The sequence below is a fragment of the Urocitellus parryii genome, chromosome 4 (genome assembly GCF_045843805.1).
Source record: "Urocitellus parryii isolate mUroPar1 chromosome 4, mUroPar1.hap1, whole genome shotgun sequence".
Taxonomy (NCBI): Eukaryota; Metazoa; Chordata; class Mammalia; order Rodentia; family Sciuridae; genus Urocitellus; species Urocitellus parryii.
In genome coordinates, this window is record NC_135534.1 from 105,901,803 (window position 1) to 106,039,653 (window position 137,851).

The 137,851-nt window shown below is 44.6% G+C and overlaps 11 protein-coding genes and 1 pseudogene across 20 annotated transcripts in view; 7 read left to right on the forward strand and 5 right to left on the reverse strand.

Moving 5' to 3' along the window:
- The first annotated feature begins 12,942 nt into the window (after positions 1–12,942).
- On the forward strand, positions 12,943–14,798 carry Upk2 (uroplakin 2). 2 transcript variants are annotated; one of them, XM_026396388.1, is made up of 5 exons: positions 12,943–13,018; positions 13,484–13,615; positions 13,807–13,945; positions 14,186–14,260; positions 14,666–14,798. In XM_026396388.1, exons 1-5 carry the CDS (start codon positions 12,943–12,945, stop codon positions 14,796–14,798), a joined length of 555 nt encoding a protein of 184 aa, XP_026252173.1. The 2 variants fall into 2 exon arrangements, with proteins under 2 accessions (XP_026252173.1, XP_026252172.1); XM_026396387.1 differs by having other exon boundaries at positions 14,186–14,256; positions 14,662–14,798.
- An 11,135-nt stretch (positions 14,799–25,933) lies between these two features.
- Foxr1 (forkhead box R1) lies at positions 25,934–34,010 on the forward strand. Its single transcript, XM_026396345.2, has 6 exons — positions 25,934–25,994; positions 31,451–31,525; positions 31,629–31,876; positions 32,099–32,325; positions 33,327–33,565; positions 33,976–34,010. Exons 1-6 carry the CDS (start codon positions 25,934–25,936, stop codon positions 34,008–34,010), a joined length of 885 nt encoding a protein of 294 aa, XP_026252130.2.
- A 13,976-nt stretch (positions 34,011–47,986) lies between these two features.
- Cenatac (centrosomal AT-AC splicing factor) lies at positions 47,987–57,928 on the forward strand. Of its 2 annotated transcripts, XM_026396382.2 has the most exons (11): positions 47,987–48,175; positions 48,278–48,441; positions 48,827–48,925; positions 54,575–54,641; positions 54,709–54,771; positions 55,085–55,149; positions 55,295–55,400; positions 56,667–56,697; positions 57,406–57,495; positions 57,571–57,703; positions 57,785–57,928. In XM_026396382.2, exons 1-11 carry the CDS (start codon positions 48,056–48,058, stop codon positions 57,837–57,839), a joined length of 993 nt encoding a protein of 330 aa, XP_026252167.2. In that variant the 5' UTR covers positions 47,987–48,055; the 3' UTR covers positions 57,840–57,928. The 2 variants fall into 2 exon arrangements, with proteins under 2 accessions (XP_026252167.2, XP_026252169.1); XM_026396384.2 differs by lacking the exons at positions 56,667–56,697; positions 57,406–57,495; positions 57,571–57,703; positions 57,785–57,928 and adding an exon at positions 55,559–55,635 and having other exon boundaries at positions 54,709–55,149.
- Positions 57,929–57,930: 2 nt separating this feature from the next.
- On the reverse strand, positions 57,931–60,328 carry Rps25 (ribosomal protein S25). The gene is made up of 5 exons (XM_026396386.2): positions 60,224–60,328; positions 59,900–59,995; positions 59,115–59,298; positions 58,077–58,175; positions 57,931–57,977 (listed from the first exon to the last, which is right to left on the reverse strand). Exons 1-4 carry the CDS (start codon positions 60,224–60,226, stop codon positions 58,081–58,083), a joined length of 378 nt encoding a protein of 125 aa, XP_026252171.1. The 5' UTR covers positions 60,227–60,328; the 3' UTR covers positions 57,931–57,977; positions 58,077–58,080.
- Positions 60,329–60,419: 91 nt separating this feature from the next.
- On the forward strand, positions 60,420–63,365 carry Trappc4 (trafficking protein particle complex subunit 4). The gene is made up of 5 exons (XM_026396385.2): positions 60,420–60,863; positions 61,018–61,192; positions 61,943–62,046; positions 62,655–62,781; positions 63,018–63,365. The coding sequence occupies exons 1-5, from the start codon at positions 60,689–60,691 to the stop codon at positions 63,094–63,096; spliced, it is 660 nt and encodes a 219-aa protein (XP_026252170.1). The 5' UTR covers positions 60,420–60,688; the 3' UTR covers positions 63,097–63,365.
- Positions 63,366–63,806: 441 nt separating this feature from the next.
- Positions 63,807–70,324, reverse strand: Slc37a4 (solute carrier family 37 member 4). 5 transcript variants are annotated; one of them, XM_026396377.2, is made up of 10 exons: positions 70,245–70,324; positions 68,518–68,856; positions 67,471–67,703; positions 66,925–67,168; positions 66,278–66,436; positions 65,955–66,040; positions 65,348–65,461; positions 65,093–65,158; positions 64,597–64,735; positions 63,807–64,489 (listed from the first exon to the last, which is right to left on the reverse strand). In XM_026396377.2, exons 2-10 carry the CDS (start codon positions 68,663–68,665, stop codon positions 64,323–64,325), a joined length of 1,356 nt encoding a protein of 451 aa, XP_026252162.1. In that variant the 5' UTR covers positions 68,666–68,856; positions 70,245–70,324; the 3' UTR covers positions 63,807–64,322. The 5 variants fall into 5 exon arrangements, with proteins under 5 accessions (XP_026252162.1, XP_026252161.1, XP_026252164.1 ...); XM_026396376.2 differs by lacking the exon at positions 70,245–70,324 and adding an exon at positions 69,650–70,162; XM_026396379.2 differs by lacking the exons at positions 65,093–65,158; positions 70,245–70,324 and adding an exon at positions 69,650–70,163.
- Positions 70,325–71,791: 1,467 nt separating this feature from the next.
- LOC113188193 (U6 spliceosomal RNA) lies at positions 71,792–71,891 on the forward strand (annotated as a pseudogene).
- Positions 71,892–94,707: 22,816 nt separating this feature from the next.
- Positions 94,708–107,133, reverse strand: Hyou1 (hypoxia up-regulated 1). 4 transcript variants are annotated; one of them, XM_026403471.2, is made up of 26 exons: positions 107,100–107,133; positions 106,120–106,217; positions 105,815–105,908; positions 105,552–105,630; positions 105,273–105,427; positions 105,073–105,149; positions 104,597–104,778; positions 104,218–104,333; positions 101,906–102,098; positions 101,617–101,751; positions 101,421–101,503; positions 101,144–101,276; positions 100,777–100,964; positions 100,356–100,494; positions 99,696–99,756; positions 99,464–99,543; positions 98,875–99,057; positions 98,577–98,749; positions 98,378–98,465; positions 98,146–98,268; positions 97,652–97,785; positions 97,439–97,523; positions 97,041–97,281; positions 96,905–96,955; positions 96,280–96,330; positions 94,708–96,151 (listed from the first exon to the last, which is right to left on the reverse strand). In XM_026403471.2, the coding sequence occupies exons 2-26, from the start codon at positions 106,208–106,210 to the stop codon at positions 96,093–96,095; spliced, it is 2,994 nt and encodes a 997-aa protein (XP_026259256.2). In that variant the 5' UTR covers positions 106,211–106,217; positions 107,100–107,133; the 3' UTR covers positions 94,708–96,092. The 4 variants fall into 4 exon arrangements, with proteins under 4 accessions (XP_026259256.2, XP_026259254.2, XP_026259257.2 ...); XM_026403469.2 differs by lacking the exon at positions 107,100–107,133 and adding an exon at positions 106,965–107,067; XM_026403472.2 differs by lacking the exon at positions 107,100–107,133 and adding an exon at positions 107,020–107,066.
- A 4,985-nt stretch (positions 107,134–112,118) lies between these two features.
- Vps11 (VPS11 core subunit of CORVET and HOPS complexes) lies at positions 112,119–123,867 on the forward strand. Its single transcript, XM_026403466.2, has 16 exons — positions 112,119–112,339; positions 113,939–114,087; positions 114,189–114,324; positions 114,856–115,019; positions 115,988–116,235; positions 116,955–117,156; positions 117,848–117,999; positions 118,864–119,050; positions 119,651–119,797; positions 119,912–120,100; positions 120,202–120,363; positions 120,937–121,076; positions 121,163–121,365; positions 121,494–121,665; positions 123,031–123,253; positions 123,389–123,867. Exons 1-16 carry the CDS (start codon positions 112,153–112,155, stop codon positions 123,551–123,553), a joined length of 2,826 nt encoding a protein of 941 aa, XP_026259251.1. The 5' UTR covers positions 112,119–112,152; the 3' UTR covers positions 123,554–123,867.
- Positions 123,868–126,175: 2,308 nt separating this feature from the next.
- Hmbs (hydroxymethylbilane synthase) lies at positions 126,176–134,618 on the forward strand. The gene is made up of 14 exons (XM_026403459.2): positions 126,176–126,364; positions 129,189–129,242; positions 129,561–129,633; positions 129,995–130,044; positions 130,132–130,187; positions 130,536–130,613; positions 130,810–130,887; positions 130,980–131,055; positions 132,487–132,600; positions 133,278–133,316; positions 133,540–133,659; positions 133,842–133,895; positions 134,015–134,101; positions 134,194–134,618. The coding sequence occupies exons 1-14, from the start codon at positions 126,323–126,325 to the stop codon at positions 134,365–134,367; spliced, it is 1,095 nt and encodes a 364-aa protein (XP_026259244.1). The 5' UTR covers positions 126,176–126,322; the 3' UTR covers positions 134,368–134,618.
- Positions 134,619–135,452: 834 nt separating this feature from the next.
- On the reverse strand, positions 135,453–136,915 carry H2ax (H2A.X variant histone). The gene has a single exon (XM_026403465.2). The coding sequence runs from the start codon at positions 136,857–136,859 to the stop codon at positions 136,428–136,430; it is 432 nt and encodes a 143-aa protein (XP_026259250.1). The 5' UTR covers positions 136,860–136,915; the 3' UTR covers positions 135,453–136,427.
- Positions 136,916–137,765: 850 nt separating this feature from the next.
- Dpagt1 (dolichyl-phosphate N-acetylglucosaminephosphotransferase 1) overlaps positions 137,766–137,851 on the reverse strand; it is a 4,804-nt gene continuing 4,718 nt past the window's right edge. Inside the window, exon 9 of the mRNA XM_026403460.2 lies at positions 137,766–137,851. This exon is cut by the window's right edge and continues 471 nt beyond it. The gene's annotated coding sequence lies outside the window, so the exon portion shown is untranslated.

Genomic DNA, 137,851 nt, shown 5'->3' on the forward strand with positions numbered 1-137,851 from the left:
TTATCCGGCCTTCTCCACACTCCACCCATCTCCCAGGAAGCCCCCTGACCCTCCCTCCATATGCCCATCAGGCAATCCATACAGGGGCCCATGAGGAGCCAAAAAGGTTTAAGGAACTGCGGGGGTGGGGGGGAGACCTTCCCCTGTCCTTCCCCTTCTCTTGACCTCCTCAGGCTGTCTGGCTTAAGAAGCCTTTCATGGAGTCCTAGATCCATCTCCCCACAGCCATTTAGTCCTTCAGAAGCCTCTTGTGCAGCCCTGTCCCTCATCCACGCGCCTCCAGTTTGAAAGGATCTCCTATGGCTCCTACTTGCCAGATCCAAGGAGCACATTTCAAATCTCTTTGATTCCCTGAGGTCCTGATGTTGCCTTACTGTCTTCTGCAATTGTTCCCCCGACACTTGGGCACCTGGGAAACCATTCCCTCCTGGCTCTTTTCTTTTTTCTTTTCTGGAAGCTTCTGGATCTCCTTTAGAGGCTCCTTTTTTTCCTTTGTCCACAAATGAAGGGGTTCCTCTGGTGCTGTCCTTGACCTTGCCTTCTCAGGGGCATGCACTCCTCTCCAAGGCATCAGATGTCAACACCTGCTCCCCAGAGCGTGCACCCAACCATCTTCCCCAGACCTCCACCCATTGTCTGTCAGGTACCTCAACTAGCCAGTTCACAGAAGCATGTCCACCTCAGCCTCTGCCCACAGTCTCTTCCCCAGCTAGTGATAGTGCTTTCCTCTACCCAGCTGTCCAAGGCATATCCTCCCCACCTAATCATCACCGGAGCCCCAGTACCACAAATGACAACAGCAATAACAAGATAATACACACACACTTTCTTAAGGGATTTTAAATCTCTTCATCTAGTCTCAGCTACTTCTCCAGTGACTTCTCCAAATTATACTCTAAACCTCCAACGGGTCCATCTCTGACTTTAAGTCTTTGCAATTCTTTAAGCCTCTCCTTCCCTAGTTCTTTTAGATCTCCCCTCTCCACCTCTCCCTGCACCTTGCTCTTACTCAACTTTTAAGGTCTCCACATATTCACCACTCCCTCCAGGAAGCCCTTCCAAAACTCCCACCCAACATCCATGTCAATTGCCCCTTTGGTAAGGAGCCTCTTTGGCAAGTTTACTTACCTTTTCTGTGCTGAGCTTTCATCAATGAATCCAATGAGAATGACAGTTCCTACCCTTCAGAAGTTGTTATGAGGAATAAACAAGAAAATATATGTAAATTCAGGCATGATGGTGCACGCCTGTAATCCCAGCTATGCAGAAGGCTGAGGCAGGAGGATCACAAGTTGAGACCAGCCTAGGCAATGTAGTGAGGCCCTAAGCAATTTAGCAAGACCTTGTCTCAAAATGAAAAGTAAAAAGGACAGGAGATGTAGCTCAGTAGTAGAGCACCCCTGGTCTCAGTCCAATACCAGAAAGAAAGGGGGTGGGGGAGGAAAGAAGGGAAGGAGGGGGAGAAAAGAAAGTATATGTAAAGGATTTAGTACAGTGCCGGGCACATGGGAAGCATTCATAAATAACAGCTGTTCTTATTCTCCTCCTGAACTCCTGGTGCAATGCGGTAGTGGGTGGAGTCTCCTCAGCACTGTTTCCCATCAGACCCTAATTTCAGTGACAGCTAGTCTCACTCACCTCTGCATGTCCAGTGCTTAGCACACAATCGTTTAATAAACATTTGCTAATTAAATTAATTCATGTGAATTTGTACCATTTCCCCCACCCCCACCCCCTCAGTGCTGGGAATGGAACCCAGGACCTTGTGCATGCTGGGCAAGCGAGTGCTCTACATCCCAGCCCAGTCTTTATTCCTGTGTGCATGAGCTCTTCTTTAGGCTCAGTTACCCCAAATCAAGCCTCCACCTAGTCTCAGGGTAATCTTTCAATAATTAAACGTATGTCACTTCCCTGCTTAAATCCTGTCAGAGACCCCTCATGTCTGCAGAAAACATGTAGGTCAGGCCTTTCCAGAGCAATCGATCCTCACTTCTCCACCCTACCCCGTTCTTGTGCAATCCTTTCTTAGCAGAGCTCTGTTCTCTGGCTACAATGAACACTTTGCTAGAAACCTCCAGCCACTATCCCCTCGGCTCCAGATGTCCTTGTATGGTTTAGATATTGTTTGTACCCCAAGGTTCTTGTGCTGGAAGCTTGGTCCCCAGCGTAGTGGGATTGAGAAGTGGTGGGGTCTATTAGGAGGTTGGTGAAGTCATGGGAGTAGCACTCTAGGAAGGGATTAATTCCTGTCTCCTGGGGGTGGGTTAGGTATCATGGGAATGAACTGCTTCTCTCAGGAGCTGATTGCTCTTTATAAACAATACCACCTCATGTGCTTGACTTCTTCTGCACATGGTTGTTTCCTCTTCCACTTCTATTCCATGAGAATGTGACCCTCACAGAAGCTAAATAGATGCTGTTGCCATGATCTTGAATTTGCCTGCTTCCAATACTGAGAGCCAGATATATATTTTTTTAAATATGTAACTCACCAAGCCTCAGGTATTTTGTTTTAGCAACACAAAATGGACTAAGACACCTTCCTTCTTGCTCACTTGGCAAAAATTCTTCTCCCCTTCCAACACCCTGTCCCAGATGGCACAGCCTGGGGTCCCTGAAGGCTTTAAAGTATATATATTTAGTGAAAGTACATTTTAATAATGTGTTAAAGTTGTGAAAATAAGGACATTTTTACCTAAAAATCTAGATTTCTGGAACTTCTTGAAACAATGAGGCCAACTAGGAAACAATTTAGTTGCCCCTTACAGCAACACAATTTTTCAAGAGCCAGGAATGGCCCCTTCTCGGTGGACACAACATCTTTGTTGGTATGTGGTGCTGAGGATCAAACCCCGGCGGCACACATGCCAAGCAAGCGCGCTACCGCTTGAGCCACATCCCCAGCCCCTGGCTTCACAGTATTTTGACCCACCCAACTGCAGTGAGGACCTGGGCTTTCTCTCCTCAGCGATCACTAGTTGGTCACCATCTGTGTTCAGCGCCAGCCCACTCTCCTGGCTCCGTGCTCCTCCCCTTGCCTCTGCACTCCTGTGCATCACTAGCCCGATCTTATTCTCCGTCTCATCACTCTCACCAGTACCCACACTTTCTTTGCTTTGAAAATCCCAACCCGAAGTCAATACAACCTGACAGTATTATCATTCCTTCACTCAAGCTGTTAAGTAATTTGAAAAACTCCCAAAATGTCAAGGTTGATGTGATGGTTAATTTTTTTCATTTAAATCTTTATTGCAATAGATGCAAGCATTTCAGATTATATAACATGAGAAGTATAAACAGAAATGAGTGATTAGCTTGCTTAACTTTTTTGACATGTAGAAAAACATACTTCATTATAAATTTTATGGCTTGATCACCAAGAGACATCTCTCTTTTTTCTTTTCTCTCTCTCTTTTTTTTTTTTTTTTTTTTTTTTTTTGCTATGGTGGATTGAACCCAAAGGCGCTTAACCACTGAGCCACATCCACAGCCCATTTCCCCCTTTTTAATATTTTATTTAGAGACAGGGTCTCACTGAGTTGTTTAGGGCCTTATTCAGTTGCTGAGGCTGGCTTTGAACTCACGATCCTCCTGCTTCAGCTTCCCAAACTGCTGGGATTACAGGTGTGTGCCACTGTGCCTAGCAAGAAATCTAGTTTATTTTTAAAGTTTATTTTCAGGGGCTGGGATTGTGGTTCAGCGGTAGAGTGCTCACTTAGCATGTTCGAGGCCCTGGGTTTGATCCTCAGCACCACATAAAAATAAATAAATAAAATAAAGGTATTATGTCCAACTACTTCTAAAAAATAAATGTTTTTTTAAAAAGTTTATTTTCAAATAATATCCATTGTTCTCTATAGCTAATATTTTTTTTTACTTTCAACACTACTTCAAATTTATGGTTGTTTTAGGTATCAATTATACATTTAAATACACTATAAAGAAATACATATATCATACTTAACAAATTTTTAAAACTTTTGTAAATGTATTTGAAATAATTGATTTCCTTTCTAAACCTATTTTTTTCATGCACTTAAAAATATATTCTGAGGTCTCGGGTTGTGGCTCAGTGATACAGCACTTGCCTACCATGTGTGAGGCACTGGGTCTGATTCTCAGCACCACATATAAATAAATAAAAAATAAAGATCCATCAACAACACACACACACACACACACACACACGCACATATATATATGTGTGTGTGTGTGTGTGTGTGTGTGTGTGTGTGTGTATGCATATAAAATCTGGGAGCAAATCTACAGAATATAACAGATTCCTACTGAAGTAGTCCACGATGCGAAGACAGGGTGCCACTACTTTTTTCCCCTCATTTTTTATTGGTGCATTATAGTTGTACATAATGATGAGAACTGTTGTTACATATTTGTGCATGCACACAATATAACAATATAATTTGTCCAGTATCACTCCTCATTACTTCCCCCCTTCCTCCTTCCCTCTTATCCCTTGGTCCTTTTTCCTTTGCTCTCCCTTTGATTTTTAGGAGATCCACCCCAATATTTATTTTTTGTTTTTCTGCTCTAGCTTCTGCTTATGAGATAAAACATTCAACCCCTGACCTTCTGAGTTTGACTTAAGTAATTTGAAAACAAAAAATTGTCAAGGTTTACATGATGGTTAATTTTCCATCTAGCTGGCCCATGGTGTTCTGAGTTTGGATTGAGTCAAATATCATTCTGGATGTTTCTGTGATGGTGTCTTTTGGATGAGATTAATATTTCAATAGATAGACTTTGAGTAAAGCAGATTACCCTTGGTAACCTAGGTGGGCCTTGTCCAAACAGGCCCTAATAGAACAAAGACTGATATCTCCCAAGAAAGAAGGAATTCTACCAGAAGACTGACTTTGGACCTGAACTGAAGCTCTTTTTGAGTCTCCAGTCTGCTAAACTGCCCCCTACCATCAGATTTTGGACTTGCCAAGGCTCACAATCATGTGAGTCAATTTCTTAAAATACTTCTCTCTTTCTATCCATACACATAGTAAGAATTCAATTTCTCTGGAGAACCCTGACTAATATAGTTGGTGCCACTAAAGACCAGTTGGCCTCAAACTCAGCTGGATCATCCCCACCAAGGGCCTTTGGAACCTCTGACCCCCAAAACAGCTATTTCAAACTCTTATACCTCTTTGCCCCCAAATTCTTCTCTGTAGTGAGTGAGTTTCTTCTCAAAAACTACAGGCCTTCAGGAGAGAGGTCCCTTAACTTATACCTCCCCTTCCCTACTCAACTCCCCCCAAAGTATAGCATTTGGGGGGCATTATTGTCCCTATTCTTCTTTCCATGGGGAATGTCACTCCTGTGGCCAAGGCTAATGCCTCCACTCTCCTGATCAGAATCCCATTTTCTTCCTCTTCCAGAAGGTTCTCCATCAATATTACCCACTTATTTTTCAACTGTTTTTAACTTCAAAACAAAACAGATAAGGCTTTCCTGTACCCCAAAGTCCCTCCAGTTGGCTGTCTCCTTCCTTTCCTAGCCAGCTTCTTCCAAGAGCTGTCTGCACTGTTCTAACCCTAGATCCTATCTCCCTGTCCCCTTCAGGATCTGAAATTCTGGTTTCTACCTTCCTCACCTGCAGAAAACTGCTGTCTCCAAGGATGTACAGATATGCAGAGCTCCAAGATGCCAGGCCCCTGTGGACATGTTTTCACTGCTTACCTTCCATATCCTGATCTTTTCATCTTGACACCTCTTTTTTTTTTTTTTTCTGGCAGTGCTAGAGGTTGAACCCAGGGCCTCCAACATGCTAGGTAATTGCTCTACTACTGAGCCACATCCCTGGCCCTTTATTTACATTTTGTTTTGAGACAGGGTCTTGCTGAACTGTTGAGACTGGCCTTGAACTTGCAATCATCCTGTGTCAGCCTCCCAAGGGCTAGGATTACAGACGGGCACCACCCCAGAGGGCACCACCATGCCCAGCAATACCTCCTTTTTAAAACTCTCCACCCAATCCCTGGTTTTCCTAATTTTCATTCTTCCTTCATCAGCTTCTCTTCCTCTGTCTGTCCTTTACCTTTTTCTTTTCTTCGCGCCCAGCTTCTTTACCTTCTCCCCCAGAAGCTTGTCCATGGCTGCCTTCTCCTTCCCTCTCCTATTCTTCAAGGAATATTCCTCCTCAGTGATGATTTTAACCATCCCACTTCCCTCCCTAGGTATCCCCTAGTTCTCTGTGTTCCAGACTCAGATGCTCAATGATGAACATGCCCTACTGGACATTTCCCAAGGCGTTGGTATTAGTTATCTATTACTGCCTACCCAATTACCCCCAAACTTAGTAACTTATCAATACAAACATTTATTCAGGGAAAAGAATCTGGGAAAGACAGCTGGGTGGTTCTGGCTGACTGTCTTGAAAATCTGCAGTGATGGTGTGGGCCTAGGTGCAGTCATTTAAGATTTCACTGCAGCCGAATGGAGGACCTCATTCCCCTGGTATTGCTTGGGGCCTCCGCCTCTTGCCACAGGGACATTACTTCATGCAGGTCCTCCCAAGTGAGCAAGGGAAAGGTGAGCTGCCTCTTATGGCCAGCCTCAGAAGTGAGGTCTAATCTCTTCTGCTGTATTTGTTGTTTTGTTTTATTTGTGTTTTTTTTTTTTTTTTTTTTTTTCCTGAGACGGGGTTTCACCTTGTTGTCCAAGCTGACCTCAAACTCCTGGGCCCAAGAGCTCTTCCTGCCTCAGCCTCCCAAGTTCTAGGAATACAAGCATGTGCCACTGTGCTCAGCTACTTCTGCTGTATTCTCCTGGCCACACAGGCCAACAGTGTAGGAGGTGGCTACACACAGAGCACAAGTATGGGAAAGCAGGATAAAAACAGGTGTTTTAGTCAGTTTTTTCGCTGCTGTGACTAAAAGACCCAACCAGGACAATTGTAGAGGAGGAAAAGTTTATTTGGGGGCTCATGGTTTCAGAGGTCTTGGTCCAAAGACAGCAGACTCCATTCCTCAGGGCTCAAGGTGAGGCAGAACATCATGGTGGAAGAGTGTGACAGAGGGAAGGAGCCCACATGATAATCAGCAAGCAGAGAGTGATATCTCCAATTGCCAAATACAAAATATATACCCCTAAATCACGCCCAATGACCACCTCCTCCAGCCACACCCTACATGCCTTCAATTATCACCAATTAATCCAATCCTAATACCACTGAAATTCATTGACTGTGTTAAGGCTCTCACAACCCAATTATTTCCCCTCTTAAACCATTTACATTGCCTCACATGTGAGCTTTCGAGAGACACCTCACATCCAAACCATAACACCAGGTATGGTGGCACACACCTATAATCCCAGTGACTTGGGAGGCTGAGGCAGGAGACTCCCAAATTCGAGGCCAGCCTCAGCAACTTAGTGAGACCCTATATTGAAATAAGAAATAAAAAGGTTCGGGGATGTAGCTCAGTGGTAGACACCTCAAATTCAATCCCCAATACCAGAGAGAGAGAGAGAGAGAGAGAGAGAGAGAGAGAGAGAGAGAGAGAGAGAGAGGAGAGAGCAGACGCACGCACGCACGCAGGATTATTAGGGGCTATCATGGAGCCTGGCAATCACAACACCTCAGAGTTAGCAGATCCACAGTGAACTTTCTTCTCCCCGTCCTCCTTTCAAATCTGTTCTCGGCCATACGGCTGGAAATCATTCTTGATTCTTCCTTCCTTAAACATACTCTTCAGTCACTGATTCCAGTCCATCTCTCCTTAATACCACTGCAATCTGTCTGCTTCTCTCTATTTCCATGCTTATTGCCTGGCCACATTTTTTTATTCTTTTTTCACTTGGATCATTTTGCTTCTCACCCCGTCTTCTTGCCTCCTGTCTAACCTGCTGCCAACCCATCCTCCACACTGTTGCCAGAATGATCTTTACACAACTCACACCACTCAAAGGCTTTCATTTTTTCTTGAGGGTCAAAACCAAGCTCCTTGGCAAAGGATATGAAGCCCCTGATGGCCCAGTGAATGGCTCTAGCTCTCACCAGACCCATCTTTGGATATTTCTTCCTTGCTAAGATACTTGATTTACAGTTCCCAGAAGGTGTGAGGATAACATATATCTCTGAGCCTTTTCATATGCTGCTCCCTCTCTTTAGTTTACCTTCTTCCACTTACTTGAGTACCACTGACTCTGATTCACTCTTCAAAACTCAGAAAATTTGGAGCAGAAATTGCGTCCTGTCATCTCAGTGATCTCAGCACCTAGCAAGGTACCTACCATAAAGGAACTGTTCAACAAGTATACAAGTGGTTCCTATGTGCCTGGTACCCTGTGGGATACTTGGTGTTATGGTTTGCATCTGCAATGTCCCCCAAAGGCCATGTATTGAAGGCTCAGTCCCAGCGACCCCCTTTCTCCAGTAGGCACCATCTCCTACAGGTTCTACCACCTCCCCATAGTCTATTCAGTCAGGATGATTAATCCACAGATGGTCAGAGCCCACATGATCCAGCTGATTCCCCAAAGTTCTACCTCTGAACATAGCTGCCTCAGGGACTGAGCCTTCAATACGTGGCCTTTGGGGGACATTGCAGATGCAAACCATAACACCAAGTATCCCACAGGGTACCAGGCACATAGGAACCACTTGTCTACTCATTGAACAGTTCCTTTATGGTACCTTGCTAGGTGCTGAGATCACTGAGATGACAGGACGCTGGGGGTGTTCCCTGGAAAGGTTTATTTTGTCCCCAGCCGCTTCCTCTCTTGCTGCTCTCTCTCTCTCTGCTCCCCAGATGCCATAGGTGAACAGAGGTTCACCATGGTTCATGGTGCCTCTTGAAACTATGAGCCAAAATAAATCTTTCCTCTTGTTTTTCCCCTCAGGTGTTTTGGCTATACCATGAAAAGCTAACACCTTGCTGTATAATGCCCATATCTCAGCCATTTTCCCCTCAAACTAGTTTCCCCACCCCAAACATTTCTTTTTGCATCAATGACAAGGCTGGAAAAGTGAATTCTGAGTTTTATCCCACCTCATTCCTATTTGCTCTGTGACCTTGGGAAAGTCATTTATTGCCTCTGTGCCTCTAGTCTTTATCTGCAATAAGGGTTAATAAAAAGGAGAGGATAAGATGAATTACTTAAATTAGTATTTATTGAACCAGAGACTGTGCTAAACACTTTTAAATAAATTAGTTTGAGTGATAGTCACAATATTCCCATGAGACAGATTTTATACCCTTTATACAGAAGAGGAAACTACAGATCAGAGCATTAAGGTGGATAACTTGGCCCAAATCACAAAGCTGGAAGGTTTGGGGTACATGACTAAATCACAGGCTACATTAGGAAAAAAAAAAAAAAAAAACAACGGAGCATCCAGGTCCTTCCAACCCTGAATGATGAGGAGTTTGTTTTTGTGTGTTTGGTTTTTGTTTGTTTTTGTGGCATAGGATATGAAGCCTATGTTAGGGCACTAAGTTACATCCCCAGTCCTTTTATTTTTAATTTTTTTCTTTAGTTGTCAATGAACTTTTATTTTTTAATTTATATGTGGTGCTGAGAATCGAACCCAGTGCCTCACACATGCAAGGCAAGTGCTCTACCACTGAACCACAGCCCCAGCCCCAGTCTTTTTATCTTTATTTTGAGGCAGGATCTCACTAAGTTGTCCATCTTGAGCTTGAACTTTCAATCTTCCTGCCTCAACCTACCAAGCTGCTGGAATTGCAGACATGTACCATCACATCCATCCCTGAAGAGGAGGATTTCTTATTGTCACAGCCTTTTCTAACCTTGGATGTCAAGAAGAGAGGACCTACCACTTCCCAACTGAGCAACATGTGGTGAGTATGACATCTGACCTCCAGGCCCAAGCCCTCAGTCCTCCCCTGGGTACTCCTACAGTTCTTGACAATGATCTCCAGAACTCCTTCTGCACCTTTATTTTAAAACATATTTTATCTCTCTAGATCTCCTGAGTAAGGGAGGAATCAGTCTCCCCCCCCCTTTTTTTTTTTGCTACTGGAGATTGAACTCTGGGGCACTCGACCACTGAGCCACATTCCCCAGCCCTATTTCATATTTTATTTAGGGACAGGGTCTCCCTGAGTTGCTTAGTGCCTCTACATTGCTGAGGCTGGCTTTGAACTTGCAATCCTCCTGTCTCAGCCTCCCTAGCCACTGGGATTTTGGGTGTGTGCCACCACACCTGGCTAGAGGATTTCCATTTTTGAGATGAAAAGAATGAGGCTCAAAGTGACTTGCCTAAAAAGTCATATAGCATTATTCCTCATCAGGACAACAGTTGCCATCAGAGGCTTGTATGCCTATGGATGTGTTTTTCTAAGAGGCAGAGGAGTGGCATTGTGGACAGAGAACCTGTTAGACAGACCTTAGGTGCATGTTTGTCTGCTTTTTGGTACTGGGGATTGAACCCAGGGGTGCTTAACCACTGAGCCACATCCCCATAGTCCAGAAGGTCCAGAAAGAGGAGGTCTGTTTTAAGAGGTAATATAGTCTGACCAAAACAAAGAAATCAGGAATACCTTAAGTTCTTTGAGGGCAGAAACTCATCTTACCTTTATATTTCTGGTCCTAGTACAGTTCCAGTGACATATTTGGTACTCAATAAATGTCTGTTGACTTGAACTGGAAATTTGGAAGAAGAAGGCAAAGGAGGGAACTTGAGAGAGTTCAGAATCAAGAAACAAGGGAGACACCTAGAAATACGGGGTCCAGGAGAGAGACTCCAGACGTGTGGTCCTGATTCCCTTACTTCAAGCCATTGGGGAATCCTCCAGAGGAACAGGGTGCTGTGGCTTTAAATGACTTCAGCATTGTCAATGAATCTGCTCTGCTAAAAGAGTTATCCTCTTGCTCCTGCGCTTGGCCTCCCCCTCCTCTCAGCTCCCCAAACCCTTCTCGGCCGCTGTGATGGGATAATTAGATGCGAGAGCTCAGCACAGATGATGCTCCAGTTGCTTAGCAACTAATGGTTTCCATGGAGACCGCAAAGCACAGCCTCCAGAGCAGCCAGTGAGCAGCTCGGCAGGGCAGGGAGAAGACGCAACTCTCTGCTCCTCCAGAAACCTGGGGAGGGTTGGGGTGGGGAAGGTGGGGGGGGGGGTTGGAGGGAGAAGGGAGGGCTTAAAGGCACAGGGCCCTCATATCCCTTTAAAACCTGGTCTGAGATCTGCCCTACCCCAATCTGTCTCATCATAATTTCAGATGGGGAATGGGAGCTTAAGGGTGGACCCAAGGCAAACTGCCCTGCAATAAACTCAACCTCTTCTCCTTTCTGCTTCCTGGTTATGATTGAAATGGAAAAAGATACCTCTCAAACCCAAATGTAAACATCCTGCCAGGGGGTGATGGAAGTTGAGAAGTGTCGGGAACATCCCCTTCCCCAGGCATTCCACCCTTGACTCCGTTCTCTCTCCGGAGTTCTCTTTCATGTGCGAAAGATCCTCTTTCAGTTTATAAAGCAGGGGTAGGATCTGAGCTAAAGGGGACAAAAACCAAGGAACAGGAAAAACAGAATTTAATTCTCCACCAAAAGGCAGCCCATCCTGGCAAACTGGGGGTGGGGGGAAGCCCCACCCCTGCCTTCCATTGGAAAAGACCCAGGGTAAGTGTTGGGGGGCAGGTATCAAAACCAATCATCTGCAAGTCCAAGTGAGCACCATCTGTGTTACCTGAAAGTTCCTTGGAAACGCAGAATTTCAGACTTGGCCTCAGACCCTCTGAATCAGAAACTGCATGACAAGAGATCCCTGGTCATTCATAAGCACAGTAAATTTGAAGAAGCTCTGGCCTAAGACCCTTCTACCCTCAGCCTGGGTCCTCTTTACTGTTGTCTCCATTCACACCCAAGATGGAAGCCCACCCTTCCCACCAATGGGGTAGGAACGCAGCTCCACCAGCCTCTCATACAAGGATGCTGGCCTTCTCTGGGACGGGGAAGATAACAGGGTCATGGAGCAAAGAGACCTACAGCAATTATCTCTGTAGAGCATAGGCCTTTATAGAATTCGACAACCTCTCCTGACAGTGTTCTACTTTCCACAAGTGACTACCTGAATTTCAGTTTCCACATTTACAAACGGGAACCAGTAACATCCATTACTCGGATCGCTGTAGCTTATGTATGTGGGAACACAAGGAGCCCCTGGCCCATGCCCAGAGTAGGGGCATCCTTGTCTCCCTCATGGCCCCCCTTCCCCTTCTGCTGATAGTTCCTCCTTCACCTCTCTCTCACTGGCCCAGGGCAGGGAGTGGTCATAAGTTGTGTCATTGTTTTGTTTTGTTTTTTCATTTTCTTTCTTTTCTTTTTTTGAACTCTGAAATTTATAGAAAGGGTAATGTACCTTTTTTTTTTTTTTCATTTTCTCTTACCAGGTCTCTTTCCATTTTATTGTTTTGCCTCTCCCAGCAATAGCTGGGCCTCGGTGAATACCAAGAATTAAGCCCCCTGCTCGGCTACCCCTCTCCCTGTGATCAGTCTCTTTCTCTCCTTTTAGAAGCTCCTCAAGGTTACTCTCCTCTTCCTACATACCAGGGCAACTTCGGAATTCATGCCCTTCCTGGGAAGACCCCTGCCATCAAGGGAGAGCAGCCCCCCACCCCAGGCCAGGCTCTAGACCCACACAGGTGCCCACAGGAACACTGCTTTACATATGGGAGGCCCAGAAGAGGGGGTGGTTTACCTTGCTCCTCTGCAGCTGACTAATCACCAGGACTCAGACAGGGCACCCCCACACACTTCTGTCCTGAAGGCCAGCTCTCTGTCCTGAAAAACCTGTCCCAAACTCCCCCTAGGCCATAGGGCCCAAGGGGCAGGTTGGACTGGATTCCCCTTCAGCCCCTCCCACCCCAGGACAAAATCAGCCACCCCAGGGCAGGGCCTCACATGCCTCAGGAAGCCCCAGCCTGCCAGCACCTGTTCCAGGATCCAGGTTTCAGTCCAGCATGGCATCCCTGCGGCCTGTCCAGACCTTGCCCTTGATCCTGATTCTGCTGGCTATACTGGCCCCGGGGGCTGCAGGTCTCTGCAATCTCTGGGGAAAGGTTCAGAGGTCTAAACAGGGGGCCCTGGGCCTTCCAGGTTCTCAAAGGGAAGCTGGTCTGGCTGGCTAGGGGTGGGGGTTGGTGATATCAGTGACCAGGCATTAGACTAGGATCCAGGGCACATTCCTGGGCCTCTTCCAGACCCAGGAGGCAGAGAAGTGTGGGAAAGGGTCCAGGGCTGCCCCTGGGGATAAGGTTGGGCGCTGCCTGCCTCCTGGTATCCAAGTCTGGCTCCAGGGCAGCTTGGAGGAGTATGCAGCTTCTGTGGCCCAAGCCTGCCACCTGGTGGTCAGGCTCGCACAGGCTTGGCTGTTCTACTCTCTGGCTACAGAAAGGGGAGATGGATTTCGCTTCCTTAGCAGTGGCCCCAGGGGGATGCACCAGATCTGACGGCTGGACAGGGACTGATCCCCATCTGAACTCCCTTCTGGCCTCCCAGCAGAGTTCAACATCTCAAGCCTCTCTGGTCTGCTGTCCCCAGCGCTAACGGAGAGCCTGCTAGTTGCTTTGCCCCCCTGTCACCTCACAGGAGGCAACGCCACACTGACTGTCCGAAGAGCCAATGACAGCAAAGGTCTGCCTCCTGTTCCCCAGGCATCCCCCTGGTTCCCAGGGACCTCTTCCCAGGGCCCCACCGGCATCCCTTCCCCTATTCATGCCTCCTTGTCAAACCCTCTCTTGGGGCATTCAAACTCAAAGCTGCCCCTTTCTCCCTGGAGCCTCCAAAAACTTGACCCTGACTTTCACTCCCAATTTCCTGCCCAGTGGAGAAGTCCAGTTTTATAGTGCCTCCATGCCGAGGGCGCAGGGAGCTGGTGAGCGTGGTGGACAGTGGGAATGGCTTCACAGTCACACGGCTCCGTGCATACCAGGTGACAAACCTCCTCCCAGGAACCAAATACTAGTAGGTACCTGACCCATGCCTGGAGCAACTGAGGGATGGGGATGCCGGAAGAGAAGCTGGGAGGGTTCTGGTCAGCACGGGGCAGGGTGGGGGGACGGCCAAAGGGTGTGCAAAGTGTCCTCTCCTGGGGGAAGGCACAGCCATGAAGCTAGGTTGGGGAGCAGACTGGAGTCCTTCTTTCCCTAAGTCCCAGATACTCACTGAACGTTTTCTCCTCTCTCTCCAACCCCACCCCAAAAGTATTTCCTACCGAGTAGAGAAGGGGACATCTACCGAGTCCAGCAGAGAGATCCCAATGTCCACGCTTCCTCGTAAGTAGCGCTCTGCCTCCGTCTCTGGGTCCACAGACCTTCCCGGGACACTCTCACTCCATCCCCCAGTGTGGATTAGCTGCCCCCTGCGCCCCCACAGCACCTTTGCATCCTACCACAGAGGCCCGTGGCAACTTCCTGTTGACTCATCTGTCCTACTATTAAACTAAAGGCTCCTCATGGGTAGGGTCGGTGTCCTCACCTCTGTATCCTCGGGGACTCCCCTAGGAGATGTTCTGTAACTTTGGTTTGACGGGTGCTTGGGTCCACTGCCTGGCTGGTCGGATGGATGAATAACTGAAAGAATGGACTTGGGTTGGGTGGCCAGATGAGAGCTAAGCTGTGCACCTGGGGAGCCTTGGGCCCCTCCTGCCCTCAAAGGCATCCCTTTTTCTCTTCTGACAGGAAGGAATATGGAGTCCATTGGTCTGGGAATGGCCCGAACAGGGGGCATGGTGGTCATCACAGTGCTGCTGTCTGTGGCCATGTTCCTGCTGGTAGTGGGTTTCATCATTGCCCTGGCTCTGGGCGCTCGAAAGTAAGGAGGGCTGACCTGCGCGGGGCTCCTCCAGGAAGTCCAGAAACTCTCTGTGTCCCAGCCTGCCTCCTCCTGGGCCTCAGCCACCAGCCTCTGGCTCCTTCAGTGCCTTCATGTCCCTCTCCCTGCCCCCACCCTGCCCCTGGAGCCCTTTCCTCCCTCAGTCCCTCTCCCTGCCCCCAGTGCCACACCACCCAACACTCCCTACCATTCCCCTTGCTGCAATCCTGTGGGAGTCAACATTCCTACCGTTTCACCACTCTGACCCCCATTACAGTCCACCCTTCCTCTGGGAACTTGGTCTCTACAATAAAGGCTAATCCACATCTACCCTGTGCGGTTCCCTTTAGTGGGCTCCCATGGGAGGCAAACCTAGAGAATCCACATCCAGGCTGCAAGTGCACCTGGACTCCTCCCCGCCTCAAGCCTCAGCATATAAGACACCAGGAGTCAGAGCTCTCAGACCCACACCTGGGCTGTGGCTTTCACATTCTGCACAGCACGAAGAAGACCACCCACCCAGGGTCCTGGGTTGGTGGCAGAGGCTGAGGCTGGGGCATCAGGTAGGGGCCAAGGGGCCTGAGGGCCTGGCTGGGGCTGGCAGAGCAGGGAGAAGCACTGGGAGAAAGAGCCACTGTCTGGGAAAGACAAAGACCGGGCCACCAGGGTGAGACCCAAGGATAGGGCACTGGAGGGGGAAGTGGAAACAGAAGTGGAAGGACCCTGGCTGGAGGGGGACAAGGGAGGGAGAGTGTGGTAACTAAGGGGAGAGGTCAGGAGTCCCTTTTTTTTTTTTTTTTTTTTTGGTAACCAGGGATTGAACTCAGGGCACTTAACCTCTCAGCCACATCTCCAGCCCTTTTTAATATTTTATTTAGAGACAGGGTCTCGCTAAGTTGCCTCAGGCCTCGATAAGTAGTTGAGTCTGATCTTGAACTCAATAATCTTCCTGCTTCAGCCTCCTGAGCTGCTGGGATTACAGGCATGCGTCACCGTGCCCACTCATCCAGGACATATTCCTTACAGGGACCAGTGATCTTTACATTGTCTCTTTCTTCTTTCTTTCTTTCCTTCTTTCCTTCCTCCCCCCTCCCCCTTTCTCTCTCTCTCTCTCTTTCTTCTCTTCTCTCCTCCTCCTCCTCCTCCTCCTCCTCCTCCTCCTCCTCCTCCTCCTCCTCCTCCTCCTCCTCCTCCTCCTCCTCCTCCTCCTCCTCTTCTTCTTCTTCTTCTTCTTCTTCTTCTTCTTCTTCTTCTTCTTCTTCTTCTTCTTCTTTTCTCTCTCTCTCTCTCTCTCTCTCTCTCTCTCCTTCTTTTTCCAGTATTGGGGATTGAATCCATGGCCTCAAGCAAGCACTCTTGGACTGAGCTACATTCAGGCAGGCCTAATATATCCCATAACTTCCCTGCAATTTTTACCACCATCCTTCCAAGATACTGTGTTCCTGCTTTCCTCAGGACCTTTGCACAGAGTATTCTGTGAGCCAGAACTGCTCTTGTGACTGCTCCCACTGCCTCTTCACTCCTATTTACATAGTTAGTTTCCTGTCCCTTCTCAAGGGAAGCCTCTGACCTTCATTCCTCCCTTTAGGTTGGACTCCCCTGTCCCGTCTCCTAGCGTTACCACATAGTTTATAACTGTGTTTGTGTGATTATTTGATTGTCTCCTTTATCAGATGGTGAGTTTCCTGAGAGCAATTGCTTTGCTCCTATCTTTGTTCCACACTGCCTGGAACATAGTAGGCACTCAATAAATACTTGTTGAATAAGTGAATGAATGAACAAGCCCGTAAAGAGAAGGGGGAATCTGGGAAAGGACCAAAAATCCTGTGAAAACAACCAGAAAGGATTCACAGGAACCTTGATGACCTCTTTGTAGAGTGATCCTAGAACTTGAGACAGGGAAGCAATGGAAGAGAAGGACAATGATCTTTCTCATTCCACAAATATTAACTGAGCCTATGCTATGTGCCAGGGGCTCCTGAAGAATCTAGGCTCACACTGTGAAGAGACATCTTTCTTCTCTCATGGAATTAACATGGAAATCAATTAAATAGAAAATGTAATGAATGCTGTGAGTAACAGAAGAGGATCAGACACTGGGCTCTTCTTTGAGTGGGAGTAACCAAGCCAAGGCTGAAAGCTGGGGAAGTTGGGGCTTTCTTCCCCACCCTATTGCAACAGCCCAGGAAGGTTTAGGAGCCCGGCCTAAACCTACAGGAGGACACTGGGCTGGAAACTGCACTGTACTTCACATTAACATCATCTAAAGGGCTCATGAAAAAGTTTAATAAGCCAGAATGGTGGTACACACCTGTAATCCCCGTAACTCAGGAGGCTGAGGCAAGAGGATAGCAAGTTGGAGGCCAGCCTGGGCAACTTAGCAAGGCAATATATCCAAATAAAAATCAAAAAGGGGGGCTGGGGTTGTGGCTCAGAGGAAAGAGCCCTCACCTAGCATGTGAGAGGTACTGGGTTCGATCCTCAGCACCGCATAAAAATAAAATAAAGGTATTGGTTAAAAAAAAAATCAAAAAGGTCTGGGATGTAACTCAGAGTTAAAGCGGCCTTGAGTTCAAATCCTCAGTACAAAAAAAAAAAAAAAGCCCAATGACCAGATCACACTTCATACCAAGATCAAAATGACAAGGTGCTGGACATTTAGCTCAGGGGTAGAGCACTTGCCGAGGATGTGTGAGGCCCTGAGTTCAATCCCCCAGCACTACAAAAATAAGTAAATAAAAAATTTCAGCTGGGCATGATGGCACATACCTATAATCCCAGTAGTTTGGGAGGCTAAGGCAGCAGATCCCAAGTTTGAGGTCAGACTAGGCAACTCAGCAAGGCCCTAAGCAACTTAGTGAGACCTTGGATCAAAATAAAATATAAAAAGGGCTAGGGATGTGGCTCAGTGAATTGAACCTCTGGGTTCAATCCCCAGTATTACTACTACTAATAATAATAATAATTTCAGAATGATGGGGGTGGAAGCCAGGTATTAGTATTTATTTAAACACAACCCCCACCCCACCAGGAGATTCCAGTGTGCAGTAAAGTTTGGAAATTGAATAAAATTTACTATTTCTTTCTTTCTCTCCCCCACCACCATCTGTACTTGATTAACGCAGGAGCATTTAACCACTGAGCCATATCCCCAGTTCTTTCAAATATTTTATTTAGAGATAGGGTCTCGCTAAGTTGCTGAGGCTGGTTTTGAACTTGCGATCCTCAACCTCTGAAGCAGCTGGAATTACAGGTATGCACCACCTCGCCCAGCCATTTTAACCATTTCTAAGTGTACATTTCAGCATCATTACCTCCTCCTCCTCCTCCTCCTCCTCCTCCTCCTCCTCCTCCTCCTCCTCCTCCTTCTTCTTCTTCTTCTTTTTTTTTTAAGTGGGGCTGGGGCTGAACCTAGGCCTCCGAGCATGCTAGGCAAGGGCTCCACCACCGAACCACGCCCCTGCCCTAACATCGTTGTGCTACCATCACCACTATCTATTGGCAGAATTTTTCCACCATCCCAAACAGAACCTCTGAGCCCATTAAATAATTACTATCACCTCCTTCCCTAGTTCCTGGCACTCGCCACTCTACAGTCTGTCTCTATGCATTTGGCTCTTCTAGGAACCTCTGTCACTGAATTACACAAAATTTGTCCTTTTGTGTCTGGTTTATTTCCCTTATAATATCTTCAAGGTTCATCCATGTTGTAGCATGTGTCAGAACTGTATTCCTTTTTAAGGCTGAATAATATACCCTGTATGTTCATACCATTATTTTGTATTTGTATTCATTCATTGGTGAACACTTGGGTTCTTGCCAAATTTTGGCTATTGTGAATAATGCTGTGAACAATCATGTTCAAATATCCCTTTAAGTCTATGCTTTCCAATCTTTCAAGTATATACCCAGAAAAAAAAAAAAGAAGTCTTGTTGGATCCTATGGTAATTCCATGTTTAACTTTTTGAGGAACCACCGTAGTATTTTCCACGGTGGTGGCAGCTCTGCCATTTTACATTCCCATCAGTGATGGGCAAGGATTTGAATTTCTCCACATCCTCACCAGACTGTTTTTCTTCTTTTATTGGATATCTTTGCCAGTGGAAAGTTTTCCAACATTTAGGAAACTTCCTTCAGACACACGCCTAGAAGCTTGAGAGAGAAGAGATAAGCCACAAATCAAAACTTCTATGAGGTCTTTCATGTTTTTCTCAACAAGGGCTAAAATAAGACTTCTCACATCTCAGCTTCCCAGGAGGTCAGTCCCTTATTATGGATACAGCTAACTCCGATGCAACCCCAAATAACCATGCAATTGGTAAAGAGAACCCTGAGGAACTTCAAGAGAGATGGTCCCACTCATTCTGGTGGCCAATAATAGACTCCAGGTATCTGGTTCCATCATGTGGTGACAGTCATGATCAGTCAGGGGCCAGCTCTGGACACACCTCAACATCTCCAGGCCTTGGAGCCCGGCAGCAAGAATTCTGGCTCCCCACACTCCGGATCATATCCAGCAACCACTGTCTTGCTCCATGTGGCCCAATGACGGTAACTTGAGTCTGGCTTGTGGCTGTGAACCATGGCTCCACCTGAATTAGGGTGGGGCTATGCACCTCCATAGAACGAAGGTATTTATCTCCATGATCAATTACATGCTTCCCTAGCTCTTCTTCCATGTAAAATACCAGTGGAGAATGAAAGTTTTCAGGCCACGTCCACCATGCTTTCTTGCCAAGAGTGCTCATTTCCAAATGGTACACTGCTCTTACTTGACTCAGAGTACAGCAAGTCCAAGCCACTGGCTGGAAAATGTCTTTTTCTTCTTTTATAATGGCCTTTCCAGAGAGTATGAAGTGGCATCCATTGTGGCTTCTTTTTTTGGTAGTACTGGGGATTGAACCAGGGGTGCTTACTAGTGAACTACATCCCCAGTCCTTTTTATTTTTATTTTGAGACAGAATCTTGTTAAATTGCCCAGCCTGGCCACAAATTCTAATCAGGCATGGTGACCACACCTGTAATCTCAGAAACTTGGGAAGCTGAGGCAGGAGAATTGCATGTTTGAAGCCAGCCTTAGCAATTTAGCGAGACCCTCAACAACTTAGTGAGACCCTGTCTCCAAATAATTTTATTTGGAGACAGGGTCTCACTAAGTTGCTTAAGGCCTCACTAAATTGCTGAGGCTGGCTTTGAACTCAAGATCCTCTTACTTCAACTTTCCGAGCTGCTGGGATTATAAGTGTGAGCCACCACGCCCAGATCCCACAATTTTTATTGGTACATTATAATTGTACATACTAATGGGATTTGTAGAATAACACTTTTTTAAATATTTATTTTTTTTAGATGTAGTTGGACAAATACCTTTTATTTTATTTATTTATTTTCATGTGGTGCTTAGAATCGAACCCTGGGCCTCACACATGCTAGGCAAGCGCTCTACCACTGAACCACACCCCCAGCCCAGAATAACAGTTTTTTTTTTAAAAAGTTTTGTAGTTGTAGATGCTTCACCACTGAGCCACATACCATCCCTTTTTAATTTTTATTTTGAGATAGGGTCTCACTAAGTTGTTGAGAGTCTTGCTAAATTGCTAAGGCTGGCTTTGAACTTGCAATTCTCCTGCCTCAGCCTTTCCAGTAGTTGAGATTATACACTAATAGTGGTTCGGATTTATACTTTTTTAATGATTAGTGAGACTCAGCATTTTTTCATGTGCTTATTGGCCAAATGTATGTTTTATTTTGAATAAAAAATGTCTATTTATGCCCTTTGCCTTTTTTTTAATGGTCTTTCTATGTTGACCAGCCTAATCTGGAACCTCAGACTCCTGGACTCAAGTTATCTTCTTGAGTCTCAGCCTCCTAAGTAACAGACTATAAAAGTGCACCACCAAGCCCATCTGTCCAGTTTTAAAATTAGATTTTTTTTTTTTTTGCTGTAGAGTTATAGGAGTTCTCTACATTTTTTTCAATATTAACTCCTTATTACATATGATTTGCATGATAAAAACATTTTTAATAGTAGACTAATCAGAAAGGCTAATGTATCTAATAGATACATTAGAATAACACTTTTTTTGGGGGGGTTCTAAGGATTGAATTAAGAGATACTTTACCACTGAGCCACATTCACCAGCCCTTTTTAATTTTTATTTTGAGATAGGGTCTCACTAAGTTGTTGAGGGGCTCGCTAAATTGCTAAGGCTGGCTTCAAACTTGCAATTCTCCTGCTTCAGCTTCCCCAAGTTTCTGAGATTACAGGTGCGGCCACCATGCCTGATTAGAATAACTTTTTTCCCACAGCTGTTGTTTGTTTGTTTTGGGTACTTAGGATTGAACCCAGGGGCACTCAAGGAGTGAGCCACAGAACGAGTGAGCCACATCCCCAGCCATTTTTTTTTTTTTAAGAGAGAGAGAGAATTTTTTTAATATTTATTTTTCAGTTTTCGATAAACACAACATCTTTATTTTATTTTATGTGGTGCTGAGGCTCCAACCCAGCGCCCCGCGCATGCCAGGCGATTGCATTACCACTTGAGCCCCATCCCCAGCCCCATCCCCAGCCCTTTTTATGTTTTATTTGGTGACAGGTTTTCACTAAGTTGCTTAGGGCCTCACTAAATTGCTGGAGCCGGCTTTGAAGATCCTCCTGCCTCAACTTTCTGAGCTGCTGGGATTACAGGCGTGTGCCAACATGCCCAGATCCTACAATTTTTTATTGGTGCATTATAGTTGTACACACTGATAGGATTTGTAGAATAACACTTTAAAAAAATTTTTTTTTGTAGTTGGACAGCATGCCTTTATTTATTTATTTTTAATTTTATGTGGTGCTAAGGATCAAACCCACTGCCTCACATGTGCTAAGCAAACACTCTGCCCCTGAGCTACAGCACCAGCCCAAATAACACTTTTTTTTTGGTGGGAGGGTACTGGAATTGAACGCAGGGACACTCGACCACAGAGCCACATCCCCAGCCCCGTTTTGTATTTTATTAGAGACAAGGTCTCACTGAATTGCTTAGTGCCTCGATAAAGTGCTGAGGCTGGCTTTGAACTTGTGATCTTTTTTTTTTTTTTTTTTTAATATTTATTTTTTAGTTCTCGGCGGACACAACATCTTTGTTGGTATGTGGTGCTGAGGATCGAACCCGGGCCGCACGCAGGCCAGGCGAGTGCGCTACCACTTGAGCCACATCCCCAGCCCAAACTTGCAATCTTCTTGCCTCTACCTCCCTATCCACTGAGATTACAGGCGTGCACCACCTCACCTGGTTAAATAACACTTTTTAATAAAACAAAAACAAAACATCCATAAAGAAAAAGGTAATCAATTTGAGGCTGGAGTTATGGCTCCATGGTTGAGCATGTGTCTCCTGTTTGAAGGCTCTGGGTTCAAATCTCAGCACAGCAAAAGAAAAAAATTTAAATATATTTAATTAAAATATAATTTTTATTTTAATATAGACATTTTAATTAAAATATAAAGTTAAATATAAAATTAATGTGATATTTTATGTTTTTATATAAAATATGTATATATATTTAACTCTCTATGATACAAAATGATTTTTTTGTGTGTGCGGTGCTGGAGATTGAACCCAAGGCCTTGTGCATGCATGGCAAGCACTCTACCAACTGAGCTATATTCCCACCCCGCAAAGAATAATTTTTGTTATTTGTACTTTCTGTATATTCCAAGTTGTCTATATCAAACATGATTATTTTTATACTTAGGGGAATTATCATTAAAATGATTATTAGAATTGGTATTTCAAGTAATAATCTTAGCAAATTGTTAAGAAGGAAGCAATTGCTGGGTGTGGTGGCACGCACCTGTAATCCCACCCACTTGGGAAGCTTCGGAAGGAGGATCACAAGTTTTAAGGCCAGCCTCAGCAACTTAGTGAGACCCTGTCTCAAAATTAAAAAATAAACAGGGATGAGGATACAGTTTAGTGGTAGAGTGCCCCTGGGTTCAATCCCCAGAAACACACACACACACACACAATTGTCTAGTAGGCAAGAAACAAGCATCATAATACAGAGGAGAAGGGCTCTGATAGGGGAACCCAGGATGCCATAACACGGAACCAGAGGAGCTACTCAACCAAGGGCCAAATTTGGGACAATTCAAGATAAGAACAAATATTCAGTAGGATACAGTGGTGCACACTTGTAGCCCCTGCTACTAGGGAGGCTGAGGCAGGAGAACCACATGAGCCCAGAAGTTCAAGACCAGCGTGGGAAATGTAGATTCTCTGTCTCAAAAACAAACAAACAAAAAAAATGGCAATGGATTATAATCCACTCTTTTCAAAAAAAATCTAAGTCGGGCTGGGGATGTGGCTCAAGTGGTAGCGCACTTGCCTAGCCTGCGTGAGGCACTGGGTTCAGTTCTCAGCACCACATAAAAAAATAAAATAAAAGATATTGTGTTCACCTAAAACTAAAAAATAAATATTAAAAAAATCTAAGTCAATATTGTTAATGAATAAACAAAAATGTAAGGGTTGGGGATATAGTTCAGTTGCCTAGCATGCACAAGGTCCTCAGTTCAACCCCCAGCGCACCCCCCTACACACACACACACACACACACACACACACAAATAAACAAAAATGTGAGAAGAAATAGCTCTTCCTTACAATTGTTTTAAAAACTTCCTTAGAGCCAGGTGTGATGGTTCACACCTGTAATCCCAGCTACTGGAAAGGCTGAGGCAGGAGGATAAAAAGTTTGAGGACAACCTGGGCAACTTAGTAAGACCCTTTCTCTCCAAATTTTTTTAAAAATTCATTAAAAAGGACTGGGAATGTAGCTCAGTGGTAAAGAGTCAATGCGTTCAATTCCCAGAATCCACCCCCATCCCCTATATCTCAAAAAAAAAAATTGATTTAGTAGAGTTTATCTAAGCAAAGAAAAATAAAGCAAAAGATAGTTTGGGAATCTGCAGCTCCCAGAATCAAAGAAGCTCCTAAGAACTCCAGTCAACAGCATGATCTGACATCATTTACAGAAAGCAATGAGGTACAGAGACAACTAATCTGTTACAGCTTAATTGGTTAATGGGCTACAGAGCCCTGTGTATTTAACTAAAGTTCATTTAATCAGTGATTAAACTCTGTATTTGTTTGGTGTATTGGGTCCAGGGCAGGAGCCTTATCGATGGTCTCCTACAAAATTTTATTAACCCAATTGAATGCCAACTAAATAAGTGGAGAAAGAATGATAAATTTATAAAAATCACCATTTAATAACCATCATAGTAATGATTGATTCGGGCAAGATTCATAAACCATGCTAGTGGTTTAAAATTTAATGAACAGGATTTCAGGTAATTTCAATGTGTCTCCCCACTAATTACAAAAAAAAAAAAAAAGGGAAAAGGTAACTGTAAAGAAAACCTGGCAGATACCACTAAACCTAGTGATTGAAATTTACATAAGAAATTTCAAAAACTGACATCATGTGTCTTTTGAAGCAATATAGCAAGAAACATTACCTCTGTGATATTCTTGTTTTTTAAAAAAATGCAATTTAACTCTAATTATGAGGAAACACCAGCCAAATTAAAACTGAGGGTCATTCTATCAATAAAATAAACAGCCTATGTCTTCAAAAATGCCAACGATTGGCATGGAATGGTGGGACATTCCTGTAATCCCAACAACTTTAGAGGCTGAGGCAGGAGGATGGCAAGTTTAAGGCCAGCCTCGGCAACCTAGCAAGACCATCTCAAAATAAAATATTAAAAGGACTGAGGATATAGCTCAGTGGTAAACACTCCTGGGTTCAATCCCCAGTACAAAAAAAAGAGTGAAGTTTACAAAAGATTACAAAGACTGAGACTCTGCTCTAGATTAAAGGTGACTAAAGGAAAAAAAAAAAAGAATAATAAAGGCAACCAAAGAGTCATGGATATTAAATGCACGTGTCTGATCCTTAAGGGAATCCTAGACCAGGAAAAAAAATTACATGAAAGACTTGTTGGTGGAGCTGGGGATGTGACTAAAGTGGTAGCAGGCTCGCCTAGTGAGCGTGAGGCACTGAGTTCGATTCTCAGCACCACATAGAAATAAAATAAAGATATTGTATCCACCTAAAACTGAAAAATAGATATTAAAAAAAAAGACTTGTTGGTTAGGGTACTGGGGGTTAGGGCGTGTTTTCCTAGCATGCACAAATCCCTGAGTTCAATCCTCAGCACTGTAAGAGAAATAAATAAATACATATGAAGAGAAAAACTTAAATGGATAAAATATTAATTGATGAATCTGGGTGAAAGTGTATACAAAATTTTTAATAGTATTCTCGAGATTTTTCTGTGATTTCAAAGTTATTAAAAACAGTATTTAAAAAAATCAAATCACAATTCAATCTAATCCTATCTCCATCATCTACTACAAAATGCAATCTTGAATAAGCCATAAATCCTATGGAAATTTCTAGAAAGTAGCTATGAATACTATCATGGGATCATTACACTTTTTTATCTTTTATTTTATTCATTTATTTTTTACTTTCTAATATTTATTTATTTATTTATTTTGGTCCTAGGGATTGAACTCAGGGGCACTCGACAACTGAGTCACATCCCCAGCCCTATTTTGTATTTTATTTAGAGACAGGATCTCACTGAGTTGCTTAGCCTCTCGCTTTTGCTAAGACTGTCTTTGATCTGGAGATCCTCCTGCCTCAGCCTCCCAAGCGGATGGGATTCTAGGCGTGCGCCACCGCGCCCAGCTCATGATGCCTTTTACATAAAATAAGTTTTATGCAAATATCGAGAGGATAAAGGGTCCGGGCTACATTTCTTCTGGACGCCTAATCCTCCCAGACCCCAACGTGCAAGGGTAGCGGGTTGAGCAAAGACTTCCTGGAGGCTAGCGGGTGGAGTGGAGAGGAGCCGGGAGGCGTCGAGCAGGGCTCTGCGCACCTGGGCAGCCTCCCGCCTCAAGCCAGCGCGGCGCCGTATTTGAGGAAGTGCGCGAGGGCGAGCGTGGTGTCGCTCTTCTCTCCCACTCCGCGCCGCTCTGTGCCTCCCCTCCCTAAAAGTGGACCTCAAACTCCAAAATCTCGACTTCTGGGACAGCCTCCATGGCCAGGTCCCAGGATTGTTGGACTGGGACATGGGGAATGAGTCCTTTCTGGCCTTCACCACCGCGCACCTGCCCCTGACGGAGCAGAACCGTGAGTACCTCGTGGGGGCGGGGGATGGGAGAGCCCCGGGGCTGGGTTGGGGCCGAGGACTGTCAGGCTTTGCGCCTTGCTCCAGGGCCCGGCACCCTCAGGCTTGGTTTCGGGGTTCCGAGGCCCCCATGCATGCTAAGCTCCCCCAGTGCCCATTTAGGGGCCCCATATGGCAGGGGGGCTGGGCTTCCGCCTGGACTGGAAACCCGCCCAGGGCAGCACTTGCACCCAAGGGACAACGCCTTCCAGCTCTTCCAGCTTTTGCATCCTAGGCCCCTCCCCAGCCTTTCTCCTTGGTCCACCATCTTTGCCATTTGCCGAACTGTACGCTTTACTTATTTTTATGTCTCTTTAAAAGAACTTGTAAATTATCATTTTCTTTATGGCCGTAACCTCACCTCTTAGGGCGTTGCCTAGATCTAGAAGTGCTCAATATTTGTTGAATGGATGATTGACCATTGTGATCTTACAATTTCTTTTCTTTTCCTTCTTTGGACCTCAAAGTTGAGTTAATGTCATCCATGTATTCATGGTACCTTTTTGTCATCTGATGGAACAAGGTGCTTGGGTTAACTCGGTTTTCCCTCTTCAATCTCTACCTCCCACGTCTATCATCTCCTCCACACTGATGAACAAACCCTAGTCTATTTAAAATGTTTTGGTTCTGTTTTGTTTTGGTACTGGGAATTGGGCCTAGGGGCACTTTACCACTGAACTACATCTCCAGGCCTTTTTTTTTTTTTTTTTTTTTTTAAAAAAACAGAGTCTCATTAATTGCTGAGCATGGGCTTAAACTTGAGACCTTCCTGCCTCAGCCTCCCAGCCCATGCCTGGCCCCTCCCACCTTGTTTTCCAGAGCTCTTCCTGTTTCTTTTCTTTTTTTTTTTTTATTAATTTTTTTATAGTAGATGGACACAATACCTTTTTATTTTATTTTTATGTGGTGCTGAGGATCAAACCCTGTGCCTCACATGTGCTCTACCAACTGAGCTACAGCCCCAGCCCCTCTTCCTGTTTCTAAATGCAATCTAATTTGATGCTTCTGGCTGTTGGATAATATTCTCTTATATATATATATATATTTTTTTTTTCCTTTGACCTTCTAACTCTCCTTACATCCAAATTGCTTCCAGCACTTTGCCACCATAATTAAAGATAGTGAACATTCATATGTGTTCATTTATTCAAGAGTGTTAAGAGTTGAGGATGTAGCTCAGTGGTCCACCATTTGTCTGGCATGCATCAGGCCCTGGGTGCCATATTTGCTCCCCCATGAGAGAGAGAGACTACTTAGGCCGTGGCAGTAATCCAGACAACACATGATGGTAGACTGGACCAGGGGGGTGACAAAGAAGGTGGTGAGAAGTTAGGACTAACTAGATTTGCTGATGGATGGAATGTGGGGTATAAGAAAAATAAAAATTGGGAACTGGGAATATAGTTCAGTGTTAGAGCACGCACTTAGCAGGAATGAGGCCCAGAGTTAGATCCCCAGCACTGCAAATACAAAAAGGAAAAACCTAGACTCTTCAGAGCTCGGCATGAGGCAAATACCTGTAGTCCCAGCTGCTGGAGAGGCTGAGCCAGTCTGGGCAAAATAGCTCCTTCAGCTCAGGGGAAAAGAAATTGGTAGATTGGAAAGGAAGATTCCTGCCCCCACCCAGTACTGGGGATTGAATCTAGTGGTACCCTACTACTGAACTTCCCCAACCTTTTTTTTGTCCAGACTGTCCTTGCTTGAATTTGTGATCCTCCTGCCTCATCTTCCCAAGTAGCTGGGATTGCAGGTATGCATAACCATACTCAGTTTAGAGTTGTCTTATACTGAGATGGGAAAGGTTTTTTGAGGAAAGGTTTACGGAGGAAAATGAGGAGTTATGCTTTGGCCATGTTAGACATCCCAGTGGAAATGAGTAGGCAGCCAGGTGCAGTGGCACATGCCTGTAATCCTAGCTACTTGGGAGGCTGAGACAGGAGGACTGCAAATTCAAGACCAGTCTGGTAACTTAGACCCTGTCTCAAAATAAAAAGAGCTGGAGGCTGGGGTTATGGCTTAAGAATAGAACGCTTGCCTAGCATGTTCAAGGCGCTGGATTTGATCCTCAGTACCACATAAAAATAAATAAATAAAATCAAAGTATTGTGTCCAACTACAATTAAAATAAATAAAATAAAGTCTTTTAAAATAAATAAAAAGAGCTGGGGATGTAGCTTCTTGGTAGAATGTTAGCATGCACAAGGCCCTGGGTTCAGAAAAGTTACATGACTCCCTTGCATGTAGGGGCAAGTCCTGGCCTCTCTATGGCTTTGGAGCACTTGTTTGGGCAAACCACCACCCTGATTAAACCTGACTCTGCCAAGCAAGTTCTCTGAAGCCATAGATGGATGGATTGGTGATGTCAGTGGGATCCTAGTTGTGGTTGAGAGGGAGTTAGCTGGAAAGACAAAAGATGGTGCATTTAAAAAAAAATATTTTTAATATCTTTATTTATTTTTATGTGGTGCTAAGGATCAAACCCAGTGCCTCACACGTGCAAAGCAAGCATTCTACCACTGAGCCCCAGCCCCAGCCTGAGGTGGTACATTTTTATGGAGTACATAAATGAATTTGTGGGAAGGTTGCAGTTATTTTGTTAATTTAGATTTTGACTGAGAGGTACTTCTGAGATAGGGTTCAGTCAAGAGAGGTGATGTGCCTGTAGTCCCAGCTACACAGGAGGCTGAGGTGATAGATCATTTGAGCTCAAAGACTCAAGGCTCATAGGGAGCCTGGACATGTAGGGAGTGTGTGTCTGTCTTTTCCAGTGCTCTGGTTGCATTCATGCCTCATGCATGTTAAGCAAGTGCTCTGTCACTGAGCTACATCTCTAGCCCTATTCTAGTCTTTTATGTCTAAAAAAAGTGATTACATTTTTCCCCTAAAGGTCTAGTCAATTCTATTATGAGTTAACTCCTAGATTCTTTATAATTTTTGTTGTTATTATAAGCAGTACCTTTGTAAAATTATTTTCCACTGTTAATGCTGACATAAAGAAATATTATTGATTATTATGTTCTTATATGCAGCAAAGTTGCTGGGTTCTTAGTGGTTCTAATAACTTGTCTATTAATATTATAATCTATATTAATTATTTTTTCTTCAAATAACAGTAGCTTTGCCTTTCCTTTCCAACTTTGTTTTGCTATTTTTTTCCTTTTTCTAGTAGTACTATGTTAAATATTAGCAATGTAGTGCACATTCTTTTTTTTTTTTTTTTTTTGTACCAGGAGTGCTTGACTATTAAGCCACATTCCCAGTCCTTTTTTTGTATTTTATTTAGAGACAGGACCTCACTAAGTTGCTGATGCTGGGGGTTTTTTTCCATTGATTAAAAAAAAAATGACAGCAGATTGCATTATAATTCTTATTACACATATATACCACAGTTTTTCATATCTCTGTATATAAAGTATGTTGACACCCAATTCATGTCTTCATACATGTATTTTGAATAATGATGTCCATCACATTCCACCATTCTTGCTAATCCCCTGCCCCCTCCCTTTCCCTCCCACCCCTCTTTCCTATCTAGAATTCATTTATTTCTCCCATGCTCCCCCTCCCTACCCAACTATGAGTCAGCCTCCTTATATCAGAGAAAACATTCAGCATTTATTTTTTGGGATTGGCTAACTTCATTTAGCATTATCTTCTCCAACACCATCCATTTACCTGCAAATGCTGTGATTTTATTCTCTTTTATTGCTGAGTAAAATTCCATTGTGTATATATGTCACATTTTTTTATACATTCATCCACTGAAGGGCATCTGGGTTGGCTCCACAGTTTAGCTAATATGAATAGTACTGCTGTAAACATTAATATGGTTGTGTCCCTGTAGTATGCTGTTTTAAAGTCCTTTGGGTATAGTCTGGGATAGCTGGGTCAAATAGTTATTCCATTCCCAAATTTCCAAGGAATCTCCATATTGCTTTCCGTATTGGCTGCACCAATTTGCAGACCCACCAGCAGTGTATGAGTGTGCCTTTTTCCCCACATCCTCGCCAACACTTATTGTTGTTTGTCTTCATAATAGCTGCCATTCTGACTGGAGTGAGATGATATCTTAGAGTAGTTTTGATTTGCATTTCTCTAATTTCTAGAGATGCTGAGAATTTTTTCCATATATTTGTTGATTGATTGTATATCCTCTTCTGAGAAGTGTCTGTTCAGGTCCTTGGCCCATTTGTTAATTGGGTTATTTATTTATTTATTTATTTATTTTTTGGTGCTTAGCTTTTTGAGTTCTTTATATACCCTAGAGATTAGTGCTCTATCTGATGTGTGAGGGGTGAAAATTTGCTCCCAGGATATGGGCTCTCTGTCCCCTCACAGATTGTTTCTTTTGCTGAGAAGAAACTTTTTAGTTTGATTCCACCCCATTTATTGATTCTTGGTTTTAATTCTTGTGCTATAGGAGTCTTATTAAGGAGATTGGGGCCTAATCCCATATGATGTGATGCTAGTTTTGAACTCATGATCTTTCTGCCTCAGCCTCCTGAATTGCTGGGATTACAGTTGTGCACCACCATACCCAGCAGTGTGCATCCTTTCTAATTACTGAACTTTTCTATAAGTATATCATCATTTCCAAAATGAAAACCCAGATTTGTCTGAAATATGGTGACATTCATGGGAACAGCAAGGAATGCAAAATAGTTTCTGCCCTGAACGTCTGGTTGGATGGTGGTACCTTTTGCTGAGACAAGGAATATAGGAGAAAGAGCAAGAAAATGGAATTCAGGTGCTGGGGATGTAGCTCCCTGGTAGAACACTTGCTTAACATGTGCCAGGTCCTGGGTTCTATCCCTAGGACTGCAAATAAATAAATAAATAAATAAAGGAATTCAGTTTTAGAAATGTTGTGCTTGCTATGCACACAGAATACTCAAGTAAAGATATCCAACAGGAAGTCCTATTTAAGGATTGGCAGAGAAATCTGGACTACAGGTAAAGATTGGGGAGCCCTATATTTAGAGATGATTGGCTGAAACCATGGCATGAGATCATTTGGGGACAATATATGTGAAGAAAAGAATGCAAAAGGAGTAGGGCGTGGGGTGCCTGCCTGGATTCCCAGAGACTCAGGAGACTCAGGCAGGAGGATCACAAGTGCCTCTGCAATTTAGTGAGACCCTGTCTCAAAATAAAAAACAAAAAATGGAAGGGATGTAGCTAAGTGGTAAAGTGCCCCTGAGTTCAATTCCCAGTACCAAAAAAACAAAAGACAAAAAAAACAAGAGTGAGGTGGTTAGAAGTTCAGAAATGAAGGGAAAACCAGTCGAATATAGTGGTCTAACATTCCCTTCCCCAGGGAGGGTCCACAACCTTTTCCCAAGAGACCTTCAAGGCTCAAGATCCTGGAGTCACAATGGAAATACTAGAACATTTTGATTCTCTTCCATCTTTTCTTCAGTTGCCAGATACAAACTTCGAATAGTTGAACCACCAAAACTACCTTTGGAAAAAAATCCCAATGCGGATGAAGACGGTGAGTGGTGGGTTCTCTGACTTGGCTCCACGTCCTGGGCTAGATACCAGGGACACCCAAAGCCAGTGAACCATGGCACACAGTCTCCCTTTGCTCTGCACAGGTCCAGATATTGAGCCCAACCTGTGGATGTGGGTGAACCCCAATGTGGTGTATCCCCCCGGCAAGCTGGAGGTTACCGAATCTAAGAAAGGAGAGGATCTGATGAGCGAGCCCCCATCCCCTCAGGCACCCCCAAAGGAGGAGGATGCCAGCTGCTCAGAGGCTGCCAGGGCAGAGTCATCGCTGCATTCCTCCAGTGAGCAGTCTCCGCCTCGGAAGCAGTTCGCTTCTTCCCCCAGCAACTGGGAGGTATGGCTTCCTGGGGCTGTGAGCCAGCCTTGGGCATAGGCAGGGTGGGCTCAGGGATGAAGTGTCACTGTTTGGTTTTCTTAGGGACAGCCAAAGGTTAATGGGTTCAGAAGAGACTTGTACCCTTGGGTTGGGGACAAGCCCAGATGGTGGTCCTAGACTGCTGCACCCTGGAGTTGAGGCCAAGGAGTCAGGACCAGTTCCTACTCTGTGCTCCTCTAGCTCCCAGAAGAGGAGGAGGCTAAGGACCAGGATGACAGCTCCTCTGTGGCTCTCCCGTCCCCTCACACAAGGGCCCCCCTCCAGAGTCGGAGGCTTCGGCAAGCCATCAGCCCGGAGGGGAGGCTGTGGTCCCGGCCCCCTCTCAATTACTTCCACCTAATTGCCCTGGCACTAAGAAACAGTCCCCCCTGTGGCCTCAACGTGCAGCAGATCTACAGTTTCACTCGGTATGTGCGGGGAGGGCGGGGGGGCCCTATGAGGAGGGGGAAGGGAGGGGTCAGGGCCCTGGTTCTGGGCTTGCTGACTCAGTTTCCTCATCTGGGTCTGAGGATGAGTGCCTTCCCAGTCCTCTTTTCCCAGGTGAATACCTGCCACCCGTGTGCAAGAACATAATCACTCCTACCCTCTGTCATGTCTAAAAAAAACTCTAGCCTTTTGTGTCTCGGTTCTCCTTTAAAACACAGACTCACTTGGTTCTACTAACAGTTTCTACCTACTGCCTCTCAAGATTAGCCAGCATAAAACTTGGTTTCCCCAGCCATGCTAATCCTAATGACCTTCCTGCCTAACACAAGTCCCTGTGCCCTCAGGGGTCTGGGGAGCCCAATTGAGAAGGGATTTGCATTTAGTAGCCTGTGTGCATGCGATTAAACCTGGGGCCTCCAACATGCTTTACCATTGAACCACACTTCCAGCTCTGCATTCAACTTTCGCTCCCCTCTTTTTATTCATTTATTTATTTATTTATTTTGAGATAGGGTCTCACTAAGTTCCTTAGGGCCTCAGTAAGTAGCTGAGGCTGGCTTTGAACTTGTGATCCTCCTGCCTCAGCCACCTGAGTTGCTGGGATTACAGGTGTGCGCGTGCATTTAACTTTGATCATCATGTACACATGTGTCTGAGGTAGTTTCTTGGGCCCTTTCCCAGTATTAGAAGAGCCTAATGTCTCAATATTAATCCTGCAATCGATATATCCCTTTGACCAGGGGCCTGATTCTGCTTTGTCCCTGCTTTGGTCAACATCCTAAGCCCTAAGGGAGAGGGGGGAGGAAAAGAACCTGGGGTTAAGAGGCTCAAAAGAGGCTCCTCATAAGCAATGAATCAGGTGGAGGCTTTGCCACATGCTCAGGCAGCTGAGGCTCGAGGCCCCTGTGGGGAGAGCCAGCTGGAGAGTAGGACCTCCCCCAAAGAAACCATGACTTTCCTTATCTTTTCTCCCTGTCCACAGACAACACTTCCCCTTTTTCCGGACGGCTCCAGAAGGCTGGAAGAATACTGTCCGTCACAATCTCTGTTTTCGAGACAGCTTTGAGAAAGTGCCGGTCAGTATGCAGGGTGAGGCCAGCACCCGGCCTCGATCCTGCCTCTGGAAGTTGACTGAGGAGGGACACCGCCGCTTTGCAGAGGAGGCCCGTGCCTTGGCTTCCACTCGGCTGGAAAGTATCCAACAGTGCATGAGCCAGCCAGGTGTGAAGCCGTGTCATGTGTGGGCCCAAGGGGAGACCCGAGGAACCTGACCCCAAGGCTGAGTTTGCAGCCTGGGTCACACTCTGGGGGATCAGGGAAAATAGCAGTTGTCTGAGACCCTCTGGTGATGCTTTTCTGAAGAGAGACCTCTCCTCAGGAGTATAGGACTTGATGTACACAGTCCATGGGGTGCATTGGCCCCACTTCCTGGGAAAATGGTATCACACAGTGGAGCAGGACTGACATGCCAAGGAGACTTTCACTTTTCCTGGAGAAATTCAGGGAGGCCTCAGAAAAGGCAGCATTTGAGCCTTGAGAAGGAGTAGGTGGCTCGCTGCGAGACAGCAGTCCAGACTCGGAACAGCAGTTACAAAGTGCAAATTTCTCTGTACTCTCTCCTTTTCTTACAGATGTGATGCCCTTTCTCTTTGACCTTGAACTCTAAGAAGCAAGAGTCAGCCATGCTCTATTAAAGTTTCTTTCAGCAGTCATATGTGCCTGTGTGGTATCTGAGGATGGGGATCAGGGTGGGAGTGGAGTTCATCCCCAAGAATGAAAATGGAGCACCCTCCGAGCTGGTACGGCTGCCCTGGTATGCGGGTGCCCAGTGGGCAGCATGTGGAGAAGGAAAATACTCAACCTTCTTCAGGATCCTGGAGCTGTTTCCATTTTTCTGGGTCAGGAAGATTATGTTGGGAGATGCTCTTGTAGCAGCCAGCTCTGGAAGTACCACCAACTCAATCAACTGACATTCATTAAGCATCTGCTGTGTACCAAGCTCAGGACAGAAGATGGGCCTGGCCTCCGCCACAAGGATGGCAGGGACATGTGCTCAGGAAACAGGGAGAAGAAGCACTGTAGGGAAGGCTTTATTCGAGCAGGGAGATATAGCTTTTGTTTGCTCTGGGGATCAATCTCAGGGCTCTTTCACAGTAAGCACATGCTCTACCTCTGATCTATACCCTGCAGCCCCTGCTCGGCTTTGTTTTTCACAGTGCCAGGGTTCAAACTGAGGAACCCTTGCACGTTGCTCAACCTTGTATGTGTTTGAAAATTTCAATCAGTAGAGAGTAAAATAGAGCCAAGTGTGGTGGCGCACCTGTAATCACAGCTACTCAGGAGGCTGAAGCAAGTAGATGCCAAGTTCAAGGCCAGCCTGGGCAACTTAGACCCTGTCTCAAAAAAGGACTGGGGATGTATCTCAGTAGTAAACTACCCCTGGGTTCAATACCAGAGGGGATGGGGAACTAGAATATAATTAATGCCCACATCTGTCTCCTCATGGATAACCTAGATTTGTTATTTTTAATTTTTTTAATTTATTCTATTTAGTTATACAGGATAGTAGAATGCATTTAGACATACATAAATGGAGTATAACTTCTCATTCTTCTGGTTGCATATGATGTAGTGTTGCACTATTTATATTCCCTACCCTTTCCCTCCCTCTCCCTAAGTTATTTTAAAGACTTTTTTTCTTTTTCCTAAAAGACCCTAACATGGGGCTGGGGTTGTGGCTCAGTGGTATAGTGCTCACCTAGCATGTGTGAGGCACTGGGGTTCAATCCTCAGCACCACATAAAAATAAATAGACACAATACATTTTATTTATTTATCTACAACATCTATAACAATTTTTTTAAAAAAGCCCATAACATAATATTGTTAGCATATCCAAAAAAAAATAACAGTTCCTTAATTTTCTCTGAATACTGGTGTATTTTCTTATTAACTTATTATCTAAAATATTTCTGTAGAAAAATCATTTAAAGTTTAGATATCCTGAAGTGCAGTTTGTTCAAAGGCAACAGAAGCTCAATTCCTTTTATTTACTAGTTTTGAAAACAAAGAGCTCCTTAAGTAAGGAGGTAGCTTTTGAGTTGTCTTGATGGATGGAAGGGGAGCCAGGCACAGTGGTACATGCCTGTAATCCCAGCAGCTCAGGAGGCTGAGGGAGGAGGATCACAAGTTCAAAGTCAGCCTCAGCAATTCAGCAAGGCCTTAAGCAACTTGGCGAGACCCTATAAAAGTAAGGGCTGGAGATGTAGCTCAGTGTTTAAGTGTCCCTGGGTTCAGTCCCTGGTACAAAAAAAAGAAGCGGGGCGTATCCACAGGTGGGTTGCTGCAGAGAGAATTGGGAGGGGTGGAGGCAGGCTGCACTGGTAAGCAGGGGCCAAATTTCTTATCAGCCAATGGGGTTAGTGAGAGTGGGGACAAGGAGAGTTCCCCAGTAGGCAGCTGAGCAGCTCCCTGGTGTTTGTGTTTAAGGTTACAGCATCCACTGTGTTGTGGATGATGAACAGGAAAGGGACAGAAGTTGATGGAATGAGCCCGTAAAAGGGACTTCTCTAAGAGTAAATAATGAAGCTGAGTGTCATGGCACACACCTAAAATCCCAGCTATGCAGGAGGCTGAGGCAGAAAGATCATAAATTTGAGGCCAGCTCAGCAATTTAGCAAGACTATGTAAAAAAAAAAAAAAAATAGAGTGGAAGGATGCTGGGAATGTAGCTCAATGGTAAAGCACTTCTGGGTTCAATCCCCAGTACTGTGCGAAAAGAAAAGGAAATGGGACTTCAAAGTTCTAGGAAGTAGAATCTGCTGCTTGGGATGCATAGGGACAGGTAGGAATCTAAGCTGATTGTGGATTGGATGGTAAAGAAGAAGAGCTACAATACAGTGCTAACTTGGGGCATGCTAACTTTGGGAATCCTGCACACTATCTTGGTTGTGGTTGGCATAATTTAGCAGTTGAAGGGTTCAAAGCACAGGGTAAAGGTCTAGACTAGTGGGGTAGATTTGGAATAAATGGTAGTCAAGGCCACAGCTGGGACTGAGTGAATGGAAGCCTAATAATGAAGGCGTGGTCGTTGAAGGAAAGATCCTCAAAGGCCAGGAAGGAGCTGCCAGAGAGGTGAAAGGAAACAATTTCTTGAGAAAGTGGTTGGGCTCAAAGGTTATGCCTGCCACACTTTACCTTTGATTGCCATTTAGCCTCCTCTCTGGGTAGGGAGTACCGAATTGAATTCTGCTCAGTGCTGGTAGGAATGAATAGGTGGAAGAAAGACAAGGAGCCATTAGGGGAGGATGAGAACTCAAGAGTCTTGAGTTTCTCACGCTTCCTGTAGCAGATCCATCAATCCTTCAGAAGCAAGAACACTGTGGAATAAGAGTCCTACAGGCTCCTATGATGGAGTTGCTGTGGCCTTGCTGGTTGCCAGAATCAGTCTCCAGAGCAGCCTCAGGTCTGAGGGCAATAAAGAGAAGCCCAGAGACAATAAAGAACGAACGACTGGGGGTCCAGACTATATTAGGATCCCACAGAGGCTTACACAGTGAGTGCTCAAGGACAACGGCACATATCCACGGGACCAAAATGACTGTCCCCACTCCCTTCTCTCTCTTCCCCACCTCACAGTACTGCCCAGCCCCTGGGCCTAGGTGTTACCTTTCTCTAGAGATGGGCATACAATGAGCTTACTGCTTGAAAATGTATCCTAGCTACTCCAGAGGCTGAGGCAGGAGGATTGCAAGTTCGAGGCCAGCCTCAGGAACTTAGTGAGACCCTATCTTAAAAAAAAAGAAGAAGAAGAAGAAGTTGGGGATGTAGCTTAGTGGCAAATCACCCTTGGAAGCGGAATCTGCTGCTTGGGATATATAAGGAGAAGTAGCAATCTAAGCTGATTGTGGCCTGGTAGTAAAGGATGCAATTCAAGAAGAACTAGAATACAGTGCTATTTTTGGAGATGCTAAATTTGGGAATCCCAAATTCCAGGACTTTACAGCTGGCAGGTTGAAGTGGCCTCACCTCTTCGTCTTTCCTCCCTTCCTCCTCACTGGTATCCACTTTGAGGTAGTTCTTGCCTCCCTATTTCAGAAGAACCTCTCTGGCAAGGTGTTCTGATCAGGAAAAGGAGCTAATGAGGCCTCTTTCTTAGTCTTACCAGAGTCTAAGCCAGAGGCCTGACTTTGGGGGCTCCAACACACCAGGTTCACCCACTTGCCCCAAAAACCAAACAGAAAAGGTTATGGTGAGAAACAGGGAAAGGACTTGAGTCAACATGAGCACACTGGGCAGGGGAAGTGAGATGCAGCATCTCCGTCCTGTCTTCAGAGTGCTGACAGGAGCTTTAGGGTTAAATAGAGGAAGAGTTAGGGCAGGGAGAGAAAAGTCTGCATAATTAAACAGTCTTGGCTAAACTGTGGCCTGGTTGATCATTGTTTCAGTTCCGGTTCTACAAAGTGGCTCCAGAAAAGTCTTTATCACTTGAGGGGAGCAATTTCCATTTGTTGCTCAAAATACTTATTAGACCTATGATCCCAAAAGGGTGGGATCACAGTTCTCATGAGATGATTGCTCCTGCTCAGGGGGGGATTCCTGCGTGGGGTGAGGTGTCTATAAGGCTCCTCTAGTCGGGCAGTAACTGAAGACTTTAGGTGTCTCTCCAGAGGCCTAAAACAGGATGCTGAAGACCCAGTCTTCAAGGGGAACAAGATGGGATAGGTACATTTAGGGGTAATCACCCTTATATTACACTGAGCACTGTGACACATACCTAAAATTCCTTGAGAGCCTGAGTCAGGAGGATCACAAAGTTGGAGAACAACCTCAGCAATTTAGCAAGACTCTGTCTCAAGAAATAAAAAGGACTGGATATATAACTATGGTAAGGGCCCCTGAGTTCAATCTCCAGTACCAAAAAACAAAACCAGAAAACTTGTATTACTTGTCTTTAGATAAATACTCCTTAAATGATTAACATTCCTAGGCACAAAGTTGAGCAGAGATCCGAAGATAAATACAAAATAAGGCAGAGATGCCAAACTTTATCCTGTTTTTGGTTACCCATGAGGCATCTACAGGCCCAAGAGTTACTTCTTTGAGCAAAGACAGCCTCTCCAAGTCCCTGTTACATTAATGAAACTGGAGTTTCTCTGCTTCTGCTGGTGGATGGGGTCTTGCATAAGCTGCATGCCTCTGCAGCCAAGAAACATGTTGCAGTTCTTACTAGTGGGCTATGCCCTCCAGTGTTGCAACAGACCCCAGCAGCTCCTGGCCAATTTCTTCTGAGTTCTTGTCTTCTGAATTCAAAGAAGGAAATCCACAGACAAGGATGAGTAAGAACTGGATTTATTTGAATGTGAATAGAAACAGAACTCCCACAGGGCAAGAGGGTATCTGTTAGGGGTTGCCACTTGAGTGTGCTAGTCTAGTGGATTATATAGCAGTTGGGTCAATGCTATTGGTCCAAATTTATGCTAATCAGGGTTTCATAAAGTACCAAAGCTATTAGTTAGCCTTGCAATCCCATTCATCTGCCCCACTTCTGTTTTCCCATGGGAAAGTGGGAAGTTGAGGTTATTGGATCCTAGATGCTCTGGGGTCCCAAGCTGTGGTGCTGGGTAGAACAGGCATCCACACTTGCCCAGGGCAGACCATTGTCAAGTGACAGGTGGGTGCGAACTGGTTCTCCTGGTACTGGCTCACAGAACTTCGGGATGACAGTCTTCTCCATGTTCCAGGAGGTGTGGGAACTAGTAATGGCCTGCACCTACTTTTAATCTTTGACAACTCTCATGGGTAACCTGGACCTTTCTGCTGCTTAGCAACACGTATTTGCTATCTTTGACTCCAGACCTAGCTCCCTCTACAGATAACCTGACCTGAACCAAGCTGTGCTGCATTCCGCACAAGTTCTCTTAATATTTCTAAACTTAAGTTTTCTTTAAAAAAATATATATTTATTTACTTGTAAATGGATACAATATCTTTATTTTGTTTATTTATTTTTATGTGGTGCTGAGGATCAAACCCAGGGCCTTGAACATGTGAGGCGAGCTCTCTACCGCTGAGCCATAACCCCAGCCCCCCCCCATAAGTTTTCTTGATAGGCAAAATGGGGATACACAGAGAGTTGATTTGAGAACTTATAAGAAATGGATAGGGTATGTCTGATGCACTAACAATGGAGTACTTACAATCACACTACCTTAAGGAGTAGGTACTATTATTCTTTTTCTGTCTTGGAGTGTGATGGCCATTATATTTGAGGAGTTATTTATTTATATATTTATTTATTTATAACACTTATTTTTTAGCTTTAGGTGGACACAATATCTTCAACCCATTTCCATGTGGTGCTGAGGATCAAACTCCGTGCCTCATGCATGCCAGGTGAGCTTGCTACTAACTTGAGCCATATCCCCAGCCCTTGAGGAATGTTTTAGTCAGCTTTTCTGATGCTGTGACCAAAAGACCTGACCGGATCAATTTTAGAGGAGGAAAAGTTTATCTGGCACTCACAGTTTTAGAAGTCTCAGTCCACAAATGGCCAGCTCCATTGCTCTGGATCCAAAGTGAGGCAGAACATCATGGTGGAAGTGTGTGGCAGAGGAAAATGGCTACAGATATGACAATCAGGAACAGATAGAGATTTCACTATCCGGGACAAAAATAAACCCCAAGAGGGCCCCTAGAGACCCACCTCCTTCAACCACACCCTTCCTGCCTATAATAAATCCACCCAGTTAGTCCCTATCTGTAGATTAATACACTGATTAGGTTAAGGCTTCCCTAAGCCAATCTATTTACTGCTAAACTTTCATGTCTCATTCATGAGCTTTGGAGGACACCTCATATCTAAACCATAACAAGGAGTAACCTTCATTTCCTGTCCACTCATCATGGCTTAATACCTTGCAACCTGGCTCATTGTGAAATCCAACTGCTTCCCTGCTGCTCTTTGAAACATGGTACTCCTGAAAAGCACAGTCCATGTACTCCTAGACCAAAATATGCATCTCTGAAGAAAGGCCTCAGTTCACTTGATTTGTTTATTTCTGTGACAGACATGAAATGCCCATCCCATCACCTCTCCATCCCCAGCCCTTATTATTTTTTATTTTGTGACAGGGTCTTGTTAAATTGCTGAGGCTGTCTTCAAACTTGTGATCCTCCTGACTGAGACCTCCCACATCATTGGGATTACAGGCATGTGCCACCATACTCAGGTGTGTCATTATTAAAATATGATGAATACACTGATTTTTCCAGGAATGAACTAGCATGTAAAATGAAGATGGTACTTTTTTTTTTTTGGAAGCTCATCAAGAGTTTTTTCAACGATACCACATGCCTGTGTCAATCTGTGTGTGAATCTGTTGCATTCAGAGGGATCCTATAAACAAATACACTTACTTAGCTCTTATGTCAAGGTAGTAAGCATAAAGAAAAAGTATTTTCAGGGCTGGGGTTAAGGAGTAAGGAGTAGAGTGCTAGCCTAGCACAGGCGAGGCCCTGGGTTCAATCCTCAGCACCACATAAAAATAAATTAATTAAAGATATTGTGTCGAACTACAACTAAAAAATAAATATCAAAAAAAAGAAAAGTATTTTCAATGTTTATTTGAACAGCATCTTTACTTTAAGCTATTTAAGTATTTGAAATTATCTTGTGTTTTTAAGTAATTTATTCATTGTGATACATCTTATCATATTTTTTCCTCCCTTTATTTTTCTGTTATATTGTGGTTAGAGCACTATAGAGAGCTTTTTAAAGTTGCATATGCAGATAGGCTATATTATCAGTAAGATTCTTTCAGGGTGGTAAAGTATTTGCTCTCTTCCTGGGGTATGAAGACTGATGGAGTAGAGAACCCCTGAGCCAAGCATGTATAAAATACAAGCCCCACCCCACAGGGGCTCCCTTTCAGTGCTGCTGGCAACCAGGGAAGTCAACACAAAGGAACAAGGGATGTTCTCATCCAAACCCCCCAGAGCCTAGCATGGGGCCTGTTAGGTAATGAGGCTGCACTGTTTGCTATGAATAGTCACTTCTGTAACCAGCAGATTCCATATTCCCTGGAAGCACAGAGAAAAGAGCAATTAGCTGTGGCTGGAGAAGCTGGGGAAGGCTTCTCACAGGAGGAGACTTCAGTGATGATTGTTTTCCAACTTTGGAAAATAGCTAGAACTTCTCCCAGAAGTGTCTTAAACCAGCACTGCTCTATGGGGGATCTGCTGATGCTCCAAGGAGGCAGAAGTGAAAACTGGGGAGGTAGGGAGAAGCAGAGACTGCATGGGAAAAGAGAGACTACAGATGCTTCTTGACTTAGGTTTGGATTAAGTCCAGATACATGGATCATAAGTTAAAAATATTTAAGTTGAAAATACATTGAATGCACCTAACCAGCAGAACATCTCAGTTTAACAACACAGTACCCTGCAGAGTATCAGTTGTTTCTTCCTCTCATTCCAGGGGGTGATTAGGATCTGTGGTTTGCTGCAGCTGCCCAGCACTTGACAACAAAGAGAAGCTGGGTGCCATGGCAACTTCCAATGACTTGGGAGGCTGAGGCAGGAGGATCATGAATTGGAGGCCAGCCTGAAGCAACTCTGTAAGACTCTATCTAAAAAAATAAAATAAAATAAAATAAAAAATAAAGTAAACAAAACTTAAAAAGAGTAAGACCACACTCATATAAGTTTTAATAGAATATGTTGTTATAATTATCTATTTTATTAATAATTTATTTTTAATAATATTTTGCCTAATTTATAAACTTCATCATAGATATATATGTAAAGGAAAAAATAAAACAGATCTTATAGGGCTCAGTGCTATCCACAATTTCAGGCATACTTTTCAATGTGTCCCCCAAAGACAAAGAGAAACTACTGTATTTGTTGGTCAGGGCTTGTGCCAGGTGTTAGGGTTAAAGTGAAATCCAAAATGGTTTCTTCCTCAAAGTTTTCAGTCTTGGTGGAAATACATGTTGAACTAACATGCTAATTATGTACAATGCACAATGGTAATAAATATTAGTAAGGTAAATATCAGATTAGTGTGAAAGAAAGTGATATAGGTAACAAGGTATCTAACTTAGTTTGGAGGGCACATCAGAAAAGACCTTTTTAAAAAAGTGACATTTCAATTAAGACCTGTAGAGTGAGTGGAAGTTTGCCAGGCTGAAGAACAAAAAGAAAAAATGTTCTAGTAGAGTCAGAGTCTCACTATGTTGCCTAGGCTGGCCTTGAACTCCTAAGCTCAAGCAATCCTCCTGCCTTAGTCTCCCAGGTAGCCAGGACTATAGGTGCCTGCCACTGTGCTGGACAATTCTCTGATCTACTGATAAGACTGTGGAGGACAGAACATAGAAAGCAAGGTGAGAAAGATCCAAGGCGAAGCTGGGAAAGGTGGAAAGGGCCTGGATCTTGAAGTTTTTTCTAGGTTATGATAAAAATTTGTTTGATTTTTTTTTTCAGAAGCAGAGTAGAAAGTAACTGAAATAACTGACATAACCTGTTTTGTGATGCCAACAAGTTGCTCTCACAGTTAATCACTTCAAGCATGGAGAGCAAAGGTGGACGCAGGAAGTAATCCAGGGGACTGGGGCAGTGGCAGCAGAGATGGAGAGAAGCACAGCAACACAACCAACTAGTTTTTTTCTAGTCCCTGGGTTGACTGCATGCAGAAGGAGACCACAAGAATGACTCTGAGGTTGTCGGCTCGGCTCGAGCACCTGCATGGTGGTGGGGACAGGGAGCCTGTGGGAGCAGCAGGTTTGAGCAGTTCTGTGGCTGGAATCTGTGAGACATCAGGGTGGTTATGTCAGGTAGATAGTTGTTATAGGGCAGAGTTCAGAGGAGAATTCTGAGCTGAAAATGTAAATACAATCAGCCTTTAGGATCCCTGGGGCACTGGTTCTGGGGACTGCATACAGAGATCAAAATCTGGAGAATCTCAAGTCTTTTATATGACATGGCCTAGTATTTACATGTAACCTACCCAATCCTTCTAGATACTTTAAATCATCTCTAGATTATTTGTAAGACCTAATTCATGTAAATGCTATGTAAATAGTTGTACTGTATTGTTAGAGAATGACAACAAAAATGTCTGTACAAGTTCAGGAACATACAATTTTTTTCTGAAAAAAAAATATATATGTATTTATTTATTTATTGTTGCTGGGGATTAAACCCAGGGTGTCATGCATGCTCAGCGTGAACTGCACCACTGAGCTATAGCCCTAGCACCCTGAATATTTTTGTCTGCCATTGGTCAAATTCACAGATTCATGGATACAGAGAGCTGACTATACAATTTTAATGACAGTCATTAGCATATAGACAGTATTTAATATCGTGCTCTATACTGATATAGAAAAATATCCAAAATATATTTTAAGGGATAGCAGAATAGTGTGTTCAAATGTGATAGAAATTATGTTCAAAGATATAAAATTGTTGTCTAAGCATAGACCAGGTCTTGAAAAATACAGACATGAAACAGCAGTAGCCATCTTTGAGGATTGGGTGGGAATGAAAAAATAAGGAACCATCACTTTTATGTATAGTCTCTGTACAGTTTTTGTTTTTTCATAACAAATTATTTTAATGGGCTGCGGTTGTAGCTCAGTGGTACAGTGGAATCAATAAATCAATTCCAGGACCACAGTGTAAATCATTGGTCAAGTACTTGCCTAGCATGTGTGAGGGCCTGGGTTCAATCCCCAGCATAATAATAATAATAATATAGCAACAACAACAACACAACTCTGGAAAGCTGTACAAAAAGGGATAACATGTTATTCTTTAGTAAATTTTGATTGAGATTACCATGTACCAGAAAAAGCCCCTAGCTTCACGAAATTACTCATTCTAGTTCAGGGCTTATAAAAAAGGAAGATTTAATGAGGCAGCACTGGAAAGAAGTAAATTTCAGACAGAGGGCACTGAGGACTGGGATGCTAAAGAGCATAGAAGCAATAGATCTTGGAATGTTTCCTGGAAGAGAGGTATTGGAGGTCAGAGAAAGAGAAGAGGAGGGCCAAGGAAGTTGGGAACCCTGTGGTAGGAGCCTTTGAATGACATGCTGAGGAATGCTGAGGAGGTTCAGGTTTGTCCTGAAGGCAATCGAGAGGTATAAAACTAATCACGAGTGTAATTTGGGGGACTTTCTTAAGCCTGGAGTGTGGTAGGTAAGTGGACCTGGAATCAACCAGACACTTGGAAACCAGTTAAGATGAGTTTACATAAATCCTAGCAAGAAAGGAAGGGAATTGAAATGAAGTATGCTCTCAGTATTAACAAAATGGAAGATAGGTCAGGTGCAGTGGCACATCTATAATACCAGGGACCTGGGAAGCGAGGCAGGAGGATCACAATTTCAATGCCAGCCTTAGCAACTTAGCAAAACCGTGTTTCAAACACCAGTTGATAAAAAAAAAGGAGGGGAGACTAGAGATATAGCTCTCAGTGGTAAAGCACTCCTGGGTTCAATCCCCAATTCTGGGGGGAAAAAAGAGAGGCTTTAAACTTTGGGGTTACAAGGGATTAAACTCAGGGTCACTTAACCACTGAGCCACATCCCCAGCCCTTTTTTTGTATTTTATTTAGAGACAGGGTCTCACTGGGTTGTTTAGGATTTAGGACCTTGCTTAGTTGCTGAGGCTGGCTTTGAACTCACGATCCTACTGTCTCAGCCTCCTGAGTCACTGAGATTGCAGGCATGCAACACAGCGTCCAATTAGGCTTTAAACATTTCAGAAATCCAATGAATATGAGCTTGGATGTGGGGGGGTTGAGAAAAAGTGTGTGTCTAGGATAACTTACCCCAAACCTCCAGGCTTTAGCTTGATGGTATCATTCACTGGGAGGATTAACTAGAGGATGACATGAAGAGGAAGGTGTTAAGTTCCATTTCACACAGGCCAAGTTCAAATGGCAGCTGCACACTTAGTGGTGGAGAACTCTAAGGACTTTTTTAGAAGCCAAATTTCAGGGGGCTAGTAGTCAAAGCAGATTTTGTAGATTACTCTGAGCAGCTCTGCTGTGCAGAGGAACAAATTTAGAACCTCATGAATGTTAGACAAGTGTTGTACCACTGAGCTACACTTATAGCCTGAGCAGTTTTGGAACAAATGATGGAAACATATGCCTGAGTTGATGGAGGGTTGAGGTTTGACAGAATGAGAGGTCTTGGAAGGGTGAGTAAGAAGTTGCCTTGAGCCAGGTGCAGTAACTCATGTTTATAATTGTGGGGCGCCATTCTCACACGTGATCGGGTGCCTCCCGTTGAGGGTCTGAGGCACTTTGGCATATGTCGAAGTTTTTCCCGGCCCTCTCCTGATGAGAGAGCCCATCCGTGTGGGGGTGTGCCTGACCACTGACCCCGGGGACCCAATCGCTGACCCTGACCTTGGAGTGCAGCCCCCCCTCAACCTTCATTGGATGGAATTCTCCCCTGAATCTCTGGTTCCCTAATAAAAGGCTACTCCCCGGCGTGCTCTCTCTCTCTCCTGCTAGCCCTGAGTAATCCTTGCTGCCCTGCTGGGCGGCTAGAGGAGCGAACCAGAGAGGGGAGCCGTCTCGGACCTAGCAATAGAATTAAGGTAATTGAGTCTTGTGTTTTTATTTCGATCTCGTCTAACTAACTTTATGCCTAGAACCTCATTAATGAAACCACTGCGCAGGCCGCGTGGTAGATATAATCCCAAAGACTCAGGAGGATCATAACTTTGAGGCCAGGTACTGCAACTTAGGGAAGCCCACAGCAATTTAGTGAGAACTCTGTCTCAAAATAAAAAATAAAAAGGACTGGAGATGTAGCAGTGGTAGATGTAGCAGTGGTAGAGTGCCCCTGAGTTCAATCCCCATTACCTGCCTCCCAAAAAAAGAAAACACAAAAAATTGTCTTGAAAGTGGCATTAAAGTGTCCCTGAGGCCTGGGGGCAGTGGTGTACACCTGTAATCCTGGTGGCTTGGGAGGCTGATGCAGGAGGATCATACATTCAAAGCCAGCCTCAGAAACTTAGCAAGGCTCTAAGCAACTTAGCAAGACACTATCCCAAAATTTAAAAAAAAATTAAAAAATAAAAATAAAAGGGCTGGGGATGTGACTTAGTGGTTAAGAGCTCTGGGTTCAATCCCTGGTACTAAAAGCAAAAACAAATCCTTGAGATACAGTGGATAAAGTAAAGACAAGAGGACCTAAGAGCTAGTCCAGTGCTTCTCAAACTTGAGCAGACATCAGAATCCCCTGAAGGATTGTGTAAGTAGTGTGTGTGTGTGTGCCAGGGGGGAAGAACCTGCATTGCTAAAAAGCTGTGGGCCTGAGGGGACACACTTTGAAAATCACCACCTAGAATAAAGCACCTGGCAGCAGGTAGATGTTAAATAAATTTCTGAATGAAAGGATGAGGAGTCTTCTTCAGGAATGGAAGTCTCCCTATAGTTAAAGTCCAGGATGAAGATAAGTCCACATGAGAGGATAGAAGGTGTAATCGGAATAGAACTTCAGAGTTTGGATTCAGAGAAGGAGCAATTTTGGTGGACAAGATTCAGGATTGAACCTGCCAAAGGAATAATGGGAGCTCAAAAATCTTGTTACAGAGGTCACAAAAAGGAATCAGCAGTAGGACTCATGCTTTCCAGATTCAAGGCCTGGTTTCAATCCCCAGCACCAAAAGGAAAACAAAATAAATCAAAACAAAAAAAAGAATCACATGTGGCAGAAACTGCAGTTTAGAGGGCAGCTCCAACAAGGAGGCAAGATCCACAGGGGACCCTGGCTATTTTCTGGGCCTGACTTCTGTAGAGTTGACAGTGTGCAGCCCCACAGGCATGGCTGTCCATCCAGGTTAGTGCACCAGTACCAGTAACAAAATCGAAGAGAAATCTGGGACACTGGGCCAGCTCTGGCTCTTTATCCTATAAGTAAGGTCTGGGCTAATTTTCCACGCTTTATCAGGGAGCTCTAGAATGGAGATTTCAGGATTGTGGAAGGACAATTCACGTTATCCTCCAAGTTTTAGGGAAGCAGTGCAACAGGGGTTCGCTTGATGCTTTGACTATATCCCTTGTGGCTTTGAAACTTAACGTTTTTTTCTTTTTCCAAATCTTCTTTTCCTAAGCTTCTCCTCCCTGATCTTCTTTTCCCCAAATTTCTCCTCTCTGATCTTCTCCTTCCAGATCTCTCCTTCCTAATCTCATTTTCTCTGAATCCATTCACAGAGTTCCTTACCTTCTACGTGCCTCAGCTTTCCCACTGGTAAAAGGCCACACAGTGGGAGGATTCAGTGAAATAACTAATGCAAAGCCTAGGATACACTCTGTGCTGTGCAACCTGTAAATATCAATTAGGATTTGTTACGAAATGAATGTGGTCTGTGGTCCTAACTGGAGTGCATTCTTTCCCGCGCACCTGCACGGTGGTGCTAGGCTCTTTCATTGGCCGCACAGTAGTGGGGCCTCTTTCATTGGCCGCACGGCATCTGGGGATGTTGTGTTGACTCCGCTAGGTTGCACTGGGGAAGAACAGTCTGCGCAACCGCAGCACGATTTGCAGTAGCGCTTGCCGGCCGCTAGAGGTCTCAAGAGCCTCTGGGTTCGTCCCGCCCCGAGAGGTCAAGGGTCGGGGGTCAGCGAATGGCGAAGGATCTGCTTCAAGATCCTTCGAGATCCTAGGAGTTCCCAGGTCCTGGGCCCATGGCGCCGCCGCAGCGCTGCCCTCTGTGCCGCCAGACCTTCTTCTGTGGTCGCGGACACGTCTACAGCCGCAAGCACCAGCGACAGCTGAAGGCGGCTTTGGAGCGTCTCCTGCCCCAGGTGCGGATGTGGAGCTGGAGGGATGAGGGCCAGTGCTGCGAGGGCCGAGGGGCTGCGATTTGGGTGTCTTCCTCTGGGTCCTACCTGGCCTGTTCTCCTTAGGTGGAGGCCGCCCGCAAGGCCGTCCGCGCGGCTCAGGTGGAGCGTTACGTGCCCGAACACGACCGATGTTGCTGGTGCCTGTGTTGCAGCTGTGAGGTGCAGAAACACCTGAGCCACGGAAACCTGACGGTGCTGCATGGGGGTCTGCTGGAGCATCTGGCCAGGTGACACCAGGCTGGGAGCCTTTTCTGGCATATATGTATACATGTGTGGGTCGGGAAGAGGAAGGACACTTTGTGATTTGATCGGGGTAGGTAGATTGAGTCACAGGTATCACCAACCTTGGGAATAGAGAGGGGTCTAATGGCTGTCATGATGCCAATAATGTGGATGGTCTAGCTGGGAAATCCAGCGTGCTCACCGCCCATCACTTCACAACTTTACTGGGGGGGAAGGAGACTGAAAGTCTTGAAGAGTGGTAATAATATTCCTCTCTCCACCTTGCCCAAGGCAGAAACCAGATGCAGTTTGAGTCTTTACCTAATGCTTAGATACCATAACACTATTTTATAATCTATACTTGAGATTAACCATCCTATCTATTCTCAGCCCAGAGCACAAGAAAGCAACTAACAAATTCTGGTGGGAGAACAAGGCTGAAGTCCAGATGAAAGAGAAGTTTCTGATCTCCCCACAGGATTATGCACGGTAAGTCACTGGCACTTAAGTCACTGGTAATGAGAGATAAAATAACAGAGTTAAGTTCTCTGGATCTGTATTCTGGATCTGGATTTGAGCATTTTATATTGGAAAGTTCAATAAGGATTGCACAAGCATGTGCTGTCTTCATAACACTTATTACTGTAAGCAATATATTGAACACAAAAAAATGTGATGGCCACAGTAGTGCACACCTGTGGTCTCAGCAACTCAAGAGCTTGGGCCCAGAAGTTTGAGACCAGGCTGGGTAATATAGATAGACATCATGACAGCCATTAGACCCCCATCTCTTGAAGGAAGAAAAAAAAGCCAATATGGTGGTGCATGGGTGTAATCCCAATGGCTTGGAAGGCTGAGACAGGAAGATCGAGAGTTCAAAGCCAGCCTTAGCAAGGTCAAGGCACTAAGCATCTCAGTGAGAACCTGTCTTTAAATAAAATACGAAATTGGGGCTGAGGATGTGGCTCAGTGGTTGAGTGCCAAGTTCAATCCCCTGAGTTCAATCCCCAGTACCAAAAAAAAAAAAAAAAATCTAGTTGGAGGATGGAAGTTAGCAAATAGAGAGTATAGAATAAAAATTGACTATAATCAACTCCATAAATGTGGGGCACAGAGAATACTAAAATTCTTTAGGAATGGAAGAGGCTGTTCATTGTGTGCAATAACTAGGGCCCACCCAGTGCCTACTTTGAAAATTTTAGACTCTATTTTCTATATTATGGAGTGCCCTGAGAAACTGGTATGCAGGAAGATGGTCAGTTCAGAGGGAGGGAGCCCTGAACTGCTTTGGGAAAGTAAACTTTTAATTGGGACCATGCCAAGATTATGAGGTGTGGGACCTAAGGGGATGTCAGAGTCAAGAGTTTATAGAAAAACCTCCTTATTCTTATGTTGACACTATGGAGAATAATAAGGGGACCATAAGAAATGCCTGGATCCTACTATCTTACCCTTAGATCTGTGGTTCAAATTGGGAGGAGGTAGGAAACTGCAGAGAAAAAGCACTTACTTCTCACACCCTGACCTGAATTTATGTGATTTTTGATAAGTAAATAAAAGATAGTTGGGTAGAAAGTTGAAATTGAGAATTACGAGGATGTACTCTTTGAACTAACATGGAATGATTTCCAGAATTCCAGAATATTTTAAGTGAATAAAGCAGGATATAAATGAATGTATATATATGTAGATTTTTTGCTGTTTTGTTTTGTGGTACTGGGGATTGAATCCAGGGGCATTGCAACACAGAACTACATCCCCAGCCCTTTTTTAATTTTATTTTTAAAATCCTATATTAAGTTTCTTTTATATAAGTAAGAAAATAAAAATACATATTGTCATGCACCATATAACATTTCCATCAACAGACCACATCTACAAAGATGGTCCCATAAGAGTATATTGCCTAGTGCCTCGTTACTATTTTAGTTTGTATAAGTATACCCTATGAAATTTGCACAGTAACAAAATTGCCTAATGGCACAATTCTCAGAACATATCCCCCTCATTAAGTATTTGCTTATTTTTTCAAAAAGAATAATTAATAAACCAACAAAACTGATTACCTCTAGTGGGTCCATGGAACAGTGTAGAGGTAACAGGAATATAAACAAAGTGTCCATATAAACTTTTTAAAGTAAGTTTCAATTTTGGAACCTTATAAATTTTCAGAGTCACACGCACCACAAGGCAAGGCCAGGGCTTAACTGATTTGATTGGTAAAGATACAAATAGCCATGTATAGATTTGGCAATTTATTATTTACATATGTCAGCTTCCTAGGTCCTTGTCCCATACACTAAAAAGTACCACGTTTTGGGCTGGAGATGTGGCTCAAGCGGTAACGCGCTCGCCGGACATGCATGGGGCGCTGGGTTCGATCCTCAGCACCACATAAAATAAAAGATGTTGTGTCCACCGAAAACTGAAAACAAATATAAAAAATAAAATAAAATAAAAAATACCACATTGAAACAAAGGATAGACAGCTGCAGTGTGAGTTGTGGGACGTACTGTTGCCAAATCTAGACTATAGATAAGTGAGAGCTTTTTGTTCTTGTTTTTGTGGTACTGGGAATCAAATCCAGGGTCTTGTGACTGCTAAGCAAGCATTCTACCACTGAGCTACATCCTTAGCCCTTTTTTTTGAGACAGAGTCTCAATAAATTACCCAAACTGGCCTTGAACTTGCAGTGGTCCTGCTTCAGCCTCCCAAGTAGCCAGGATTACAGGGGTACACCACTATACCCACTTTTTTTTTTTTTTTAAAGTTTGTTTATAGTGACTTTTTTTTTAGTTGTCAATGGACCTTTATTTTATTTATTTATATGCAGTGTTGAGAATCAAACCCAGTGCCTTACACATACTAGGCAAGCACTCTACCACTGAACCACAACCTGATAGTGACAAATTTTTAAAAGTGGTTTATTTACTTTTTTGGAGCTGGGAATTGAACCCAGGGCATTGTGCATGTTAAGTACATTCCACCCGAGTAAGTGGTTTTATAATCAGCTCTAATCTCAGAGTGGTTCAGAAAGCCCCATGCCTCATCAGAGTCTAGAACTCAATGAAAAACTGTCTCATCGTCCAACTTTTCAGGGAAGATAAGATGGCAAGTGGGAGATGGCCTCATAATAGTTTCTTACAGACTTCTCATTTTCTTGTATACTAGGAGAGTCATACAAGCCCTTCAGCCAAGACTCTGCTAAGCACTGGTTAAACACATTGCCTTTATGGATAAATGCTAGAATGCCAGGGCACTGTTGATAGTGGTCTTGATATTATTGTGAATTTTTTTGTGTGTTATAGGAAAACACAACTGCAGATGGGTATGATAGTGCATACCTATAATCCCAGCAACTTCAGAAGCTGAGGCAGGAGGATCACAAGTTTGAGAACAGCCTGGGCAACTTAGCAAGACCCTGTCTCAAAATAAATAAAAGATACAAAGGGCTGGGAATATCAGTGGTAAAGCGCCCTTGAGTTCAATCCCCAGTACCAAAAATATATATATATTGATAATAAATTAATTTAAAAAGTTTTTTAAAGGGTGGTGTGGGTTGTGTAGTTCATTTGGTGATAGAGTACCTCTTAGTTAACCACAGAGGGAAACAGTAGGAAACAGGAGGACTAGAGAGACCTAGATAAGTGAGAGCTTTTTGTTCTTGTTTTTATGGTAGCCAAATTCCATATTTGACCTTTCACTCAGTCTTGGGGTTTTAGAGTTAAGAGAAGTTATAAAGCATATTTTTGAAATGGTGGGGAACTTTGAGTATATTTCTATACTTACTAGCCAAATATGGGACAATTTGAACATCCAAAAGAATAATTGATTTTCTTAAGTGGAGTAATGGTATGTGGTTCAGAAGAATGTTCCTGTTCTTAGAGATTCATCCTGAAATATTTAGGGTTAAGATTCATATCTAAACCTATTTTTTGTTTTGGCAGAAAAGAAGGGTATCAAAAAACTAAAGGCTGAATGTTCTGATAGGCAGATGCTTAAGGAGGAGTGGGGAAAAATAGAAGTTCATTGGATTAGACAAAGGGAAATGGAGAGGGATGGAAGTAGGAAAGACAGTAGACTGAATCAGACATAACTTTGCTATATTCACGTATGAATACATGACCAGTGTAACTACACATCATGTACAACCACAAGAATGGGAAGTTACATTCCATGTATGTATAATATGTCAAAATACATTCTACTGTAATGGATAACCAAAAAGAATAAATGAAAAATTTTTTTAAAAAAAGAAAAGAAGGGTATTTGGGTGTGTGTAAAAGAAGTGGAGCCAGGGGGCTGGGGATGTGACTCAAGCGGTAGCGCACTCACATGGCATGCGTGCGGCCCGGGTTCGATCCTCAGCACCACATACAAATAAAGATGTTGTGTCCGCCGAAAACTAAAAAATAAATATTAAAAAAAAAAAGAAGAAGAAGTGGAGCCAAAGCCAGGCATAACGGCACAGACCTGTAATCTTTTAGTGGCTGGGGAGGCTGAGGCAGGAGAGTTGCAAGTTCAAAGCCAGCCTCAACAATTTAGGGAGGCCCTAAGCAATTTAGTGAGACCCAGTCTCAAAATAAAAAGGGCTAGTGATGTGGATAAGAGGTTAAACGTCCCTGGGTTCAATCCCTGGTATCAAGCAAAAAAAAAAAAAAAAAAAAAAGGCAGAGCTGTATGGCAAAATGTTAACAGTGAATCTGGGTGAGAGATGTAGGGGTGTTTATTGTACTTTCTTTTGTTTTTGAATTTGAAAATTCTCAAAAATTGTCAGGTGTGGTGGCACATGCCTGTAATCCTAATGATACAGGTGGCTGAGGCAGGAGGATCACAGGTTGGGACCAGCTTCAGCAACTTAGTGAGATCATCCCAAAATAAAGGGGGCTGGGGGTGTAGCTCAGTGCTAGAGTACCCCTAGGTCTCCCAGTACTGAAAACAAAACAACACAACTAAAAAATATTTTTTTTTAATCCTACTTGGGAGACTATGGTAGGAAGATAGCAAGTTGAAGGTCAGCCTAGGCAACTTAGTGAAACCTATCTCAAAAATGGCCAGGTGTTATTGGGTATGGTGGTGCACGTCTGTAATACCAGCAACCCAGGAGCCCAAGGCAGCAGGATTGGGAGTTCAAAGCCAGCCCCAGCAATTTGGCAAGGCCTCATGTTACTTAGCAAGATACTGTCTCAAAATTTTTAAATAAGCTGGGTGTGATGGCACATGCCTATAATCCCAGTGGCTCAGGAGGCTGAGGCAGGAGGATTGTGAGTTCAGAGCCAGCGTCAGCAACTTAGTTAGGCCCTAAGCAACTCTCTAAATTGTCTCTAAATAAAATACAAAAAAAATGGGTGGAGTTGTGGCTCAGTGGTTAAGTGCCCCTGGTTCAATACCCAGTTCCAAAAGTGGGGGAAAAAATGGTGTGGTTGCCTGTTATTCCAAGCAACTCTGGAGACCATTGCAAGATAGCAAGTTGGAGGCCAGTCTCAGCAACCTACTGAGACCCCCCTCCATCTCAAAAAATAAAAAGGGCTGGGTGTAGCTCAGTGGTAGAGGACCCCTGCATTCAATCTCCAGTACAGTAAATAAATAAAAATAAAAAGGGATAGGGATGTGGTCCAGTAGTAGAGCACTTTCCTATTATGCACAATACCTTGGGTTCAATCCCCAGTACCATCAATCAATAAACAAATAAAAGTTTAAAAAATATATAAATATGGGGCTTGGGCTGTAGCTCAGTGGTAGAGCGCCTGCCTCTCATATGTGAGGCCCTGGGTTCGATCCTCAGCACCACATAGTAAGTAAAGATACTGTGTACAGGGCTGGGGATGTGGCTCAAGCGGTAGCGCGCTCGCCTGGGATGCATGCGACCCGGGTTCGATCCTCAGCACCACATACCAACAAAGATGTTGTGTCCGCCGAGAGCTAAAAAATAAAATATTAAAAATTCTCTCTCTCTCTCTCTCTCTCTCTCTCTCCTCTCTCACTCTCTCTTTAAAAAAAAAAAAAAAAAAAAAGATACTGTGTACATCTACAACTAAAAAAATATTTTAAAAAATAAATAAATTATATATATATATCCACAACTGGAGTTCTGTGCTGATATGTCCTTTTGTGTATGTTGTTCCCCTTCTTTTTAGATTTAAGAAATCCATGGTGAAAAGTTTGGATTCCTATGAGGAAAAAGAGGATGAAGTGATCAAAGAGGTAAGTTAGGACCTCTGAAGGACTCCCCCATGATCCTAAACCTGTCTAAGTAGCCTGTCTCCCACAGATGGCAGCTCAAATTCGTGAGGTGGAGCAGAGCCGGCAGGAGGTGGTCAGATCTGTCTTAGAGGTTGGTTTCCCTCGGAGGATCCAGAGCAGTATCCAATCCAAATCCACTGATCCCCTCACTTTCCCAGGTCCAGCATTTCAGCAATCAGATCTTCTAAGACAACTCAAGGACTTCATTCCACATCTGCTTGGCTTGAATTCCTTACCTGTCCACCAGGGGGCAGGTCTAGTCGGAGAAGATGTGGGCAGGGCTGGGAGGGAGTTTGCAATTTGGGCAGTACCCTTCATGATACTGGGGATTAGAGCATGGGGGCATGGCCTAGGTAGGCACTTAAGCACCTTAGACACATTTATTTTTCCTGAATCAAACTCAGCCTCAGGCAGAGCCAGACCCAGAAGAGAGCTCCTCAGCACTTGGAAGATGGAAAGGGAGAAACAGGTAAGATTATTGGGAATCTCTTTGAGTATTAGACGTCTTAGAGCAATCTATAATCTTTTGGCTGGGAAATGGGAACAGATCTAATCTTTGCCATCCTTGTGGCTCAAGGACCTCATCTGCCAGCCTGAGCCTGTTTGTCTTTCAGCCAAGTAGCTTCCAGCTCACAGCAACCCTCATACTTGGACCAGCCACCAGTTCCAGACCTTGACTGGATGGAAGCAGGACAGCCTCTGACATTCATTGGCCATCAGGTACAAAAAACAAGCCTGCCAATGCCCACTCAGATCCCAGTACAACCTTCTTTTCTGCTTATTCTCCTGGGCCCATTTCCATCTGTTTTGTAGGCTTTACCCTTTTATTACCCTGTTTCTTAGTTCTGTGTCCTTAGATCTCTTTTCTCACCTTTCAGAGTGATCTTATCCACACCTGTTGCCATCATTGCCAAAGAAATGCTAACCCCTAGTGTTTCATCTCAGTACAGGCCATTCATACATCAGTATCCCACAAGCATCTGAAGGTAACCCCTACTACTCTACTGTATTTTCACTCATATAAACACAGATCCTTGCCCTCTTTTCATCTCCAATTTGTCCCTTAGTCCATCAATTTTATATCTGCCTCAGTTCACCCTTGGGACAATTTCTACTCCCTTTGCAGTACTCCCCTTCCCCAAACCACTGCATCACCTGCATCCCAACTGTGCTGGAGCTGCTTCCACACCTGCCGTTGTTTTTCCTTCCCCTCCTCTACCCCTTAGTTCACATCACTTTTTCACAGGCATATTTGAACCGGCCTCTTCTATTAATGGATGTAGTACCACATAGACCCCCAAATGTAATCTGTAATACATGTGTGCTGTGAGGCCCAGGGTTTTATGTTGCATATGGTAGGTATGCCACTTTTGGACTCATCTACCATTAGGACCATTAGCCTTGCTGTGCCTATAATCCCAGCAACTGAAACAAGGTACTGGGTTCAATCCTCAGCATCACATTAAAAAAAAAAAAAAAAAAAAAGGTATTATGTCCATCTACAACTAAAACAATATTTAGAAAAAAAGCAGGGGTTGGGGGATCAGTTCCAGGTGCGGTGGCACACTCCTGAAATCCTAGTGACTAGGGAGGCTGAGACAGGAGGGTAGTGAGTTCAAAGACAGCTTCAGCAATGGTGAGGCACTAAGCAATGTAGTGAGACCCTGTCTCTAAATAAAATAAAAAAAAAAATAGGGCTAGGGATATGGCTCAGTGGCCAAGTGCCCTAGTTCAATCCCTGGTAGCTCAGTAGCAGAATACCCCTAGGTTAAATCCCCAGCACCCCCCCCCCCAAAAAAAAAACACACCCAACCCTAAGCCTCTTCAAGCCAGGACTACTCCTTCTCACTTTTCAGGTTTAACATCACCAGAGTGCACAATTTAGTGGGGGTTGTATCTACTTCCTTTGTCTCTACCTATGAGTATCCTATTATCTCTTTGCTTTCTTATCTAGGATTTTCTTTCTTTTTTCCATTTCCACTACAGGAAACACCTGGAGTTGGTAACATTCACTCAGGTAAGGTCCTGGGAAGGTTTTTTAAAATGAGGCAGCTATTTTTTAATTTTTGGTACTGGGAGTTGAACCTTTATTTTTATGTAGTGCTGAGGATTGAACCCAGTGCTTCACATATGCCAGGCAAGCACTCTACCACTGAGCCATAGCCTCCCACATCCTTTTTGAAGAATACAATTTATTAAGATAAAGCATGAGTGTCTACATAAAAATAAGGGCTGGCGGGGGCATAGCTCAATGTTTGTAAAGCAATTTCTAATTGCACCAAAAAAAAAAAAGAGAAAAAGACTCAACCGATTGCATATGAAGTGCTGGCCATGATGATGTCTACCAGTAATCCCAGGTACTCCGGAGATTCACAAGTTTCAAGGCTAGAATGGGCAACCTGGGGAGAACCCTGTCTCAAGTGTAGCAAAAGCAGGAGTGGGGAACTGGGGATATAACTCGGTGCAGAGGTCTTGCATAACCTGCTCTAAGCCTTGACTCAATCCTCTGTTCTGGCAATGAGAGGGTGGAGCTACTTTTAAGTGTACTCCATGTAAGGAGTGTCACTAAATCAGCCTAGGACCTTTAGGACTCCAGAATTCTGATTTTTAAACATTTCTAGTTGTTAATTATGTGAGCTAACAGTTAGGGCATATTCCCTAATAGCATGAAGACTTTTTAAAAAGGTACTTCAGTTTCTGTCAAATTTCTGTTTTCTTTTTTCAGGTGCCACACCTCCCTGGATGATCCCAGATGAGGAACACAGCCCTGGGAATCAACAAATAGGACCTTCCTATGAAGAATTTCTTAAAGAAAGTAAGTAAACTAATTCAAGGAGTGCATTAAGATTCTTTAAATCTTCACACTCAAAATTATTTCCTGTCCTTGCAGAGGAAAAACAGAAACTGAAGAAACTGCCCCCAGATAGAGTTGGGGCCAATTTTGATCATAGCTCCAGCACCAGTGCTGGATGGCTGCCCTCTTTTGGCAGAGTCTGGAATAACGGACGCCGCTGGCAGTCTAGGTATGGATCCAATGCTTATGACTCTAACCACCCCTTTGGAGATTATCACCCTTCATACTGGTATCCCTTCATTTCCTTCAGGCATCAATTCAAAACTGAAGCTGCAGTAAGGAACAAACAAAAGGAAAAAAGCTAATTTCAAGATACTCTTCAATCACCATAAGGTTCATCACAGTATTTTATTCCCTCTACCAAATCCTTTCCTAGAAAATAGACGTACCCATTCATTCGTTTTAATAAAGCTTTATTTTTTCAAATGTACAGTTGATTGGACCTGTAAAAAGAAAAAAGTTAAGAGAAATCAGAATCAGAGCCTTGTAAAGGAAACGGAATATATACTTCCTTTGCCACAAAACCCTGTGTTCCTGCTCACCTGTTCATGCATCTTCACCAGCAGCTGGGGCATCTCCACCCTTGGTATTTCTGGTATAAATTACTTGAGCTCTATGCTTTGAAACCAGTTTGATAAGTCCTAGGAAGGAAAGATAGCTTAATTTTACCATTGTTTCTGAGGAGGTGGTGTAGCAAGGCACTAGATTGATTCAATCTCTAGCACCATGAAAAGGGAGAAGGTGGTGAACCCAGTGGCGCATGCCTGTAACCTCACCTAGTTAGGAGGCCGATTCGAAGTTTGAAGCCAGCCTCAGCAACTGAGCAAGAATTAAAATAAATGAGGGCTGGGTATGTGGCTCAGTGGTTTAAGTGCCCCGGGGTTCAATCCCTGACACCCCCACCCCCTAAAAAGCATTACTTCCATATGTACTATATATAATTGAGTTAATTTGTTATCATACCCAAAGTAAGATTATGACACTCAAATCCACCATTCAACTTAATGCATCGATAAAAATGACTTTACTCTAAAGTCTTCTTAACAAGAATCTTTTTTTTTTTTTAATTGTGAATCAGGCACATGGACACATGCATTTAATTTCAGCTACATGGGAGGCTGAGGCAGGAGAACCACAAGTTCAAAGGCAGCCTCACCAATCTAGTGAGACTCTGTCTCAAAAAAAAATAAAAAGGGCCGGGGATGTAACTCAGTGCTACTGTGTTCAATCCCCAGTACCAAAGTAGTAATAAATAATAATCAGGGCTGGGGATATGGCTCAAGCGATAGCACGCTCGCCTGGCATGCGTGTGGACCGGGTTCAATCCTCAGCACCACATACCAACAAAGATGTTGTGTCTGCCGAGAACTAAAAAATATTAAAAATTCTCTCTCCCCCCCCCACTCTCTCTTTAAAAAAAAATAAATAACCAATGCTCATGGCTTTGATTATAATTATTATTATTTTAATGCCTCCTCCTGCCCTTAATTCCAACTGCTTTTCCAGTAAAAGCATTTAAGATGGCTAACATGAAGACAACACAACCATTAAAAGCATACCATTACAAACACATCCCTCACCTTTACTGAGGAGCTCCTGAAGGGCTGCCCTGGCCAGGGAACCTCGAATCTTCAGTCTCTCAGAGACCACAGCTGGGGTAATAAGCTTATAGTTGGGAACTTCCTTACAGAGTTTGTCATAAGTAGCTTTGTCAAACAAGACTAGATTGTTGAGCTTGTCCCGAACTTTGCCTTTGGACCACTTCTGCTCACAAAGACAAATAGAAAAACTAGTTAAATTCTGACAGAAGCACCTATCCCTTTGCAGCAACATTCGTCAGAGTTCAGAGAAATCTCTTCCACTGTTAACATCATGAAGGTGCAGATTGCGAAAATAAGACACATATGGGGGTGGAATATGGGCAGAGTATGTTAATAAGCAACGTGTGCTAGTCAATAGAGTAAACCCTTTATACACGTTTACTAGTGTATTCTTAAAACTTTTAAAAATGGCGATGGGAGGCTGGGGCTGTAGCTCAGCGGTAGAGTGCTTGCCTCACACATGCGAGGCACTGGGTTCGATCCTCAGCACCACATAAAGATAATTGTGTCCATCTACAGCTAAAAAATTTTTAAAAATTACGATGGAAACATAATTAACGTGGCTCTAAAACCCACAACCCGAGAAAACCACTTGGTACACTAGTCATTTATCAGGACTGAGGATGTGACTCAGTGGAAGAGGGGTTCTCCAGCTTGCAGTAAGTCCTGGGTTCAATCTCCAGTACCATAAACAAAAGAAAGTACAAGTCATGTTTACCACTAGCATGCCACGGAGGGCGCCCCCATTAAGGGTTCACTCCTACCTTCTTTTTGGCTTTGCCCCCAGATTTATTCACTGGGTCCTTGTCTTTCTTAGCCGACTTTCCGGCGTCTTTCTTCTTCTTGTCATCCTTGGGTGGCTGCAGGGGAAAAGCAAGCAGGTTTCAGGCAGTCCCATGCTCTCCGACTAAATGCACCCCACCTCGCAGCGCTACTCCAACCAGAGCACATGGGGCAAGCAATCCCTGCGCCCGCACTGAAGCCCAGCCGCGTAATGCAAGAAGTCCTCCCGCTCAGTGTCACCTTCACTTCGTCCCAGCACCGCCCGCCTCACAGAACCTCGCCGCCCTCACACCCGCGAAGCTCACCATCGCTAAGCGTGGAGAGCAGCAACAGCCGCTGGAGCCTCTTCAAGATGTCGGACAAAAAGGAAGCTCTGCTCACCAACAGGCCCAGAAACCTCCGCCCGTCGCGACTACTTCCGGGGCGAGGGGCGGGGCCACGGCGAAGAAATCCTGTGGCGGCGCTCTTGCCCTTTCGCCAAAGGCGGGATGAGGGAAATGAACCCCGGTGCCTGAGCCGCGCACTCTAGATACTGCCCCTTGCTTGTTGGACTGCCGCTAGTTATGAAGGAAAGTGTTATCCAGACACCGAGAAGCACAGCAGTACTGCTAGGCCCAGGCGTGTAGCCCCGAGTGCGCAAGCGCCGCAAGTAGCAAGCTGGGGGTTAGGAGGAGAAAGCTGGTGCTGGCCGGGGCAGGTGCTGTGACGGCAGTTCCGGGGCGGGACTTCGAGAAGTAACCGGACCCAATTTTTAAGAGGCAGAGGCTGCAATGGCGATTTTTAGCGTGTATGTGGTGAATAAAGCTGGTGGCCTCATTTACCAGTTGGATAGCTACGCGCCCCGGGCTGAGGCTGAGAAAACGTTCAGTTACCCGCTGGATCTGCTGCTCAAGCTACATGACGAGCGTGTGCTGGTTGCCTTCGGACAGCGCGATGGCATCCGGGGTGGGCTAGTCGCGGGCTGGGGGAGCGGGGCCCGGTTCTCCGGAAATGGGCAGGTGTGGAGATGCGGGATGGGGTTTGGGGTGCGCCTGGGCCCCTGGGCCCTGGTGGGATCCCTGGCTTGGAGCTTCGCTGACGCTTAGCCTCAACTCTGCAGTGGGCCACGCAGTGCTGGCCATCAATGGCATAGACGTGAACGGCAAGTTCACGGGCGACGGGAAAGAGGTGCTGGAGTATCTGGGTAACCCTGCTAATTACCCGGTGTCCATTCGGTTCGGTCGGCCCCGCCTCACCTCCAATGAGAAGCTTATGCTGGCCTCCATGTTCCACTCGTAAGTTACCTCAACCCTTCCTAGTGGGTTGGCCTGCATCTAGCTGTACACTGGCTGGTGTAGTGTGGTTCTGTGGGCCCTTCTGGGCAGCAGTGCTCATCTTTCTATACCTCCTCCTCATAAGTCACAGGTTCTTGTGTTATGAAAAGGAAACTGATCCAATATGTCTAGGTTTTAGATAATATAGTAATGTGACCTTGTCTAAGTCAGTTTCTCTTTTGTAAGCCTGTTTCCTCATCTGTAAGGCAATTGAATTAAATTACCTTTAAAAATCTTGCTCTTAGCTGTATGAAATGAGCTGACTTGGGCCTACCCACCAGCTAAGCAAGTATACACATATTCCCCAGTGTTTCTTTTACCCGCAGTTTTCAATGTAAGTGTTTATAGTACAATATGTAATGTAAGTTGGGCATGGTGCACATGCTTGTGTGCACTATGCTGCTAGGGAGGCTGAGGCAAGAAGATTGCAGGTTCCAGACCAGCCTTAGCAACTTGGTGATGTCCTGTCTCAAAAATAAAAAAGGACTGGGAGTGTTGTTCAGTGGAGAACACCCCTGGGTTAAGTCCCCAGTGTGAGCAAGGAAACAATAAAATATTCGCAGAAGACAAATTAACTTAAAAGAAATTTTGACACTGCTGCCAGGCACTTCTCCTGAGCTGTAAAGTGAACTCCTCAGCATATAAAGTTTGAGAAGCACTCCTCCCTCACAGCCTTGGGGGGATTCCCAACATTGCCTCCTTTGCATATAGGCTTTTTGCCATTGGCTCCCAGCTGTCTCCCGAACAGGGAAGCTCAGGCATTGAGATGCTGGAGACAGACACTTTCAAACTGCACTGCTTCCAGACACTAACAGGTATGTGTCTCCAGATAGTCCAGTCGGATAGATGGGACAGGCAGGGCCAAGGGATTGATCAAAGACAGCTTTGGTAAGCAAGGATAAGGGTGGTGTTCAGTTTTCCGGGGACAGTGGTACACATACATCTATGTATTAGTTTTGAGAATCCAAAGCCAATATGTAATCTGAGGCTTATTTTGTTTACATCATCTGGCATGCTCAGCCCTGGTTCAGATAAATCACCTGAATGTCATGTTACACCCATTTTGGAAGGTGTATTGTCCCAAAATTAAATATGAAAATGGTCTTTGGATCATGCCATTCCTTCACTCACTTAATACAGTTTGTCCTCCGCATGACACTTTCTCTAGAAGGATTCCAAGACTGGAAGGAAGTGGCAGAACTTGACCTCAAATCTTGGTCTCTCATTTACCTGGTGACATAATAAAGTCACATTCTCTGGTCCCTTCTATAGATGCACAATTTTGCCTTTTCTGCTTTTTGTGGCAACAATAATAAAACGGGCTTGTGACAGTAGTTTATAAAAATTGAAAGTGCTGTAAAAATATAGAATGATGATTGCTATGTTCTCTACCCTTGGGTAACCATTCCTGGTTTCTCTCCAGGGATCAAGTTTGTGGTGCTGGCAGATCCTAGGCAAGCTGGAATAGATTCTCTTCTTCGAAAAATTTATGAAATTTACTCAGATTTTGCACTCAAGAATCCATTCTACTCCCTGGAAATGCCCATCAGGTAAGTGGCCTCACTCGCCAGATACTGGTCAAAACCTTGTGCTCTACCCAAAGTCTTTTGAAGTATAGCAGAATATTACTTTTAAATAAGACAACAGTAACTAGCCTTTTGAAAATCCAAGTTTTCCTTGGGTTCATGTCCTGCAGGTAGAGTTTTCACTGATTCTGCTTCTATATCTGAAGTGGGGAAAGAGCTTCACAGTGTTTTTTTATTTGTGTTTCCTGGGTCTGACCTAGGTGTGAGCTGTTTGACCAGAACCTGAAGCTAGCTTTGGAAGTGGCAGAGAAAGCTGGGACTTTTGGACCTGGGTCATAGATTAAATCTACATTGGACTCCCAAATTCTGAGAGATCGTGCAGCATGGGTTCTATTGTTTCCACTCCATTGGAGATCCCAGCAGCCTTGTTAGTGTACTTGAAAATGGAAGGATACTGATATCTTGTCCTGATCCCTGAGCTTTAATGGTATGCTTTCTTCTTTTCTGTAGATGTCATGGTCCTACTTCCCAACTCTGTACAGATTTATTTATGGAGGAGGTAGGCCCATGAATGAATGCTATAATAAATAAAACATTCCTTTGATCCAGTGTTTGCTGTCCTTGGTCTTGTGGGAAGGGCGAAAGGAGACAGAAATGGTAAAGGAATTCTGGGAAGTTGAAATACTATATTTTGGCAGAAATTAAAACATGTTGAATACAACACCTTGAATCATGAGCCCTAATTCTAGTCCCAGAACTATCAGTGAAACACTGTCATACTGTCCCCCTCCATCAAGGTATATAGCCTGCCTTCAACCACCAGCTTCATCTCTAAAATGATTATTAAATTACACAGTGTTCCAACTGAAGGCATCAGACACATCAGCTTAATGGTATCCATCTATGCTTCAGCATTCCCACTCCAAGGAAATTAACATCTTTCCCTTTGGGATGGAAAGAGCACATACTGATGAGTAATTTTCCAAGGAAAACCATCTCTAGCTTTATTATTAGCCCTTTTGAAAGAATGAGTTAACTCTTTAGTATCAAATCTAGTTTTAATCTACAAGTCACCTTCTCCTTCCATCCATACCCTGTACTGTACTCAAGCTGTTGATGAGAATGGTGGCCTTCTCTCTTCCACTGGGGACTTGAGGTATTGGTAATAGCTACTGCCCACTGCTGAGAGGCCTTAGGGCAGAGAAGTCACAGGTTATTGGTGCCTTGTAGCTGCAGGGAATAGGTAGGTGGGAATAGGTAGGATAGGGCCCAGGAGAAGAAGAAGGGTACAGTACATACCCTGACTGCAGGAGTTTCCTATTCCTCTGAAAGCAGGAAATAGGAGCTAAGGAGTCCAAGAACAAAGGTTATCTTTAAATAGAGCTTAGGATGAGGAACAGGGACCTCATTAGCTACTGATAACTTCCAGTGCCACCTGAGTGTGAGAAGGCGCTGAAACAGAACATCAAAGCTTGAGTGCTAGCCAGAGGGAACACTTCCTTTCTGCACCCCACTGTGTGCAAAGGGAAACCGTAGGTGAGAGGGTACTCCAGAGCCTGCAGTCTTCACTCAGCCTTCTTGGGCACTCGGCCCATCTTGGTGCGGATGTTTCGGAGCAGAAAGAACACAGCTGTGCTGGCTGTACAAATCATTTCAGCTACCCAGAAGGCTGTGCTCCAACTGTAGTGCTTGGCAATGGTGCTGAATGGTAGCCCAGCCAGAAAGCCGCCCACTGTCAGAGAGGAGGGAAAAGCTTGTGGGCTGCCTCCAGTCTCTAGCAGGCCTGTGTGCAAGGCACAGCAGGGGCAAGGCAGATATATTCTAGAAGGTATCACTTACCATTGGCCATGAGTCCCACAATAGCATGAGAGGTGCCACACAAATTGGGAGGGGCACTCTCATTGGCTATGACTCCAAACAAAGCAATAGGACCGTAAGAGGAGAAACCAAAAACAGCTCCCAACACCAGGATCCAGATCTGCAAGGGTAGAGTGGAGTGCATGAGTCAGAAAGCTGCCTAACTACCTGCCCACCCCTGCCAGAAGACAGACAAAATGCTTGACTCTCAGGAACAAGCAGTATGAAGGGTCAGCAAGTGACCCTCCTCACACACTCTCCAGTACAACTGATAATACAGAGCCAGAGTGACAGATGCCATACTAAGCAAACCTAAGAGCTTAGGTGGGTAAAGGAAAGTGGAACAGAAGTCATCCCTCCAAGTTGGAATGCTGACTTTTTCAGAATTTATGCGAGCTGGATTGGTAAGGGGCAAGGCAGAAGGACAGGACAAAGGTGAGACAGACCAGGAGAAAAAAAAACAGATATCTTAAGGCACCTCGTGCTCTGTAAAGCCTGTGAGCTCAGCAAGAGGGTGGAGAGCCGGAGTCCAGAAAGCAACATCCTAGAAGCAGAAGAAAACCAGGCCCAGAGTGGAGGAGGGGAACCAAAGTACAGAGGAGAACTGAGGTATAAACAGAACTGAAAATGAAAATCAGAAGCAGAGAAAGGGTTGGCCCCTGCTGGAGCCAGAGAGAGGGAGAGAGCTTTCTCTCCTTGTACCCTGGCTCCACCCATCTCTCCCCCCATTTACCTTGGGGGAGTCACTGGTCACTGTAACCCGGAAGAGGTACATTGACACTGTCATGCCAGCCATCATGAACAGCAACAGGCTATGGCGAGGGTTCCCGTAGACAGATAGCCCCGCCTGTGGATACAGTCCCAGTGATGTCAGGCCCTCAAAGCAGGGCAGAGCACCCCCATCCTGGACTCTGACACAACAAGGCCTCTGCTGGCAACTCTTTGGCAATACCATCACAGTTCTTGGCCTCAGGCAGCTCTGAGAGGCCCTAGGACTTGCTCATTTATGTTCTGAGGCCAAATTCCATCCCTTCCTCCACCGTTGGGCAGGCACAGGACACGTGCTGGGAAGCTGCACCAAGTCCACCCCTGCCCCCAGTTTTCCTGTAGCAGTGGAGAAGCCTATAGCTAGACTGAAAAAGATTCCAGTTCTCTGGCATCAATTAAAACCCTTTTCCCTTCAGCCTTATCTCCACATCCCTAGAGAAGGATAACCTGGAATCGTTTTTACCCAACCCAAACCAGCATATGCCAGCCAGCCTGTATCCCAGGGCATCCTATCCCAGCCACACAGGGAAGACTCAAAAGGACCCTTCTTCCTGTCCCTTCTGCCCACTCACCTTTGCCATTGCCCTGTCTGACAGGTAGCCAGCTGCAATGCTGCCTACAAGGCCCCCAACCTCCAGGGCACTCACATAGGAGCTACCTATAGGGAGAGTTGTGGAAAAAGAGGGGTGGAAAGGTGTTACACACTTATACTATAATGGCTTAACCCAGAGGGTACATAAAGAGCCCCTGAGGAGTTATCAACCATAGCTGCCAGAGTGGTGCCCAACCTCAGGGAAAGAATAAAGAGGGTAAAGGCAAGTAGAGCCTAGATTTCCCGTCTTCTGCATTGGTTCCTGCTCCTGAATGCCCATCCCCATCCCAACGCTCATCTTACCCACAAGGGCGGACTGTCCTTTCTCCTGAATAAGGAAGAACTGGCCCCAGTCTGTACAGCAGGTCTTTACTCCAAACACCACAAGGTAGCCAGTGGAGAGCACCCACAGATAGGGGGATAGCAGCAGCTCCTGTAGAGTACTCTCCTCCTTTGAGGAGCCTAAAGATGGGAAGAAGCCAGGCCTCAGGCTCTGCTCCTGCTGTCTTGCCCCCACTGCACCACCACCACTCATTAACCAGCCACAGGACTAGAATCCATGGGCACCACAGAATTAGTGAATGGTATTCCCTTTAAGCCCCTGCTGTTCTGTCCCTGACTCCGTTGCAAGTCTCAACAAATGAAAGAGAAACTGAGGATTGTGGCAGATGGAGGAAGGCACCCAAACCACTTAAACTGAGGATACTAACCAAGATAGGGAAAGCTGTGGTGTTGTGCAGAAGTACCAGAATTAATATGAGTTACAGTGTCTGTTGACTCTGCCTCTCCGGGCAGAGTTTTAGTTATTCCCCACCAAACCTCCATTGCCACCCATTCCCTACTCCATTGGCTACCACAGGATGAGGCCTAAGACTAGTCCTCACAAAGTTCTGCCAAGTGAATGGTGAATAAAGGTGCCCAGTGGTTGGCTTGGGTGGGTGCAGGCTCACCCTTCTTGCCCTTGGAGGGGGTAGGGTCCAGGTTACGGAGGCCAACATCAGCAGGTTCATTGTGGATGAGCAGGAGACAGAGGAAGGAGACAACCACACACAGTACCCCAGACAGGGCCAGTGTGCTGCGCCAGCTGTAGCTCTGGGCGAGGATGGTTGCCAGGATAGGGCCCAGCCCTCCAGCCAGGTTCATGCTGGTTGACAGGATGGCCCACCAAGTGCCAAACTGAGATGGCTCAAACCACTGTGAGGCAGAGGAGGGCAGAATAGGTGCCTGACCTATAGCTCATGTTGATGGTGGGATTCAGGTGGGGCAGGCCCAGAAGCTCATATTACAGGGATGAGGGAGAGGGTGCTTCTGCTTGGCAGGGCCAATTCCTTCATCTGCCACCTGATCCCACCAATCTCCTAAAATATCTTGACAAGCAAGAGGAGCTGGCTGGGAACTCCTGAGGAATCTGCCATGGGTTAGGGGCAAAGGGGTGTTCCCATATGCCCTTTAGGATCCTGTATGCCAGTCCACTCAGGCTCAGTGGAAGCACTCACCTTCCGTAGGATCTTCCCACAAGGGGGCCAACCCAGCCCCTGTGCCAGGCCATTAAGGAACCAGAGTGCAGCAAAGACAGGTACTGTGGAACTCCAGGAAAAGACTACGTTGACCAGGCCAACCAGGAGCAGCCCAGAGGAGAAGAGCCAGCGAGCACTCATCTGGTCGGACAGCACCCCACTCACAAACTTGCTGATGGCATAGGCTGCTGACTGGCTGCTGGTGATGAGCCCTGCAGCGGAGGGGAGCAGGGAGCAGGACACCTGGGGGGTTAGGGCAGAGCAGAGGCACAGGAGGGATGGAGGAAGGCATGGGGTCAGGTGTATAAAGGTGCCCAGCAGGGTGAGTCAGGTTCTTTCCCAGAGGAACAGGAGGAACTGCTCTGTGATCTTGACACTCAAGGAGACAGCTGTGTCTGCTACCTCTTCTGCCTGCCCAACCAATATCACTAGCCCCAGGCTGACCCATGACTTCTCAGCCTCTTGTAGAGTTCTAGCTGCAGCTGTCAGGGAACAAGAAGGAAGCATCTCCCCTCCCAGGGGTCTGCATATGCCTGATTTCCCACCTGACCCAAATGCTAACCTAAGTCCTCTAGCAGTTGTGTTGCCCCACCTCTGAACACTGGGTGATGGGTTCAGGATTAGAGTCAGGAACCTTGCTACATGCCAGGCCACAGGAAATCACTGAGCCAACTTCCCAGTGCTCAGTATCAGTAGCCAGAACTCAAGCTGCAACCTCTGCATCCACATAGGTGTGGAAACCTTGCTTAGAACCCCCAAACACTCAAACAGTGCCTCTGAGGGCACATTTGGGTTACAGGCACTCATATACCAGATGGTCTGCCCTCTTCAGTCCTTTACCCACACTATGTACACAGACCTCAGAGTCCTTTCATCTGGCACATGCCCACTGCCCCCAGTCCTGCTGTGCAGAACACCCCCCCACACACACACTCCATTCAAGCCTGTACATGTTGCACTGTCACTAATTATGTGCCCTGTTGGTTTTGTGTCCCCAGCCCACCACCCTGTCCTTCCAGGGCTCACCCAAATCATCCTTGTCCAGAGGGATCTCTTCCACCAATGATGGCATGACAAAGGAGAAGGTCTTGCGGTTGAAGTAGTATAGGCTGTAGCCCCCAAACATGGCTGAGAAGATCACAGTGCGGTAATAGCCATAGCTTTGGGGTGCCATGGTAGAAAAGAGCAGTCCCTGCAGGCCAGGTCGCAGCCTCTTGCCACAGCTCCTACTTGTAGCTCTCAGTGCTCAGATTTGCTGAGTTGGTTTTTTTCTGCTCCCTCCTCCACCCAGCCTCCTAGGCTCCCTTTATAGCTGCCTTCTGGACAATCATTAAGCCTGAGGCGGCTCCTAGGGAACCCAGTGTCCTGAGGGAGACAAGAAAACAGATTACTGAGTCCCAAACTGCCGGAGTGGGAGGGTCCCAGAGGGAGGCATGCCTGTGAGCCAACCCAGCACCCTGTGTCCTCAGAATTTCTGTCTTTCCCTCCTTTTCCTTGTCAGCTTGCCTGTGCAACCAGCTGTGATTAAAGGCTCAACCTAATTACTTTTGTCTGCAGGAACCCAAGGGAGTCAGGGGCAGGATGAACAGAGCCGCCCTCTCTACCCCCTGCTCCCTCCGTCAGAATGGTTCAGTGGGGGCTTACTGGTTGCCAAGCACTGCAATAGGTGCTAGATTAGTTTCTGCTTTCTCTCTCTTCTCCTCCAATCAGACATACCCCCAAGAACCCCACTTTCAAGCCTTCTAGAGCAGACCTCACCCAATGCTTAGCACACAATGGTGCCCAACTGTGTCCTAACACAATAGTCCCCCCCTTATCCTCTGGGGATACATTCCTAGACACTCCCCTCCCCTCTTTCTTAGACATTTCTCTGATAAAGTTTAATTTGTTAGATGCAGTAAGATATTAACAAAAATAAAACAATTCTAACAATATACTAGAATAAAAACTTAAAACTTATGAATCGTTTCTGAATTTTCCATTTAATATTTTCCCACTGCGGCTGACTTCAGTTAACTGCAAAATGAAAAGCAAGAGCATGGATATTAGGAGACTCCTGTAGTTGCAGAATTTCAAGCAGAAGAATCCCTCTAGTTCGCCCCACAGTGTCACGCAGAAAACCCCACCGAGGACTGAGGTCTTGATGGGTCCCCATTACCCTGCAACGTCAGTTCGGGCTTCCGTCTGGCTGGGATTTGCAGGGGATCTTAGCGGTCTGTGGGCGGAAAGATACACCGCCAAGCTCCGGGGTGGGGTACTGGAGCGCCCTGCCTCCCGGGCAGGCAATGTGTCCCCGCTTTTCCGCTCAGCTAAGGCGGCTAGTGGAGCAGAAGGCGTGGGCGCGAGCTGAGCCGGCGGCCGCACGTCGTCTCCGGAGGCCCCTAGCTCTGGCAGTCAGAAGATCGGCCTGGCAGGGGCGCCAAGCGGCGAGGACGGGGAGGGCACAGGCGGCGGGCTGTCGGCACCTGCCCAGCTCCAGTGTCCTCAAGCTACCCAGGACACCCGACTCCGGGGCTGGGAACCACCGGGCCGGGTGCAGCAGCAGGAGAGACTGACAGTATAAAGAGGGCGCGCCAGCGTCTCGGCAGCCCCCAGACCCTGGAACTTTTCCCCACCCCGGAAGGGGCAGCTGCAGGAGCAACCCCGGGTTCTATCAAAAGTTAGGGTTCGCCAACAATGGGGACCCAAGAACGAAGATTCTCCCTCCCGCCCTGCCCTCAGGTGACGCTCTTCCCCAGCATACCGCCTCCTACCTGGACAGAGGCGGGAATCCGGCTAAAACGGGGCGGGGCCAGGCCAGCGAGCCCTGCGCATGCGCCGCGGGTGGAGCTGGTCCACCTTCGGGTGCGAAGGAGGCTTTTGGTCTTAGTCACACGGATTAAGCTACTCCTTGTACCAGGACAGCGCCTCTTAGGATCTGGGCATCGTATGTCCAATTCTAAATTGGTTACATTCAGTAAACCAGTTTCTAGTGAGTGCCTCCCACTACCAACACACGGGAATACTAATGTAATAATTATTGTTTCCTAGTTGCTCACAGTATGTATTACAAAGTCTTGTAGGAGCACTCGGTAAGAAGTTAATGCGACCTCAGCACAATTTGAAATTTTATCTTGTGGTCAGACAAGAGAGAGAACAACATGGCCATAGTTTTCAAAGGAACAGACCCTGAGTTAACCATAAATTCTAATCCTGGGTCCTCTATATAATAACAGTGACCAAAGGCACTATCTGTGATTCCCATTTTTGGTGTTTTTTTTTTTTTGTTGTTGTTGTTGTTGTTGTTGTTGTTGGTATTGTAGAGTAAACCCAGGGACGGGAGCTTTATCACTGAGCTACATCACTAGCTTTTTAAATTTTGAGACCTGCAATCCTCCTGCCTCAACCTCCTAAATCTGTGGGATTACGGGCGTGGCCCACACGCCATGATTGTGATCCTGTTTCTTAACCAACCTCATAGTTCGTTGTGAGGACTTAACAGATGATATAGATGAGAGCTCAGAAAATTTAGGTAACGATTCTTCACAGCAGTGGCTTCCACCTGTTAAACCAAGTTCAAGACCAAGAGATTCCTGAAATAAAAGGTTTATGGTAGCCAGAAGAAAACTTCCATCCTGGGACAGTCACCAGCAGCAAGACTAGGTAGCACCTGGAAATATGTCTCCTGGATCTCAAAAGTCAGAGTATTTTATAATGAAAATTTGTGGGAAAGAAAGCTTAAATTGTTTGCATTGAATTTACATTGGCTATACATATATTGGTTTATTGGGTATAAACAAAGTAGTCAATGTTTTAGGATAGTGTGTACAGTCAACAAAATGTGCCAGCTTAATGGTGGATCTCTGGGAACTTTGTTTGCTTAAGGTAGTGCAGATTGAAACCAGGGGCTAGGAGGCTGCTTTTTTTTTTTTTTTTTTTTTTTTTTTTTAATAGACAAGTTTTTGCTAAATTGCCCAGGTTGAACTCAAACTTGTTATCCTGCCTTAGTCTCCCAAGTCACTGGAAGTAGCTGAAATTACGGGCTTGCACCACCATGCCTCACCTCTAGGAGTTTGGGGTTTTTAATGTTGTTGTTGTTATCAAGGATTGAACCCAGGGGCACTTATCCACTGAGCCACATTCCCAGCCCTTTTTTATTTTTCATTTTGAGAGAGTCTCACTAAGTTGCTTAGGGCCTCTAAATTGCTGAGGCTGGCCTCAAACTTGTAATCCTCCAATTCGGCCTCCCGAATCACTGGGATCACAGGTATGCACCACCATATCTAGTTCCCTTTTAGAGCTCTTTTAAAATCCAGAATCTGTGCTTGCTTTGGCAGCACATACACTGAAATTGGAACTATAAAGAGAGCATTGCCCCTGCTCAAGGATGACACGCAAATTTTGAAGCATTCCATATTTTTTTTAGTAATGTGGTAAACACTTGATTATCTGTATTACATTGACTGATTAACACCATTTTGGCCACCAGTACTTTGGCTAGAATGGAAGAAGATGGCCTTGGTGTTCCTTGTTGTCTGGAAGATTGTTCCTCTTTGAATTCCTGGGCTTGTCTTCTAGTTTGCATTTGCTTGAAATTTTATTGAAACCCTTTAATGAAAAAAATAAATATTTGGTTTCAAATGGCAATAAATAAATAGATAAATAAAATTAAGTCCAGAATCTAGCCAGGCACAGTGGCACACATGTGTAATTCCAGTGTCTTAGGAGGCTGAGGCAGGAGAATCTCAAATTTGAGGTTAGCCTTGGCAATTTAGCAAAACCTTTTCTCAAAATAAAAACTAGAAAGGTCTGGGGATGTAGCTCAGTGGTAAAGCACCCCTTAGTTCAATTTCTAGTACCAAATTTTTTTTTTAAATGTAAAGATTACTATCAGTGCAAATTAATGAATTTTTAAATTCAATGTATATGCCTATCATTATCTATATTAATGTTCAAATTGTCCCACCTTTGACCATTGGGAGCCCCATGTATGTTTAGCTTTTAAATGTTTTCCATTGTTAAAGTTATATATTATCATTAAAGTATATTTGGAAAAGGCAAAAAGAAATTTTTAAAAATTTTATTTATTTATTGTATAGAATAATGCATTTTGACATATTGTACATAAATGGAGCACAACTTCTCATTCCTCTAGCTGTACAAGACAAAAAGAAATCGTAAGTACCAGATGGAGATTACCATTTAATATTGAGTATTGCTATTTTTACCCTTTTTTGCCTACACTTGTGTGCATATTCATATAGATATATTTGTTTATATATACTGTATTAGAATATACATGTTTTATATATTATATATATATATATATTTTGTGTGTGTATGTGTGTGTGTGTGTGTGTTTGTGTGTGTGGTGCTGGGGATTGAACCCAGTGCCTTACACATGTGAGGCAAGCACTCCACTGAGTGAACTATATACCCAGTCCCCCATATTCTATAATTTTTCCATTAAGTTGAAATTATCAATTTAAAACTTATCAGCCTCCCCACTAAGAAAGGGCCATGTATGAGTCAGATATGATGGCGCACAACTGTAATCTGGATGCTAAGGCAGGTTCAAGACCAGCCTGGGAAACTTAGTAAGACTGTCTTAAAAAAGAAACCAATGTGGGCTGGGATTGTGGCTCAGCGGTAGAGCGCTCGCTTAACATGGGTGGGACCCAAGTTTGATTCTCAGCACCACCTAAAAATAAAGGCATTGTGTTGTGTCCATCTACAAAAAGACTCATATTCTCTCTCTTTCCTTCAAAAAAAAAAAAAAAAAAAAAAGAAAGAATCCAAGGGCTGGTGTTGTAGTTCAGTGGTAGAGCACTTTCCTGGCATGTGTGAAGCACAGGGTTCAATTCTCAGCACCACATATAAATAAAGATCCATTGACAACTAAAAAAAAAATTATATATATATATATATATATATATATATTATTGTCAGATCAGACGAGACAGGCAGCGACCAAAGGAGGCAGATTTAAAAGGGCCGCTGAACAGGCTTTATTGGGATATCACTCCCAGGCAGAACTCTATAGACCCACAGAGGGGACAGAGGAAGGGTCTGGGGAGAAACCGCGTGGAAGCTCGACGGACTGGACTTTTATGGGGCTTACAGCAGGAAGGGAAGGGCTTAGGACAGGAAAAGGTGTTTCTAGGGTCCCTTGTCCCCTTGGAGTTGGTCAGGGGAGTTGGCTGAACTCCAGGATTGGCCAGGGGGTCCTGCTGATTGACAGGCATTAGTCAGGAGATCTGGCTGATTGACAGGCATTTCCGCCAGCATCTGATGTTCTTTTCCGGCACGGGCTGCTTTGTTCTAAATTGCCACTAAGTCGCCACCACCGACCTAACATATATATATATATATAAAGAAAGAAAGAAACCAAAACACAAACAAGAAACTACATACTTTTTGCCATTACACCCAGCTACTGTGTGGTATAGAAGTGCTCTGTGGGTTGGGGATGTGGCTCAAGAGGTAGCGCTCTCACCTGGCATGCATGTGGCCCAGGTTCAATCCTCAGCACCACATACAAATAAAAATGTTGTGTTGAAAAGACCCCCCGTTTCCCTGTCCAAGGAGAATCACACAAAACACTGGCTGCAAAAAGCAAGAGGGATTTATTGGAGGACACAGGCGCCTGCGGGTGCCCAGCAGAACCTCAGCCGGAGCTTTGGTGAGCTGGCACACCGGGCTTGGGGATACAGAGATTTTTATAGGGTAAAGGGGCTGTTTTCGCGAGGGGGAAACAATAGGTTTCTTATTGGTTAATTTTAAACCCAGCATATAGATTACCTAAAAGGCAAAGTTGTTTTTCACTGTATGTTACTAAAAAAAGAACCACATAAAAGCTACATATTTGCACTCTGGTCCTCCTGTTCCTGCTCATTCAGGCATGCCTAGGGACCTGGTCCTTTGTCCTTTCCCAACCGGTTACACCTAACTAATTATTTGAAAAATACCTCTGGTGCCTGCATAGGTTTGTGACATGCCTCGGTGGTTTTGCAACTAGGCCTGAGGTTGTTGGGCTGGGGTCTTTCATTCCCCCCTTTGTCTGGAAACTTGGGAACCAATCATGGTTCCCTCAGTTGTGGGCCTATTTGGGCAGACTCTACATCTTGGTAAACAGTAATCCTCAGGGGACAGTCTTTAACTTTCCAAACTTACTTAAAATTGGCCTCCTAGATCCAACCTGACCTGATTTACTTATCTATTCTGGCTTTGTTTACCCTAATTTTAGAAACTTTATTGCCGTAAGGAGAAGGAGTGAAAAGGGGCGATGGCTCGTTCTGGCTGCTTCAGGCTGAAAAGGGGTGTCGAACATGAGGGGGCTCGATGACAGGGGGAACGACGACATGGGGGGACATGAGTTCCCTTTTCAGTTCCATTTGAGGTCTGGTTGGGGAAAAACAGGTTGTCATCTGGGGATGGGTACCTCTATGAGAGAAACAAAAACCATGAGTACTGAATAAGTGTTGCAGCAGCTGGAACGTGTCACTGTACATAAGTTCCCTCCAGTTACCAGGATTGTAAACATATCATTTAACTTTTAGGGTTACAGATGTTCTTTCCCTTAAGACACAGTTTAATAATTTAATATTATCTGATCTTGCAAAATCCTTTTACTAGTATGACCTGTGTCTAATAGAGAAATCTAATTCTGTTACTTAGGGCTGGATAACCATACTAGCAAACACCAAGCCTACCTGTGTAGGTCAGAAATATCTGTGGGCCTTAAACTAAAAACTATTCTGGCTGTTCCTTTTGATAGTTATCAGGCATTCCTACCTAAGAATCTCTTTTGCAGCCTCCAGTTTACTTATTGTTGGAGGCTACATTTAACTATTATTATTATTTAAGATGTCCAGGAACAGCTATGTTTTGGCTTTGACTGTCTTTGCTAAGTGTTTAAGATGAAGCAAGTCAAACTGACTTCTGTTTCTATAACAGTCAGCTGAATTTCTCTGGGAGTCCTCGGGAACTTTACAGCAGCTTCCCAGTTCTGCTAGTGCCATTTGCACTGGGATGGGTCCAGGCCTTGCTTGACCACGTGGCTTCCCTTGGAAGCATCAGGGATGTCTCCCTTTTCTGATGACCCCCCTCTTCACAGCAAATGCACTGATTGGCTTTCTGTCCTCCACTGGTCTCATTAATCTCCCTGATCAGGAGGTTATGTGGCCTAGAGTTGCAGAGCTCTTTAAAGAAGTCCCCTATCCCTTGATTCAGACTGACTCAGAGGGCAAGAGCCAAATATTGGTTTTCTTGGCCCTTTTTAATTTAACTTTAATTTTAAAACTTAATCTTAAACATCCAGCAAATAAACTTTAACAGCCTTGTATTAAGAGTACTGGGCCTTAATGTTTATCTCTTTCCTGTAGGTGCTAACTCATTATCTTAAATTAACCCAAGTTGTGAGTTCTTAAAGCAGTACCTCTTTAAAACATTAACAGGCAATCCTTAGACCATCTAAAAGCAAACTACAAAACAAAACTAACTAGGATAAAAACATATTTAGTTTATGTAATAGCTACCCTGAATTCTGGCAGAGTTATACATTATAATCCCCTGTTTGAGATCCTGGCAATCGTGACAAAAACCAACTTTTGGACACAACCTTAAATGCACTGAAATCTGGCCTACTTCTTTCATAGTCACTTATGAGATGGGACATAGAGCCTTATCTCAAGTAAGGTGGGGCTCTTTATAAATCTTAAATACTATAGTTCTGAAGTTAATCTCTGCTTTTTAGACATCATTTTATAAAGCCTACATAAATTGTTGCTCAAATTTACATGAACATTAGCTAACACAACATAGTATCACATCTAAAACATGAATTAAAGAAAGGCTGAAAGCTTTTAACTTTTTGTAGAGAAGTAGCAAAGTACTTTTGTGTTTTGCAATAAAACCTTTACATAGATTAAGCTCTCATTAACTTAAAAATACATTTAAACTGTATCTCAGTGTAAAAAGTAACATAGAACTTTACATATTTTACTGATATCAAGTCTAGTTATAGAACACAAATAATAAAGCTTTTACCTCACAAACTTGTGTACCTGGAAGACATGAACACATTAAATTTACCATAATTACGTTGATGATTTTATGTTAACCATGTTTGGCTTTTAAAGAAATGACTAAGGGGGATATGGCAGGGCTTAGATAAATGGCAGGCAACCTGTCTATTGGCAAGTTCTTTCAGATATCATCACCAGCACCTGAAGAAGATCAGAGCGAATAAAAAACAGAATAAAGATAAAAATTAGAGCAAAAATCAATTTCTGGCAGAAGTTCATGCCTGGTAGTGAGCTTCAGCACTGAGTGAACTGTTCTCTTGAAGATGTTGGGGGTTCATCGGTCATCAGAGGCTGGTAGTGCCTAAGCAGAAGCTGGTTGGAAGTTTAATTTGAGACTTTCTGCAATCGGATTTGAAGGAACTTTATTATGCAGAGCAAAAGAGTACAAGAAAAGTATTGAAAAATAACAGTTGTTGTTTAACCATAGTTGTGTAACTTAAATTTACATAAACCTCCTTTATTTTTTTTCACTTAAACCTTTTTGATTACTTAGTCACATAGACTTTCCTATCTAGAAACACAATTTTTAGAACCTTTCAGTTTTTCAGTTTTTTTTTCCATCTGTTATCCTCCTTTTGTTCACATTTTGAAACAATACTTGTAAATTTTAAATTTAAGCAGATTATTTCATAGACATCAACATTTTATTAGAACCTTTTTGAACATCTAGAAAAACTTATAAGCTTAATTTTAAAGACATCTTTACTTTCATCTGTTTACCCAATTTAAATTGAACCATTTGAATCACGTGAATCAAAGATATTTGGATCCATTTTTAAATTTTTTTATGAGCTTCCTCATTTGTCAATTTGTCATATCACTGCAGGATATATGGACATACACACATACAGACATACCGACATACAACACATAACAAGAGTGTGCACACATAATAGTGACGGCCTTGTAGCTTTTCGCAGATGAAATCTCCATTGCAATGTTTCAAAAAACTCCAGTTGATCAAAAATAGAACTTATCAGAAAAACATTAACTTGTCTGTAGGAACAAAATCATGAGCTCAAAAAAAATATAGAATCTAAGAAAAGGCAAAAGTCCTAGAAAAATTGACCGGCCAGTAATTAGTAAATGCCATACAATTTATTCTTTGATTTAATCTAGTTTGAGTTCGGGTAAAAGGACACTTTTACTCTTTTTTTTTTTTTTTCCTTGGGCCTGAGCTCCAAGCTGCTTCTGTTTGCATATCAGCTTAAACCCTGGCTGAGGTCTGGAAGGTACTGGGAAAACCAGAATTCTGAGCAGAAACTTTATGCCTAAGGTATTTTAACCATAAGTCACAATTTATTTTTTTACACTAGAAAAATTTGCTCACACAAAACTGAAAATAGGATCTTACTTGATAATATAAAAGCCACCATCAGAAGGAGTTTCTTCAGGATCATTAAGCTACTTTCTTTGTTCTGAAGTTTTTAAAGTAATATTAAGTTACATTAAATCGCCTGAAAAATTTTAAAAGAGAACCACACACCACCATGTATATCAAAATTAAGCTTTGAAAATTTCCAAGACTGTTGCTAATTAATGTCATTTCAATAAGCCAGACCAACGTTTTAATTTAACATTTTTTAAAAAATTTTACACAGAGAGAGAAACAGATACCAAATCATAATTTACTATCTTTACCCAAATCAATGCACTGTATACCTAGTGAAATCTCCTTAGGCTACCCAATTCAAAAACTGATAAAAAATATAAAAATGAATGATTGGGAGTTACTTGCCAACTTGGAAGTAGAGTTCTTTTAATTTTCTATTTTAAGTATTTAAGTTCTCTGGCATGAATTATCTGAAATCACAAACTAAACAATTACCTAACCCTAACTTTTAACTGCAAGATAGTGCAATACTTTAGAAACCCATTTAGATAACAGATTGTTACAATAAAAAATTAATTTTTGTTAGACACACATTTAACTTAGATTATCCCCAAGAAACAATCTATAATAACCTTAAAACAGACCAGATAAGGAAAAAAATCTCTCCTAGGTTTTGAACTTCCATTTAATCATGACTCTTATTAGTGGCTAAAACAGACTATTGAAAGTTACCTATGTACCTTAGAGAACCTGGGCAGATTTTACTAATTATCTCATGTCTTTCTTAGTCCTACAACCTGAATTGCTAACATTTCTGACCTGCGAAGGAAGGGAAGCATCCAGGAGGAATGGATGCGGGGTTGGGAGTGTTGCATGGCCCATACGGAGGCAAATGTGATTGGGGCTTTCCCTCAGTGCCATTCATCTACCGATCACCCTAGATACCCCTGGGGGCTGTCGGAAGGGGGCTCAAGAGAAAGGAACCTTAAGAATTCGTCTGAGAGTAGCCCAGACCGGAATTCCTCAGTTGTTCCAAACTCTTTCCTCCACCTCCACGCATCCGAGGCAGACCGGGATTCAGGACACTGTGTACTCACGCCAATTGCTCTCCAGGCTCAGACAGAAAAGTTGGAAACGGCTTTGGCAGAACCCAACATGCCTGCTCTGTACTGAACAGGTGATTGAGAGCTGCTTAGGCCGAGAAACCTCTCACCCGAGTCTTGAAGAGTGGCGGCTGCACTAATTGCGTTTAAGTAGCGACGGGTGCCCACCTTATCCTCCAAAAAGAAAGAGAGAGAAAGATGCACCTCAAACAGACATGGGGTGTGTGCACTTACCTCGGTGTAGAATCTCAGTCTGGGACAGAATTTATGACTGAAAGTTTGGCTCCCATCCCCGAAGCCAATTAATGCTAATTTAATAATGAGGACAGGGTTTTGAGAAAAGTTAAAGCGAGATATCAAAGTTCTTTGATCCCCAGCAGGCATTTCTTAATTGCGGCGGGTGCACTCAGGCCAACTACAGGAAGAAAAGAAAACACTGCTTCCCTAATCTTGCTCACAATTTAGGTTAAAATCTAGCTAAAGTTATCTTCACACCTCTAAGGCAGATTGGAATTTGGGACTCTGCATCGGTCAAACTAAAACAATGCCATCACACTTAACAGAGACACACGGAGACACCCACAAAGACATAGATTCCCTTTCCAGATTCAAACTGAAACAATGAAAGTGGGTGCTGGCCCCAAGCCGACTGGGGCCTTCCCTTCAGACAAGCGAATTGGGGGAGCATCCCCCTCAGATTGGGTCTGACAACACCAGATTGGGAGATTAGTTCTCTTGCCAATGGTCGAGGGTGAGACTCAAAGGGATCGTAATTGATTGCCCCATGTTAGTTTCAGATGAAGGGATTGAATACAGAGACAGAAACAATAACATAATAACCACACTAACACTGCAAATCAGACCAAAGAGAAAGAGCGCTGCGCAACTTCCAAACAGATGGCTTTGGTAGAGCGAAAGTTCCACCATTGCCTACAGATACAGATGGCTTAGATGGAGCGGGAGCTCCACCGTTGCCTACAGATGGCTTAGATGGAGCGGGAGCTCCACCGTTGCCTACAGATGGCTTAGATGGAGCGGGAGCTCCACCGTTGCCTACAAAAATCCCTGGGACGTCTCCCAGGGTGGCAGGGGAGAAGTCCGAGTTCGTCAACTCCTTCTCAAGCTGCCCAGAATACAGAGCGACTACGCGTAATCGTACAAATGCAGCGCATAGAAACAAAGTATCAGCCAAGAGTTCCAAACATTACAGACATAAAAGTGACAACAGACAACACGACAGACACGACATGAGCTGGCCAGCTTACCTCCCAGTGATACCAGGTAGTCCTTGGGCAGGGATCCGGACGGGATGGGGGAGGGGCTGATATTTATCTCGGTGGAACCTCCAAATGAAAAGACCCCCGTTTCCCTGTCCAAGGAGAATCACACAAAACACTGGCTGCAAAAAGCAAGAGGGATTTATTGGGGGACACAGGCGCCTGCGGGTGCCCAGCAGAACCTCAGCCGGAGCTTTGGTGAGCTGGCACACCGGGCTTGGGGATACAGAGATTTTTATAGGGTAAAGGGGCTGTTTTCGCGCGGGGGAAACAATAGGTTTCTTATTGGTTAATTTTAAACCCAGCATATAGATTACCTAAAAGGCAAAGTTGTTTTTCACTGTATGTTACTAAAAAAAGAACCACATAAAAGCTACATATTTGCACTCTGGTCCTCCTGTTCCTGCTCATTCAGGCATGCCTAGGGACCTGGTCCTTTGTCCTTTCCCAACCGGTTACACCTAACTAATTATTTGAAAAATACCTCTGGTGCCTGCATAGGTTTGTGACATGCCTCGGTGGTTTTGCAACTAGGCCTGAGGTTGTTGGGCTGGGGTCTTTCAGTGTCCGCCGAAAACTGAAAAATAAATATTCTAAAAAATAGAACAAGTGCTCTATTAGTTACATAACAATCATTTACACTATCTCCACACTTCTTTTTTTCTTTCTCTTTTCTTTTTTTGTAGTGCTGGGGATTGAACCCAGTGCCTCATGCTTGCTAGGCAAGTGCTGTACCACCAAGCTATACCCCCAGCCCTAAACACTTTTATATTTTGATTTTTTTCCCCATTATACCATAAACCCTTTTTTTCTTTTGACAGTACTGTGTATCAAACTCAAGGCCTTATGCATTTTAGGCAAGGGCTTTAACAATGATCTATACCCTCTTCTGCCAGCACAGAATTTTTTTTTTCCCCTGTTACTGGGGATTGAATCCTGGGGTGCTCTACCAAGCTATTCCCTAGCGTGCTTTAGTTTTCATTTTGAGGCAGGATCTCACTGAGTTGCCCAGCTGGCCTTGAATTTATGATCCTACCTCTTCAGCCTCCCAAGTAGCTGGTATTACAGGTGTGTGCTACTGTGTCTGGCCCTAATGTAAACATTTTTTAGAGTTAAGGACTTTGAGCTTAGGGAAGTGAAATACTCAAAGTATTGTTTGCTAAGAGTGTTTGCTATTGAGGAACAATAGACACAAGGGGCAGAACCTGGGCAGAGCTGTGGTTCCAATGGGAAGTGCTTAGAGTTCCACCTAGAGGGAGAGGAAGGGAGTGCGTGGCAGTGGTAGGTCCTGCTTCACACACTGCTGATGTAATTAGCTGGGAGTAGGGGAAGGGACTGGATTTCACCTCAGCCAGAGCTCAAAAGTATGGAGGTTCGCCAGCCACATGTGTGAGGCCAGAGACACTACTTTGGCCTGAACACATCCCAGATATAGTTTAACAAGGCTTCGACTCATGCAGCATCAATTTAGGTACAATCCTCAACCCCTTTCAGCTGCTAGTCATGCTGAGTTATTTCTCTGTATTCTTCCTTCAGTTTCCTTAAGTAAAATATGGACTATATAACCTGTCTGGGTATGGCTGCGGGAATTAAATGAGAAAACACTCCAAAGTACATTACAATCAGGACCCAGTAGGAACCTCAATGTTAATTTGCTGCTGCTGCTTCTTTTCTTTTTCTTCTCTTCCTCCCCCTCCTCTCCCTCCTCCTCCTTCTCCTTTTTTTTTTTTTTTTTGATACCAGGGATTGAACCCAGAGGTGCTTAACCACTGAGCCATATCCCAAACCCTTTTTATTTCTTATTTTGAGACAGGGTCTCATTAAATTGCTTAAGACCTCCCTAGATCGCTAAGGCTAGCTTTGAATTCGCAATCCTCAAGATTTACAAGCCGCTGGGATTACAGGCATGTACCAGCATGCCCAGCTACTAATTTGCTCATTCTTTTTTCCCCAAGAACGTTATGGAAAAGAAAGGATAAGATGCTATCCCAAAGAAATAAGGCCGACTTTACAAAGATATAATAAAAAGTTAATGTGTGAGCAGGCCTGTAGTCTCCCACTACTCCAGAAGCTGAGGCAGGAGGATCCTCTTGAGCCCAGGTTGAAGACCAGCCTGGGCAATGCAGCAAGACCGCAACAAAAAAAAAAAAAAAAAGGAAAGAAAGAAAAAGCTAATGTAACTAAATGCAGTTCATGTCACATGTGAATAAATGCAGTTCATGTCACATGCTTGAAAAAGAAGCTATAATTATGGTACTTTTTTTCCTAATAGAAAAGTTTTAAGGGGCTCAGTGATAGAGCGCTCGCCTAGCACATGCAAGGCCCTGAGTTCCATCCTCCGCACTACATAAAAATAAATAAATAAAGGTGTGGGAGACCAACCTCATGACTGAGTTAATTCCCCTGCTGGGCAATGTGGTGTTAGGCACCCAAGCTGCTAGACTGCCCCACCCTTCTAGGGTTCTAGTGTGTGGGGGGCGTGTCTTGCTACAGCCCCATGGGTGAAGCTACGCTCACCTGTTCCTTTGTAATATCACCCCTTGCCCTGTTTGGGGTAGAACTTCCATGGAAGTGCCTTGTGTGTGTCCCCTTCTCTTACTGTGCCCTTGGGTGTGGCCTACCCAGATGTCAGTCAACCTGCTGACAGTGGACATCATGAAGCTAGACTCAGCCCCCTGAAAACTGACCCTTTGCCTCATTTGAATGGCTTCTCCTCAATATAGGGGTCAGCATGTGCTCTCGCACTCTCTCTCTCTTCCTGAGGACCCTTAAGGTCAGAGGAGTGGTCACAGTGACGACCCCAAAGGAAAAGGTATTTGTGTCTCTTGTGTGGTTATTTCACACAGCCCAGTCAGCCCAGTTCAACTGGAGTAACCCCTGAGCCTTTTAGTCATGAGAACAGAAACCCTGCATAAAGGTATTGTGTCCAACTACAAAAAAAAAGTTTTAATATTCACTTTCAGTAAAATAATGAGACTGGGAATTATACCAATAATATTTTAAAATATACATGACTTATCTACACTATGCCACATATTGTAAGAATAATCTTCACACTATAATAATCCTAAGAGGTGGCATTTGTAAGAAAAAAGCACAAAAATAGTTTATAGAAGAAAATATCTTAAACAAAAATATCTAAAGCAGTTTCACAATTTCAAGTTACCATATGCACTTTATAAACATACACTCATTATCAACTCAAAGCCAATTACTACAAGAAAATACAGTAAAAAATTTTTTTCAGTGTAAACATACCAACTTAAATTGTTATCAACTGACTTAAGACAACTTTAATAAGTCACAATTTGAATCCCACAATATAAAAATGATCCTCCAACGACTTTAAATTAACTTCAAATAAAAAGTAACCAAATTGTCCTTTTTTTAAAAAAAATTATAATATTTTTAGTTATAGATGGACACAATATCTTTATTTTGTTTATGTATTTTTATGTGGTGCTGAGGAACCCAGTGCCTCACATGTGCTAGGCGAGAGCTCTACCTACCTACCTACCGCTGAGCCACAACCCCAGCCCTAAAAGCTTTTTTTTAAAATAAAAATATTTATAGTTCTAAGGCTTTGTAATTATAACTATGTGATTTGGAGCACACATATGTATATAAAATGAATAAGATACACTAGAAACAGACACATCTGATGTTATTGTTGAACCACTATGCAAAGAAAAGACCACCGACTCCAAATTTAAGCCAAATCAAATCAAGTTTATATTTGTACACAAAGAGAGCTGACCAGCGACTTCCTCAGCCAAAATTTCAGGGCCTGAGGACAGCCTAGCTCTCTGGGAAGAAAAGGTTTATATAGCACAAAAAGTTAAAAAGGGGGTGTCTTGGTAACTTACAACTAACAGGGTTCTGGCAAATGTAATACAAGGGGAGATAGCAGATTAATGATCTTCATGGCATGATATTTCAAGGTAGGGAGTCAATTCGGATCCCAACATCAGAATTTATGAGGTGCCGTTGAGATTTCAGAAAGGGTTTTTATCTAGTCAAGGGGAGCCAGGATTTATGAGTCCACCACTAAGGTTTTAGAGAGGGTTGTTATCTGGTTAAGGAGAGACAGGTATGGGTGAGTTCAGAGCACCGGCAGGAATTCCAAACAAGTTTAGAAATCTCAGTAATTTATAGTAAAACAGAAATTAACTTTTCATGACTTTGTGATGAGATAGATGGCTCCCAATCTTAAAATGGAATTAGGCTGGGCTCATCAGTTATGATACAGAAGACATTCCAAATCAATGGGGGGAATAAATGAATTAATAAGTGGCATAAATTGTCTAGCTATTTAGAAAAAATCAAGCTGGATCTCCACTGTGCATCCCACACAGAATAAATCCCAGAGAAATTAAAGAATACCATTTAGCTGTGTGTGGTGGCGCACACCTGTAACCCGAGTGACTCAGGAGTCTGAGGCAGGAGAATCACAAGTTTAAAGCCAGCCTCAGCAATTTAGCAAGACTGTAAGCAACCTAGTGAGACCCTGTATCAAAAAAAATAAAAAGGGCTGGAGATGTGGCTTAGTGGTAAGCACCCATGGGTTCAATCCCTGGTACCAAAAAACAAACAACAAAAAAATCCTATTTAAAAAAATAAGTTCTCCAAATGAATCTCTGGCTGAGAAAGAACTTTCCAATTTTAAAAACAACTAAAGAGGGCTGGGGATGTGGCTCAAGCAGTAGCGCGCTCGTCTGGCATGCGTGCGGCCCGGGTTCGATCCTCAGCACCACATACCAACAAAGATGTTGTGTCTGCCAAGAACTAAAAAATAAATATTAAAAATTCTCTCTCAAATTCTCTCTCTCTCTCTCTCTCTCTCTCTCTCTCTCTCTCCTCTCACTCTCTCTTTAAAAAAAAATAAAAAATAAAAACAACTAAAGAGCTGAGCATGGTGGCACACAACTATGATCCCAGTTACTTGCTGAGTCAGGAGGATTGTGAGTTCAAGGCTAACCTAGGCAATTTAGCCCAACCTTGTCTCAAAATAAATAAACAAATAAGGGCTGGGGGTGTAGCTCAATGGTAGAGCACTCCTGGATACAGTCCCCAGTACCATATAAAAGACAAAAAAATATATACAACAATCACCAAAAACCCTGAAGAAATCACTGGGCACTGGGATGTAGCTCAGTGGAAGAGCACATGCTTAGAATGCATGATGGTCTGGATTTGATCCCCAGTCCAGGAAAGGAAGAAAAAAAAAAAAAAAAAACTAAGAAAAGAAAAACAAAAAAAAATTCATCCAAGAAAAGAACATTAGATTTGACCATTAAAAGATAATAGTAATAATGACTGAAGATATTTTTGACAAGAAGTAACTAGCATGGGCTGCTGGCTTCTAGTCCCAGCACAAACCCCCTGTCAGAAGTAGAAGGGAGGGCTGGGTTTGTGGCTCAGTGGTAGAATGCTCACCTAGCACATGTGAGGCAATGGGTTCAAGCCTCAGCACCACATAAAAATAACCAGGCGCAGTGGCACTAGCCTGTAATCCCAGCAGCTCAGGAGGCAGAGGCAGGAGGATAACGAGGTCAAAGCCTACCTCAGCAAAAGGGAGGCACTTAGCAACTCAGTGAGACCCTGTCTCTAAATAAAATACAAAATAGGGCTGGGGATATGGCTTAATGGTTGAGTGCCCTGAGTCCAATCCCTGGTATCCACTCCAAAACAATAAAAAGAAAAAAGAAAAAGAAAGGTATTTTTAAAAAGAAAAAGAAGTAGAAGGAGGAGATGGATCTGGACTTGGTGGCAAATATCTGTAGTCCTAGGTACTTGGAGGTGGACACAGAGGGAAGCCTGGGCAATTTAGTAAGACCCTGTCTTAAATAAATAAATAAATAATAGGAGCAAAGATGGTGCTCCTATCATATTAACATCAAAACGTCGGGCTGGGGATGTGGCTCAAGCGGTAGCGCGCTCGCCTGGCACGCGTGCGGCCCGGGTTCGATCTTCAGCACCACATACAAACAAAGATGTTGTGTCTGCCGAGAACTAAAAAAAAAAAATTAAATAAATATTAAAAATTAAAAAAAAAAAAAAAAAAAACATCAAAACGTGGAGGCATTCTTGGAAAACAGACGATAGGTTTCTGTTTGTTTGAAGAGGGGTGGAGGGCAGTGGGGGGCAGCCTAGAGTGACAGAGATGAGATAGGGTAGGGTAGGAAAGCAGGTAGGAAAGAGTGTGAAGGTCTGCAGCCCTCTCTCCTCATGACCTTGGGCACTCCACTGTTTCCCATTGTTACTATTTAAGGGCAGAAAATAGCATCCAAATGTCAAGAAGTCAGGTGTGTCCTAAGCTTTCAACGAGGTACTGGCTTGCTGGCTGGATCCTAGCATTTTCCCCACTAAGACCTGAGAGGTAAATCTGATAGGCAAAGTAAAGTGGTCCCGGGTGTGAAAGGGATCTCTCCAAGTGGGAGCTGGGATACTTCAGAGGATTTTAATATCAGAAGAATCTCTGCCGTAATCTCATATCCCTTTTTTAAAAAATATTTATTGTTTAGTTTTTGGGGGACACAACATCTTTGTTTGTATGTGGTGCGGGCCGCAGGCATGCCGGGCGAGCGCGCTACCGCTTGAGCCACATCCCCAGCCCCATCTCATATCCCTTGTCCAAACACAACCCTAATCCATGAGGAAGGCATATGCTAGGACCTGGATTTCAGCCCTTCTATACAGGTCCACCAACCAAGGTAGAGAATATCCAGGGAAATATGAGATCAAAGGGTAAAGTCTAGACATCTTGGGAAAGGAATCAATATGAAAGTTAAAAGAAATTGAGGGCTGGGATGTAACTCAGTAACAAAGCATCTGCCTTCCATTCACAAAACCCTGGGTTCAACCCCCAGTTCCAAAAAAGACAAAAATTTGAACTGCTTAGAGTAGACAACGTAGATTAGTGGGCCAAGAATCTAAAATTCAACACATTCATATGCTCAGGTAAAAGATTCATGAAAATATGAGGAAATTCATCAAGGACACTTTTTTTGTGTGTGTACCAGGAATTGAACCCAGGGATAATTTGCCAATAAGCTACATCCCAGTTGTTTTTAAATTTTATTTTGAGACAGGGTCTCACTAAGTTGCTGGGGCTGGCCTCAAATGTGCTGTCCTCCTGTCTCAACCTCCTAAATCACTGGGATTACAGGCATACACTACCCTGTCTACCAAGGATAACTTTTTTTTTTTTTTGTACCAGGGATTGAACTCAGGGGCACTCAACCACTGAGCCACATCCCCATCCCTATTTTGTATTTTATTTAGATTCAGGGTCTCACTGAGTTGCTTAATGCCTCACTGTTGCTGAGGATGGCTTTGAATGTGTGATCCTCCTGCCTCAGCCTCCCTAACTGCCACCATGTGCCACCATGGCAGCGAGAATACTTTTAAGAAGCAAAATGGTCCTGAGGTGGCCAGATTAAGATGGTCTTCCTTGGGGCTGAGGTTGTAGCTCAGTGGCAGAGCACTTGCCTCGCATGTGGAAGGCACTGGGTTCTATCCTCAACACCACATCAAAAATAAAGTAAAGGTATTTTGTCCATCTACAACTGAAAAAAAGAATTTTAAAAGTGATCTTCCTTCACCCTAACTCCCTGCTATTAGCAAAAGTTTTTCTAATAGATAACATCATCCAAAACCTCAAATATTTTGAGTTGTTTACACATGGTGCTTTGCACTCAAAAATAAATAAACCAACATGATTGAAGAAGACAAGAATTAAGTAAACATCAAGGAAAAAGTATGAATGGAAATATACCCAATGAGGGTCCAGAAAATGGAGTTGTCATACACAGATTTTAAATGAATTATAACTAGGTTGGGAATGTAATTCAGTGGTAGAATGCTTGCCTAACATGCACAAAGCTCTGGGTTCCATCCCCAGCACTACAAAAAAAAAAAAAAAAAAAAAAAGAACTGTGATTAATATATCCAAGAAATCAAATGTCCAGCAGACAACTGTAAATTATAAAAGAGACTACCTTTGTCCATTTTCTGTTGCAGATAACATTACTACAAACTGGCTAAGTTATAAAGAAAAGAGATTTATTTTGGCTCATGATTCTAGAGGTCCAAGGTTCATGGACCACATCTAGTGATGGCCTTCTTGCTGGCAGACTCTCAAGACAGTGAGAGACAGGCGTGTGTATATCTTTTGGTCTCTCTCCTTTTTCTAAAGTCACCAGTATTTATCTAATCCCAATCAACTCTAAAGTCCCCACCTAATAGGCCATAATTATAATGACAGTAAAAGTAAATAGGTTACATACATCTATAGTCATTGGATCCTTGACAAAGGTGCCAAAAACATACATTAGAGAAAAGACAGTTTTGTTTTGTTTTGTTTTGTTGTTGTTGTTTTGGTACTGGGGATTGAACCCAGAAGCACTTTACCACTCAGTTACATCTCCAGCTCTCTTTCACTTTTTGAGACAGGGCCTCACTAAGTTGCTGAAGCTGTTTCAAACTTGTGATCCTCCTGTCTTAGCCTCCTGAGTAGCTGGGATTACAGGTGTATGCTTTTCTCTGTGCCCAGTGAAAAGACAGCCTTTTTAATAACTGGTGCTGGGACAACTGGATGTCCATATGTAGAAAAATGAAACTAGACCTTTATCTCCCACCTTGCACAAAAACCAACCCAAAATGGATCAAAGACCTAGGAAACTATGCAACTCCTACAAGAAGACATTTTTTAGTGTCAACACTCCAGTATGTAGGAATAGGCAATGACTTTCTCAATAGGACCCTTAAAGCTCAGGATGTAATTCCAAGAGCTAATAAATGGGACAGCATTAGATTTAAAAGCTTCTGCATAGCAAAGGGAAAAATTTGGAATGTGAAGGGAGAACCTAGAGAATGGGAAAAAAATCTTTGTTAACTACTCTTCTGACAGATGATTAATAACTAGAATATATAAAGAGCTCAAAAAACTTTACATCAAAAAGTCAAATAACCCTTGGGCTGGGGATGTGGCTCAAGCGGTAATGTGCTCGCCTGGCATGTGCGGGGCACTGGGTTCAATCCTCAGCACCACATTAAAAAAATAAAATAAAATAAAGATATTGTGTCCACTGAAAAATGAAAAATAAATATTCAAAAATTCTCTCTCTTTCTCTCTCTCTTTAAAAAAAAATCAAATAACCCAAGTAACAAATGGGCAAATGAATTAAACAGACACTTCTCAAAAGAAGAAATACAAATAACCAACAAATATGTGGAAAAATGTTCAATATCATTTAGCAATTAGGGAAATGCAAATCAAAACTATACTGAGATTTCATCTCACACCAGTCAGAATGGCAGCCATCAAGAATACACATAATAGGGGCTGGGGTTGTAGTTTAGTGGCAAAGCACTTGCCTAGCATGTGTGAGGCACTGGGTTCGATCCTTAGCACCACATAAAAGTAAATAAAGGCATGCTGTCCATCTATAGCTACAAAAAAAAAAAAAAGGAATACATATAATAAATTCTGGAGAGGATGTAGAGGAAAAGGAACACTTTCACACTCTTGTTGGGATTGTAAATTAGTTCCACCATTGTGGAAATCTATATGGAAGTTTCCCAAAAGGCTAGGCATGGAACCACATTAGGATCCAGCTATACCACTCCTCAGTATTTATCCTGGAGAATTAAGGTCATCTAACTACAGTGATACATGCATACCCATGTTTATAGCAGCACAATTCACAATAACTAAACTATATCAGCCTAGGTATCCATCAACAGATGAATGGGTAAAGAAAAAGTGGTGTATATACACAATGGAGTTTTATTCAGTCCTACAGAAAAAATAAAATTATGGAATTTGCAGGAAAATGGATAGAACTAGAGACCATTAAGTAAGTCAAACTCAGAAGGTGAAGGGTTGTATGTTTTCTTTCATATGCAGAAGCTAGAGAGGAAAAAGGAAAAGTTGTGTGGTGGCAAACAACTGTAATCCCAGTGGCTCAGGAAGCTGAGACAGGAAGATCACGAGTTCAAAGTCAGCCTCAGCAAAAAGCGAGGCACTAAACAACTCAGTGTAGACTCTGTCTCTAAATAAAATACAAAAAATAGGGCTGGGGATGTGGCTCAGTAGTTGAGTGCCCCTGAGTTCGATCTCTGGTACCAAAATAAATAAATAAATGAATAAAATAAAAAAAGTAAATGGATTAAATACACTTATGAAAAAGAGAACAGGGGCTGGGGTTGTGGCTCAGGGGTGGAGCGCTTGCCTAGCATGTGTGAGGCACTGGGTTCAATCCTCAACACTATTTTTTAAAAAAGATGAATAAATAAAATAAAGGTATTAAAAATAAAAATAAATTTTAAAAAGAAAACAATGTCTCAGAATGGTTAACAAAGGGGAAAAGCTGCTGTCTCTTAATGGCTGCTAAAACTATGAATTCAGAGAAAGACAATTTTTTTCTAACAGAGTTGGTATATTTTTTTCAATATATTTTTTTAGTTGTTGATGAACCTTTATCTTATTTACTTATTTATATGTGGCGCTGAGAGTCCAACCCAGTGCCTCCCACATGTGAACCAGCCCTGGTGTAGTGTATTCTTGTTTATTAAAAATACTCATGTAGGGCTGGTGTTGTGGCGCAGTGGTAGAGTGCTCACCTGGCACGTGCAAGGCCCTGGGTTCGATCCTCAGCACCACATAAGAAACAAATAAAATAAAGGTATTTTGTCCAACTACAACTAAAAATAAATATTAAAAAAATACTCATGTAGCTTTGGGATTTTGAATTGGTGAATATTCATGATGTGTAGAAAAGCACAATATACTCTCTGATCTCAACCACACAAAATGAGATGTTGTGCATGTATACACAGAACCTGGAGGGACACACCCAACTAAGCTGCTTGTGACTGATGACTTTGTTCTTTGTTTGTGTTTTTCTGTTTCCTATAATGCACATATTGGAATTGGGTAGCTGGGAGATAAGAGAAAGAGTGTAGGAAAGAGATTTTTCCCTGCACATCCTTAATAAGTATCTTTCAAAATTTTTTTAAAGAATTTAACCTTCATTTTATTTGTTTGTTTTTATGTGGTGCTGAGGATTGAACCCTGGGCCTCACCTATTCTAGGCAAGCATTCTACCACTGAGCCACAACCCCAATCCGTATCTTTCAAATTTTGAATGCATTATCTGTTCAAAAGAAATACAGTACAATCATACCATGAAATAAAGTATGGATCAAAGAAGAAATCATGAATAGTGTGTTAAGAACGGTGTGCTGTAGTCACAGGATACTTGGAGGGAAAATTACAGACTTACATATTTACATTAGAAAAATGTCTAAAAATTAATTAGGTAAGTGTCCAACTTGAGAATTTTTTAAAAAGATGATAAATCCAAAGAAAGATAGAATCAAAGATAAGAGCAGAAGTTAGCGAAATAGAAAATAGGAGCCCAGTGACTGTAATCCCAGTGATTTGAGAGGCTGAGGCAGGACAGCAAGTTGAGGCCAGTGTGGGAAACTTAGATCCTGTCTCCAAAAAAAAAAACCTAGGATGTAGGTCAATGGTAGAGTACCACCCTAGGTTCAATCCCAGTACTGGAAAAGAAAATGAGGGCTGGGGATGTGGCTCAAGAGGTAGCGCGCTCGCCTGGCATGCTTGTGGCCCGGGTTCAATCCTCAGCACCACAAAGATGTTGTGTCCGCCGAAAACTAAAAAATAAATATTAAAAATTCTCTCTTTAAAAAAAGAAAAGAAAACCCTGTAATATAGTGTATTAATAGTAGACTCTGAGGGGCTGGGGGGCCTGTAGCTCAGTGGCAGAGTGCTTTCCTAGCATGGGTGAGGCACTGGGTTTGATTCCTGGCAACACATAAAAATAAACAAATAAAAGTATTGTGTCCATCTACAACTAAAAAAAAATTTGTTTTTTAATTGCAGACGGAAGAATTTAAAAAGATATTCTGAAAATACTGACCAAGAAAAAAAAAAAGGTGTGTGTGTATGGTGGGAGGAATCTTTACTCTGCCCTGCAAAATTGCATTTATTAGTTTCTCCATCTATAGTACAATTAAAGAGAGCAAATTTAAATAAGTATACTATGCATACACTTTAAAAATCAGATATGATTCAAGTACCATATATTTGAACATTTTAATTGTTTCAAAAAGATAAGTGACAGCGGAATGCATTACAATTCTTATTACACAATTCTTATTACAGCAGTTTTTCATATCTCTGGTCATATATAAAGTATGTAGACACCAATTCATGTCTTCATACATGTACTTTGGATAATGATATCCAACACATTCCACCATCCTTGCTATTTGACCACTTTCAAGTGTGTAATTAAGTGGTTTTTAGTATGTTCATAAGGTTGTAAGGTCATCATCACTAATTAGTGAACATTTTCATAACTAGAAAAGAAACTTAGTACTCTCTATACTCTCCTTCTCCTAGCTCTTGACAATCACTAATATACTTTCCATATCTATGGATTTGCCTATTCTAGACATTTTGTATAAATAGAATAATATGGTCAGTATGTGACCTTTTGTGCTTGGCTTCTGTCACTTAGTATAATGTTTTCAAGGCTCATCCATGTTGCATTATGTATAATAATTTTGTTCCTTTTATGGCTGAATATTCTTTGTGGCTAAATATTGTGTGCATATACTACATTTTGTTTGTTAAATATTAATGGACACTAGGGTTTACCTATTGACTATTGTGAATAATGCTACTACCAATATTTGCATACAAGGATCTCTGTTGAGTTCCTGTTTTCAGTTTTTTGGGGGTATATATCCAAAGTGGAATTCCAGGGTCCCATAATTCTGTAAGTTTTTGAGGAACAAAACACTTTTCCACAGTGTCTGTCCATTTTACATTTCCTCCACCAGTATGCAAGAACTTTAATATCTCTACAATCTCACCAGCTTTCCATGCACAGCCTGCCCCCGGGAACATCCCACACCAGTTAGTACATTTGTTAGTCAATGAACCTACCTGGCAATCATTACTGCCTAGTTAGCAATTTACATTAGCATTTAGTCTTCATGGTGGACATTCTATTTGACAAATATATAATGATATTTCTCACTGTTACAGTATCACACAGAGTAACAAAAAGTGTAGGTTCATGTTGAAGCTAATGTAGCACTTGGTAGAGGGGGGAGGCCAAGTATGTGGGGGCAGGACATATTTCTTTGTACTTCTTGTTCAATTATGCTGAATCTAAAACTGTTCTAAATATAAAAATATTACATATATTTATATATATACATGAAATATGACTTCCAGGTTCAAAACTGAAATTCCTCAACCTTCAGAGAAAAAAATAATTTAGCTGGGTTTGGTGGCACGCATGTGCAATCCCAGGAGCTTGGGAGGCTGAGGCAAAAAGATCATGATTTCAAAGCTAACCTCAGCATCCTAGCAAGACCCTAAGCAACTGAGACCCTGTCTCCACATAAAATATAAAGAGGGCTGGGGATGTGGCTAAGTGGTTAAGCACCTCTGGGTTAAATCCCTGGTACCAATAATAATAATTCAACTTCTTATACATATAAATGATGAAAAAACAATAAGCATCTTCCTTTGGTAAATTACGACTATCTCAACTAATTAACAACCAAATCAGCTGTGCTATGATAAACCTAATCAACACATTCTTGTGGCATAGTAAAAAGAACAAGGGCTTATGGGTCATTATTTAAAATCCTCACTGAAGCACTTAACAGATTCCTTAAACCAATAACGGATCCTCTATGAACTGCAGATTATTGTTTTTGTAAAATAGGGTTGCTACCAGCTGGGCACAGTGGCACTCACCTGTAATCCCAGTGCTTGGGAGGCTGAGGCAGGAGGATGGTGAGTTCAAAGCCAGCCTCAGCAAGAGAGGCACTAAGCAAATCAGTGAGACCCTGTCTCTAAATAAAATACAAAAAGATAGTGCTGGGGATGTGCTCAGAAGTTGAATGCCCCTGAGTTCAATCCCTGGTCCCTCCCTGGCAAAAAAGGGGGTTGCTACCTCCAAAATGGATGTCACAGGGCAGACACAATCGTGTATGCCTATAGTCCCAGCTACTTGGGAGGTTGAGGCAGGAGGCTCACTTGTGCCCAGTTTAGGGCCAACATGGGCAACACAGTAAGACCCTACTATAAATAACAAGAAAACAAGTTACATAAAAAATGGATGAAACAGGGATCTAAAGAATGTTATGGTAAAAGCCAAATTTTGTTTCCAAAAATGAAAAACTACATACAGTAGTAAAACTTCAGTTAATCTTTGGTGGTAGAACTAAAGGTAATTTTATTACACAAACTTCTATATTCTCAGTTTTCTATACTAAACATGCAATTATTTATGTTCAGGAAATAAACATTTAAAAAAAGCAAAGCACAAAAACTGTAGAAAAGAATATTTTATTGAAACAGTTTCTCAATTAACAATGGAGCAAAGTACGATTTGATTCAAACCTGTCCAACCAGCCTCAACTGCTAATGAAATAACTCAAACATACAGAAGATGGGGGTGGGGATGAGACCCTTAGGCCCCTCTCTGCCAATGTGGCAAAAAAAAAAAAAAAAAAAAAAAAAAAAAAGGAGGAGAGGAAGAATAAAATAATAATAAAATGAGAGACAAAACAACTGACACAACCAGGTTTGCCCTTGTCCTGGAACTGGGGTGGCAGCCCTAGCTCCTGCTACAGACAGAATACTGGAGGACAGGCTCCCTAGGCCTCAGCATAGTGGGGAAAGGACCCCCATCCTAGCAGAGCAACATGCACAAGGCAGGCCAGTCCTGATCTTCCTTTACCCACAAAGCCCTCCTCAAAGACTGAGGTGGCATTTTTACATTCACACCATGGTCTCTCCATCCCCCAGGGTCTTGGAATGGGGGCTCACAGTAGAAAGCACATTTTGGTCAGCCCAGGGGGGCAGGGGGAGCGGGAAGGCTCTGTCTGGAAGAGGCAGAACAGCAGGAGAGATGGGGGCAGGTAGTCCTAAGAACCTGGGGTACCAGGCTATTGGGAAGATAAGGATTTTGAGTGTCTGCAGGATGTTCGTAACCATGCCAGCTACTCTACATGGCCTTCCTGGGCCCAACAGCCCACAAGTGGGGGCTTCAGCACTTTCATACATCTCATTGCCTGCAGAGCAGCCGATTCCCTTACCTGCTCCCTGCAAACTCTGGCCACAAGAGGCCAGACATGCTGGTGGTGATACTTGAGATTTACTCCAGCCAGTTCAGATGGAAGGCTCTGGGCAAGGGGCAGGGAACCACCCAACTTGCACCATGAAGCCAAGAAAAAGAATAAAAAAAGGAACCAGATGGAAACTGGGGGGAGGGGTTATGGAAAGAGAAGACCTTGGAAGAAGAAAAGATAGGCACTTGGAAACCAAACCTGGTGACCAAGGCTCTGTAGACACTGGCCCAAATGGGACATTGATTTCATGGTAAAAGGAAGGATGCCCAGAGAAGATGCTCTCCAGTGTCCCAGGACATCCTTCCCACTACCCATATCACCATAAACCACTTCTGACTGTTCTCTCACCTACCCACAGGCAAATAATTAAGACATAATAGTGATTTTTCCCAAATGCAGGGCCAAATGGGTAGGAAACTGGGGGTAGGGAGGGGATCAGAATAAGTTCAGGTTTTAACCACAGAGCTACCCCAGAAGGAACTGATGAGTGGCCCATCCTGCCCCTTCTCCACACTCCCTCCCAGGTGAGAGAGAAGGAATTTGAGCCTATGAAGGCAGGACCAGCCCCTCCCCCAACCCCGATGTATAATAAATAGAGGTGGTAGGAGAAGTGGAGTGGGGAGACTGAAAGTGGGGGTTATAGCTCATCATTCTTCAAAGGCCTCTTCTGTCTTGCTGGCTGCTCCTGTTCAGAGTCTGTTGGCAGTTGGGGAGAGCAAGGAAAGCATGGAAGGTGAAGAGAGGTAAGTGAGCCCCAATTCTTTGCAGATGTTTTCCCTCCAAGCCCACCAGACTGCCCAGCATACTCCAGGTCCCACCCTTACCTACTCCAGGACCTCCCAACTCCAGAGGCTCCGTGTCTTTTGGTTCAGATCCTGCGTTTTGGAAGGAATGGATTAGTTTTAGAAGGAAAGGAGGGGGGAGGGAGAAGCTAAGGAGAGGTTAGAATTTTTAGGCGAGGTGCGGCAGTGTATGCCTGTAATCCCAGTGGCTTGGGAGGCTGAGGCAGGAAGATCCCAAGTTCAAAGCCAGCTTCAGCAATTTAGCAAGACCCTGCCTCTAAAAAAATATAAAAAGGGCCGGGGATGTGGCTCAGTGGTTAAGGGTCCGTGGGTTCAAGCCCAAGTACCAAAAAAAAAAAAAAAAAAAAAAAAAAAAAAAAAAGTCAGCTAGTAAATATTTTAGTGTGTGTGTGTCACATCTGGTCTCTGTTTTTGTTTTTTTTTTTTTAAACGAATACCTCAAGTATTGAGTTTGTTGGGATGAACCCAACTACTATGTATAACTATAAAGCTATAATAATTAAAAAAAAAAAAAAAAAAAAAACTTCAAAAGAGTAAAGGCCATCTACAGTTCATGGGCTGTCCAGAAACAGGCTGTGCCTTCCATTTTGTCTACTCTTAAGCTAATGCAATATTCCCATTCCCAACCATGGTTTTCCCAACTCACGAGTCTCTACTTTCTCAGGTTCTGAAATGGGCTTTGCATCCTCAGTGTGGCCTGGAGGGAAAGCAGGAGTAAGATGAAGGGAAAGGAGGATTCTTCCCTGCCCAACAGAACCTGGAGCCAGGTACCCTGCCCTTACCTGCTGGTGGGGTGACCTTCTCCCCCTGGTCACTGGCACTGGCATTGAGGGGAGGCTCTGTTCGGTTGCCATTCTTGTCCCTGGGCCGGGGTCGGGGCTTGGCAAACTTGGCCTTATTGAGCAGATATTGCACCTCGCGGTCCAAGGCCATCATCTTGGCCTCGATGTCTTTTGAGAGCAACACAGGCTTCTCTGTGGCAGGAAGTTTGGCTTGCTCAGCCATAGTTGCATTTTTCCAGGCCTGTGGGTAAGGCCAGAATAGGCTCAGAGCCAGACAGGGGGAGAACAGGTGTCTCTGTCCCAGATGAAATCAAAGTCCCGCCCAGCCTCAGGCTCTTCCCTCAGACTGAAAGTCACTCGGCCTGTGGACACCAGTTATGTATTCACCCAGTGATTACCCAGGTCTCATTGATGACTTTTTCTAAAGTTGTCATCTCCACCTCAGTAAAGATCTGGTCCATTTCTGGGATAAGCCGGGCGCCCCTGGAACCAGAGAAGAGACAATCAGCCCTGGGGCAGAGGGGTTTGTGCATGGGGAAAATGAAACAGGTGGGAATAGGCTATGGCCTTGGCAGGAATAAACAGTGGAGAAAGGGCACCAGGCCACTCACTTGAGAAACATGCTAGAATGGTTGAGGAGATTGTCGAGGGCAGACAGCCGTTCAGGCCACTTCTTGCGTTCTTCCACTCGGAAAAATAGCCCTTGGCACAACTTCCTCAGTTCGGCCAGCTTCTCCTTCAACATCTGAGGTACATGAGGTGGGCAGAGGGGATGACAGGAGAGTCCTAGAGTCAGCCCTGAGTCCTTGTTTTATTTGGCGCTGGGGACTGAACCCAAGGACTCATGAATGTGGGGCTGGCACACTATCACTGAGCTCCTCTTATTTTGAGTCTAGCTCTATTTGCCTACGCTGGACCCAAACTCCTGGGCTCAAACGATCCTCTGGCCTCAGCCTCCCAAGTAGCTGGGACTTCAGGTGTACACCACTGTGCTCAGCCTAATTCCTTGCTTATGGCTTGCACCCTAGCTTTTCTCACTCTCTGACCTTGGGAGAGGAAGTTGAGAGCTTTCATCCTGCCCACCACTTCATGGGAGGCCCCTCACCACAGTGGTGGCCCCAAAGCCCTCATCCTCCAGCCAGGTAGATGCAGCACTGAGTTTCCCAGAGATCTCCTCACGCTGTTCCTCAGTGGACACTTCCTGGTACTCAGGCTGGTACAGCTTATCCTAGCAAAGGACACAAATGCATGCATGCAGTGAGTCAAGGGCAAGGCTCAGAGCCGGTTCCTTCAATCCAAGTGCCAGGGGGAAGGGGATGCTGCTCCAGCCTGCCAACCTGGGTCTCAAAGATGAAAGCTTCCAAGCTGTTGGCCGCTTTCTCCCGTTCCTGCTTCTCTAGGTCTCGGAAGGTCAAGTCCTCAAGTCTGTGGAACAAAGAAGCAGGGATGTAGGAGAGGTAGGCTAGAACTCGGACCCCTCCCAGTACACCATTCCACATTGTGCCTACTTCACACATGAGTACAGTCTTTACTTACTTCTGCACTGAACGAGCCAGCTCATCCTCAGGCAAGTCAGGCAGGTCCAAAACTACCAGCTCCACCCCAATCTCCTCTACCATCCTCTGCTTCCGGGCAGGCTTTTGCTTCTTCTCTTCTTCAGGGGCTGGAGGGCCACCCTCAGGTTCTGCCTCCCCCTTCTCACTGGATTTCTGGATGGCAAGAGTTGGGGACATCAGAAAAGGCCTCTGCCTTCTCCACCAGGTAAGTAATAAAGAGGCATCCATCCACTCCCTTTGTCCCTAGGTCCACTGGCCTTCCCCGACCTATAGCTCACCTGGGCCTCAGACTTGTCCCCACTTTCTTTTTCAGGAGGCTTTTCTCCCTCAGGAGTGTCCTCTTTAGGCTCAAGGGGTGGAGTCTGAGAAGTATCCTCCACTGGGGCCTCAGCTTCCTCCTTGAACTCCGCCTGCTCCCCAGGCTCATCCTTGGTCCCCTCAGCAGGACTCTCCTCTTCGTCCTGGAAAACAATGACAGGCACCTCATATTACAATCACTAGAAGAGTTTGTGGGCCAGGCCTGGCCTCAGTCACACCAGCTCCTCTGCTCTAAAGGGGATCTCCACTGATGACACAGCTTGGGGGTAGACAGATGACAACCACAGGGACAGAGTCAGGACTTTTTGGTCTGTAGCAGTGTAGCTGGCAAAGGGAGAGCATCTGGGCATGAGAGAAATGAGCTTTGGGTTCTGGTACACAGAATGGCTCCCAGTACAGAAGAATAACAGGAAATGCTAAACCTGGCACCAGCTAAGGGGGAAGATGAGGTCCTCTGCATCCCTGGCAGCTGGGATGTCCACCTGACTCCCTGTCTCTGCTGTTGCTACCTGCCTCCACACTGCTCTCCAGGCTCCATCCTGAGCTTACCTGGACAGCATCGGTCCCATTTTCTTTGGTGTCTGGTGTGGTACTACCTCCAAACAGGCTGGAAATGGTGTTTCCAAGTTCTAGGGGAAAGGAAGCCCAAAAGATCAAAAGGGAACCACACAGTGACTTGACCCTGATCCAAGGACAAAGCCCTGCCCACCTCCCAAGCTATACATGAGTACATTTCCATTTGTGCATGCTCACTCACACATATGCACATACTCATCCTTACTGGTAAGAGTAGATTCCTCCTCTGGGCTGTCCTCCACCAGGGTCTCAAATACAGATTCCACCTGAAGACAAGGTTCAATATAAATACAAATACCAACCCATATTTCTTCACAAACACCCTACCATGGTGAATGCCTGCTTATGCATGCTTTGGGCCTGGCAGCTGTGCTGGCCTAGTCTCTCACCTACCTTTTCTAAGGACTCCTAACCCCTTTAATTATGAGCCCAAGGACAGGATCATAGCTTCTCTTTTCCCCTCAGAGCCTTTCATGTCTCCATGGGTCATCATTTCCCAAAGTTATGTGCCAGAAGATATCAGGCCCAGAACTATTCTTCAAAAATAGGTTTCTCAGACCAGGGGTGTAGCTCAGCAGCAGAGCCCTTACTCAGCATGTGCATGGATCCCCACTATCACCAAAAAAAAAAAAAAAAAAAAAAGGTTCTTACCCATTCTATAGTTCCTTCTAAGCAAGTTACAAAGTCCATAAGCATGTATAGGCCATGCAAAGGGCCCCACTAGAGGGCCTCAGAGGTTTGCTAACCCTGTTATCTACAGCCAAGATTGATCTGAATCTAAAACCCTTTTCCTATGGAACCCACTCTCGCAAAGGCTGGCAAAGCCAGGTCCCTGCCCTGCACACAGGTCTCCTTTTGCTCTCACCCTATCTAGACTGAGCACACCACTCTCATCCAGGTTGAAGTGTGCCTTGATGCCCTTGGACTCGTAGTCTGGATACTTTTTGAAGCTCTCACCCACACCTTTTAGCTTCACTGTGGTCAGATTATGGGAGCCAAATACCCTAGTTGAGAGGGAAAAAAGAGTTTGAGGAAACCCACCCATCCCACATCCAATACCAGGTTATATAGCCTTAGGGCCCCAGAGGTCAGGGGCACTACCCAAGGAAGTGCTCAGAGGATGGAAGCACTCCTAGGAGAGGCTGCTTACAACCTCACTCTAACCCAACTACCTGCTTCCCACTTCAGCCCTGCAGGCCCCACATCTCCCTCCCCCAAATCCTTAAGTCATCTGACAGCCACACCACCCTTCCCTGGAACTCTCATCCTGCTCCACCGCCCCTCACCGAAGATCCTCAGGCCCCAGGAAGCCCAGGTCACCGTAGTTGATGTGAAAGTTGAAATCATGGCTGTAGCGGTTAAAGGTGATGACTTTGCGTTGAGGGTATGGCCCCATTCGAGAGAAGAGCACACGCTTATTGTGCTTTAGGCTGCGAACGCCAGGCTCATCCTCAACCTCCCTTGTGAACTCTACCTACACAGCAGGCAGAGAAGGCACACTGGAAAACTAGAGCAGGTTGTGGGGCAGGGATGGAGGGTCTCACTCGACATTGGGATGGAGGGGGTCTCTCAGCAGGAACACAATGGGACAGGCTAGTGTGGGCAAGAGAGGTAAAGGGAACTCATCTCCTGATCAGAGAGAAGTTCACTCACCAGGATGGGGTAGACCACTGCATCGCGGACAACGAATGGCTTCACCTTGAAGGCTTTGCTCAGTGCAGCTGCCTGGTACACAGCCCCCATGGCGGCTGCTTCATCTGCGTTGATGTTCTTGCCTAGCTCCTCCCTATGAGAGTCCCAGACTTCAGTGCCATCCACCCAGGAGCCAGGATTTTCCCCGCCTCAGCCCTCCAGCTGCCCAGCCCTGCAGCAATGTCCTGAGCAGAAGTAGGCCCCATGCACCGCCCCCCCCCCCCACACACACACTCACTTGCCCACAGCCTTCAGCAGCACCTCCTGAACCTTGGGGACCCGAGTGGCCCCACCCACCAGGATCACCTGTTCAATTTCATCCTGCAGTAGGGAAAGAAAAGGAAGTGTGACTGTAAGCAGTTAATGCTCTTCTCCAACACTGACCCTTCCCCTTGACATCCACCTGTCCTCCCTGCTTCCCGCTACACCCTCACCAAGCTCATTTCAGCACTCTGTAGGGCCTGCTGGACAGGCCCAGGCACCTGCTCAAACAAGTCTGCACACAGCTCCTCAAATTCCGCTCGGGTCACTTTTGCCTTGAAGTCCACATCATCCATCAGGCCCTCGATCTAGGGGAGATGAAGGGTATCAGAGGGTTCTTGACCAGATCCTGCTCTCTGGGTGGGCAGGGTAAATCCAGAAGACTAGAAATTTGGGAGAATGGCAGGGCTCTCCATTCTCTGGGTGGGGCAAATTTGTCCTCAAGCAGCTCCAAGTGGGCACCTGGGCCATGTGGTCAGCGTTGGCACTCAGGACAGTTTTGAGTCGATTTGCCTCCCGCAGCAACTTGGCCATGGCACGTGGGTTCTCCCGCACATCTTTGGCTCTCTGGCCCTTGCGCTGTTCATTAAAGAGCCCAGCCAGGTGCTCACGTAACCGAAGCTCCATTTCCAGGCCCCCCAGGGTACGGTCAAACCTATAAGGAAAGGGAGCAGAGAAGATGTGAGGAATACAATGTCTCTTCATTGGCTCAGGAGCCTGAATCTCATCCCCAGGTGGTACCCTGAAGTTGTTTCAGGGACCCTATTCACCCCCAGTTCTCCAAGTATGGACATATCTTCTATCCTCAACTTTTCACAGCACACTTGACACCTTACAGTGGCAGCTCATCCACCCACTCATTCAACACCATTCACTGAGTATTAACTATGTATTTGTTTCTGGAAATACATAGGGAGGAACTGGGGGATAAACATGGTCTTTGCTGTCAAGAAGTTTCTAATCTAATAGCTGAATGACCCTGCTAATGTGAAATCGTAATCATTCATGTGTTATAAAGGAAAAGCAGATGAGGCTTATAGAACATGCGAGAGGAGATCTGTGCTATTCAAGGATGTCAAGCTGTCTTGAAGAACTGATGCTTGAATTGAAACCTGAAGGATGAGCTGGATTTAACTATGGGAAGAAAGGAAAGAACACTCTAAACAGAGGGAACAGCCTAAACAATAGTATAAAGAAGGAAGAATGTGACAAATTCCAAAGAGTGTAAGTATGCCAAGCATCAACGAATAAGAGGGTTTGGCTACTCGAGGGAGGCAGGTGATACAGGCACAAGGGAATTTTTAAAGAAATAGGTTAAAATCAAATCAGTATTTTGTTTTAGCAGTGCTGGGGATCAAGCTCAGGGCCTCAAGCATGCTAGGCAAATACTCTACCACTGAGGTACCTTTCCAGCCCATTAATCTGAAATTTTTTTTTGGTTCTGGGTATTGAACCCAGGGGGTACTTAACTACTGAGCCACATCCCCAGCCCTTTATGTTTTGAGACAGGTCTTGCTAAGTTGCTTAGAGTCTAGCTACATTGCTAAGGCTGACTTTAAACTTGTGATCCTCCTGCCTCAGACTCCCAAGATAGTGGGACTATAGGTGTGTACTACTGCACCCAGATAGATCTCAGTTTTAAAGAACCACCTGCTAACTTGCAATATAAAGAACTAAAAAGGGGAGCTGGGGTTGTAGTTCAGCGGTAGAGCGCTCACCTAGCAAGTGTGAGGCTCTGGGTTTGATCCTCAGCACCACATAAAAATAAATAAACAAAATAAAGGCATTATATCCAACTACACCTAAAAAGTAAATATTAAAAAAAAAAAAAAAAGAACTAAAAAAGGATGTCACTAGAAGCCGGGAGATTTTTTTTTTTTTTTTGGGCACTGGTAGGGGCCCTCTACCACTGAGCTATACCACATACATCCCCCTACTTCTTTAAATTTTGAGACAGGGTCTCACTAAGTTGTCTAGGATATACTTGAACTTGAGATCCTCCTGCCTTAGCCTCCTGAGTTGCTGACATTATAAGTACCCAGCCAGGGCAATCTTTTTTTTTTTTCGTTTCTTTTTTTAATTCTGCAGGTAAGAAGTCACAGTAGCTTGTTCTGGGGTAGTCGTGAAAAGTTACAGAAAAAGATGGGTTCAAGAAACACAATGAGGCTGGGGTTATACCTCAGTGGTAGAGCACTTGTCTTACACATGTGAGGCACTGGGTTCAATCCTCAGCACTACTTGTAAATAAATAAATGAATGAATGAAATAAAGGTACTGTGCCCATGTTAAAGAAAAACAAAGAAACACAATGAGGTGGGTGCTGCATATTCCATGAAATGGAGGCTGAGGCAGGAGAAGGATCCCAAGTTCAAATCTATTCCCAGCAACTTAGAGAAACTGTCTCAAAATAAAGGGCTGGGGATGTAGCTCAGAGGCTAAGTGCCCCTGGGTTCAATCCATTATACCAAAAAAAGAAAAAAAAAAAAAAAAGAAAGAGACAAACAAAAAGAAAAACGACCACAGTTGACAAATGAAGTAAAGTAGATATTTTTACCATAAAATAAAGGAGCTTAAAAAAAAAAAAAGACTGAATTTGACACTCTGCATATGGCCTGAATTCTCATGGATTTTAAGTCCAGGAACCTCCCTGCCTCTCAGTATTCCCCAAATTGTCCCCCTTACTCTTTGGGAGGGCTCACCCCACCATGACTAATGCTTTATCCAAGAGAGGATCCCTGACCTGAGGGTCTTAACTTTTCTCAGCTCCAGCTTACCCCACGCCCCGGATCTGTAGCTGTGGTTGCATCCCAGCTTCCTTGGTCTTCACAGTCTGGTAGGTCACGATGGTACACACGGTGCTGCCTGACCCCATGTCATAGAACATGATATTCTATGAAGACATCAAGGTAACTGTCATAAGAACTTTATCAAATACCAGGTGGCATGCCTACCTATCTGCCTGCATCCAAGAAGCTGCCCAACTCTCAAAAACAAAAACAAACAAACAAAAAAAAACTGAATAGTTTCAATGGGGGCTGAGAGGAGGCTGCTGTATGGGCCAACCATGCAAACAAGATGCAAAATGGGCCAAATGACTTGCAACCTCAGACTCAGCTATCTTGCATGTCTGGTCAAGAGGCCTCTCTGGCTCACCTGTGCAGTGGCATTGATATCCTTCCGACGGAAGACACCGTAGCTGAGGGCAGTGGCAGTGTTGTCATTGATGAGCTGCAGTACTTTAAGGCCAGCCATTCGGGCAGCTTGCAGCACAGCTCTACGCTCAGCCTGGTTGAAGAAGGCTGGCACAGTGATGACAGCATCCTTGATGGGCTGCTCTACAGAGGACAACAGAACAGAGTCCCACCTGTTCCATACCTTAGATAAAGTGTGACATTTTGGGCCAGATAATTCTCTGATGTTGGGGGCTATCCTGCACATTGCAGGATGTTTAACAGTATCACTGGCTTCTACCCACTAGAGGACACTGTTCCATATCCCTAGTTTTGACAACCAAATATGTGTTCAGACACTGCCCGATGTACCCTGGGAGGCAAAAATGGCCCCATTTGAGAATCAAGGTTTTAGATTCCAGGGAGCCTGGCTCCCCCTGTCTCCACCTTGATACTCACCTGCGAAATCTTCAGCCAGGGACCGGGAGTAATTGAGAACCATGCCTAAAACCTCCTCAGGTGAGAACTGAAGCTGCCTGAGAGAAGGAGGGGTAGTTGGAGCAAGGAGAATCAAATAATAAGGCAGGACAATCATGAATGCTTGCCCTTAAGGACCCCAGTAGGGCTGCTGAGCCCGCTTTTTGCAATAGAACACTCACGGGCTGATCTGGAAGTATACAGTCTGCCTCTGTGGGTCAAAGCTTAGCTCATGCTCTGGAAAACGGGCCCGATACAGGGCCACATGGGGGTTATCTGCCTGTTTCCCTAGAAGGTGCTGGAAATAACGTAACGTAGCCTTTGGGTTCTTGATGGCCTGAAAGGAGGTAAAGAAGAAGCAGAGTGTTAGGTGCTCAGGCCAAGATTGGTTGCCTTACATCACAGAGATCAATAAAGGAACAACTGAATCCACCACTCTTTGAAGGGGGCTGCTGACTCACCATGCCTGCTGCAGTGTCTCCAAAGAATCTTTCATTTTCTTTTAGGGTCACGGTTACTGGGGTTTTCCTCCGAGATTCCCTGAGGAAAAGAGACATCAGGCCCAGGTACCTGATGTAGGGTAGGAACCCCAGGAGTCTCACTACTCCACACTCATTCATTAATTCAAGACACTAAAGTCTGTTGTGAGCACTATGAGGAACACACACCCACTTGGAGCCCAGAATCTTTCATTGCCCATCCTTGACAGTGGGGTTATCCTCACTTGTTCAAGACAATCTCCATGGGCACTCCAGGTTTGACAATGGCCACCTTCATGGATTCGCTGCCCAGGTCCACAGACATCACTGCCAGCGTGTCTGATGGGAAAACAGTTTGTCAATTAGCCCCATTACTCCCACCTTCCTTTGGGCCCTCTAATAAAAGCATTCCATGTTCCATGGAAAAAGATAGCAAAAAAAAAAAAAAAAAAAGAAAAAAGAAAGAAAAAAGTCTGGGTCCAGTAGCTGTAAAATCTTCTGACCCTTGCACCAATCATTTCTTCTGTTGATCCCTCTGCAGTGTACATACCACTCAGCGCCAATAGATCTGCCAACAGGACAGCCATCAAGACCCAACAGGCTAGCTTCCTTGGCCTCTGCCTTCTGACTGTGGCTGCCATTATGCCCCTGGAGGAGGAGGAAAAAACACTTGAAACTGAATGCCATGAGCAGAACTGCATCCCAGAACAGAGCAGTCTACAGTCCTTCCCTCTTGATGGGTTCCAACTGTTCTAATCATCTCAGAGTGTCCACTGAAAAGCCCAAAGAGCATCAGTTTTGGCTCCACCACATCTCTAAACAGAGAAGGTAATAGGTCAAGAGGATGGAGACAAGGGCCTTAGGTCCACTGCACTACCAGTAACTGGCACACCACAGTTCCATGCAAGCTGTCAGGATCCCGGGTTGGGGCCGAGGCTCAACTATCTCCTCATACCTGGAGCTCCTAGGTGGCTGGGAAAGCTAGGCTGGGTCAGGACAGGAACTGAGAGGTGATGACGTTGGGGGTGGTTAAGATAGAACGGCCTGTCTCCTGCTCGGCATCTTTGCGGGTTGTCTCTCCCGCTCCCCTTCCCCATTCCACCCCCTGCCCCGCTGCCCTGAGAGACGATGTGCCGGGTGAGTTAAGGTTACTAGTCGGTGGATATCGAGTTAACACCTAAGTCTCACCTGACGAAGGCGGCCGCTCTTACTCCCGGAAACGCATCCCGGCCCACCCTTAGCGCGTGGGGGCGACCCAGGGCCCGAACTGCTGGGCCCAACGCACCGGCTTCCCTGCGGCCCTCACTCCCGCTACCGACCCGCCCCCGGAGGCAGCACACGCTGTCTCCCCTAAGAGCGGTGGCCGGGCACCCTCTCCATCCCCACTCCAGCTACCTCTGGCCTCCGCTCCAATGGCCCCGACTCTGGGACAAACGCAGCGCGGACGTACCCACGCGGCCAGCTGCGCGCCCCCAGCCCGCGCCCTTCACAACTCCCCTCGTTTTGCAAACTGTTACATTAGCTACCAACCTCTCCGCGGCGTCTCGCGCACCAGCCGGCCCCGGACGCGGCGCGCGCTAATTGGCTCCGCCGCCTTCAGGCCCCGCCTCCTCCGCCCCGGCGCGCGCCTTCATTGGGCCACGTCCTGGACCCGCCCCCGTCTCCGTCTCCCGCACTGTCCCGGAGGCGGCGGAGAGGCCAGTCCACCCGTCTGGACGAAACTGCCGGCGTCGGCCACGGATTGGACCACGTCACGGGCCGGCGCGTTTCGCTCCCGCCTCCCCAACACCGACGCCGGGGCGCCCGCGGGACTTTTCCAGGCCTCGGAACTAGATGCCTCACTGCGGAGACTCTCAAGTGACCTGAACCTGTAGAGAATGGGGCGCACTGTTCTGGAGACAGTCGGACCTATTTTTCTGGTCAACTGGGGAATCCCGACCTAGCAGTGGGAATGCCTGGCCTCCTCTCCGCAGCCACGCGGAAGAGGCGCTAGCTTGTGAGTTGGTAGCTTCTGAACTGCCCTAGGCTTTGGCTAAACATCAGAGAATGGTTGCGCTTCAGGATTAGTCATCTCAATCCTCCTCTGCTTCACTGAGGAAACTTAAGCCACAAAAAAGGATGTTCACTGATGGATCGGAGATAAGCAGTGTATTAGTGGCCGAGGTTGGCCTGGACTTTGAGCTCCATTTGTATGAGAATGGATATTTCAAACTGTAAAGCGCTACACACAAAAGACACTTTTATCCAAGGCTATAATTAGTTAAGCATACATGGTGCACTACCTTCTGTGTATTTCTTTTCCATTAAATCTTGTACGCTTCCCCTTCTCTTTAACTTCTTATCATAGAATTAAAACAATTACTCTCCTCTGCTGTTTGGCACTTCTCACTCCCTTCTCTTGCTGCTTTAACCCAGTGGAAATGCTCAGTTCTTGGAGAGAGAATTTCTCTTAAATGTGGATGGAAATCAACTGCCTTTGCTTCTCCCCTTCAATTGATGCCTGGCCTCACTTTACAGAAGTATGTGTGTGTGTGTGTGTGTCTCTTTCTCAATATATTTTTTAGTTGTTGATGGACCTTTATTTGTATGTGGTGCTGAGAATTGAACCCAGTACCTCACACATCCAAGGGAAGAGCTCTACCACTGAGCCACATCCCCAGCCCCAGAATTCTCTCTTGAAAGGCCTGGCTGTCACTACCAGGACCTTGTCAAGCCTGAGTTTGTTTAAGGAACTCATCTATTCCTTTCTCTTCCTTTTTAATGATGCTTAGGAGGGAAAAGAGTGATCATATGTCTATACTCAGAAAAGGAAACATACTGGCAGTACCACAAGAGGTCTGTTGTGCTCCTTTTAAGATAGTTCAGTGGTAAGGTAGTAGAGAAATTGAAATAAAGAGAAGTTTGCTTAAAATCTTGGCACAATTTAATCACATAAACTACACAGAAGTGTTATCTTGAAAAAAAAAAGTCATTCTAGATAAAGCTAAATCCGCTTGACACCAACCACAATCTCCTACTCTGTCCTTTGGAGGTAACTGCCATTAATACTGTGGTAAGGAATCTTCTAGGCCTTTTCCTCTGAATTTGAGGTTGGGGATGTAAGTAAGTGGCAAAGAGCTAACCTAGCACATGCACAGGCCTAGGATTTGGTCCTTAGCATCAGAAAAGATTAAAACATTATACAATTATTGTTTGAAAAAATTTTAAACTAATAATGTCATGGAGTGACTTCCATGTCAGTGTGTGATTCACTCTCATTGTTTTTGCTGTGGAACATTCCATAGCATGGGGTTTGTTTATAATGATGGACATATAAGTTGTCATTCAATTCCATAGAGAAAGATTGTTTCTCAATAATTAACTCTACTTTTTGGGCTGGGGCTGTAGCTCAGTGCCCCGAGTGCTTGCCTAGCATTTGCAAGGCACTGGGTTCAATCCTCAGCACCACATAAAAATAAACACATAAAACAAAGGCATTCTGCCATCTACAACTACAAAAAAAGTTGTTGTTTTTTTGTTAAATAATTAACTTGGGGCTGGGGATGTGGCTCAAGCGGTAGCTCGATCACCTGGCATGCTTGGGGTGCTGGGTTCGATCCTCAGCACCACATAAAAAAGTAAAAGATGTTGTGTCCACCGAAAACTAAAAAATAAATATTAAAAAATTCTCTCTCAAAAATAATTAACTCTACTTTTGGCCAACTATCTGGTATATTCTTTCCATTCATTTCATTTCAAACAGAGAGCATGCATTTTAACATTTATTGGGCCTCTGTCATTCAATCACTGTTCAAGGTGTATATAGATGGGCACAAGCTTGTCCTTGTCCTCAGAGAAGTCACAATCTGCCAGGAAAATCTGCTATGAACAAACATGTTCATAGATTATTGCACTTACTAAAAACCTATTGGATGATTGCACATTGGTAGACTCAGTCTTCCCTGTTCCTAGAAGAGTTCCCACCCCCAGAATACACTTGATGGGAGCAGTCTGGCTACAATTACAATTCTCAGCTTGGGTACTCTGTCCCCCTGGGAGGTGTAGCAGGTGGAAGTGCTCTGGGGAGTCACCTGTTTTGTTCTCTAACCAGAAAGGATAGAATTTCACAAGAACAAGTTGTGGAACAATGGGAAATTCTTTATGTAAAACTGATTTAGATTGACCTTGGCAGGTGAACTCACTCAATTTTATTGTTTTATTTTGGTACTGGGGATTGACCCCGGGGGTGCTTAACCACTGAGCCACATGCCTAGCCTTTTCTTTATATATATATATATATATATATATATATATATATATATATATATATATATTTTTATTTAGAGACAGGATCTTGCTGAGTTGCTTAGGGCCTTGCTAAGTTGATGAGGCTGGCTTTTGAACTCGTGATCCTCCTGCCTCCACTTCCCCAGCTGCTGGGTTTACAGGTGTGTGCCTCCATACCTGGCTAACTCCTTGACCAGAATAACTTGTTAATAGTATTTGAGAGCTATATCCTTACATAACATTGCAGAAACCCAAGAAAAAGTTGCTATCTTGCAGGACACTGACAGAAAAGTAAAATGAACACATCAGTAAAGGCATATATATATGTTATAAACCATACAAATTACATCATGAGCTGAGGGCAATGTTGATCAGGTAGAGAACATCCTGGATTACAAGAATTTATTTTTATCAATTTACTAATTTATTTTTTGTGGTACTGTGAATTGCCCCTGGCGCACTGCACTCCACCACTGAGCTATATCCCAGTCCTTTTTATTTTTTGAGAGGTCTCCCTAAATTGCTGAGGCTAGCTTCAAACTTGCAATCCTCTTGCCTCAGCCTCCTAAGAGGCTGGGATTACAAGCATGTGCCACTATGCCCAGTGGGTCAGGAGAATTTAAACAAACAAAAATAGTTGTTATCCAACAAATCTAAGATTTTATCTAAAAATGCATACTATACATACATTTACAAACAGACTGTTAGTAACAGCTTTATTCATAACAATTGAAAACTACCCAAATGCCCATCAATAATTGTTAGAGTCACACATGGCAATTTTACACAGTAGTGAGAATAAGACCATTACATAACACAACTTAAATGAATTCAAACAAAATGGAGTCAAAGGAGCCAAAGGATACATACTGTATAATTTTACTTACATAAAGTTTAAAAACAGGCAAAACTAAGTTATAGTGATCCGGAAGGTAGCATTTCAAAGAAAGCATTAGGCAAGCTTCTGTGAGAATTCAGTGGGTGGTAGCATGTGTCCTCAATGACACTAGAATAAATAATTCGTATTTAGTCTTGGTGTTATGAAAAAAATTTTTCTGCACCATTATGCCTGGAGGTAATATGAATTTGAATAGGACACAGGGACAGATGAGAGACAGAATTGGGAACATTCCCCAGCTTGCATTGGGGATTGTTGTGTAAAGAAGAGAAAATAAACCTTTGTGGTGGTACACACCTGTAATCTCAGCTGCTCAGGAGGCTAATGCAAGAGATCACAAGTTTGAGGCCAGCTCAGCAATTTAGGGAGACCCTATCTTAAAATAAAAAAAAATAAATATGAAACACTGGGGATGTACTTCACTGTAAGAGCCCCTGTGTTCAATTCCCAGTACCAAGAAACAACACAAAACAAAAACATGTTTTCAGCCAAGTGCAATGGCATAGGTTTGTAACCTCAGCTACCCAGGAAGCTGAGGCAGGGGGATTGCAAATTCAAGGTCAGTCTGGAAAATTTAGCGGGACACTGTCTCAAATTCAAAGGACCAAGGATGTAGTTCAGTGGTAGAGTGCTTGCCTAATAGGCAATGAGGCCCTGGGTTCAATCCTGAGTGCCACAAAAATAAAAGGAAAAAAAAAAAAAAAAGAACAAGAAACATGTTTTGAGTGTCCATTAGGTGCCACAAAAAGAAGATACTGACTATGGTTTGCAATGTGTGTTTGGTGGCCGATACAAACTTCTATTTCTTCTTCCTTACAGCTGAAAAACTGGTTTCCCATACGTTGCTTCATTGTACCCTAAAATAATCCTGTGAAGTCAAAAGCATAATTCACTTAGGCATGACATTTTTTAAAATTCCTGAGCGCAGGAGCATTTTGTGGAGCAGGAAACTGATGCTCAAAAAAAGTGAAAGGGCCGGTGCGTTGGCGCACGCCTGTAATCCCTGCCACTGGAGAGGCTGAGGCAGGAGGATCGCAAATTTAAGGCTGGCCTCAACGTATGGAGACCCTTAACAACTTAGCGAGATCCTGTCCCCCCCACCCCCCAAAAAAGGCTGGGGTGTGGCTCAGCGGTTAAGCGCCTCTGGATTGATTCCCCAGCATCCATCCATCTATCCATCAACCAATAAATAAATAAATAAATAATGCGAAGGGTTCAGCTCTTAAAATTTTCAACTAGCGCAGTCATAAAATCGGGCAAACTCGCAACCTGCGCAGCAAGCGGCCCGCCCACTCTCCCAGCAGCCGGAGGCTGTCCTCCAGACTCCGCGGAGCTGAAGCTTCCGGAAGCCGCGGGTCACATGATCAACTGGTACCGGTCACATGACATAGCTTCTGGAGGCGGGGGCTCTCGGCCAAGATGGCGGCTTACCTGCAGTGGCGGCGCTTCGTTTTTTTCGACAAGGAACTGGTGAAGGAGCCGCTGGGCAATGATGGGGCCGCTCCCGGAACCGCTCCTGCCTCTGGATCTACTGTTTCCAAGTTCCTTTGCCTCCCCCCTGGAATCACTGTCTGCGACTCAGGCAGAGGGAGCTTGGTCTTTGGAGATATCCTTCCTCTCGAGCTCTCTTCCCTTCCCGGATCCCCGAAGAGATCCAGCTGGTATAGAATCTGTCAGAGTGGTTCGTGCTTGGTTCCACTTCCCACTAGATGGCTGCCCAGACCTCTTCTGTGGTCTGAGGGAAGAAGGAAGGAAGTCCATTTTCTAACTTGTCACTCGAGCAGTACTGGGCAAGTCATTTATTTAACCTCTCTGGGCTTCAATTTCCTTATCTGTAAAGGGGTGTGAATGCCAATTTGGCAAGGTTATTTTAAGATCAGTCCCTCAAAATGGATGCAAGTTGCCTTTCAGAAATGAAAATGTAGGCCGGGGTTGTGGCTCAATGGTAGAGCGTTTGCCTAGCGTGCGTGAGGCACTGGGTTCCATATCCGGCACCACCACATAAAAATAAATAAAATAAAGGTATTGTGTCTATTTACAACTAAAAAACAAAAATTTTTAAAAAAGATGAAAATGTAAGGTGTCATCTTCCCTGACTAATATTGTGGAGGAAGCAGTAAATGAGACCAGAGTTTCTTGCTTTGTTCTTTAAGTGACAAGTGGGAAAACATTTGAAAATTTTGAAGATGTATGTTCATGTTGTTGTGTGGGTTCCCATCTAAAAATAAGTACAGTAGACCTCTAGTGGATGCCTGAAGCTCTGAATAGTGCCAAACCCTATAGGTACTATGTTTTTTCCTATCCTGATGTTCCTCAACTTATGATGGAGTTCTCCTTAAATTGATAGTATTTTAAGTAGGAAATATGTTTAACACACCTAAGCCACAGATTATTATAGTTCATCCACACAGTACATTTCAGTAGCATATCAGTTCATCCCTGTGATCCTGTGACTAACAGTATCATATTGATATCATTAGTCCATGAAAAGATTAAAATTCTAAGTACAGTTGGGCCTAATGGCACATGCCTCTAACCCAATAGCTTGGGAGGCTGAGGCCTGAGGATGGCCAATTCAAAGCCAGCCTCAGCAATTTAGCAAGATCCTGTCTCAAAAATAAAAAGGGTTGGGGATGTGGCTTAGTAGTGAAGCACCCCTGGGTTTAATCCTTGGTTAAAAAAAAAATTCGAAGTAAAATTTCTTCTGACTGTATATCACATTCAATGCCCTTGTAAATGAAAAATTGGGGTAATATCTGTGCATACATGCCTATGATGAAGTTTAATTTGTAATTTGGGCACAGTAAGAGATTAGCAATCATGCCAGGCATTGTGGCTCATGCCTATAATCCCCGTGGCTCGGGAGGCTGAGTCAGGAGGATCATAAGTTCAAAGCTAGCCTCAGTATCAGTGAGGTGCAAAGCAACTTAGACCCTGTCTCTAAATAAAATACAAAATAGGGCTGGGGATGTGGCTCAGTGGTTGAAGGCCCCTGAGTTCAATCCCCAGTACCACCCCCCCCAAAAAAAGAGAGATTAGTAATCATAACTAATAAAACATAACAATATATTGTAAGAAAAGTTGTATGAATGTGATTTCTCAAAATACTTAATTTCTCATTGCACCACAGTAACTAATGCAAAACTAGACAAGGGGGGACCACTGTATCTTTCCTTGGAAAGGCGGCTCCTTGACTACCCTGCACATATGGAAGGCCAAATATGGTTCTTGCCACGTTCCCTACAGCTTACAGGTTTCCAGGCCTATAAACTACGGGTAACACACCTGTACCAATTGAAGCAGCACAATATTCTAGCATCTGTTGGTGAGGATGAAGAGGGAATCAACCCCTTGGTGAGTCTCAGAATGGGAACAAGAAGATCCAGGAATTTTTGTTTGTTTGTTTGTTTTGCTGGAGGGAGACTAGCATTCATACTTCTGAGGTCTGTCCACAGGTAAAGATCTGGAACTTGGAGAAGAGAGATGGTGGCAATCCACTATGCACCCGAATCTTCCCTGCAATCCCAGGAACAGAGCCAACTGTTGTGTCCTGTTTGACTGTCCATGAAAATCTCAACTTTATGGCCATCGGTAAGCAGAAAGAAGGCAAAGCTAACACTTTCAGATTCTTTATAGATTTTCTTCAGAGTTGTTTCCACAGATGATGTTTATTGTTTAAATGGGATTATTTCATACCAAACTGAGGCCTTTGAGATATTGAGATTTGGAATGGGAAGCGGTTTAATTTTTTTCTTTGAAAATGAGTCAGTGAGGCCAGGTGTGGTGGCGCACTTGTAATCCCAGTGGTTTGGGAGGTGGAGGCAGGAGGATTGCAAGTTCAAAGCCAGCCTCAGCAATTTGGCGAGGCACTAAGCAACTCAGTGAGACCCTGTCTCTAACAAAATACAAAATAGGACTAGGGATGTGGCTCAGTGGTCAAGTGCCCCTGAGTTCAATCCCTGGTACCCCCCAAAAGAGAAAATGAGTCAGTGAGTACCAACATTCAGGTTAACCATTAGGCAAGTTGGGTATGAGAAAGTTTGTTTCTAATAAGTGCCTCAAAAGATCATTTTCCCTGATCTTTTCAGCCTCACTGAAGTGCTGTTTCCTGCTCTCCTACAGGATTCACAGATGGCAGTGTTACATTGAACAAAGGTGACATCACTCGGGACCGACATAGCAAGACTCAGATTTTGCACAAAGGCAACTATCCTGTTACTGGACTGGCCTTTCGCCAAGCAGGAAAGACCACTCACTTGTTTGTTGTAACAACAGAGAATGTCCAGGTATGACCAAAGCCACTGTTATCGGGGCAGGCAACAAGGGTTTCTCCATTGCTCAGAAGCTAGGGCAAGGACTGAGTAAGTTTATTTTCAATACATATTCTTGAATCATTTGCCCAGCTTAATATTTTATTTCTTCACTTGGGAGACTGAGAAGAGCTAGACTTAGAAAAAGAACCCTGGGTTTATAGTGAAAAGACATGATTTTTTCCCCCCTAATTTGTTAAGTGACATGTGATAAGCAGTTTACCTCTCTGGTTCCTGGTGCTCCTAATTTTAATGGTCTACTCTCCCAGAAATATTCTTGATAAAACAGTAAAAGATAATTACATATCTCTTTACTTGCATAATTCCTGGGTTATATAGTGATAATATATGTAGAGGAAGAAAATATGATCTCTGCTTATATATTTATTTAATAGATGGCTGACAGATAGGCATATCCACAGGTGAGCACCTATAATCCCAGCCATTTAGGAGACTGAGACAAGAGACTCACAAGTTCAAGGCCAGCCTTGAAAATTTAATGAGACCCTGGCTCAAAAAAAAAAAAAAAACAGGCTGGGGTTGTGGCTCAGTGGTAGAGCAGTTGCCTAGCATATGCATGAGGAACTGGGTTCGGTTCTCAGTACTGCATGTAAATAAATAAATAAAAATAAAGGTCCATTAACAACTTAAAAAATATAAAAAGTAAAAAGGATGGGATGTAGCTCAGTGGTAAAGTGCCCCTGAGTTTAATTCCCAGTACAGAAGGGGGTGAAAAAAAGGCTGGGGATGTAGTTGGATTTGATCCTCAGTACCAGAAAAAAAATTAATAATCATAAATTGGTGATAGTTAAGCAGAAGGTAGGCAAAGTCTTCAGCTGAGCTGAAAAGAAGTGAGAGTCAGTCTAGAGATAGGAATACCTTTGTGAAGGCTTTGTTGCTACCCCTTTAAAGGGAGATTGTTAACCCTTCCTTTCTTCTGACAGTCCTATATAGTTTCTGGAAAGGACTACCCTCGTGTGGAGTTGGACACCCATGGTTGTGGTCTGCGCTGCTCAGCACTAAGTGACCCTTCTCAGGATCTGCAATTCATTGTGGCTGGTGATGAATGTGTCTACCTTTATCAGCCTGATGAACGTGGGCCCTGCTTTGCCTTTGAGGGCCATAAACTCATTGCCCATTGGTTTAGAGGCTACCTTGTCATTGTCTCTCGTGACCGGAAGGTTTCTCCCAAGTAAGGATGCCAGGGAGAGGGGAAAAGGAGAGGGCTGGACTTCTTCCCCAGAATTAGTCTGTTTTTAAAATCCTAATGCCAGGATCCTGCCAATCTCCCTACTTTGGTTTTATGTAGATTGCACTTCCACCTAGATTATTACACATTTTTACTGAAAAATGTATTTTTGCTGCTACATAGCCCTGGTATACTAGAATGCTTCAGAATTTGAGTTGGTATTGTTTTTTTTTTTTTCTTTCTTTTTTATCTTTTAGTCAATATAAGGGATTGGATAGTGGAGGAATTGAAAGGATTGTGAAGTACAGGACACCGTTTTTGTTGTTATTTTCTAGAGCTACCAAAAGGGGGAGGTGGGGTCTTCTGCATGATGTGAGTACACTCTGTTAGATGGTTTGTCTTCATTTAGAACCAAGCAGTGTTTCACATATATCATGCACTGGATGATTATTTTTTAAATGGGTAGGTGTCTAAATGTCCTTAATTTTCTACTCTGATGGCTGAATTAATAATAAGATGTACAGGGTGAGAACAGGATTGTATGTTCTCTTTCTGCAGCTACCAGCACCGTGCTGCATATTATAGGATGAACTGCTAGAAGAGCCAAAGGTGATTTATTTTGGGTAGAATGGGCAGCACCAAAGCTGTCGTGGGAAAGGAAAACAAAGGAGAGCTGAGACAGAGGTGGTCCAAATACTTGGTTCTTTTTCTTTCCTATGCAGATCAGAGTTTACCAGCAGGGACTCTCAGAGCTCCGACAAGCAAATTCTCAACATCTATGACCTGTGCAACAAGTTCATAGCGTATAGTGCTGTCTTTGAGGATATAGTGGATGTGCTTGCTGAGTGGGGCTCCCTGTACGTGCTGACGCGGGATGGGCGGGTCCACGCACTGCAGGAGAAGGACACACAGACCAAACTGGAGGCAAGGCCACCAGGTTCCCAAAGTTGACATAGGCACTTAGAAGCAGCTGCAAGGACAGGTTTCCTAAGTCACCTGGACCCAGGTGTAGATTGCACTTCCACCTAGATTATTACACATTTTTACTGAAAAATGTATTTTTGCTGCTACATAGCAAAAATTCTTTGCTTTGGGTCCCAAATGTGCTTGGTGTCCTTAGGGTATTATGATAAGGTGGATGGCCTGCTAGATGTGGTGGCACATGCCTTTAATTGCAGTATCTTAGGAGTCTGAGGAAGGAGGATTGCAAGTTTGAGGCCAGCCTCAACAACTTAATAAGACCCTAAGAAATTTGTGAAACCCTGTCTCAAAATTTAAAAGTAGTGCTGGGAATGTAGCTTAGTGGTAGAGCACCCAGTTTCTATCCTTAGTACCAAAACAAACAAATGAAAAAACAAAGGTAGATGGTCTGGGATGAGGCTTTGGAAGGAAGTGATGTTTGGGATCCTAAGCCTACTCTCAAGGTTCATTTTGTTTGCAGAGGTCCTTATCAGTTGAGGTGCTGTTGGTCTTGAGAGAATCTGGAAAGTCTTGCTCCATCTAGGATCTAGTCAGATTAGGACTCCAGGACTATCTGGCTATATGTTGCGGGCACATTTTGAGGTGTCTTCTCAGGGCTGCTTCTACCAATTTTATAATTTCTCTCCCCTTCTAGATGCTGTTTAAGAAGAATTTATTTGAGATGGCTATTAACCTGGCCAAGAGCCAACATCTGGACAGCGATGGGCTGGCCCAGATCTTCATGCAGTATGGAGACCATCTCTATAGCAAGGGCAACCATGATGGGGCCGTCCAGCAATATATCCGGTCAGTATGGTGGTGATATGGCAAATAGCTCTAAATGCAGATTCAGGCAGCCAGAGAGCTGAAACCTGTGCTCAGGGGAGAAGCTTGAACTCAACCAGGAACTATTTGTTTTTTTCTATAGAAACTGTGATGCCTCAAACGAGAGAATAAGAGATCTTATTGGAAATGGAATGTTTAAGGTCAAATATAATATGACCAACATGTAGCTGAGCTGATGATTACCTATCATTTTAAACTTTAGGTTGACCTTTGTCAATAACATTCATTTTGACTTGATTCTTTAAAGAAAAAAGGTATTCGTCTCTTGCTTCCATACTTCTTCCCATGGTAATAATTCTTGGAATTTTTGCCTTGATAAGAAGTTTTGGAGCCAGGTGTAGTGGTGTACACCTGTAATCCCAGCAGCTTGGGAGGCTGAGGCAGGAGAATCACAGGTTCAAAGCCAGCTTCAGCAGAAACAAGGCAGTAAGCAACTCAGTGAGACCCTGTCTTTAAATAAAATACAAAATAGGGCTGGGGATGTGGCTCAGTGGTTGAATGCCCCTGAGTTCAATCCCTGGTAACCCCCCTTAAAAAAAAAAAAAAAAGGTTTTGAAAAACTATCTAGCCTCATTCCCAACCACTCTTGAATCCCTGTTGTCCACCAAATTTAAGTACCAGTACCCTGGAGCCTCTTGCTACTTAATGTGGTAGGCTGACTAGTAGTACTCAAGTACCTAGGACTCTGTCAGAAATGCAAAATCCTAGGACCCACCCAAGACCTACTAAAACAATTTGCATTTTAAGAAGATTTGCAAGTGACTGCTATGCATATTACTTTGAGAAGTATACTGATGCAGATGATGACAATACACATCTCTCTAGAACCATTGGAAAGTTGGAGCCATCATATGTGATCCGCAAGTTTCTGGATGCTCAGCGCATCCACAACCTGACCGCCTATCTGCAGACCCTGCACCGACAATCTCTGGCCAATGCTGACCATACCACCCTGCTTCTGAACTGCTATACCAAGCTTAAGGACAGCTCAAAGTTGGAGGAGTTCATCAAGGTGCCGGGTGATGTTGGAGGGATGATTCCTAGAGGGCCCCACTGAGCACGAAGTGCCTTTACCAGGGCTTGTTCTTTTTCAACAGCACACAGGGTAAGGGCTGCCCTTATCTTGGGAACCAGCACCCTCTATTCTATAAATGGGGAAGAGGAGGAGTTATTCATGGCTAGTTCTTGTTCTTCTCCCCTCTTATTTTTTTTTAAATAATTTTTTAGGTGTTGATGGACCTTTATTTTATTCATTTATTTTTATGTGGTGCTGAGAATCAAACCCAGTGCCTCCCACTTGTGAGGCAAGCACTCTACCACTGAGCCACAACCCCAGTCCATCCCTTCTTATTTTATAATGCAAGAAATTTCCTTAGTATCTAAGCCCAATGAAGTGGCATTAGGGAAGCCCCGTGTCCCCAGAGATATCCCTCTAATGGTAGGGACAAAGGAAGGCCTCTGGCCATTCATTAAATTCTGAGAGGCTGGCCAGCATGTTTTCAAAGCATGGACTTCATTACTTGAGGAATGTGTCTTATCATAAGATGCCTATTTCCTCTCCCTTCCCTAGCCACCTTTGTGCAAATGATTTTGCCTACTGTCTCCTTGGCAGACAAAGAGCGAGAGTGAAGTCCACTTTGATGTGGAGACAGCCATCAAGGTTCTCCGGCAGGCTGGCTACTACTCCCATGCCCTCTATCTGGCTGAGAACCATGCACATCATGAATGGTACTTGAAGATCCAGCTAGAGGACATTAAGGTGGGTGAGGCTCTTGATTCAGGCAGAGCCCTGTTCTTTTTGTGAGGACATTCTGGAATGATGAACCTGGTGGGTGAGGCAGGAGTGGGCACTAGTTTGCTGTTTTCTTCACAGAATTATCAGGAAGCCCTTCGCTATATCGGCAAGCTGCCTTTTGAGCAGGCAGAGAGCAACATGAAACGCTATGGCAAAATCCTCATGCACCACATACCAGAGCAGACAACCCATTTGCTAAAGGGACTTTGTACTGACTATCGACCAAGCCCAGAAGGCCGAGGAGACAGGGATGCTCCAGGATGCAGGGTAAAGCCTCAAGGAGAACAACTTTTGATAGCAGGTATTACCTTAGGGGCCTCCTGGGTACCAAGACCACTTACTCACTCCCCTCTCTCCCTCTATGCTAGGCCAACTCTGAGGAGTTCATCCCCATCTTTGCAAACAACCCAAGAGAGCTGAAAGCCTTTCTAGAGCACATGAGTGAAGTACAGCCAGACTCACCCCAGGGAATCTATGATACCCTCCTTGAGCTACGGCTGCAAAACTGGGCCCATGAAAAGGATCCACAGGTGAGGCTTGGCTACATATGCAAAGGTGTTAGAGAGAAGACAGTTCTTGGGCTGGCGGGTATAGCTCAGTGGTAGAGCATTTGCCTAGTATGTATGAGGCCCTGGGTTCCCCAGCACTGAAAAACAAAAACAAAAGATAGTTGGTTTTTTTTTTTTTTTTTTTTTTTTTTTTTGGTACTGGGGATTGAACCCAGGGGTGCTTAACCACTGAGCCACATCATCAGCCCTTTTTAATTTTTTATTTTGAGACAGAGTCTCATTAAGTTGCTTAGGGCCTTGCTAAGTTGCTAAGGCTGGCTTTGAATTTGTGATCCTCCTGCCTCAGCCTCCCAAGTGGTTGGGATTACAGGTGTGTGACACCATGCCCAAGATAGTTCTTGCTGTCTCTATTCTTCCATCTTTGTGGCCGCCTTTTGCTGCTTTCCTTATGCCATAAGTACCTGGCCCTAGGGCTAAATGGTTTTCAGTGAAGAGGAAACTGTACTGAGGGAAGAAGATAGTCTACTGGCCTATTTCAGGAGACTTTTTGATTTTCCCTTCATGTCCAGCAGCCCTATCCTCCTTCTTTCCTAGATCAAAGAGAAGCTTCATGCAGAGGCCATTTCCCTGCTGAAAAGTGGCCGCTTCTGTGACGTCTTTGACAAGGCGCTGGTCCTGTGCCAGATGCATGACTTCCAGGATGGAGTCCTTTACCTCTATGAACAAGGGAAACTGTAAGATTTGGAGACTCCCAGGGAAAGGAAAATCCAGGTAATTTTCCAGGGACAGTCAGTGAGATGTGCCCTTGCCCCTGCCCTAGGTTCCAGCAAATTATGCACTACCACATGCAGCATGAACAGTACCGGCAGGTGATCGCGGTGTGTGAGCGCCATGGGGAGCAGGACCCCTCATTGTGGGAACAGGCCCTCAGCTACTTTGCCCGCAAGGAAGAGGACTGCAAGGAGTATGTGGCAGCTGTGCTCAAGCATATTGAGAGCAAGAACCTCATGCCACCTCTTCTAGGTACTTGGGAAGACAGGATGGGTGGGCAACAGGCAGCTGACAGGGGCCCTGTAGCATGAGTCCTTCAGCTCCATCCAGAGGGGACTGGCTGGTTCATTGTCTTGTTTCCTTTTGGACCCCAATCTCAGTGGTGCAGACTCTGGCTCACAATTCTACAGCCACCCTGTCTGTCATCAGAGACTACCTGGTTCAAAAACTGCAGAAACAGAGCCAGCAGATTGCACAGGATGAGCTGCGGGTACGGCGGTACAGAGAGGAGACCACCCGCATCCGCCAGGAGATCCAGGAGCTCAAGGCAAGGTACCAGCAGCTGGATACATGGAGGCGGGTATAGGGGATAACCGATAACCTTGACCTCACAGTGTGCTGTTATGTACTTTTTCCAAACAGAGGGTTGTATGGAGTGTTTTCTTTTTTTTTTTTTTTTTGGTGCAGTGCTGGGGATAAAACCCAGGGTCTTGTACATTCCAGGCATATGCTGTATCTACCATTAAGCTACACCACATCCCCTTGAAGATCTATTTTAATGGAGGAATTCCAAAGAATGGTTTATTGTTTAAATCATTATTTATTGGCCTTTGGAGTTAATATTAAATTGAGGCAGGTATTTTTCTTTCTGTTTATGCTTGATTTACCTTCTCTAAACACATTTGTGGTTGGAAGCCATTCTGCAGTAAAAGTCTTGACTTTAGAAAATGCAGAAAGTGCCGGACATGGTAGCACATGCCTGTAATCCCAGCAGCTGGGGAGGTTGAGGCAGTAGGATCATGAGTTCAAAGCCAGTCTCAACAACTTAGCAAGGCCCTAAGCAACTCAGCAAGACCCTCCTCTAAATAAAACATAAAAAAGGGCTGGGGAGGGATGTGGCTCAGTGGTTATGCACCCCTGGGTTCAATCCTCAGTGTGTGTGTGGGGGCAGTGGAATGCAGAAAGTAGGTAATTTAGAATTACTCGTGGTAAGCATTATTCCCAAGTCTTCTCTGCCTTTAACAATGTAAAATATTTTTAGACAAGTTTCTTCATACCACAAATACTTATTGAGCCCCTGTTATGGGCCACATAGACAAGAAGGCCTGCCTTTACAGAGCTCACATCATAGAGGAAGAGACAAACAGTAAGCATCTTAATAGGCAACCTATTATAGTGTGTTGGATTGTGGTAAATTCTAAGAGAAAGTTAACAAGGGCAGGGAACAGGAGTGTATATTTCAAGGTATTTATTTATTTATTATTTGAGTACTGGGGATAGAACCCAGGACCTTGTGCATGCTAGCTCTACCACTGAGCTACATCTCCAGACCCACTACAGCTTTTTATCAAATGTAGTTAGTTTTGCAAAAGTAGGTAAATGACAATTTTAGATTCAGTAGGCCAGAAAGGCCTTATTGAAAGGGTCAGATCTGAGTGTTTACCTAAAAGGGAATTTAGTAGTAGTGAAAACTCAAAGCGGTAAAACTATCCCTCTGGGTTACTAGCACTTGCTAAGCCTCCAAGTCCAGGATAGTTGTCCTCATTTGACTCCCTTTAAGTGATAAGAAGAGCAAGCAGGGCTTATAGTCCTTCATAGGGAACTTTACTGATCCATTCCAGTTGCCTGCTCTCTCAGAGGGGTGCTTGGTCCTATCCTCATTCTTTGCCACTCATTTCTGTTATCCCTTTCCCATAGTCCAAAGATTTTCCAGAAGACCAAGTGTAGCATCTGTAACAGTGCCTTGGAGTTGCCCTCAGTCCACTTCCTGTGTGGCCATTCCTTCCATCAGCACTGCTTTGAGAGTTACTCTGAAAGTGATGCTGACTGCCCCACCTGCCTCCCTGAAAACCGGAAGGTCATGGATATGATCCGCGCCCAGGAACAGAAACGAGATCTCCACGATCAGTTCCAGCACCAGGTGGGGATGAGTGGCCATGTGGGACAGGGAAGTTCCACCAGCACAGAGCCCCCAGAGTCCTGGAGGGCTCATTTTTGTTTTTCTCTTCAGGAAACAAGCACTTTAGTTCTGATTCTTACTTCTCTTTTCCTATAGCTCAAGTGCTCCAACGACAGCTTCTCTGTGATTGCTGACTACTTTGGCAGAGGCGTTTTCAATAAATTGACTCTGCTGACTGACCCTCCCACAGCCAGACTGACCCCCAGCCTGGAAGCGGGGCTGCAACGGGATCTGCTGATGCACTCCAAGAGGGGAACTTAAGTAGCTCTTGGGAAAGCCTGTGGCATGGTGGATATGGGCCATGGTTGCACAGAAGGGAGCAGAAGTGCCCATGGCTCCACTCTGATTTGATGCCATTGCCCTCATGATCTGAGGGGACTTTCTTTTCATGCCCCTTTTGCCAGCCTGCTGTCCTTCCTGTTGACTAGCAGAATAGATTAATCCAGACTAATGGGGGAGGGCACCTCAGCAACCTCTGAGTATGGACAATAGCTGCTTTATTCTCTGTTCAAGAGCACCAGGCTGTGCTTGGGTCCCTGCTCTGAGTCTATAAATAAAAGAATATAATGATTTGAGAGTTGAAACATCTTTTTTTGGGAACTTTCTGGATTTTTAACTGTGTATTACATACTTTCCTCTGTTTTGGAGTCCAGTTCCCTTCCTACAGACTTGGAGATTATGTTGGTTCACCCTTATCTCAGCAGTCAATGGGGCCTGGGGCATTGAGCACAGTTCAACTTACTGTAGAAGCTCTTCAAAAGGCAATAATGTGCTGGCAGGGAGGCATAAAAAAAAATCCCAGGAACTCAGGAGGTTGGGGCAGGATTGCAAGTTCAAGGCCCTAAGCAACTTATCCAGAACCTGTCTCAAAATAAAAAGGGCTGGAGATGTAGTTCAGTGGCAAAATGCCCCTGAACTACATCTAGTACCAAAAGGAAAAAAAGGCCTAATGACCAAGTTTCAACTAAGGCACCCAAAAGAGCTCTTTTTTTGGGGGTGGGGGTGGGGTATTGGGGATTGAAGCCAAGGGCACTCAACCACTGAGCCACATCCTTGGCCCATTTAAAAAAATTTTTTTTTTTAGTTGTAGGTGGACCCAATACCTTTATTTCTTATTTATTCATATGTGGTGCTGAGGATCGAATTCAGTGCCTCACACGCATTAGATGTGTGCTCTACCGCTGAGCCACAAACCCAGACCCTCTTCAGCCCATTTTTAAAATTGTGAGACAGGGTCTAAGTTGCTTAGGGCCTAGCTAAGTTTCTGAGGCTGGCCTTGGACTTGTGATTCTTCTGCCTCAGCCTCCCAAATTGCTGGGGTTACAAGTGTGCTAGCCTAAACAGCTTGATCTTTAGTGTTACTGGTCTTCTTAGCTCATGTTTGGGAAAAATACTCAAGCAGGAAGCAAATTCAGAGAAGAGCCTTGAGTCCAACCTGCCTTCATTATATGTAGGCTGGTGTTTTGCTATACTGGTACTAGATGATAAACTGGCTAGATGATAAATAGCTTTTTTTTTTTTTTAATGGTACCAGGAATTTAACCCTATTGAAACATTTTCCCTTTTTGAAGTGGTCAGCTGAAGTTTATGTCAGTGGGTATTCGTTTATAATTTGGGGTACACTTCCTATCAGACAATTGTTCCTGTGGGATGTTTAATTGAAGATCTAGTAACATGCCACTGTGATTTAGTAACACTGTGATTTAGGTAGTCTTTAAAAGAGGCAGTACTGCAGCCACAGTAATAGATTTTTGGATCAGTTGAGCTGAGACTGAATCCTAGCTGTGTTGTTTGACTTAGAGCAACTCTTTGTATTTTCTTTTTTGAGATGGGGTCCTGCTATGTTGCCCAAGATGATTTCAAAATCCCAGGTTCAAGTAATCCTCCGATCAGCCTCTGGAATAGCTGGGACTACTTTCAGAATCTCAGTTTCTTCATCTGTACATTACCTCGAACAGCTTTTTTACCTAAAGAGCAAATAGCTGTCAGGTGGTTTGTACATGGGTGCTTAATCTATTAGTAGTGTTAGTGGGAAAAGCATTTTTTTTCTAGTAAGCCGTTTTCCCACCAATATTACTTTTTTTTAAAATAACATCTGGTTTTGTATTATCTTGCAGTCTTTCAAATGTTTATTTTTTAGTTGTAGTTGGACACAATATCTTTATTCTATTTATTTATAAGTGGTGCAGAGGGCCTCACGTGCTAGGCCAGCACTCTACCACTGAGCCACAACCCCAGCCCCTCCCACCAACATTACTAATGTGGTGTTGACACTCCCCTGACGTAATTAGGTCTTTAGGCATGACCTTTAATCTCTCTCAACCTGTTTGCTGATTTTAAAGAACAGAAATGATGACTACTTCAGGGTTATAGCAAAGCTAAGTTTAACCAGAGGAAGTATCACCTAAACTGTCCGAATTGCTTGTGCCACTGCTGGGGAGAGGAAACTATAAATTCTGAATGAGAAGCCTTTGGGAACAGCCCTTTTATCTGTCTATGATAAATGCAGCCCAGCGGGCATGGTAACTTGCTTAAGTACCCGGTATTTAGTCATACTGGACATTTTAGGGTTAACAGATCCTCCCTTTCCTCCTGGGCATGGTTAACTCCTGTTTAATTGGCTATCCTTACGGGGGCGAAAGGCAGTTTATAGGTAAAACTGGGAAGCCTCTCTTAGCCTCTGACCATCAATACTCCTGATTCAGAAAGACGTGGCAGGCCTGGTTCTCAAAATGGAAAGCCACCCGGGGCGAAAGGGAACTCACGCTCCGGGCGAGCCCGCAGAACAGTGGCGGCGAAGGCGGCTCTGTTGGGCTCTGTTGTAATCATTCTAATTCCCCTCCAGAGGAAGGTACCTCCCCTTCGAGGGAAGGCGCCGGACGTGACGCTGAACCTTCAGCAGTCCCGTAGTCAGACCGTGGGACTAGCTCAGGCCCACGTGTCCCCAGTTCCCGCTAGCTCGAGATCCTGGCCTCCACGGACCTCAGGGCACTTTAGGGGCACCACCCGCCCAACTTCCTGAGCGGAGTCATGTCTGGCAACGGTAACGCGAGTAACGCGGCTGCAACGGCGGTGAGTCCTGAGCGGGTGACCGGCAAGACTTGAGGCTTCCGGTAGAGCCATGCAACGATTGGCCAGAGGTTGCCATCCTCCTTTGTCTATTGGTTGGAATGGCTTTCCGTCATCTTTTTCCTCTATGGTTTTTTAAAGGGCCAGTAGCTAGGTTAGCTTTTGGAAGAAAAGGGAAAAATCAGTGAGGAGTGGGGGAAGGGTTAGGTGTGGAAGTACTGTCAGCCGTGGAACCTTCATCCTTGAGGACTTATCCTTGCTCCTTCCGTCTAGGCCTTGTATATTTGGCTCTAGGGTTAGTAAACTAGCACGGGTGAAGTTCATCTACATAAGCAGCGTTCTTTCATAAGATACAGGCCAGTGGGGCCACCTTGGAAAACATTCGCACCTGATTCAAAGGAGAGCACATCCCCAATTCTCCGAACTGCGCACAAATGCCTTGGAAGTAGAGCCTTGTCCCTTTCTGCTTTATAGCAGTCACCCAGCCTCATGAGACTGGGGATTTGTCTTTCCAACCTGGATCTTCCCATTCTTAGCTTGACTGCCTACCCATGCGCTGGTGCACAGGCAGACTACAGAGCCATGGAGGCTACTGCATGCCTGAGATAAGACAAAAGGGGCGGCTGCTTATCTCCTTCTTTCCAGTCTGAGGGTGAGCAATGGGTTTCTTTGCTAGTGCAGACATGACAGAACACTGAGCTAGAAGGAAAAAGTTGATCTTTCCATTATTAGCTGTGTGACCCTAAGCGAATCATTTCACCTCTCAGTGCCAGCCTTTGCTTTTGTAACATCCTTCGACAATTGCCTGCCCTGTCTACCTAGTAGAATTGTTGTGAAGGCAACAATATGCAAAAGCAATAGAGCTAGCTGTTCATCCCATGCTGGTCTCAAACTTCTCCTCCAGCAATCCTCCCACTTTGCCTCCCAAGTGTTGGTACTATCAGTGGGAATCACTGAAACCTGCTTGGTGTGGTTTGGTACTGGAGATTGAACTCAGGGGTTCTTCACTGCTAAGCAAGATCCCCAGTCCTTTTTTATTATTTGTTTTAAGATAGGGTATCGCTAAGTTGCTGAGGGTCTTGCTAAGGTGCTGAGGCTGACCTCAAACTTGCAATGCTCCTGCCTCAGCCTCCTGAGTCTCTGGGATGACAGACATACTCCAGTGTGCCCAGCTGCAAATATGTATTTTTTAATGGAACAATTTGACTTGAATAAGTTTTGCAGATTCAGTAACTTGAGGGATTGCTTGAATTTTGCAGTTCTGGGACCTTAGATTCCTTTTTCTGGGCTTCCTATGGTAGAATTTTAGAGTCCTGTTTCAAGCCCAGCCAAATTTGCACGGGGCCTTACAGAGCCGATTTATTGAAGGAGTGATCATAGTGGAATAGACTTGAGTCCAAGAACACCAAGCTCTTACCTCCTCCAACAATAAAGGAACCAGATGTCTGACTGCAAAAGAACTTCATAGGATGAAGATCCTAGAACAGGGGAAATTGACGTTTCTACAGTGGCTCCTGTTTGATGTAGAAAGAAATAGAACCTCTGACTCACACTAAAGAACCCAATTTTATCTGCTTGGCACTGAATACCTTCATCCAAGGTGCCTGACAGGAAGAAGTGTGTCCCATTGAGGGTTTTTTTTTTTTTTTTTTGGCGGGGGCAGGGATGTGCCAGGGATTGAATTCAGGGGCTCTTGATCACTAAGCCACATCCCCAGCCCTATTTTGTATTTTATTTATTTAGAGACAGGGTCTTGGGCTGGGGATGTGGCTCAAGCGGTAGCGCACTCACCTAGCTTGCGTGCGGCCCGGGTTCGATCCTCAGCACCACATACAAACAAAGATGTTGTGTCCGCTGAGAACTAAGAAAAAATAAATAAATATTTAAAAAAAAATTCTCTCTCTCTCTCTCTGTCCCCCTCTCTCTCACTCTCTTTAAAAAAAAAAAAATAGAGAGACAGGGTCTTACTGAGTTGCTTAGTGCCTCACATTTGCTGAGGCTGGCTTTGAACTCGTGATCCTGCTGCCTCAGCCTCCTGAGCTGCTAACAGTCATGCACCACCATACCCAGCCTCCCATTGAGTTTTTGGCTTGAGATCTGACACCCCAACATTTACTTGATGAGACCAGAGGGAGCACTCTTGATGAATGAATGTTAGGCAGTTCAGCCTCATAGTCTTATAGATATTGAGGGAGAAGTTACATCATCATTTCATAGATGAACAAACAGGCCCTGGTGGGATGGTGCAATGTTACCCAATAAGAGGCCTAGCAGACTGTACATTAGATCATTTGACCCAAGTCCAGTAGGTGCATTCCAACCAGATTAAGGGACCCTTAGTGTGGCAGCTTCTAAGTAGTTCTCAGCATCTGGTGGCACTGAAGCTTTCTGGAGTGCCTGCACTGTGCTGGATCGTAAACCTGTACTCCAGTGATGTGTGACTTCAGCTGCCCTGCCCAACCAATTGGAGGCTCCACCCTCCCTTTGGCCAGGCTGATGGGCCTTATCTCTTTACCCACATGTTTGTGTACAGCACTCCCACTGAGAATTGACTTGGCCAGGGTGGGCTTTGAGTCTCAGTGTCCTGGTTACTGCCACAACAGTAGTAGCAGATCCTACCATTGCTTCCCTCTGGATCCTGTATAGAGAAGAAGGTACTGAGGAAGGTCAAGGGACTAGTTTTGAAGTATTTCTCCACTCTGAGGCTCAGCCAGCCACACACAGGCCAGAGACTGAGGTTTCTTTCTTCAGAGTTAGTGAGTCTGGTTCTTGGACAAGGAACATAAGGATCAGAGGGGACTGTAACCCAGAGATTTTTTTTCAACAGGAAGAAAACGGCTCAAAGATGAAAGTAATTCGAGTGGGTACCCGTAAGAGCCAGGTAAGTGTGGAGATTGGGTGGAGGAGATTTGTCAGAAAAATTCTGGTGCTCACAGGATGACAAATTGAGGGGGCCCAGAGGGTCAGCTCCCAGCATAGAGGAAATGAGGTGGCTGGGGGTTAAATCCTGTGGGGAATGGCAGATTAATTTCTGTAGAAAATTACATCCTGAGCTAGGGTGCAGAGGACTCCCAGTCCAGACTCTTCTCTTTCCCAGGTGAGAATTCCATTCCCTTTAGGATCTCCCTGACCTTATGAGGATCTGAGCTTGGAGCAGTGGCCAGGGAAGGGCAGGACTAATACAAATCTTTATCCTCAGCTGGCTCGCATACAGACAGACAGTGTGGTGGCAATGCTGAAAGCCTTATACCCTGGCCTGCAGTTTGAAATCAGTAAGTTTCCTGGAGATGTATGGAAGTTAATGGGAAGTCAGTATTAGTGGAGGGGAAAGCACAGGGTTCCTGGCTTTGCTTATCACCAAAGACTGGCCCCTGTCTCCAAGAACCCCTCTTGGCTTCTCCCAGTTGGAGGGCTGGCTTTCCTCTGAACATCTCTAGCTCTGACTGTCTGGGTTAATTTGGCATTTAATATCTTCTGCCTTGGATTTTTTTTGCGAGTGGGTCTGTCTTCCTGTTAGATGGTGGGGAAGGAGCTTATGTGGCTCTGTTCCACCTTAATTTTAGTACAGTACTGGGCACAGTAGGGGCTCAATAAATGCTGATTAATGATGTGATTGGTTGATTTTCTTCTCAGTTGCTATGTCCACCACAGGGGACAAGATTCTTGATACTGCACTCTCTAAGGTAACAACAACTTCCCTTCATTCCTTATACCCCTTCATTCTTCCTTGCCCTAAAAGATTCACTCTGAGGCTCTCTCTTGCCTGGCAGATTGGAGAGAAGAGCCTGTTTACCAAGGAGCTAGAGTATGCCCTGGAGAAGAATGAGTAAGTGGAGACAGGACAGCATGGCACAATCTCTTGCTGGGATCCCAGTATGCTACAGATCCAGAGATCAGTAAAGCTGCTAGTGTGGACCAGATAAAATAGGGGACTCATATGTGGGGTTCGGGCTTCTGAAAAGGAGAGTGACCTGGTCTGGAGCCATCTGGCTGCTTGGAATGTAAGAGTGATTGGGAAAATGGGGTAGAAGGTAAGTGGGGAGGAGAGCATATCAAATGTCCCAAGGCCTGGGGAAGGCCTGCTTCCTGAACTACCCTTGGCTCCACTACTGAAGCTGAGGCAGGAGCCAACTGCTTCAGCCCCTTCTCCTCTCCCTGCCTCCAATCTCTCTAGAGTTGATCTGGTCGTTCACTCCCTGAAGGACCTGCCCACCGTGCTGCCTCCTGCCTTCACCATTGGAGCCATCTGCAAGTAAGAGTCCTGGAAGCAAGGGGCCTGAGCAGGGGGTAGACCTCACAGGAGACTTTGCTTTTCCCTCTGGGACTTGGTCCTCTGCTTTGAGTGTGGCAGAAAACTCAGAATATGCCAGTTAGTTAGCTACTGAGAGAATGGAAATGACTCAAATTGAAATTTCTCCTTCATTCCATGACCTTCCTTCCTCCTCCAGGCGGGAAAACCCCTGTGATGCTGTTGTCTTTCACCCAAAATTTGTTGGGAAGACCCTAGAAACCTTGCCAGAAAAGAGGTGAGTGGGGCCTGGATGGTCATCCTGGTGGGAGGAGCAGGAAAGGAACAGTGGCTGCCTAGTGTTAAATTTTAAATCCTCTTTCTGAGCAGCACTGTGGGAACCAGCTCCCTGCGGAGAGCAGCTCAGCTGCAGAGAAAGTTTCCACATCTGGAGTTCAAGAGTATTGTATCCTTTAGAAGGAGGGGTCAAGATTCTTGATACTTGAGGAAGAAGATAAGACCTAGATGACCCTGGAAGTCCTGAGAGTGGAAGGGGCTTCTGGTGCAGGTGGCCCATAGGGGCAGCAGGCTGACTCTTTCCATCCACCCATTCACCCATCCTTCCATGTATCCATCCATCCATCTGCAATCCTTTAATGTTTTCTTAGCCCAATGTAGATGCCTCACATTGGGGATAATGATGAATAATATAAACTTTGTCCTTACTTATGTAGGATGAAAAGTTTATGTTTTAGTTAGGTCTATAGATAGGCATTGATGATACAAAGGGATAGTGAATAGTGATTGTTTCTGGGGGCATAGAGGTGCTTCCATTTTTACTTTATATATGCTACTATATTATTTTGATTTTTTTTTTTTTACTATGCAGTGGGCTTTGTTTGTTTGTTTTGTATTAGAGATTGAACCCAGGGGTACTTAAGTACTTACCCACTGAGCAACATCCCCAGCCCTTTTTTTGGGGGGTACCAGGGATTGAATTCAGGGACACTCAACCATTGAGCCACATCCCCAGCCTTATTTTGTATTATACTTAGATACAGGGTCTCACTGAGTTGCTTAGCAACTCGCTTTTACTGAGGCCAGCTTTGAATTCGAGATCCTGCTGCCTCAGCCTCCCCAGCCTCTGGGATTACAGGAGTGCGCGACTGTACCCAACATTCTCAGCTCTTTTTATTTTTTGAGACATGGTCTCACTAAGTTACTAAGACTGTCCTCAATCTTGGAATCCTCTTCTCTCAGCCTCCCAATTTGTTGGGATTACAGGTGTGCACCACCATGCCTGGTGAATATATAGTTTTATTTTATTTTATTTTATTTTATTTTTAGAGAGAGAGAGAGTGAGAGAGAGAGAGAGATAATTTTTTAATATTTATTTTTATTTTAGTTTTCGGCAGACACAACATCTTTGTTGGTATGTGGTGCTGAGGATCGAACCCGGGCCGCACGCATGCCAGGCGAGTGCGCTACCACTTGAGCCACATCCCCAGCCGCGAATATATAGTTTTATAAAACTAATTTTAAAAATGGTATATGCTAAGTGCTTAATGGGTAAAAATGGGGATTCTCTGGAAGCATCTACCTGGAACATCTAAACAGAGACTTAGGGATCATGGAAGGTTTCTCTGGAGTCTTGTAACCTTGGGCAAGTTATTTAACCTTTCTGTATCATTGTCCTCATCTGTATAGTACTGCACATCTACTGCACAGGGCTGGCATGAAAATGAAATGAGCTGATATGGGAAAGCACTTTAGAACAGCATGGTGTTGTAAATGGTAGCTGTTGTCATGAAGCTGAGAGCTAAAAGATGGGTAGATGGAGAAGAAAAGAAATCCAAATAGCATGTGGCTTCTGTTAGTCCTTAGCATCTCTCCGCAGCGGGGAAACCTCAACACCCGGCTTCGGAAGCTGGATGAGCAGCATGAATTCAGTGCCATCATCCTGGCTGTGGCTGGCCTGCAGCGCATGGGCTGGCAGAACCGGGTGGGCCAGGTAGGGGCTTCCAATTTCTCCTCCCTGAGTTCATCTGTTTCTCCTTCCTTCCTGTACCATCTCCTCCTCTTCCTCCTCCTCCTCCTTTTTTTTTTTTTTTTTTTGTACTAGAGATTTAACCCAGGGCACTTTACAACTGAGCTACATTCTCTTCTCGGCCCTGTTTATTTGTTTTTTTATTTATATTTATTTATTTACCTATTTATTTATTTTGAGACCGGATATCACTGAGTTTCTTAGGGCCTCACTAAGTTGCTGAGGCTGGCCTTGAACTTGCACTCCTCCTGTCTCAGCCTCCTGGGCTGCTGGGATTACAGGTGTGTACTGCACTGCCATGCCTGGCTGTACCACCTCCTCCTCCTTTTTTTTTTTTTTTTCTTTGTCACTGTAGATGGGCAATATGCCTTTATTTGTTTCATTTTATATGGTGCTAAGGATTGAACCCAGTTGCTCATAAATGCTAGGTGAGTGCTCTGCCACTGAGCTACAGCCTCAGCCCCACCTGACCTCTAATGCTGCAAATAGATTCCCAGGATGGGGAGATTGGAAAACAAAGTCCAGACTCCTGCTTGTGCCTCCTCAGGCTTTCTAGATGTTAATCGAAGTACATCTCATTGCTGGATGCTTTTGGGCACCCCTGACCTCTCCTCACCCTTCTACCTGTTCTACTTCCACAGATCCTACATCCAGAGGAATGCATGTATGCTGTAGGCCAGGTAAGCTTGAGAAGCCACTTGTTAATTTGCTCCCTTCCCTTTGTTCTCAACAAGGAATCTGGTCTCTCAACCTACAATATCTGCATTCCTCAAAATAAAATTCTCAGGGAGGGGGCCTTGGGATGCTACTGGCCCCAAAGACCCTAGGGAACAGGCAGAAGGGTGGTTCCCATCCTTAGCTGCATTAGTTGAGCGAAGATCAAGCTTGATGTGTTTTCATCAGGGGGCCCTGGCTGTGGAAGTCCGAGCCAAGGACCAGGACATCTTGGATCTAGTGGGTGTATTACATGATCCTGAGACTCTGCTTCGCTGCATCGCTGAAAGGGCTTTTCTGAGGCACCTGGTAGGACCTGTGCTTGCCCTGGAGGAGGGGGGTGGGCAGCCAGGATGTGCTATGTAGTGATCACTCATTCTTGTTGAATGTTATGAATGTGGAGGATGCAGGTCTTGACCCAGCAGCCTTTTCAGTTATGTCCTTTGTATCTCTGAGGGCTGTGGTCAAAGCATAGGAACTTTTCATTGCAGGAAGGAGGCTGCAGTGTGCCAGTAGCAGTGCATACAGTGATAAAAGATGGGCAAGTAAGTAGGGGAAAATGGGTGGGAAGACAGGGAAGGACTACGGCATTTCTCCCTATGCAGCCTAGGTTTCTAAGCAGTTCCCTCTCAGAATATGCTGAAGCAACCATTTTCTTTCCCAGCTGTACTTGACTGGAGGAGTCTGGAGTCTAGATGGCTCAGAAAGCATGCAAGAGACAATGCAGGCTACCATCCATGTCCCCACTCAGGTACCAAGAATGGAGGGTGAGGAGGGAGTAATAAATAATAGTGCATGTAATCTTGTCATTCTCACCAAATCTCACCTCCTTCCTTCATCCAGTATGACAATGGCCCAGAGGATGATCCACAACTAGTAGGCATCACTGCCCTGAACATTCCGAGAGGAGCCCAGCTGGCTGCTGAGAACTTGGGCATCAGCCTGGCCAGCTTGTTGCTGAACAAAGGAGCCAAGAACATCCTAGATGTTGCACGGCAGGTTAATGATGTCCACTAAATGGCCTGTGGGGTTCAAGTGCTTGAATTGCCACTTTCCAGTGCCTATGTCTAGCCTTCAGGACCCCTGTGATCAATGGGGAGTGATTACCCCAGACTGAACTGCAGGGTCTGAGACTTCCAAGGACTTGCCTCACCTTGGGGCATTGATGACTGCCTTGCCTTCTTTAAATGGGGCGCCATCTCTTTTTAGACATCCAAGCCAGTCTTTGAATGTAACCAACTCTACTAATAAACCAGCTCTGAAAATTGGTTGTCTGGGGAAAAGAGATAAAGCCCCTCCACCACCAATACCCCCCCCCCCTTTTTTTTAACTAGGAATGGAACCCAGAGGCACTTTACCACTGAGCTATATCCCTAGCCCTTTTTGAGACAGGGTCTCACTAAACTTAGTGCCTTGCTAAATTAAATTGCTGAGGATGGTCTCAAACTTGTGATCCTCCTGTGTCAGCCCCCCGAGTTGTTGGGATTATGGGCATTAGTCACCATGCCTGGCAAAACTCTTAAACCTTACTTGAGTCTAAGACCTTTGAAGCTCAATGTTCTGGAACTTTTTTTGTGTGTGTGGGGGGGGCGGTGGGTTGAGCTACATCCCCAACCCTATTTTTATTTTTTTAAGACAGGGTCTCACTGAGTTGCTTAGCACCTTCCTTTTGCTGAGGCCAGCTTTGAACTTGGGATCCTCCAGTCTCAGCCTCTGGAGCTGCTGGCGCTGCTGGAATTAGTTATGGCAAGGCTCCCAGCTCTTCAATGTTTATACCTTGACAGTGATTTCAAACAAGTCCATTGTCTCACAGGGAGCTCCAAGAAAGCAAGAGAATTGCTTTAAAATCTATGGCTTAGAGCCTAGAGTGTAGTTCAATGGTAGAGCACTTGCACAGCAGAGGCCTCTGGCACTGCCAAAAAAAGAAAACAACCCCAGATCCTAGTTTGTCCCTTTTCCAGTTAACAGTACAGCATATTTAATATTAGTCTCTTCCACCCCACTACTTCAGGAAAGAAAGCATACATGTTATTAACCCTACAACTCTTGTAAAATGAAAAGACACTTCTTTTTTTTTTTTTTTTTTTTTAAAGAATCCTTTAATAAACAAAATTAGACCATCTGAAACTCCCCAATACTTAAGGTTCTAGTCGTGGATGGGTTAGCTGCAAAATTCCAGTTCAGAAGCCAAGAGAGGCTCAGTCCACAGATTAACTGACATGTGCTGGTATCTAGGTGCTTGGATTGCCGAGTTTAGTGGCTGGAAGGGAAATGGGGTTGATAAGCCCGACAGGCCCAGTTTTCAGTCTCTTTCGCACAAACAACTCTATTGCTATCCACACAACCAGCTCTATGTCCAAACTGGAGCAAACTTCTTCCTAGGAGTCATCTCAGGAGGAAAGATTTGTCCTGGCCACACCACGTAGGCCTATGAGTGAAGACGGAGATGACTGAAAATCCTGGGACTTGGCATAAAGGGGGCACCAAACCAAAACAAGTGATCGATTTCTCTCAAAGCTTGGAAATCAACAGTCAACGTCTGAAAGTCCTGGCAAGAGCTAAGCACCACGCTGAAGAAATGATACATCCAGGCTGCAGCAACTGAGGAACTCACCTTGAGGGCTGCCGGCTTCTTGGCCTTGGCTGCCCACCTCTGCCCTACGTCAACGCGGAAAGCAAGTCTTCCAGAAGGTGGGCCTGACCGCAGCCCACCAGCCATTCTGAGGATGGGGGGGCGGCTGAGTCACCCTCACCAAGGAGGGCAGGTGCTGCGCCCCCAGCCCAGTCCCGCGGCCCAAGGGCCCGGAACGAGCCCGAGAAGGACGCCAGCCCACCCCTCCTCCCGGTAGCCAGGACAAGGACCAAGGCCCTTTAGCGCCGCGGCAGGCCGTGCGGGCGAGGGGGAGGGGAGGGTGGGAGGCGGCGGGGACGCGAGGGGAGGGGGCCGGGCGCTGGGGTTCGCACGCCTAGCGGCCCAACGTGGCTCAGCTCTTTCCGTGAGGGCGGTGGTGGCCCTTAAAAGGGCCTTTGTGATAGCATAGGGAGGGCTGGGCAGCCGCCCGCAGCGCGGGCACCCCTCAGTATTCCTGAGAGGCCTGGGTGGCCTTCTTGCCGCCCGCCGGCGCCTTCGGCCCCACGGTGGCGCTGGTCTTCTTGGGCAGCAGCACGGCCTGGATGTTGGGCAGGACGCCCCCTTGAGCGATCGTCACGCCGCCCAGAAGCTTGTTGAGCTCCTCGTCGTTGCGGATGGCCAGCTGCAGGTGGCGGGGGATGATACGCGTCTTCTTGTTGTCGCGGGCCGCGTTGCCCGCCAGCTCCAGAATCTCAGCGGTGAGGTACTCGAGCACCGCCGCCAGGTAAACCGGCGCGCCGGCGCCCACTCGCTCGGCGTAATGGCCCTTCCTCAGCAGCCGATGTACTCGGCCCACAGGGAACTGGAGACCCGCGCGGGAAGAGCGCGACTTGGCTTTAGCGCGGGCCTTGCCGCCAGTCTTGCCGCGGCCGGACATAATGCGCGAGGTAGAACAGTGAAGAACAGCGTCTCAGAAGACCTCTCAACTGCCGCCCGCCGCAGTCCAACTGCTGCCGCGCGCGCCGCAGGGCCGCCCTTATAAGCCCCTAGGGCACACCCCCGCGCCCTTTCGATTGGTTCTTTTCTCCAATACGCGCCTCCGGTTGGTTGCGATTAACCCTTCCGTGACGTGCCTCAGCTGGGAAAGCGCGCCCGGCGATTGGTCGAATTTGAAAACCTTTTGCCCGGGGAAAATGACGAGGAAGAGTGATAGCACACAGCCGGCCTGCCACCTCCGGCTGTGGCCAATCCATGTAAAGCGCGGGAGATTTAAACCCTATAGCCAGAGACCAAAACCGGAAGCCAAAAAGGGTAGCACCTGAATCAGTGCTGGATAGCCCCTGGGAAATCCGTGCTGGCCTATGATTTTTATTTTATTTTATTTGTAAATATTTATTTTTTAGTTTTTGGCAGACACAACATCTTTGTTTGTATGTGGTGCTGAGGATCCAACCCGGGCTGCACGAATGCCAGGCTACGCTACGACTTGAGCCACATCCCCAGGCCCTGGCCTGATTTTTAAAGGAAAGGCGTCAACTCTACAACTATCCCTGCCTCCCTTCCAGTTCTGTTCACTCCTCACTCCCTCCTCTTATCTGGCAAAGGGAGTGTAAAAAAGAAATAAGGCCTCTTGAAAGTTCCATCCTATGCCAGAACACAAATCCTCCATCTCACCTGAAGTGTGTTTCAATATTTATTCAACATGTTCTGTTTGGGCTCAGTTCTGTTTACTGCTTGCTAGAAAGTGTCAGAGATAAAGCATTCTCTTGGAAGAGGACCTCCAAACTCTCCCAATCTCTCCTAGTCTGCTGATAGAGGAAATATACTACAAGGAACAACAAGAAAAAAATCAACTCTTTATTGTCACCAGTGAGAGCATCTGCCCCCACCTTACTAATCAGAACACTTAATTTAAAGTATCAATGTCTG

Coding starts and splice junctions, on each gene's coding strand:
- Cenatac (XM_026396382.2), top strand. CDS start 48,056: ATGGCGCCGCCGCAGCGCTGCCCTCTGTGCCGCCAGACCTTCTTCTGT. Junction 48,176..48,277: donor TGGAGCGTCTCCTGCCCCAG/GTGCGGATGTGG, acceptor TGTTCTCCTTAG/GTGGAGGCCGCCCGCAAGGC. Junction 57,704..57,784: donor GGACGCCGCTGGCAGTCTAG/GTATGGATCCAA, acceptor CATTTCCTTCAG/GCATCAATTCAAAACTGAAG.
- Upk2 (XM_026396388.1), top strand. CDS start 12,943: ATGGCATCCCTGCGGCCTGTCCAGACCTTGCCCTTGATCCTGATTCTG. Junction 13,019..13,483: donor ACTGGCCCCGGGGGCTGCAG/GTCTCTGCAATC, acceptor GCCTCCCAGCAG/AGTTCAACATCTCAAGCCTC. Junction 14,261..14,665: donor ATGTCCACGCTTCCTCGTAA/GTAGCGCTCTGC, acceptor TCTGACAGGAAG/GAATATGGAGTCCATTGGTC.
- Rps25 (XM_026396386.2), bottom strand. Junction 59,299..59,899: donor GGGGCAAAGCCAAAAAGAAG/GTAGGAGTGAAC, acceptor CTTTGTGAGCAG/AAGTGGTCCAAAGGCAAAGT. Junction 58,176..59,114: donor TCAGGAGCTCCTCAGTAAAG/GTGAGGGATGTG, acceptor TTTCCTTCCTAG/GACTTATCAAACTGGTTTCA.
- Trappc4 (XM_026396385.2), top strand. CDS start 60,689: ATGGCGATTTTTAGCGTGTATGTGGTGAATAAAGCTGGTGGCCTCATT. Junction 62,047..62,654: donor CTGCTTCCAGACACTAACAG/GTATGTGTCTCC, acceptor GTTTCTCTCCAG/GGATCAAGTTTGTGGTGCTG. Junction 62,782..63,017: donor TCCCTGGAAATGCCCATCAG/GTAAGTGGCCTC, acceptor GGTCTGACCTAG/GTGTGAGCTGTTTGACCAGA.
- H2ax (XM_026403465.2), bottom strand. CDS start 136,859: ATGTCCGGCCGCGGCAAGACTGGCGGCAAGGCCCGCGCTAAAGCCAAG.
- Slc37a4 (XM_026396377.2), bottom strand. CDS start 68,665: ATGGCACCCCAAAGCTATGGCTATTACCGCACTGTGATCTTCTCAGCC. Junction 67,704..68,517: donor TCTGGACAAGGATGATTTGG/GTGAGCCCTGGA, acceptor CCTCCGCTGCAG/GGCTCATCACCAGCAGCCAG. Junction 66,041..66,277: donor AGGACAGTCCGCCCTTGTGG/GTAAGATGAGCG, acceptor CTCTCCCTATAG/GTAGCTCCTATGTGAGTGCC.
- Hmbs (XM_026403459.2), top strand. CDS start 126,323: ATGTCTGGCAACGGTAACGCGAGTAACGCGGCTGCAACGGCG. Junction 131,056..132,486: donor ATCTGGAGTTCAAGAGTATT/GTATCCTTTAGA, acceptor ATCTCTCCGCAG/CGGGGAAACCTCAACACCCG. Junction 133,317..133,539: donor GCATGTATGCTGTAGGCCAG/GTAAGCTTGAGA, acceptor TGTTTTCATCAG/GGGGCCCTGGCTGTGGAAGT.
- Vps11 (XM_026403466.2), top strand. CDS start 112,153: ATGGCGGCTTACCTGCAGTGGCGGCGCTTCGTTTTTTTCGACAAGGAA. Junction 120,364..120,936: donor CCCATGAAAAGGATCCACAG/GTGAGGCTTGGC, acceptor CTTCTTTCCTAG/ATCAAAGAGAAGCTTCATGC. Junction 121,666..123,030: donor ATCCAGGAGCTCAAGGCAAG/GTACCAGCAGCT, acceptor CCTTTCCCATAG/TCCAAAGATTTTCCAGAAGA.
- Foxr1 (XM_026396345.2), top strand. CDS start 25,934: ATGGGGAATGAGTCCTTTCTGGCCTTCACCACCGCGCACCTGCCCCTG. Junction 31,526..31,628: donor TCCCAATGCGGATGAAGACG/GTGAGTGGTGGG, acceptor TGCTCTGCACAG/GTCCAGATATTGAGCCCAAC. Junction 31,877..32,098: donor CTTCCCCCAGCAACTGGGAG/GTATGGCTTCCT, acceptor GTGCTCCTCTAG/CTCCCAGAAGAGGAGGAGGC.
- Hyou1 (XM_026403471.2), bottom strand. CDS start 106,210: ATGGCAGCCACAGTCAGAAGGCAGAGGCCAAGGAAGCTAGCCTGTTGG. Junction 101,277..101,420: donor CTGCTGAAGGCTGTGGGCAA/GTGAGTGTGTGT, acceptor GGACTCTCATAG/GGAGGAGCTAGGCAAGAACA. Junction 98,269..98,377: donor CTTTCATCTTTGAGACCCAG/GTTGGCAGGCTG, acceptor GTCCTTTGCTAG/GATAAGCTGTACCAGCCTGA.